Raw genomic sequence first — 131,105 nt, forward strand, 5'->3', positions numbered from 1 at the left:
CACACACACACACACACTACCCCGTGTCCCACACACACACAACACTGCCGCGTGGATTTAAGCTGTCAAAACTATTTTGTTAAAGTTACATATGCCACAGACACTTGCCTGAACTGTGCAGCTGATATATATACAGCATTGTCATATTTAAAAGGCGTTTTATAGCTTCTCTCAGCTCAAAGCGTGTATGAATAAGGAGATAAATGAACAGCTGACGTCGGTGGCAGGACGTCAGCTGTGTGTGTGTGTGTGTGTGTGTGTGTGTGTGTGTGTGTGTGTGTGTGTGTGTGTGTGTGTGCGCGCGCGCGCGCGTGTGTGAGAGGGAGGTACCGTAAACAGTCAGCAACACGTTACATTTCTACTTCTACTAAAGAAAGAGGCAGCGATGGAGCCATAAGTCCATATCCATAAATTCGGGGACATAAATTGCGCAAAATACTGTTAAACATGACGGCATCAGCCTGCTGCATCCTCCTAGCTGTTGTGTGCTAAGCTAAATCATCATACAGAACAGTCAACACGGCATTGACCAGGGTTGCCACATTGACTGAGAGGGAAACAAGCAACCAGGTCTATGAAAATGTTAACAGGCCAGATCAAGTCAGAAAATAAATCTAGAATAAGCAACAATATTGCTGACTGTCAAATATCATTGTCCAATGTTGTTTTACAGCAGTGGTTTTCATGACATTTTCATGTCATGGACCACTAATATTCTAATATATATTTACTATATATACACACCGGTATACAGTGTACACAAACCGTATATCTAGGTGTGCCCCGAGATTTTTAGGCTATGAAAAGTGTGCCCTGGGACAAAAAAGGTTGAGTTAAGCGGTGCCCAAAAGGTAGATCACGATCTACCAGTAACGTCAGATCAGGGGTTTTGTCGGCCAGCGCCAAAAATGCTCCCCGACAGCATAATCGGAGCAAATACCGGGCAGTGTGTATAAGCCATAACGTGTTGACTACACTACACTACACTAATAAGGACACATAATAATAACTAATAACCCATCCGTTACTACATGTGGAGTCAACTCCCGCAATTTCCTTCTTCCCATAGTGTGCGGCAATGTAACTCTGGGATGAGCGGCCGCAAAGCGGCCGCGAAATTCTAGTAATTGATATATATAAACACCTATGTCCAGCTTTGAGTATGTGTGTGTAAACACAAACTTTGTCCTAACACAAACATTGAATGCCATTGATAATGAAACAAAGCTGAAGGTGAGGACGCAAACTGTGATTGGCCTGAATGAGATGATGTATGATGATGTGTGATGATAAGTCCCCCCTCACTTCACACGGGTGTGATTTTATTTGAAAATGAAACTCCTGGCCTGTCTTTGGGTCAATTATAGAGTTATAAGAGAAGAGAATTATAAGAGTTTGTGACTAAATAATTGAAATTTAATTTCCTTAAAGGTAACGGTTTTGGACATACAAGGTAGCAAATCAGCAACGATATGCTGTTTCTGCCTATCAAAATAAAAAGCACCTAACGACTATCTCTTTTGAGTGCCTCACTAACAGGCAGATCTCAGGAGCAGGACATGTAGCAGTAAGAAAGAAAAGAATGACTCAAAATACCCAGCAAACAGGCAGATAAAGCCTTTTTTATTGCAGGTGCAGACCTTTCGATTCTTACATCTTCATCAGACTCAAAGAGCCAGCCAGAGGCAACTTAACCCATTCTGAACGGGCACACATTTTGGTGTCAGCATCATGTTATGCTTTAGCTATTGAAAAATAGCAGATCTACAAGCTCATATCGCGCCACCGAGTGGCGCGATACGAGCTTGTAGGTCTGCTATTTTTTTTAAATCGAAGAGCGACTGACATTTTTTTAATCTGATCTCAGGTCAGAATGGTTTCATCAGGACCAGTGTGTGTCCGGCGGAAACCTCGTATGAATCTGATCTCAGGTCAGAATGGCTTAATGCACATTTCTGTGCGTGTCGGTGATGTTTCAGACTCAAAGAGCCAGACAGAGCCAACCTAATGCACATTTCCGTGAGTGTTAGTGATGTTTCTGCTTACGAGGTGAGAGTTGACATGATACATTTGCATAATTATAAAAATATAAGCCAGTCTCAGTGTTACAGTCATGCAAGAGGTTAAATATTTTATTTAATAATATAAATCATTCAAGATGTTTCAAATGTACTGTCGCTGATCTACAAGCTCACAATTCGGCACTTCACACCGGGTTGTAGATCGGCTATGTTGGAATAGCTGAAGCATAAAATATGGACGGTTAACGTGATTAAAACACATTTTACTGGGGGGACCCCCTCAAGGACCCCTGGGGGGTCCCAGGGGCCTACTTTAAGAACCAGTGCAGTAGGTACAAGTTGGGGTTTGACACGTGACGTCGACATGCTGTTCTAGACAATTTTTTGCTCATTATGTTAAACCATATTTTGCACACTCACCACAGATCAAACGCAGAGGACAGGCTGCACGAGAGTGCATGGGCAGGTCACTGAATATCAGCACACCTAATGCCAAAACAGCCTTCAGTGAAGACGGCACATTACACTTAGCTACAGTACTTTTTATAATTGCTTCTCCTGTCTCCTGATACGTTATTGAATAATGTAAAAATGAGCTTACAAAATTTAAAACTGAGGCTGCAAATCTCTTTTAATGATGACCTATATCGCTCTAATGAGCTTCTGGGAGACAATGAAGCTATCACTTTAGGATAGTGTTGCAAAGAAATTCCAAGGTTCACTGGAAGCAGTCCAGGATTGAGATAATTTGTTATTAATATATGGCCCACTGAGGGCCCAGCTTTTATTACCAACATATTAATCATTCTCAAGATATATGGCCTCTATTTCAGTACGTAGAATCATATGAGACTCCAGTCTAACTAGGCACTAAACAAACAAAACACCTATCAGGTCGTATTTGCTGGGAAAGCGTGCTGTTAACTGACCACATAGTAAACATTTATGATACACTGTAGAGTGTACAGTACTTCAGGCAAAGTGTTCCCAGTGTGTGTGTGTGTGTGTGTGTGTGTGTGTGTGTGTGTGTGTGTGTGTGTGTGTGTGTGTGTGTGTGTGTGTGTGTGTGTGTGTGTGTTGCCACCGTTTAAGATGCTGGAATCAGTGGCAGTTCAATGTACATGCTGCAGTGTGCACGTACAGTGTGAATGTATACAGTATGTATGTATAGAGTATGTATGTATACAGTATGTATGTATGTATGTATGTATGACTTGTATGTACTGTATGTATGTACTTTGTTTATTCCTTAGTCTCTGACTGGCAGTTGGTCAGTGGAACTGTCTGCAGTGCAAGTCATTGTTCGCTGGTTAGTAAGTGGGATAACGCCAGCTGATGTCCACTCTCAACAAACAGTGTAATTGGACAAATCTACAATATGCTGGAGTCTGGACGTAATTCAGTTCAAACTGTTCTGTTGAGTGTAGATTTCGCACACGATGATTGAGGACTCAGGACAAAGGAAGAAATGTAGCTATCGGTGAAAAGGGAGGAAAGCAGCATAATCACAATTTTTAAAACCACGTGCCACATTGATTGTGTTAACCGTGATCAATATTGTATTGGTGCAATGGCAACCACCATTTAAGAAGTGTCTAAAAGATAGTGCCTGGCTGTAGAAGCTCACTTGAGATTTCGCACAGGAAGCAATACAGTGTGATGGTGCAGTGGAATAAATTTCCTCACAAATATGCAGTGTATCCCTGTGGAGAAATAAAAGAAGGATTCCGCGAGAAACCAAAAGGGGAGATATTGAATTTCTGTATTAGGGTCGCACATTGCCGCTTGGCATCAGTAGTATTGGTTTAGCATATGGCATGCTGAGAGAAGAATAATGAGAAAACCCAATGTGTATTATAATTGTACCACTTGTTCTAAAGTGCTGAGAATCTTTTTTTTGCTGCCATTTGGGACATATTAACACATTTGTATTTGCATGAAATATGTCGGAATACTGAATAGCAATTAAACACAAACATGAATCTTGTTCTTATATTAATTAATTAACCTATTTATCATAGGTAGGCCGCCGCCTACTGCAAGTACTGTACCATCATATCAAATAATATAGCAGCAATTATTCTGAAATTCATACAAATAAGCGACCGGACAGATAGGACAACCTACTTGTCAGTTTTTTTATTCTGCATGTCTTTCTTGGTATTCTCCCAGGTTATATTCACATGCATGGCTACGTCAAACATCATTATGTTCTGTCATCACGCATTTCTTTGTTTCCCAACCAGAAAGCTCCTTGTCCATGTGGAGCAGGCGAGAAGACAATGTATAGCTTTGCATATTGAGTGTGCAGATACCACAGATGCCTTTAACCATTCAAGCCCCACAGTATACTGTATCGTATACTATATAACTACACTATGATGAGTAGCCAGACATTTTAAATCTACAAGCTCACAAATACATCGTGATACGACTTGTTATGAGCTTGCAAATCTGGTAGCCTATTTTCGCTATTTTAGATTTTCTTTTGTTATTATTAATTTAGATTTTTTAAATTGTGAAAATTGTTTTGACAGCTTCCACCCATAATGACATGCCCAACATATACATAGGGACGCCAGGTTGAAAATGGCTACATTCTAAAATGATAGGAGGAAACAGTCATAGTTTCTGTATGACGAAAGGGTATTTACTCTTTACTCTTTCATAGATAGACAGCTAGAGTCAGAGTCTATGGATGAGCCTGTCCATCCAGCAGGAAAAGAGTGAATCGTCTCCCGTCAGTGCCTGATCATGAAAGAAATGGATGCTGATATTTCATGGGATAGGGAAGCGGTGCCACCGCGGGGGTCATCGTGTCAGATTGACAGGACTCAAGGGAGATGGCCACTCAGTATGATAAAAGGCCCTTTTGTGCTGGGGCACTATGTGCCTGATGTCACGAACAAGTTGTCAGATGTGGCAAGAGAAGAGAGAAAAATCAAGACGGAGACTGAAACAGATACATACAGAATGAAGAGGCAAGAGGCAGTTTCAGGATAAAGGAAAGCCCTACAGTAAGTGTTTGTATAGGAACGCAGAGGTTCTAAATAAAGACGTGAGGCACAGAGTTATGAGGTGGAGTTGTTGCAGCAGTGGAGTACACTTGGACAGAAAGGCTGACCTGTTCGTGTTGGGGTCGGGGCAAGGCGATGACAGGACACTCACTGGGACTCCATCATGAGGTGTTTTTAATCTCCACTTCCTTTTTTGAGACAAGAATACAGCTCTAGTCTGCAGCTAAAGCATGTATAAAGTATTTTTAGAAGGCCCCGTTTCCTGAAATCATGAATTATAACTTGCCTCGGTCCGTTGTTTATAATGCATGGGATTACATGACTTCCCAGTTGGCCTTAAGAGTGTCTTTTGACCAGCGAGGAATGTGCATCCCGCTGATACACTGAGGCATTGATTACTGTGCTTGGCCTCGGTAGCTCGACACATTAAGGGGCTAACTTGTGAAGTAATTTAATGCAGAAATGCAGAGTAATTTACAGGCTGCAACGCGGAGTGAAGGCTGGTGCCTCTGAGGGATGGAGGATGGAGCAGAGTCGCAGATCTGCCTTAAGAGCCCATGTGTCTGCCATGTCGCGTTTGATTAATGGCACCACAGGCCTCCTCATCAAGAGGCAATAAAATATGAGGGCATAAGTCAGACCTCATCCTAGGGTTTGGCAGGTGTTCAGGTCTCCTTATCGGTCGACGGCACCTCCAAGGCAGCTAAAGCCCAATTTATACTCGTCATACAACTGTGTCCCAGGCTGAAAATAGCCGATCTACAAGCACACAATTTGTTGCAACGTGACACATTGTAAGCGTCTAGATCTGCTTTTTTTGGTGTGTAAGACCGCCATACGACAAAGTATAAATCATGACAAGGTATTATCTCCACTCCATCTTATCCTCTTATTTTACCAAACCAAGCCACTTTCAAAAACTATTTTTAATTAATCTAGCTCTTCGAACCCATTATCAGAGTCAATTCTGGTGGGCCAATATTCTGACAGGATTTGTGTTTTTAATATAGAATTCCTCATTAATGGCAAATGAAGGTTTGGAAACTTCAATATCTTTGTATTCCCATTTCCCCTTGCTCACAATCCTAAACAAATGGGGAAATAGTATTTCATAGGCATTCGTCCAAGCCCGTTTTCATCTTGTCATGAAAAATATATAAAATGGTAAAACATATTTTGAATTTCATGTTCACATAGGGGCCTGCTATAGATCATAAAACTTTATATTATTGTTTGTGTACTGTAGCCAGGCACTTCGTTTTACCAAGGCTATTGCACGCTATTGCAAGGGGGAGGAATCATTTCATTTCACTCCGTTGGCAAAATCATATTGATTTTGTATCACTAAACCAAGAATTCCTCTATGAATTCATAATATTCTCAATATTTGATATACAAATTGACAGTAACTTTTTTTTTGTCCCATCTTCATTAAAAGATAAAGAAATAAGGCATTAATCAAATGACTTTGCACCAACAGCCCACCCACCTTCTGGCTAAATCAGCTGGAAGAAATAAAATAAATGTTGTGGAGAATAAATTAACAAGCTCACCAGAGAAAACTGCAGGTAACCTGGCTGCAAACAGCAGGACACAGCTGCAGTGAAGCTCAGAGGAATAGCTTGTGTGTGGGAAGAAAGATAAAGATATGCAAGGCTTAATTTATACTGTACTTTGTTGCGCAAGCACGTCATACAACAAAGATGATGTAAACATAATGTCAAGTCAATGTTACCTATAGGACATTTCAAGCAAAACAAATACAGTACAAAAAGGCCTCTTAATTTTTATCCATGATTCTTTCCAGAAGATTTCTCTCATTCTTTTACTCGTAACAGAAAACTACAAGAAAATATAAGAGCATTTTAAGAGAATGTTGCTGCACGAGGCACAGGCACAGTTTACAGGTGAAAGGGAGCCCCAGCTTATTTTGGTTATAGCAGGATTCAATTTTTTTCTAATGTCACACACCACGGAACAGGATATTTTCACTTGCCAGCCAAAGTGGCATAACTTGGTCCTCAATTTCAGATCTCTGTTGTAATCAGAAAAGCTCACTTGCATGAAGTTACCAACTGTAATCTGTCACTGTCATAGCAGACCACGGCTGTGTGGCGGCAACTGTACCTTGACAGCCAATGGAAGCCTGGCCATTTTTGTGCATAGTTAACTTATGGATTTGATTTAACAAAATACTGTACGTGTGTGTGTGTGTGTGTGTGTGTGTGTGTGTGTGTGTGTGTGTGTGTGTGTGTGTGTGTGTGTGTGTGTGTGTGTGTGTGTGTGTGTGTGTGTGTGTGTGTATATACTAGTGCTGTAGTGCAATGTAAGGCACAGGCTGCCTACATACAGTACAGTACTGCTACAAAGTGTATTGTTGCACGAGTGACAACACCTTGAACCTTGAACTTGAACATTGATTTCTGTGAGTGTGTTCACATGCATGCAGTACATGGTAGTGCATGTGTGGTGCATATGAAACACATTCATTCTTGACAGTAACTCTAAATCTATCTGAATGCTAATGTGTAGCAATACACAAACTCTATTACAACATTTCATATAGTTCACTGTTAATCTGTTGCGATCGTTTACTCGCCTGCATATGGGTAATCAAATGAACTACAGTGCCTTGGGCTCCGCTATAGGGGTATCATAGCAAGGAAAAACATGCATGTATCATAATACATGTGACACCTTGAATTAGGCTAAAAACTGTCTCACCCATCTGAGCGTATTAGGCTCGATCACCCCTTTTAGCATGCATTTCCCTGCGCACAGTTCCGGGCAATCCTGCCATGATTGCATCAAATTGCATTTTGAATCCACAGGGACATATGAAGTAGTGTGTTTTGAACCACCATCCCATAATAGCTGGCTTGAGCCTACACAAGCCATGTGTATCGCTGTCCCTTGGGAGTCTGAACTGGGCCCGTCATTTACGTAATTAGGGCTAAATCTGATTTGACTAAAAGGCTTCATCATTTTAGAAGGTCTTTCTAGAGAGCAGCCACTGAGATGCATTACAATGTATGGATCGTTTACGTTCATCTTCATGGGCATTTGCACGTTCCTGTCCTTAATTCTCTTTAGGCAAATCCCTTGCTGTCTTCATGTGTGCATGAGTTACCCAGAAATTATTCAGTCAGATGGATGAAATCCAGCAGGCAGATACACACAGATAATCTAAATCTACAGTCACACAAACATAATTTCCATGAAATAACCAGCTTGCAAATGGGAGTTTTTAAATGTGAAACTTTAAAAAGCATTTTGTTTGTTTGTTTGATTGTAGTTATATTCTGCAACTTAAAAGTAAGTAACAAACAAAAAGGCATTTTATTCACACAGTTCAGTCGAGGATTCAGAGGAAAATAAAGGCCACAGTCTATAAAAAGAAATAACGATGGCCATTAAAGTTAGATGCTTAGATAGTGAATTGTACAAGAATGTTAGCTTTTTCTCCTCTATTTTTCAGCTATAGCTTTAGGAAAGCCACCTAATTATCATGTGCTGCTCAGATGGACTGAGATGGCTCCTGCTCTCCCTTGAGACCCTGTCACTGGAGGGGACCCTGTAAAAAGGCTATGTCTTTCTGAGGAATAGCCCCACTGGTTTCTCCAAAAGGAAGATTCAAGCAACAGTATATCCTGTCAAGGACTTTAAACAAGAGTAAAGACAGAAAGGGCCAGTTTGAACGGCGCCCCATGCTATCTCCTCTGAGCACACGGCACTGGGAATGAAAAATCCTTCTTGGGGCAATTCTGGACTTCTGTGCTGTTCAATGAGGACCTGTAGTGTTAGATAAAACCTCACATCCCTCACAGGTACAAAACTGATGAGGCGTCATTAAAAGGTGCCACCTATTTGTTTTCAGCGGCATGAAGTGTAGGTGGTGTGGGGGATAGTTAAACCCTGTCAGGTGTCTTGGGGAAAAGGATGGGTGAGTTTTTCGTTCAGCCCTAAGCGCAGTGCGTGGGGATCCCATACTTTATAATGACATGGCTATATCTGACATCAGGTCTTGTAGTCATTTCAGAGTGTGTGTGTTTCAGGGACATGGTGACCTCTGCCGTTTGTGTTTGATTGTGTCATTTGTGCCTTTAGTACAGGTATGCCTCATACTACAATGTAATTTCCTGCAGACAGGAATGGGGGGGAAAGCCAAAACCTAAAGGATAACAAGAGTCAGTAAAATCAACTCTTTTTTTTTCTATTTACAATTGAGAACTGCCATGAGGACATATGGGGTGCCATGGCAGACTCCCCTTGCAATGCACCCTTTGCATAGACTTATCTGTGATGTTAGGTCAAGAGGTTTTGTTTCCATATTGTATGATTATTTATTAGAATCTAGTTATGGGACCTTGCTTGTCGATACTGTATGGAGGAATGACATACCAAATCTAGATCCAGATTGGAGCTGGGATACAGTGTGGTCTAATGTTGTCCTGTCTTCTAGGAATCCTGATCATCAACAAATTCATCTAAATTTTGTTCATCGGACATACTTTGTGTGCTATGCGGATTTTAAATAATCACAACTGCACTTTCTGCACTTCGAACACCATAGGTACATTCTTTCATATGGTGTGGGAGTGTCCGAGTGTCCTCACATTTTGGAATCTGGTTGCTGCTAACCTTTCGATTATTCTACAAATTAACATCACACCCTCCCCATCTCTATTCTTATTAAATGATGTATCCCAGTTGCCATTAAATAATACCCATATTCGTGTCTTCTTTGTTGGCGTAACGGCCGCAAAGAAGATGGTTGCTTCGCACTGGAAACCGCCTCATACATTGTCATTTCGCCAATGGGCTCTGACCTTTCTAGATATCATTTATCTAGAAATGTCTACAGCAAGATTGCATGGTGCAAAAGAGGAAAACATTGAGATTTGGTCTGGTATTGCAGATTTGGTTAAGGGCATGATTTAGTCATTATTATTATCATTATTTATTAATTTTTTGTTCCCATTGCACAGTAGTAGGAGTACTGACATCTTGTGGCATCTTTGGTCTCGGGGGGAGGGGTGGGTGGGATTGTTTGTTTTTGTGTTCCTTGCTTTTGCTTTTATGTGTTGTTTTTATATGTGTTTTGTTTTCTTTAGTCATTCATGATGTTAACGTGTCTTATTGTGATTTTTGTCTTAAATAAAAAACATTTGATAACAAAAAAAAGAGTCAGTAAAAATCGTTGTTGGCATAAACCTTGTATCTCCATCATTTCTACTTTTTATGTTTTTTTCCCGTAAATGAATGCTCCACTTTGTCAAAAAAGAGTGTTGCGCAAATGTAGCAAAAACAGCTGATCTACATGTGTGACGTGTCGCATCACACCGCTTTGTGTTTTAAATCTGCAATTTTCTGCAATTTTCAAAACATTTTGTCGGTTTTATAAATAACATATAGCCAATGAAAAGTATTAGCAAGGGCTTGTGGTTAATGTTAATGTTTGTAATAATAATCTATGCAAAGTATTTTTTTACTAAAGCTGTACAACAGTACAGTAGTCTGAAAAGTGGAGTAGAATTAGGCCTACTGTATACAAAATTGACACTTTTCAGACTTAAAGTAAAAGTACCTAAAAAATGTACTTACTGTAGTAACATTTTACTACAGTATGGGTAAATCTGTGCTTAGTTACTTTCCATGACTTATTATCACATAAGTTCCTCACACTTGCCTTGAAGCCGTTTGGATTTTTGCACTGTCTAAGCCACGTAGACCTGGTTATTTATGCCTTAATGCTCAATGATGTTGTCCACCGAAAATAGCCTATCTACAAGCTCACAACGTGTGGCGCTGTGGCACACTGTGAGCTTGTAGATAGGCTATTTTCAGCATGCGACACCCGCATGCAACCAAGTATAAATCAGAGGTAAGAAAGAGGGGGAGGCACATCTGACTGAGCACTGTGGGGGTCCATTGACTGTTTCCTTGAGAGGGAAAGGTCAGAGGATAGTGAACGCAGGGACACCTGCTGGAAGTAATTATTAATACGCCTGCTGTCCTGTCGGCAGCCCCCCGGCTCCACCAGATGTGCTCTCTTGAGTGGAGGAGGAGAATGTAGCAGGGGTGTCCACGCGTGCCATTATCATTCTTGTGGTTTGTCCAAAAGCAGATGTTGGCATTCATGCAAAGTAGAAGATACACTGCTGTTGGTAAGCAACTGTGATTTAGCTTAACCTCTGCTGTCGGGTGGAAACCTTGTATGTCCAAAACAGTTACTTCTTGGGAAACCGAAAAAATAACTGTTTTGATGCATCCAATGTAGTCATTTACTATTTAGTCACAAGCTCTTGTTAATACTTTTCATTGGTTAAATAAAAATCCCATCTGCAAGCTCGCAACGCATCATGGTGATGCATTAATTGTGATCGGCTATTTTATCTACTTTCGTGCGGAACCCTTGTGCATCGTAGGGCGTAAATTTACAAATAAATACGTAGGTTTCTTCCTGACAACAACGTTATAAAAGACAGAACCAAGTGTTTTGCGGTGTTACCGGTTGAATGTGTGACAATCACTGAACGATTAAGGCTGACATGCAGGGGCGCATAACCTCGACACCTCTGAAACTCTCCACACAAAAGGTCTACATCAGGTTACTTAGCAACCATCCCACACAGATGATTATCAAGGCTAACGATTTGCACTGCTAAGCAGTACACAACTTATAAAGCAGTCATACTCCAACACTGGTTTGAAGCAGACTTGGAACCCAGAACAATTCAACAGCTTTTCCTTACACAAAATGGAAACCATTCATTTAAACCCACATCACATCAAATACAACATCTTGCATACAACAGTCTTGTTGTCCGAAGAACCCCATTTGGCTATTTATTGCTGATAAATGCTAGCCTATGAGTGTTTAGCATAAACACATCACATACATATAACATGAAGACAAGTCACTTTATCTGTCTACCCACAGTGATCTGTGTGCCTTCCTCTGTGGCTGACTATCTCACCACTTTCTCTCCCTTATCCCCTGCTTCCCCGTCTCTGCCTGCTAAACCTTCACAGCCGTCCCATGCAAATAAGGCTACTCCTGTGCAGAGGAGAATAGGTGGGAAACCAAATTGGATCGAATGTAATTCAGTTTGCCAAGGGAATGAATCGATAATGCTGAGAAATGGTTTTCAGAGGACTAAGTGCCCACCTTGTGCAGGAGGGTTGTGTTTAGAGTGCAATCTAAGTCTGATAAGTCTTGCTTCTGTATTCCACGACAAGGTAATCAAGAATGGTTGTTGTAGCCTACTCGTTGTTTGGTGCTTGACAACTCTTGTGTTCTTGACTGTACAGCACTTCACTGCTAATGCAGCTCACCGCTGCTAATGTGCATGCTGTTAATACTGTTTGTTTATTTTGTTGTACATCGTTCGTGCAAATTGCTTAGCCTAGTCCAGCGTTGCAGTAAGAGCACATTAGCGAACTAGTCAGGTTTTGTCTGAAGAGCTTCTCGCTGTGTTTCTGCCTGACAGAGCTTCTTTCAGTGAGGGACTGAGAAGAGGGGGGAGAAAAAGTGGAATGGGCAGAATCAGGCAGAGGGGCAATGGGAAGACAGATTGAGCAAGGCACACAAGGAAAAGAGGGGGGACTAGAGAGTGGGCATTGAAAGCTTTTCATCCGTTGACAAGCACAAATGATGGACGTTTACCTGAGCGAATGTCTGGGAGAGAGCAGATAGAGAGCTGTGCCATAGACATGCATTACTAATCACCAGAGCTAGGCCATATCTGTGTGTGTAGGCCCTGGTCATCAACTATGGCACTAATAGCAGGGCTTAATTTGTGCCTCGGGTACCTGCCTGCTGCGCTCCCGTCAAATGCACAAACAATACAACACGTTTTTATTCTAGGCCATTTATTATTAATTAATCTTTCACATTTTCCTCTCAATGTCCCATCCCAGCCATGTAAAAAGGATCATGGATGAAATGTGATCCGACTCCTAGTTGAAATCATGAGCTTCGGCACAGTTGAATACAGATAATTAAGGGACCAAGAAGACACGCAGTGACTTTGGTCACTTATTGTTTTTGTGTTTATTTTTCTTCTCCTTCTTCTCCTGCTCCGTTTTTTAGTGTAATAAGTGTATTTAGTGTAATAGTGCAATAGTAATAGTGTAATAAGTGTTTTTAGTGTAATAGTGCAATAGTAATAGTGTAATAAGTGTATTTAGTGTAATAGTAGTGTAATAGTGTATTTAGTGTAATAGTGTACAATTTACAATTTAGGCATTTAGCAGACACTCTTAATCCAGAGCGACTTACATTAAGCAAGAACAAAAAGCATGGGAATACATCACATAAAAGCATTTATCATGAAACATGCGTAAGCTAAGAAAGTAACAGTGTCTAAGTCTACGGAAATGCTATCTAAGGGGGTAGGGTAAGTGCTATGGGCCATGATGGAGTCTGAAAAGGTGGGTTTTCAGACTACGGCGGAAGATTGGGAGTGATGCTGCAGTTCTGACTGCAATGGGAAGTGCATTCCACAGTTTTGGAGCCAGAAGGGAGAAGAGTTTGGGACGTGTGGAGCATTGACCCGGCGTTTTTAGTGAGGGTACTTCCCTGCTTTGGCTGATCTGAGTGCGCGGGAGGGTTTGTAGGGTTCAATCATACTTGCAAGATATGGGGGAGCCATACCTTTGGTTGCTTTGAATGCCAGCATCAGAGTTTTGTATTCTGTGCGGGCAGCGACCGGGAGCCAGTGGAGGGAGCGGAGCAGGGGGGAGACATGTGAGAATTTTGGCTGGTTGAAGACCAAGTGTGTAATAGTAGTGTAATAGTGTAATATAAGTGTAATAGTGTTATATTGTAATAAGTCTAATAGTGTAATAGTAGTGTAATAGTGTAATAGTAGTGTAATAGTGTAATAAGTGTAATAGTGTAATAAGTGTAATAGTGTAATAAGTGTAATAGCGCAATAGTGTAATAGTGTAATAAGTGTATTCTGTCTTCTCTCTCTCTCTCTCTCTCTCCACCCCCTCTCTCTGTCTCTCTCTCCCTCTCCTTGGTCCCGCCTTATGGCTGCTTGCAGCTATATATTTGCAATTGTTTTGGGCTTTGAACATTGGATAAAAAAATACATTTCTGTTCGTCTTTTAGACTTTGTAAACACAACTTGCACTGGGCAGATGTGAAAAATAGCAAGACATATTACAAAAAAAATAAATTAAATAAATCTTTTGCACCGTTTTGTCCCAATACCCCAAAAAAAGGGACGCCAGGCTGAAAGTAAAGAGCGTGGGAATGTGGGAATGTGACGTTTCTCTGAATTTCATCAAGCTCTTTAATACAAACAACTCTAATGATTATGCAAAAATATACTGTAATAATTGTAACATGCCTACAGTATATGGCACTTATAAGCCCCTCTGACAGACTGAAAGGGAGGTGTACGCTATACCCGGTGAGTACTGTTGTCACGCAAAGCAATGCCTCCTCGTCCATCAAGCAGGGTCCATGACAAACAAGCATGTCCTGCAAGATGGCAGGGACTGTCTAGCTGCCCTGCTTTCATGTCTCCTCGCTTAGAGCCGCAACAAAGCGAAAGGGAGGGATGCAATCAAAAGAGTGAGGCAGAGAGAAAGCAGGGAGAGCCAGGGAGAATGGAGAGTAATCACAAACTGAAAGAGAGAGTGAAAGTAGGGAGGGAGAACAAGCTAGAGAGGAGGCGGCAGTGGAGTGGGGGTTAGAAGACAAACAGCAACACTCAAGAGCATCGAGGCCATGCGTTCGCAAAACAATGGATTGGGGTTTAATGGTTGGTCATAGTCACTCAATGTGATGTGTGGCATTGGCTGTGGCAGGCACCAAAGGTCCTGAGTGCAATTAGAACTTGTTTTGGAGCACTGCTTTCTTGATGGACGACTACTTAGCGGCCCTACACACCCTGCATAAAACACAGGACTGACTATAGGGATATTACATCTGAACCACTACCCACATACAGATACAGGGAATGTGGGATGTAAACTATTGTGGTATTTGGAGTAAAATCTATTGCTTATCAATGCACTGCAGCTCAGTACAGTGCACAGAATGCAGACACATATAACTGCAGAAAGGAAAAGAATGAAGGGGGCATACTGGGCAAACTCTGTCATGCACGTGCGCGCCCACAAATATGCTTTGAGTATGGAAACAGGCATTGCAGCGTCATGGATGTCTTTCAAACAGCACGAACAATAAAGCAGTGCCCTAGCTATTCTGTCCTTGCTGAGTCTTCTTTCAGCATATCAGATCAAATGCTAATGAAGCCCATATTCTAAGCGCCAAACATTTTTTTCCACCGACAAAGTGTGATTACACCATTATGACAATGCAGAGGCAGGACATGCTGAAAGGTGCTGCTGACACTTTTGCCTTTAACCGCAGAGCCGGCCTAATTGTGAATTTGTGTAAATGTACCTGTTCCTGCAATGCCAGCAAGGCAAGTTTGCCAACAAAATACATTTTATACTAATAAATACCTCTTGACACTCTAGTCTACCATCTAGGCTGGGTCAATGGGTTTAAAGTGACCAAGATTTAAAATATAATAACATATTTTAACTAACAAAAATGTTTTTGAAATCTATTTTAATTGAGTATTCACCCCATTTACAAGTACATTCCCATGCTCTAGAACTCAGGTTACTACCTAGTGGTAGTATTTGCATACAAGGTTTGATCGGTCCAGCAGTTTGCGAGATCAGCTCCAGACACAAACACACGAAGACAGACACAGATTGCAAAGCCACAGTAGGAAAATAATTGTACATTGTACTAGACTGTGATGGTAAGAGAGAGCTGACCAATAAGGCAAAGATGTTCCTGCCTTCCTCTGAGGTCAAGAGCCTTGGGAAGAATACGATCAAGTCAAGTGATGGAAATGAGTTTTCTCTGCTGGGTAGCTGTGCTCACTCTGTGCCCGGCTGTCCAGGTCAGTCCAGTGATCTGGCAGCACCTCGTTGTAGAGTCTGTTCCTCAACATTGAGAGGAGCCAGTTATGGTTTGGGCATCTGATAAGGATACCCTCTGGGTGCCAGACCCTGGGGGTAGACCCAGCTGGAGGGATTATACTGTATCTCCCATGTGGCCTGGGAAATGCCTAGGGGTCCCCCAGAAGGAGCTGGAAGTAGTGGCCCTATTGCCCCTGTGACTCTGACGGATAAGCCTTTTTTAGATGATGGATGAATGGGTTTCCTTAGGCTATTATTGTTTGATTGTATTGTTCGGGCACCGCTGTGACCGGCCGCCTGTTTAGTAGCTTTCCTGTGTTACTATTTTCTTTGTCTTTTTCACAGTGTTTTCGCGACTGTCTACTTTTACAGATAGGCTGCATAGTTTATTTTTCAGTGTCGATAGTATAGGGCTCAAGGTGTATCAAAGCTTCATTCAACATCAACAATAACAATATACATATTGCAAACTGCTTGAACTGCAATGCTACTTTATTCACACCCTGCGTACCACTACATTTGGAACGCTACTAATTATTTAACGTGTTTTCAGGTTAGTTTTGAATAAAATGTTTTAAGGGGAGGAGTGAGAAACTGTATTGCTAAGTTGGTGGTATATATATTCAGTAGACAGGTGTAATGTCAAGTAAAAACATGTTGGAACGGAAATACTGCATGCAGTAATTTATTTCTTAAATGTGTGTGCATACAGTTACAGTATGTGTTTCGCTGTATAGGTTCTACAGTTAGCAGCAAATGTAAGGCAAGAATACATTCAAACTGTATACTTGAATATTGTTTTACTTATCGTGAGTCATATCATAACAATATTCAACAATGTTATATTGCATATCACGTTTACCTAATATAGTGCAGCCCTAGTGGATAGACCATGCATACTGCGTATCTAGTCGTGCATTCATTGTTGATAGACTTTTCATATAGTCTTTGTTATATTCATTGCCGATACAGTAGATGTATATTCATTAATATATTAAACTGCTGGTGTGGGACTGATTGAGGGTAGCTACTGGGACGTAAGTCGGGACTTGATCACTCCCGGCTGGGTCGCCTGAGTGAGGGGTATGATGTTGGATACATCCCAGGTGCATCCATGCGATGTTTTTTAGTTACTGATAGACTGTACATTGATCAATGATAGATTTAGTGTGGTGATGAGCATGGCACATCTGTAATGAGAGAAACGGCTTGGTGGCACTTACACCAGCCTTCTAATGAGAGAACAACATCTCTCTTGGAAGAGCCACCCATCGACTAATCTAATATACCATACGGCAACCTTCCCCGTGTTTCTTCAATAGTCCGATCCAGAAGAACACTGCTGGCCACTGCTACAGAGCTGAAAATGAGGTTATATCTTCCCTTCTTCTCTGGAATCCTGCCTCAAAGCAGACCAGAGGTAGAAAACTGTCGTTCCCTGATGTCATCGCTAGGGACACATGCATCAGTAAGCACAAACTGGGAATGGCAATGAAGGACCGGGAGGTCTGGCGTGGCTCCCTCGCATTGTGATAATCACATGCACAGAAATAATAGAATCTCAACACAAATGCAGAAGACACTACATTCACAATGGATGTAGAAAGTATTGTATGCTAATTTGTACTGCTTACAAAGACAAAAAAGTTGCAAAGAATTTAGAGATCTCACCATAGAGACAGTCCATAATGTTATCAATACTGAGACCAAGGCCAAAAAACGACTTTGAATAGCCTGACTTTTGATACCCCAAGTGGCACTGCATTACAAATCAAGATCATTCAGTATAGTAAGAGAAATCTATGAAAATCTGGAAACTAAATCGTTACCAAGAAAGTTCTTCACCAATGTGTTTCTAAATGTGTCTAATAACATGTACTAAAAGTTTGAAATTCAACTCCTGTGGGAAATTGAGTTATTAGCATAATATGTGACCATACCCATAACATCCTATATAAGGCCAAAAAGTCAAAGTTTCATCATTCTTTAAGTAGCATGTGACATATGAAACTAGGGGTTTTTCATGATTCTGAATCCATTCCAAGCCTTAGTTTTGCACAAAAAACACTCCTTGGGCTAAATTAGGCCATATCTACTTGACCAAATGTGCTGACCTCATCACGTTTGTGATGACGGCTATGGCCGTTTTCCTCCCAAGGAGTGTTTTTTGTGCAAAACGAATGCTTGGAATGGATTCAGAATCATGAAAACCCCCTAGTTTCATATGTCACATGCTACTGAAAGAATGATTAAATTTGTTATTTTTGGCCTTATATAGGATGTTATGGGTATGGTCACATATTATGCTAATAACTCAATTTCCCACAGGACTTGAATTTCAAACTTTTAGTACATGTTATTAGACACCTTTAGAAACACATTGGTGAAGAAATTTCTTGGTAACGATTTAGTTCCCAGATTGGTCAAATAACTGATAAAATGCCCTTACTAGTAATAGATACTGGAACATGCAACATTGCAAATCATTCTATTCTATTTTTTATTTACATTTTACCAAACTTTTGGGGAATGTTTTTTAAACAAGCTCCAAGGCCATTGTGTTTATTAGAAAGTAAGCAACAAGAACTCTACCTGCAGTAACAATACTAGCCAAGTCCAAAGGGGACACCATTGGCCATCTGGTAGGAAAGGGTATTCATTTATGAACATTCAAGGCCCTTCATATAAAACATTAGCTGATAATCGACACAGTAAAAGAGCATCAGCTGTCAGATACATTTTGTACGGTCTTTCTTGACATATACAGTAGTATAAAATTACAAATATCGCATGTGGGGGGAAAAAACTAATTACCGGTAACTTGAGGATCTGCTCATTTCGCAGGCTATATGGGTGCTGCGTTGCTACTCTCCCATTGGGCCATGGCTCTTAAGCAGACTGGTAACGTACGTGCCTTAGGAATATAGGTCCCGGGTTCGCCTCCCGGACGAGGCTACATTATGACATGCCCAGAAAGACACTAGATTTCATGTGGTTAAACATGTTACTCCGATTAGTTGCAAGAAGCTGCATAATTCTTTCAATAACCTCATAGCTCATCTTTGACTTTTTAAATAATTATGCAGCACATTGTGAATTACTTCATCTTTTGGGTCAAACTGGAAATGTTGGCTGCTTTAGCCTTGCTGATTTTTCTTCCCAGTTAGCCCATGGCAGCACTTAAGCAGAAACGTTCAAGGTTACACTGAAGTTGAAGGTCAGAATGGAGAAGAGATGGATGGGTGTTCATGAAACTTGTATGCAGCATTATGATTTGATATGATTAACTTGGTTGAAAAGGTCATGGTCGCAATGAAACATGGAGAATGCGTGGGTGGGTTTTCACAGAACTTGATGAGGATCATGCCATCACATCAGCATTATACGCTCAGTCAGAATTGTAACAACCGGGTGCAAATTCGATCAGCTCGTTCGTGTCTCCATCTAGGCTTCTATTCACACACTCGGTTGATAACGTTTATCTAACTTGACATCTCAAAATACAGGTGTAGTGCATGCTACTGTGGCTGACCTGGTTCTCTGGACGTTGCATGCAGCCTGGTCTGACAGGCACTCTTCCCCTGGGATGGCGTCTGTCTGTTTGGCCCCTCAGTCTGTCTCTTGGGCCTGCTCTGGTTTCTCGGTTGCTGGCGTCCTTAAGTCATTGGTGTCGTTCCTCTTCGAGACAGATCAGTTTGACGTAGGACAAACATAGAACACACTCTGAGGAAAAATGGGTAAGGATTGGAAGGGCACTAACAATGACTTTGCTCAGCGCATATCCCTTATATCACCATGACAAAGTCCATTAATCTGTATGTCCAATTAACGCCAAGCACAGCTGTGCTTCTCTGTGCATAACCACAGCATAGCTTGTCTCTCTCTGAGCCTGAATCACTGGCTCTGTCTGAGGATCTTACACAGGTGAAACGCTTCAGTCATTATGAGGCCTGCTGCTCGTCAAACTCATGACATCACACAGGCAGCTCAGCTGCATGTGTGCGTGTGCGCGCGCGCGCGTGTGTGTGTGTGTGTGTGTGTGTGTGTGTGTGTGTGTGTGTGTGTATGCGTGCGTGGTATACACATCGAGTCTGACTCGAGTCGCATATTTGACGACTTGCGACTTGACTCGGACTTTGAATGTAAAGACTTGCGACTCGACTCGGACTTGGAAGGTAAAAGACCAACGAGACTTGAGACTCGACTCCGACTTGCTAGCCAATGACTCCCGACTCGACTCGACTCGACTCGAGACAAAATGACTCGTGACTTGTTTTGTTTCCGAGCATACGGTATTTGAATACAGCGTCGGTGGGCAGCATGCTGCGCATATGCAAAGCAACTCCACTCGCACACTAAGGCAAAACATTTATTTTCACCACACAGCTGCAGTAGATTGAAAAGTTGCTTCCTACCTTTGAGTTAGTGTTGCTGAAAGACACCCAGATTCAATTGTATATTCCATATTTCCATATGTACTAACTAAGTGTGAACTATAGTGTCAACACAGAGGCATACAGTGACAGTTGTGAGCATGCGCAGATCGCACTACCTCTGCTAAAGCGTAAAGGGTACAAAACGGCCATTAGGGGGAGCCATAGTACAGTGAAATACAGTGGGGAATATCTATTGATTCATTGATTGAATACTTTATTGGCAGAAATGTATCAGTATAGGGTACAGTCAAACACTGATCAAAAAGGGATCACTGAAAAAAGTCCTTGCTGTCTTGTTTCCATTCGGTCCTGGGTAATCAATTCATAATCATGACAAGTCACATGACAAATAACAAAATTCAAATTATCATAAAAAAATAAGATATGTATGCCTGCAGGTTGGGGAACAAAGAAGGGCTTATAAGGAGGTGGGGGTAGTCACTAGACATAGGTGGGGGGGCAATCTTTTTTTTATTGATTTTTATTTAATATAAATACAGTGGAATACCGAGGTATAGGTTATCAATACCGGCACCGTACCATACTGTAAAATCTCATACCGTGGCATGCCTAGACTTGACACAACCTTGTGACTCGACTTGTGACTCGGCTTGACTTGCCCACAACAGAAAGACTTGGGACTCGACTTGGACTTGGGACCAAATTACTTGGGACTCGACTTGGGACTCGGACCTGAGGGTTGGATTGACTTGGGACTCGACTTGGACTTGGGACCAAATGACTTGGGACTCGACTTGGACTCGGACCGGAGCGACTTGAACAATTTACACATTACATATATAGGGAAGGTCAAAGGCACAATTGTACATACAATTACAATGCTCATACGTGTACTTACTGGTAACAGTGTATTGTTGGCATAGAAGACAAGCTCTACTGAGTGCACTTCTTTTGTTGATTTGGGAATATTCATTTTATGGGATTCCATAGACACTCAGATACAGTATGATAACTTCAACATAATATTAATTCATTAAAACATATTCCAATAAATATCATTATTATTTTGTATCATCTTTATTATATGTTAATAAAATAAATATAACAAAGCATTTTGAACCCTGAACTTCCACTCCGGTCTTATGAGGTAAATCAAACGAGCGCAAGTGTCAGAAGTGACATTGTCATCAACCATTCCAGCAGCGTTGAGGTATTTCATATTTTCTGCAGAAGCAATCAGGGGGGTGGGGGGGGACTGTGTAGTGGGGCTGAATTGTTGTGAACGTGGGAGAAGATGGATGCTTAAGTCCAGTCTTGTGGAAAACATGATTCCACTTCACACCTAATGGACTGGCAAGCCTTTCCCTCGAGTCTTGGAGAGCGGCTAAATGAAGGCCTGGGCAGGTGGGCAGACTGACAAGGTGCCTAGCCAACACGGCTGCCATCACAACCAAAGCTTGTCTCATCTGTCATCACTGGCAGGGTCAGACAAATATTCTTTCATATGGTGGCATCGTGTTGTATAACAAAACGTAAGAACATATAGCCTACTGTCAGGCATGAAACCTCTTATGTTCATATTTTAACTTTGCATGCAAATTAATCCCCAATAATAGTGTCTCACAAAAGTAGCAAAAATTGCCGATCTACAAGCTCAAAACTCTTGATTGATTGATTGAAATATTTATTAACAGTTTGCAGAATGGGTACATTTCACATGAAAGCACAACTCAATACAAAGACTGTTACTGTGGACGACACACTGAAAGCATTACAGTTGTTTATAACAGGGTCCACCATTTTCAATTCATCAGAACATTTAGAGACATACAAATATACACTTAAACAGGAAATCATGTAAGGAGGTAAAAAGGGAAAAGAAACATATACAGTAAGGGAAAGGGGGTGGGGGATTCAGATTTTACGGGGGACAGTTTCGAATTGCAACCGTCCGTCTTGAGCTTGTAGATCAGCTATTTTGGCAATTGAAAGAAAATGGAATCCTGAAAAGTTTTGTACTGTATGAGGTTTCCACCTGACAGCAACGATATTGAAATATTATGAAGCTGCATCAGTTTGGCTGAAATGATTATGGCATATTGAATATTTTATGCAGTGAATTGCGTATACTTCACATGCACAGACTTGCGGTGTAATGAGCGCATACTCTAGTCTACACGATGATGCATTTGATTTAGTTTCGGCCAGTGTAAATAATTCATGATCATATATACATTGGATATTTAATGGTTTCAACTTTCAAACCATGTTACGGAAAATACCTACAGTCCTTGTTCTGGTTCGGGTCAAGCCTTGGGTGTTGTTAAGATCATGAAGCTTCAAAGAGAGCGCACACACACACACACACACACACACACACACACACACACACACCCTTATATAGTCTCTATTATGCCCATATACGGTAAATACAGTTCAGTACAAGCACACACATGACAAACATTATTATGTATATATTAAAGTTCTATGCTGGGTCCGCTAATCTCTTCCGGAAAAAATCCCTGATCTATAAATTCAGAGCGTTGTCATGTTGCGATGCGTTTGGATCTGCTATTTATTGTTAAATGTTCACCCCAGAATAGGGACCACCTTATATCAGCACATGATGGTAGCAGTAAGTAAGCAAGGTGGTAATATTGACAGATAACAAACAGTATTAATTTATATGGGTATGAAACAACGCCTCCTTAATAGTGAGTGTGGCTATCAATCATGATAGCAGATACAGAATACCTGAACTGAACTGCTTGTCCCTAGGAGACCAGCCATCTTAAGAACCCCCACAACCACTTTGTGCACATATGCCCTAGCCTGCCAAATAAAAACAAAGTTTACACCTGTAGCCTAGCTGTGATAGTCTGCTTCCAGCTGAGTTGATATTTCAGTATCCTGAAAGGCTCTCTAGGCTATAGTCAAAAGTACAGCCAACCTCTAGAACCAATCATTGGAAATAACAGCATTTGGTTGTTAGCACACACTTGCAGTTTCGCGCACACGCATGTACGTGCACCACCCGCCGCACGCACGCACAAGTGCACACACACGCACACGCACACGCACACGCACACACACACACACACACACACACACACACACACACACACACACACACACACACACACACACACACACACACACACACACATTACACATAGAGAGAGAAACATACTACACACAAATGGCAGGCTGTTTTTAACCTTTTCTTAAAGTCCTCAAACCCGGGGCACCTAGGCATCACAAAGATATAAGGGAGCAGTGGGCAAACTGAGCGTCTGGCCTAGTCTGACCTTACCAGTGATGGAATGACTTTCATATTCCCAGGGTGTGCGGTGAGGTGCTCAGATTAAAAACCTTTTATTCACAATGACCTTTCCCATGCTTCCTTTCCTCAGAGAAATCTTCTACCCTTCTCCCCCCTGTCACTGTGACGGGCCGTCCCCTCCGAAGCAAAAGGCCAAGTGGCAGTTTGACACAAAGTCAATAGGGTGGACTTGTTTGCGTTTGAACACATCACACAGTAGCCTCTCTCTTTGCTACAACTGCGAGCCTTCCGAGGATAGGACCTCGCCCAAGTAAAACAGCAAGAGTTGATTAACTGTCCTGCACACTGACTGTACCAGCCTGGTCGCCAGAGAAAACCACACTGTACCAGCCTGGTCGCCAGAGAAAACCACACTGTACCAGCCTGGTCGCCAGAGAAAACCACACTGTACCAGCCTGGTCGCCAGAGAAAACCACACTGTACCAGCCTGGTCGCCAGAGAAAACCACACTGTACCAGCCTGGTCGCCAGAGAAAACCACACTGTACCAGCCTGGTCGCCAGAGAAAACCACACTGTACCAGCCTGGTCGCCAGAGAAAACCTTGGCACTGCATGTGTTTCGCGACAAAAGTTTAATCTGGATATTTTTCGACCGAAACAGCACTGCATGCATATCAATGTTATGAAGCCGCGACGCAATGATAGATTTCAAAGACCAGTTCAAATTTAGAAGGAGATTATATTATGATTGACAATGGATTATTTACTATTCTCTCGTTATGCAATTAGAATGGCACTGAATCGGCAGCAGCGTGCTTGGCACCGTTTGGCGCGGGAACTCGCTCGACTGGCGCCAAGCTCTTAAGGCGCCTGCTTTGAAACGTTGAGATGCAACATTAAATATATCTGTGGTTTACAGGAATGTACTGTACAACTGCAATGTCTTTTGTCTGGCGATTGGGTTGCACAGCTGATACCTGATGCGTTTTGCAAGATAACTTTTATTATATAGCACTAGTACATATCTTTTTATCCCCTAAATACTGTAGCTACAAACAAATTTCTGTTTACTACATGATACAGATTATTTCTTAAATTGTATTAGTTTTTATTTTTTCTTACAATAAAATAGCTCTTCTATCTCGAAGAGCCTGATATTGCTGACAGTGACTCAATGTGACAAAAAACAGATTGAATTCCCTGGCTGTCTCCATCTTTGATACACAGACGTCAGCCATTATCACCCTCTCCATGTGGATCCGACCTCTCACCCTGCAAAATGAGTCACTGGCTCTGCAAGTCAGTGAACAATATACTGTATGACATCACTGTGGTTACGTCTGTGTGTGTGTGGCTGCGTGCGTGTGCGTGCGTGTGCGTGTGTCTGTGTGTGTGTGTGTGTGTGTGTGTGTGTGTGTGTGTGTGTGTGTGTGTGTGTGTGTGTGTGTGTGTGTGTGTGTGTGTGCGTGTGTGCGTGTGCGTGTGTGTGTGTGCGTGTGTGTGTGTGTGTGTGTGTGTGTGTGTGTGTGTGTGTGTGTGTGTGTGTGTGTGTGTGTGTGCGTGTGTGCACACACGTGCAAGTGTGATATTTTGGGAATAGCCTAGGACCTTCTGCCACTTTCAGTATCTTTCATAGGACAGTGTCGCTCACTGTCACTGTAGATAGCTGATCTAATAGCATGGCAAGCTTGTAGATCGGTATAAATTAAAAGTATAACTTAAGCAATTACTCTACTGGTCTTACAAACACAGACATGCTGCAGAAACATGGGAGTAAACAAGAGAGTAAAGTGCCTGTGAAAACAAAGGCAGCGGCTGTGGTACTGATGTCGTCTTGCAGTTTTACAGCTTGTTTAGTCAATAAATAATACAATGCATGCATATTCTAGTACCATACATATAAAATGTCCTCAATTATAAACATTAAGTCCCGTCTGGATGATATGGCTGTGTGTGTACAATGCATGCATTCACCAAGACTTTAGTTAATGAGCATCTGAAACCCTTGAATAGTTTGCCAGGAGGGAGTTCATGTGTACATGTGCATTTTGTGTACAATATACATGTCTGTTGCGTGTGTGTGTGTGTGTGTGTGTGTGTGTATGTGTGTGTGTGTGTGTGTGTGTGTGTGTGTGTGTGTGTGTGTGTGTGTGTGTGTGTGTGTGTGTGTGTGTGTGTGTGTGTGTGTGCGTGCGTGCGTGCGTGAGTGTGTGCATGCGTGCGTGCGTGCGTGCGTGCGTGCGTGCGTGTGTGTGTGTGTGCATGTTCATGGATTTGGGGGATAATCTTTGTAATGCCCACAGGCTTGCATAGCTGATTCTTGTTGAGAGAAATTTTGCCTCTTCTGCACAACACTATTAAGTTCATGCAGACAGTTTATGTACAGTTTGTTTGCATGATCTGACTTAAGAGAATAATTAATTTGTTTTGGGGGCATATTTGGAATAGACATAGAAATTAGGATAAAAACTGATGTAATTGCTTTGTCTCTAACTCGGCACACATACTGAACATACTAACGCCATCCGACAAAGGTGGCGGGTCACCATATGCATATAGTAACAGTAAATATGAGTAAATACTCTGAGCTCATCACTTTTCTTTTCATATAGTCAAATGTTTACAGTGTATGGTTTCAAAAGAAACAAAAAAAGGGCTTTGAATGATCATAATTAAGTTTAAGTGATATGTTTGCCAGTGCTGCCTTCCTGGGGGCATTGCAATTGGGCCGAAGAAACATATCTCGCTACAGTGGTAACTGTAGTAGGCTATACATCCGCATGGAAAATTATAGTATGTGTGGCAAACTGGTCTTCTTGCAATTACATTTAACAGTTATACAAAAGCTACTTGGCATGACAAAAATATCACTCTGTGAAAATAAACATGAACACACACATACACGCACGTGCGCGCTCGCGCACACACACACACACACACACACACACACACACACACACTCTCTCTCTCTCTCTCACAGCACTACCTTGGCTTATAGATAGAACATGGAATCATCATAATTCCATTCGGGTGCACATTAGCACGTGTGCCATCCCCCCAAATTCGTTCTGGCAGCACTTCTGGCGAGTGGTTTTGTTTGTAGCCGTCCGACTGGTCCATGCGCCACCCTACTAACTTTATCTCGCCGTCCAGCTTCCCATCTGCCACGGCGGCCGCTGCGTGCCTCTCTATCTCCCTCCCTCCACCCCCCCCAAAAAGCTTTCCTCTTTCCACAGGGCGCTCCCATTCATTCTAATTAAGCCAATTGAAATTGAATAGAGGAAGCGTGTTTACAAGGGGCTAATGCCGCTCAGCATTCTGTGCACGGACGGAGGCCGTCGTGTCTAAGCCTGATTTATACTCAAGTAACTAAGTACAATTAAAATCTTGCAACGAGGCATTCTGCAGTACCTTTACTTTTGGTACTTCCTACATTTTTATGCCAATACTTTTTTTTTTTTACTCAAGGACATTTTGAATTCCGGACTTTTACTTGTAATGAAGTATTTCTACATTGCAGTATTGGTACTTTTACTTAAGTAACACATGTGAGTACGTTTTCCACCACTGTTTATACTGAGCATGTCCACCGGTGTCGGGCATCGAAAATACCAGATCTACAAGCTCACAACATGTCGAGGTGTTGCTGACATGTGCTTGTAGATCTGGTATTTCTTAGACCCATTTAGTGTGTGACACGATCCGCAAACAAATATAAATCAGTCATTACAGTCTAGACAACCAGGGGTTTACCTACAGCAAGCTTCCACTCATTTGCATTTATGTTCTCTTCCCACCAATTTCCATATCTGCTGCTGCAGGGTAACACCAACGCTAGATATATCAATCATGTTTCAAGCTATAACTAACAAGGCTGTCTGACTGAGTAATACGTGTAGGTGGTGGTAGCTATATCGCTAGAGGTGGTTTAGGCCAAAAACCATGCCATGGCAGTATGTTTTATTATCTCAATATGAACGCATGGTGAGCTGGACAGAAATTAGGATAATGTATTATTATTTATTTTAAATTATTCTTTTTTTCAGATTTTCATAATTGTCATGATATTTGTCATAATATTTGACCATACCATTAACAACCGATAGAAGGCAAAAATGCTTTATGTAGCATGTGACGTGTCAAACTGAAAACCTTACCACAAATGTGCCGTTTTTAGCCCAAGGAGTGTTTTTTGTGCACAGCTAATGCTTGTAATGGATTCAGCATCATGATTTTTGTTCCTTATAGGTTGTTAAACACACACACACACACACACACACACACACACACGTACATACATACAGTACATATGTTCCATTTGTTAAATTTCCTCTGAGATTTTTCATTTTCATATCTGCTATGGGGCAAATGAAATCACTAGCTGTGAGCAAACACTGAATATGGATTTGTCTGCTTTCTCAGATGTTGCTCAGAATCAGAGCATGCATGGAAACAATCTCTGTGTGAGAGAGGAAGAGGGAAACAGAGAAAAATAGACAGACAGACAGACAGACAGACAGACAGAGAGACAGAGAGACAGAGAGACAGAGAGACAGGCAATGAGACAGAGCAAGACAAACAGAGAGAGACAAACAGAGAGAGAGGAAGGGTGAGTGAGACAGGCAGTGAGCCGGAAAGGAAGATCGGGAGGTTTAGCTTAGAATAATGATTCATTGATTAAAGGGAGCATTTTGCCTCCCTTGACAAAAATGCGGACGAAGGAACTCAAAAGGCAAATCCATCTGCATCTATATGATTGATTACATAATACTGTGGGCAAACGACACACACAAAAAAAGAAAATCCTGAACAGGCCTTTTCAGCAGGACCGTCTATCATCATCATGACCAAATCTAGGCCAAAGACATAACTTTAGGGATGCATTGTTTTTGTTTTGTGCTATTTACTGACTGCAGTTTCCGCTTTGCATTTAAAGCCTGTTCTGTCATGTATTGTCTATGCCTGTATAATATTAATACATCAGTATGCATGCAGTACCCACAGTTTGCAACCTAAAACTTTTGAGTTACAGCCAGGTTACGGTGTAGTGTAAATGTCAATTGCACTAAGTCAGCAGTTCGGTTCCCAACCTGTCCTGGATCAGGGCCCACTTGAAAATCACTTACCGTAACTTAACACAACAGCTGTTGGGTTGCTGTGTTATGTGGTCAGATGGGTCATGGGTGGCATGTAATTCTTATGTACTGTACTTGTTTCTCACAATGTAGTGGTCAAAAGTCAAAAAGTACAATATTATTTGTTTTATCTTGTCTGAAATGTAATGGTGTGAGAGTCTGTACTTCTTCATTACTGTCCACCACTGCACATATTGCATCAGTTAATTAACGGGACAGGAATACCCGTCTGTATGAAGGTTTAAGCTGCAGGCGATGGATGTACAAATTACAGTACAGCACAGTACACTGCAGTAACAGTACAGTATGTAGATGTGGAAGAGAAATGCACTCCTACATTTTGTGCAGATTTGAGATGCAAAGTAAAACAGAGAGAGGCTGTCTTCGGCAGTTCATATTCCCACCGCCTGACCTTGCCTCATGCTATGGCACAAAGGACTTCAGGCTTCGTACTGTGAATGAGGAACTTCAAGGCTGCTGTTTGTTTCGGGCTGGAAGCTCCATCCACCTCTTATTTCATCACTGTCGAGTCGACCATGCAGGAGATATACAGACCTGTATCTCCATATTTCATCTTTTGTAGGTTTTCCGTTCTTCATGAGTCTATGCACTATTTAATACCTCATTGGATGCCAGTGTCGTGCAAATGTAGTGAAAATAGCCATTCTGGCTGAACAAACACATCACACAACTGAATAAAACATTTCTTCTTCCATTTTGTGAAAAGTAACACTGTTGATTTATTTTCTCCACTTTTTCTATAGTGCCTCCACCCGCACATTCTCTACTACACCTCCACACTGTACCTACCTGGGCGTTAGTTCTACCAATTGCATGTTTGATGTAATTAAGGGCTAGGATATGCATGTGTCGCCTCAAGCTGTTGTTATTGACGAAATTCACGCGGCAGCTATTTTGCTCTTATGTCGTACTCGGGTAGGTGGGATGCTTGCACGCCCTTGCCGCAAACTGAATGCTGAATGGTGGGCATTGTTGTTCATTCTAGGGTTGCGGTTTCTTGAACCCAATTAAAACCGGCATTAGTGTAGGGATTAATGTAACAGTGAAACTAACCACAGTACTGATTATTAACTTTTTGATGCCTTTTAATAATAATATAAATTCTAATAGATATACATTTTAGGAATGCAAAGGCAATCAGGGTTGGTTTCTCTGTCTTAGAAACAGTTACTAATTGTTTGTTTTAGCTACTCATTAATCTTTTAACTTCACGCCCCTATACAGTACATGTGAATGGGGGAAGGGAATAGATGAGTGTCACATGAGTGTGTTGATGCTTCTCATGTGGATTTAACTTCTTCCTTGGTTCAAGAAATTGAAAAATATTCAACTGTCCCGTCTTCATTTGCCATAAGATGGTGGTTATGGCTATATTTTAATGTGACTGCGCAAACATATGTTTATCATGCTACACATATTCTACAGGATTATTGTGTTAAGTACTTAGGCCTATAAAGCAATATATAGACCTTCTAGAAATTAACTGTGCAAGTGTCCCGAACTTCATATGACACATGTCTAGCAGCTATGGAGGGAGAACAAAATGACTTTAGGAATTTAAAATCAGTGCCATATTTCAGTCAGTCAGTGAGAGGAACAGCAGGTGTAGTAGAAGGGAGGACGAGGAGATGAAAGAAAGAGAAAAAAACTAACGATATATCATACCACTCCTGAAGCGTTTGGGTCACATATCAACTCCAGAGGTCTCTTTTTTAAGGAATGGGATTTGCTTCTAGAGCACGTTGCAGCGTATGAGTTAGACTGAGGATTACCTTGGTCTGGGCTGTGGGTGCTCAGTGAGGTGTGGGCAGGCATTAATATGTGTTCGTGTGTGTGTGTGTGTGTGTGTGTGTGTGTGTGGGGGGGGGGGCGTGGGCGTGCCGGCTACTTTAACAGTACCGTGTGCCAGAAATAGTAGACCTACAAGCTCATGCAGGTTGGTCATACGACGCATAAATCGGGCTTAGAGATAGAGAGAGAGAGAGAGAGAGAGAGAGAGAGAGAGAGAGAGAGAGAGAGAGAGAGAGAGAGAGGAGGGAGAGGGGATGGAAAACTATAGAGAGAGACAGAGAGACTGACTCTCTACACACAATCTCAACATGTGTAAACAACCTGTGTGCACCACAGTGCCTCAGGGTGTGAACACATCACGGAGAGGCAGCTTAGTCTGGAGGACAAGTGGCCTCAGTCATGCACACACACACAGCTTCCTGAATTCAAAAACGCCCTGGAAGCTGTACGATCAATCCCAGATTTGGTAAACCTGTTTGTCTATGAGCTGAATATTGAGATAGCAAACGTGAATCAAAACATGTCAGATATATTTTGGGTGTATTTTTAATTTAATAAAATAGAATAAAACTGAAAATGTACTGTTGTGAGTTAATGTATAGCCTACTGTAGTAATACAATTTCCTGCGTCCGCTCAGTTCAGATAGGCCTATAATTTCCTGTATCAGCATATGGTTAATGTTAGATAAAAATGCACATTTTAATACAGATTTTGAGATTCTTGCCATTCAGAGAGAATGGGGAATATGGCAGCATCTAGTGGCAGCCAAGAGAAACTACGGGTGACTGGATTTAAATGTAGGTCTATATCACTTTCCTGCAGGTATCTAGCGAAATCCCATCAGCTGAAAATATATGTGACAAGAATGAAATGGAGGTTAGAATAGATTTGTCATTTTTATCACAAATTGTTTCTGGTCAGAGAGATACTGTAACAGTAAGGCATCATTTTGTTCAGTGACCGAATAGAGCTACAGTATACTGTATAGTTAGCTCGCACGCACGCACACACACACACACACACACACACACACACACACACACACACACACACACACACACACACACACTCTCTCTCTTAGGCTAAATTACATTCACCAGCTGGGGTTAAAAATTAAATACATCACGTTTGCATACAGAATCCTGCAGATCTCAAGTCCAAATGCTTCCTATGTTGCATGAATAATTAATGTATATAGTGTTATAGTAATATAGTCATAGAATTAAATACACTTTTTACAAGTGAATATTATGAATCTCAAAAGAACATCTCTAATAAGCTTAAGTACATCGGAGAAGAAAGATATGCACTCTGCTTAATAAGAAAAAAAAAACGATTCAGCACAATGTATACATATTTCCCTGCAATAAAATCGGACTTGGTAATAAGTAGTCGGGGTAATGTGTTGTGATTAATTTTAAATGAACATTTAAAAATTCCTTGGGTGAACAACATAATTATTGAAGCTCAATAATTCACTTGAGAAAAAACTGCAAGATTCTCAGTGGCCTCTTGCTATAGGCTACTGTGCGTGTTTCTGAGCTAGCCAGTATTGAAAGCCTAGAAACAGAAGGTGTAGCCTACAGTATGTATAGTGCAACTACTCCTTGGCAACAAGGACAATTTGTCTTTCTATTCAGAAATAATGATTTTACATTTTTACAGTGAGTGAACTGTGCGCTAGAGACGCTCAGTGCAGAAGAGGTTTTAAAAAGTTGATTGTGTCTCTTTAAATGCTTAACATGACATTCACATACTGTGGTAGAACATCTTATAGAGAGGGAGAGAGAGAGAGAGAGAGAGAGAGAGAGAGAGGGGTCAGGGTCATGGTCTGTGCCTATCCTGGGCTGGTCTGGCAAACCAATGGACCAATCAGTGTTACATTTCTTGTGCAGGTTGCCAGTATAGCCAAGGAATGAACTCCCCACAACATCAGTTATATAATACATATATACATTTCTGAATATCTATAATTTGTAAGTTGTTAAATCTTGAATTTTATACGTCAATGGGGATTCAGCTGAAACCTATAGCTGCCCATCATAAAGTGATCACAGAGAGCTGTCCTGTTTCCCACAGAAACCAACGATTCCCAACCTGTTCAGCTGGGCCCCCAAATAATTGCCAAAACACTAATTAGAATAGAATTCAATGATGATATTGTGTAATGTAACATTAAAGCAACACTATGTACTGTAGTTTGGGGTATCAGAGACCACTTTGGATGCAAATAACAAGGCAGCCAACGTCCTTGACTTCATTACCCAAGAGTCTCTGCAAGCATGTCCGGTGAGGACGTGCTGTGATTGGTCAGTCTTCGCTTTGACTGGCAGTTCTGCCTTGTTGCCTTAATTGGCAAATGTCATATAAAACGATAATGTAAAATAAATGGTGTTTTTTTCTTAAAAAATCAGTTTTCCTTAATTGTGATACCTTTATGGAGTAGGAATGGCTGTCCCATAGCTGTTAAGTGGTCATCAGATGGTTGGGTCTGCACATACATATAAGGCTTTCAGGATTCTCAAGTGGGCCCTGATCCAGAGAGAGGTTGAGAACCTCTGGCATGAACTGATCACACTGAGCCATTTGAATTCAGTCGTAGCGAGCCACATATTTGCCAAGGGAAATATGGACACACACGGACCCGCACGCACGGACACACACGCACGCATGCACACACGCACGCACACACACACACACACACACACACACACACAGACACACACAAAGCTCTGCGCAAGGCCAAACAACATCTCCATTTTTAGAGCCGGAGGCTGCATCATTTTAAATCAGACAAAACAGCCAAAGGACAATCCATATACATGTATTGTGCCGCAGCCCCATCCCTGAAAACAAGGACGTATCTGGATGTAATAACCACAGACTATTTTTCTTTTTTTTAATCAATCAACATTGGGCCTTTACAAAGTTCACACGTACATGACTTCTATTCTTAAAATGATAATATTTTCCATTTACAAAGTTTCAAACAATCTCATTGAAGGCCTGTGTGTTTTGGGTCAGTCGTGACGGCAAGATGTTCTAGTGTATTATTTTTCTGCAATTAGCGAGTAGAAGATTACACACAGATGGCAAGGAATAATGCACGAAGCACTTAATCAGATGAAACACCTACATTATTTAATGCATGACTGCCTGATGGGAATTTAACAAATCATTTCGCAACAGCAAATCGTGCCACATGCAAGCCAAGACAGGGTATGTCACGTGTGTAGAAAATAGTTATGGATGTTATGTCAGATCTCAACGGATTTAGCCTATATCATCATAAAACCTGTGTTATAGACCTTCTAAAGTCTAAACAATCACTCTAAAAAGCTGAAGATGTGAAAGATGGTATGGTATATGGTATTGTATTGCATCACTACAGGAGGTCAGATAATGAGTCATGTGTAATGTGGATGCATCACCACACAGGGGCAGAAAAGTCAAATTTGCAACCTATTGACATGACAACAGTGGGTCTTATGAGTACTCCCATGCTGATAGTTTGACCACCAACATCTACAGTACTACACCAATCTACATAACAGTGCCTTTCAGTTATATATAGCCAACGCTTGTGGCATTTTCCTGCGATGGCCTCTTCTGAATGTGTGCACTGTACTATTCTGTATTTTAATTGGTTCCCACTCTTGGGAGATAATGCTACCAGATGTACTTTACTTGCAAAAGAACCATTCACAAACAAGGTCTATTTCTGTAACATGTTTTTAAAATCAATTTTATTAAGATGATTTCACAAAAGACATATTTCTCTAAAGAAGCAAAGATGGCATTTTAAAAAAAAGGCTCTCAATTCAGGTGTGAGAACCCACCAGCTACACAATAACACTTTATTTACCACTCTGTATAAAATCATGAAAGACCACAGATTTAGAACAGTCTTATCTAGCCTGAGTGTTGACATTCTGTGTAAATGCATTATACGGACACAAACCAGCTATGTTATGTAAAGCTCCTTTTCCTGCACAGCAGTACACCTCAGATAGTTACGATGAGGCTATGAAAGCCTCTATTAAAAATGATTTGTTCCTTCCTAGAATAAAGAGATGGATGGATGCCATTGCTGTGAATGTTTGTTTGTTTGAATGTTTGTTTCCGCAAAAGGAACTGAATGTCAGGTTCTATTTTGAAGGATAACATAAATTATAGTCAAGATATGCAAATCCTAAAACACACGCAGACACACATGCACACGCACGCACACACGCAATATCCTCAAACAGACATGAGTTTTTGATGAAACAAGATTGCTACATTGTACATAATAATTTAAAACAAATTGGTTGAAGAGTGTGTGTTGTATGTGGTGAGCTTGTACTGTGTGTAGATCTATCGATCTATTTTCGGCGCACAACACCGCCGTATGGCCAAGTATATGGACATGGACATGGACATTCATGGACTTAACACAAGGCTGAACACTTCCTTCCTCCTCGCAGTAAATGTACACAATGCACACGTACATTCCATGTGCCGTGTGCAGGTTAGGTTTTCATGGTGGTTTCCAGTCTCTCTCAGAGGAAAAGCTCTTGTCAAGAGGTTGTAGGCAGGGATCTACAGGGTTAACGGGGAGGATTAACTGACAGCACGTCTTGTTTTCACAGTTTTCTGTCAATGCCTTGTCAACAGGGGCCAGCCAGTCAGTCAGGCTGGATCTATACGCATTGGTGCATCTGATATTTAAGAGTCTGAATCTGTCCAGAATGCACGCACACACAGTACGCACGCGCACAAGCACACACACACACACACACACACACACACACACACACACACACACACACACACACACACACACACACACACACACACACACACACACACACACACACACACACACACACACACACACACACACACACACACACACACACACACACACACACACACACACACACACACACAATTGTGGATTCTTCAGCTGTAATTTGGGGTGGGTGAGCTGCTGCACTGCTGCTGTACACAGAACATGTTGGCATGCGTGGTTCTTTAGAGGCTCTGTACAGGTTCTTCAGCTTAGTTTAGGCATCTCTAATGGATCTTTTCTATAGCACCATTAAATGGTGTGTTGCTTACAGTATACCTTTTATGGTGCTATATAGCAGCGGCCTCCAAACCTTTTCTGAAATAGGGGTCAAGGTTAAAAGTGGATGAAAGCAAGTTATTGTTTTTGTTTAAAAATGTGGACTAATAGGCTTAAATGAATGCCAAAATATCTTGTGCTTTGTAAAAAAAAAAATCACATACGCTTGTAACTGGTTTGTGTTTGTGGAATTGTGAATTATGAACAGACAAATTATTCATGCAAACAGTGCCTACAGACATAACGCACAGACTTTCGGCATGAATTCTGCGCTTCCGGCTGAGTTTGTTTGTGGTGAGTTGGACCATTTGCATATTGAGTGATGTTGATTGACGTTGATTGTTTGTGACGAACGTGGTTTTACGGGATTGGGCCCGCGGACTCCAGATTGGGAAACACTGCTATAGCATCTTTATTAACCACTTAAACCCCATATGGTTGTCCCACAGGGTGTATTTTCATGCTAATTTCAGTGAAAGCGTTCCCCACAACGCAGATGCCGGGGTTTTAGCTGTTAATATACTGTAGTGCCAAAAGAGATGCCCATATAATTATGAGCCAAAGAACCATTAGAATTATTTAGCTCCATTTGTGTTTAGTGTGATATTGCCAGTATTCTTTAGCCTGGGATCAATACTGATTCGCTCCGTTCGGCGGTCAGCGAATCAGTCTGGATTCCAGCAGTGTTGATTTTGACAGCAAATTTTATTTTTTAGTCATAGTCTCTTGAATAGTTTTCATTTAATTTTAGTCAAATTTTAGTCACCTGGAATAGTCTAGTTTAGTCTAGTTTTAGTCGACTAAATATCATAAGATTTTAGTCGACTAAATCTACAACTGATTTGTATACAAAATGCATTTTGGCAGGACTTGATGCCATCGTAATGGCTGATTTTACACTAATTTTACACTAATAACACCTTGCAGCAGGAGGCGTTATTAGCTTGTAGATCTGCTATTTTCAGCATGCAACAAAGTGTAAAATGACTTTTAGTTCTACTGTATCTCTTGTCCACTAGTCCATTCCTAACATTTTAGTCTATTTTTTTTATTTTTTTTGATGATATTGTCAGTATATTTAGTCTTAGTTTTAGTCATCATAGCTTAGTTTTCATTTAGTTTCCATTTAGTTTTCATCAGTGAAAAAGGGTAGTCAACAAACATCAACACTGGATTCCAGGCTAAATATTCCTCCCAAGTCCCAACGCAGACAAACATCAACCAATAACGTCTCTCTGCACAGGGGTCCACATGTACTTGCACTGATACATTAGGTGGGAGTTTCACATCAAAACGAGGGCAATGCTTGTGCCAATCAATCCCCGGCCCTGTGCAAAATCTATGTTGAAAGATTCAGCCAATTAGAATGCATGAGTTCCATCACCCCCGCCAGGGATAATACACAGAGCATAACACAATGTCAGGATGTCTGCAGACTCCGAGACAGTTTGTTATTGGACAGCAGGGGAATAACGCACAGTAAAATCATCCGTGTCAATTTAACTCAAGAGTGTACAAACGTAACCAAATGGTGGGTCCATTTGGAAGAGTAAGAGTGGTTCTCAAAGTTATGTTCCCAGGAAGTTAGTTAATCAATAGCATCAAAATCTGTATAACTAGTTTAAAACTACAGTATACACATTGGCTATTTGAAAATAAGAAATATATATTGAAAAAAATATTTTTGAAACATTTTAACAACACAAATATTGTATCACTGGCACAAAATATTTTCAGTCGGTTTGAGAACCACTGCCATAAGGGTCCATTAGGTTACATTTGCAGACTCTCTGAGTTGCCATTGGATACATTAACAATGAGGACTTTACTGTGTAAGGCCAAATGGTAAAAGTCAGTAAAATCAGTAATAACTGTATATACTATCACAATGTATTTGCATTTTGGTTTACACATTGTATGTCTATGACAATTGACAGCATCCATTTAACAAACATAAAATAAAAATAGAAAAATAGTAACCAATACAAATCAAGTCAATATATTTAAGAACTGTAAATAAAATAAAAACGTCTTTGTGCATTTGATAAGTGCCATAAAAGTAGTTCCCCCCAGTTCATTGTAAAATATAAAATAATAATACAGATATGGATATAGTAGTGGTATATGGATAGCAAAGAACAAAATAAACTCCATAGACATAACATTACAATACATTACAGGTTTACCTCATTATATTGCACAGATACTCTAGAGGCAATTTATCCTGTTTAATCTCTTCTCCTGTTTCTAGCAAAACATATAAAATATGCAGGGTGCGCGCGCACGCACACAGTCACACACACACACACACACACACACACACACACAGTCACACACACACACACACACACACACACACACACACACACACACACACACACACACACACACACACACAGTTTATCTTTCTGTGTTTCCGTCTCCACTTCATTGTTTTATTTTAACTTTAGTTAAAATACAGACAATGAAGTTGAGTTTTTGAATGCAGCATCGGTTTTGTTAAGGCTCAAATAATACATTATTTTCCAAAATTAGATGTCTCCATTAACTACAAGGCAATAACTAAGGTCTAAGAAATGGTATATAAGAATCAAAATCAAATTTTTAATTTATCACTAAAGATATAGTGATTGCCCCATATGGAACCTCTGAAAAACCTCTGAACATCCTGAAAAACATGGCACCGGCTGACTAAATAAGCGTTTTAAACACTCGTGTCAACCCGTCACCTAGATGTTCTTGTCCGCTAAAAAAAGAAAACACTGATAGCAGTTCCTCCGACCTTTACTTTTTGGATATTATGTGCGGAAAATGGTAAGAATTGTGTACAGTGGAAAATATGCGCCGGTTCTGAAACGCGGCGGGAGGCTAAGTGGGTGGGACCTCATCTCGGAGCTACAGTATAGCGGAGGGAGAGGTTCCATATGGGGTTATATGTTTTTATTGTCTGCTTTTGCCACATTACACATTACATAATATTACGAGTATTTTCAAAGAGGTAAAAGAGAGGTAATACAATTATAAAATGCATTTACATCTGTACATTTACACAGAAACACACACACACACACACACACACACACACACACACACACACACACACACTGCATGTGCAACTGTGGTAATGTCACAGAAATGTGTCATCTGTCCTTTAGCTCAGTGGAGGACCTCCAGGGGTCCCCAGCTAAACAACTGACAGTTAGGAACCAAATGGACCCTTACAAGTTTGTAACACAGAAAGTGTACAAAATGTAAATAAAAATCATAATGGCCTGGTGCATATTAAACTGGGGGTCCTTGAAATTAAAGAGGTTGAGAATCACAGCTTTAGCTGCTATCCTTTCTCACGTGTACAGTAGCAAGTACAGTAAATGGGCTTATTATAACACAAACTCATGTCTCCTAAGTAACAGAATAGTTCCAGATAATTATCCATGCCTGCAATGTGAATATCTTCACAATATGTCTCATGGGGTTAGGGGTATGTATAGCCATAGTACATTGAAGTATGCAGTGTCTACAAAGCAAAGGTGACTTATGTATTATTAGTTCAGCTGTAGTCCTAACTTGGTGCAGTGGTAGCAATGATTATTGTCTTTAATTTAGCTTACAATAATGAAGAGTGGTTATCGTTCCTGAGATCACAGTCAAAAAGATAATTTTTCATCACCATATAGTTCATCAGAATATCTTAAGTAAGACTTATTTTAATTCGTTCAGTAACAATTTGCCTTTTTAACTCCTAGACCTTGGATTGCATGAAAATTGAGTTCTACATTTTGCCAGTTAAAAATTGACCTGGAGCAACACTTTGTGATGCAACTCCAGTGAAACAGAGTTTATTTTTAAATATATTAAAAGAAGCATAGAAAAGTTACTTCACTGGAGAAGTCTAGTGTTAAATTTGAATTCAACCCCAGACTTCTAATCGATAAGAGGTAGCCATGGACCCTTTTGTGCTAAAATTCTAAGACGCATACCATTTGGAATGGGAAGTGCACATTTTCTTCACTTGTGAGAAATCCTAAAAGTTAATCTTATTTTGTCCCCAAGATGTCGATGATTATATTGAAACCTCCTGGACAAGTTCCTTATCGTCAACACATGAATGCAAATCCGTTTCTCTTCTAATGTTTTCAAAAGTCAATCTTTTGACCGGCTTTTCCCCTGACTGACTCTTATTGTGCCTCCGTCACGTCGGCACAATCCATTGAAAAGAATGCCGTGAATTTCCTGTTAGTTCTTAGGGGATATGCTTTGTTTTTCCTGTTGCTGGGAGCCAATGGGGTTTCTTTTTTTCTATTGCCCTCTTTAACTTCCTGTCTGTGAGCCGGGGCTTTACAGCGAGGCTAGAGAGGTTAGTGTCAGGAGCCATAAACCAGACTCCTGCCATCCTTCAAACCGTCTCTGCTCACCCCGCCCTCCGTCCCCCACCCTCCCCAGCTCCCCGGCCGCATTGATTGGAGGCTCCGCGGGTCACAGATGAGAATTGTGCTCGTTTTCGAGAGTGAAGGATGCAGGCGTGGGGCGGGAACGCTTCTTAAGCCACTTAGAAACCTAAGCCCGTCATACAATGGAAATAGCAGATCTACAAGCTCAGAATGCGGCGCCATGCAACGCGTTGTGAGCTAGTAAATCCTCTATTTTAGCCGTGCGACGTAGTCGTACGACGTTGTATAAATGACGCATATAGGCCTAGGCTTTTTTCTCTCTTTTTTGTTGTTGCCTAGAACAACATGCTCAAAGTAGGGGCTGCTGGAGTTTATGTGCTTGAGTAAAAACGACAGCACAAAACCCATATAGGTGACATAAAGGAAGATGGCGGTACTTGAAATGTGGAGGTTATGATGGCAGTAATCTTATGCCATGCTGCTGGTCGGCGTGCTCTGGGTGCTGCCGATGCTGGCATTGGCGCTGCTGTTCTCCGAGGGGGACGGGTTGGTCGATACAGGTTGTCGTTTTGTCAGAGAACAGGGACATCCTGGAAGAAAGGAAATCACTTAATCGATAAGTCAACATGTGATATAAAAAGCAAAGCAGAAACGTTGTTAAAGACAAGTTGGATAAATTACTCACCGGTAAGATTTGCTGCAGTTGAGCTCACATCCAGTCCAGATGGATATCCTGAAACACGTTAACAGCAAAGATGATGAGCAAAATGATCCCCATTAACACTAGGATCTATGTAAGTCAGAACGACTAACCTTGAATAGGAACCTTTACCTGTTTTGATCTTTATGAACCACAGGGCTCCAATAAGCAGCACTCCAATTAGGAACCCACCAAATGCGATCCCCAACACAGCTGCCAGGCCAAAGTCAAAACATGGTGGTGCTGAAAAACATACCAAAGTCATGTATGCTTCTGTAAAGGTCATATTGTAAGGTAGTAACTAACAACATTATGAGGTCATTACTACTACGACTACTACTAGTAGTAGTAGGCTAGTATTTATATTTACATACAGAAGAGGAATTAAATGCAACAAGCAAATGTATAATATGACTGCAATTATAAAAGATAAAACATTCAAGCAAAATCCGGGTTCAAAATACTGGCATTTAAGAGTCATTCCAGAGCTTTTTAGGGGTTCCTGACTTAAAAAGAACAGTCAGTCTTTAATCAAATTTACTGTGGCAAACAATGGCCAGGAGAGCCATGTCTGAGAAAAAATCTTATTGAGGTTGTTATGGCACAGTTGATATATATATTTTTATATATATATATATATATATATCCCACGATTTTGCAACCAATTTTTTCACCCAGTGTCAATTATCTAATGTAATCCTGGGAGCTACACTTCCTCTGCCATGAACCTGGGGGGGGGGGGGGGGGGGGGGGGGGCAGCGAATTGACCTCATGCTTCCTTCTATGCATGAGGAGTCCAATCTGCTTCTTTTCACCTGACAGGGGGAGTTTCCCCGGCCAGATGTAGTGCGTGGAAGGAACACATTATTCTTACTAGTTCCTTTCCCCTCCATCAGCTGGTCAGGGGGAGGCAGGATTACTGCATGTTTTTTGTGAGGGTACCTATACCCTACGGGACACGGGGAGAACATGCAAACTCCACACAGGCTCTTTCGCCAACCCCGCCTCGGGCATGGGCACTGATGACGCGGAGGAGGGAACACATCCCCAGCGTCCCCAGCAGGAATCGATCCCAGGACCTTCTAGCTGTGAGGTGACAGCACTACCGACTGTGACACCGTGCCCCCTGTCACAGCCCAGTTAAGGGCTGTGAAAGTAATCAATGCTAAGAATTTATAGTGTAAATAGTGTAAAGAATTATAGTGGTATAGTGTAAATTGGACTTCATAGTCAACTGTGGGTTAGCTCCTCACTAGCCATCATTACGGCAATTACAGAATACAAGCAAAATAGCAAGCAAAACAACTAAAGGGCTGCCAGCAGAGTCTCAATCACGGTTTTGCAGGGTGCTGAAATCAGGATTGCTGCTGGTAAGTGAGCAAACATTCAAGCCAGTCTGAAAACAAGAACCGAGACTGTCTTGCATGCTGAGAATAAGAATTGCAGAGGAAGCAAACCGTCATTCTTAAGCCTGATTTATACTTCATACGATGGTGTCGCTCTCTGAAAATAGCCGATCTAGATATGCTAGAATAGATCTTCTATTTCTGTCGAGAGGTGTCATACATGCTAGTATAAATGAAGCATTGCCTCTACCTATGCACAATGGCTAACATTTTAACCCATTCTGACCTGAGATCAGATTCATACAAGGTTTCCACTGGACACACACTGGTCTGATCAACCCATTCTGACCTGAGATTAGGGATGCACCGATCCGGCTTTTTGGCATTCGATACCGATTTCGATACATGGGGGTCCAGTATCTGCCGATACAGAGTACCGATCCGATACCCCCCCACAAAGAAACGTAATAACCTATTAAGCTGTATGCCTCACTGTGTGGAGTCTGGAATCATTATTTTGTGTAAGGCAACATCAAGGCTTGACTTAAACATTACTTTCCCAACTTTGTAAAAAGAATGTAACAAACACAGATATAAATGCACTGAATTATTTATTAAATAACTGTGCAACAATTAGACCAGGTTAATGTGTGAGCAGGCAATGTTATACTGTCAATACTACACTGCTGTGTCAAGGAGGAGGTAGAGTTGTTTTCATACTGTAATTACACATAATTATGGGATCGGATCGGATAATGGATCGGCCCATTTGCCACCGATACCCGATCTAGAATTTTAGCCTGGATCGGCGCCGAGTATCGGATCGGTGCATCCCTACCTGAGATCAGATTCTAAAAATGTCAGTCGTTCTTCGATTTTTCAAAAAATAGCAGACCTACAAGCTCATATCGCGCCACTCGGTGGCGCGATATGAGCTTGTAGATCTGCTATTTTTAAATAGCTAAAGCATAACATGATGCTGACACCAAAATGGGTGCCCGGTCAGAATGGGTTAAACTATAGGCTTCATACTTTCTTTTCCTGGAATATAGAAAAGAGAAATTGGATGAAAGTGTATTTGCTGTATGTTTTGGCAGTAACTCCTGCCACCGTCCAACGAGATTTGCATCTTCAAATCTGTAGTCATTAAGTTGGGTTCAAAGCCAGGTTAAAAACTTTTCCCATCAGCAGGGAGAGAGGAGATGGAATAATCCTTCGGGACATGCACTATTTAACTGAATTGTATGGACACTAGCACTTTAAAGCCTAATACAGTTAATACAATTCCGCAATAGTGTCATTTTAATCATAATGTTATCAGGAGGTGGCTCTGAAATATTGACATTCTATTTAAGGCTAACAAGCACGCGGATGCCGGTCCAGCTGGAACCTTGACCCGTTTGATCTGCCAGAATAAAGTGGCCCCCTGAGTGCTGAGCAAGTGGGACATCTGGCGGTCATTCTGGATAACAGGACCCCAGAGTAGCAAAGTTTTATGAAACTGTGTCTCTCGGTCATTGTTAAGCCACAATTTATCCTCTGTCGATCTCCATAGTGTGGAAATGTATTTACTGTATGTTTTGTTTTGTATGTTTTTGCAAAAAAGGTTTTCTGTTACAGAAAAGGAAAATAATTGGCATACTGGCAGGTAACTAACGATAACTCCATATTTGATCAGATAGTTTGCTGTGTATTGTTTTTGAAAATAATAATAATAATAATTATTATTATTATTATTCCAGCAAATACATCTTATTGTGTTTCTATTAAAAATAGACACAGTTCAAATGGGCTTGTTCCTCTGGTATTAGCTTTGTTCTTTTCATTTTGTTTTGCACCATCAGTCACGTGTTAGCTAAACTATGTGCAGCTTTGACAGCAGGGCTGAATAAACAGTGGCAGGAAGAAGAAGCCCCCAGTGCAGGTGGACAGAAGAGTGGGCCTGTTCCATGACTCCTGCGAGACCCCTGCAGGGACAGGAAGGATGGCTGAACAGGATCCCGGACCGCGAGATTCCTGGCCAATCAAGTGGTTGCGAGGGCAGCTATATCACGCACACTGACAAACTCTAGCTGTGCAACCGCGCACATAAACAGCCAGATAGTAGATCTGAGAGAGATGGGCTTGATTACTTCTGTGAGCAATTACTTGGCAGGCAAGGATGAAAGAAACTTTTAGGTCAAATGAGAAAGTCGCTTCTGTTTAATGGGAGGAAGCATGATCCCTTGCCACCAGCCCCGTTTCTCTTATATCGTAATATCTTACGTGACTCAAAAGATGCACACACAAACACTAAAAAGGAGAGAAAACAGGACACAGGAAAGGCTGAATGAGCAAACAAAGGCAGCTTCCCGGCCACCGCCATTACTGATGCACCAACCTGTATCTTTGTACTTTGTACTATTTGTAGGAAATAGGAAGTCGAAGGGCAAAAAAAATAAATCACTAATTCACCAAGCCGGCAGCAACGTTTGTCAAAGCCAAAACATGAAACATGTTTATCAGCATTTCATTTTTGCTAAAAATAAAAATTTAAAAAGAGCCAAGAGAAATAATGGGATCTCCCTCTGGGCGACATGCAGTCACTGAGGAATGTGAGATGTGTTCCTGTCTCATCTGCCCGGAGATTGTCCTCCCTTTGAAGAATGACACCTTCCCCTCTTTGTGTTAAACATGCTCAAGGCACCATGCAGGCCCAAAGCCCGCGTTTGGACGGCTGTCCAGCTAGACCCCTTATTACTTACACACACAATGGACCCCCCCTCCCTCCCCTGGGGGTCATTAGTCCTGATTGTGGCCACAAGGTCAGACTGCAGACCTTCCTAAAGGAGGAGGCCCCACCCACACACACTCCACAACATATCCTGACCTCATCATCTCCATGACGACGTCAGTGCGGATGGAAAGCAGCGGTAGCCATGAAAACAAGGAGCATTACGCAACTGGGTTTGTGAATTATGCCTAAAGCATGGCGAGAGACAAAAAACGAATACGTCTCATGTTTTGTGTACACAATGTCGTGTGCAAAAAGGACTGAATCCATATGATGTCCGTTGTTTGAAACGATACACATCGGAACATAACTACTCACATACAAATGAGTCGGTCTGTAATTAGTCTCATAATACAATGACTCACAGTAACGTAGAGTTACAAGTTACAAGAGTAACGTCTGCACACGTCCGATGACAAAGTTAATTGAAAAACGACAACGACGGGATTTTGAAGGTCAGACTGAATACGCTTTAAATCATCCACGCAAATGCATGAAGGATATTTTGGAGTTAAAACGGAACTCACTTGGTGGCGACGTACTCGGCTGGGTAACCTCCAGGTTCCTCTTCACTCTTCCCCCGTCTCCACATTGCTGACGATGAGAAGGTCAAAAAGAACACACCATTAAGTCCACGTGGCAGCTCATCAGCTACACTTGAAAGGCCTGAATGTCACAAGCTTTGAAATACCAGAGACATATTATATACCGGTTGCGAGTTCACTCTGGATACTGCTTACTTTAGATCAAAGCTCAACATTCACATTGTTTCTGCTGCTGCCGTCTGGCATGTGGTTCCGCAACGTGAAGACCAAGAGCAGTGAGTATAGGATCCAAGACAGCTACTTCCCCCAGACAACCAGGTTTATGAACCACTGACAGTAAATGCCTGTTGACAGTCTGTCTAAACACCAGTACGCACATACCACCCCTCACACACCTGTTATATAATTTAACACATCCCACAGCACATAGTTGTCACTTTATATAAGATTGCACACAAGTGAGAGTACCGGTCTCTTGTGTACTTGTACATGACATGTAACAAATACAGATCTGGAATCTAGTTTTGTGTAAAATCCAGTTTTGGTGCGAAGCGCAGGGATACTGCACACGATAACAGAAGGCCTAGCAATATTAATATAACAGCTGTTGTTGTGATTGAGTAAAATCAGCCATTAGAAAATGATCTGTGATGTTTTCGGATTGACTGTTAAAGTTCATCGTTCAAAATCTCTATCATCACTTCGCAGTTAATCTCGCAGCTGGATTTAAGTTGTCAACAATGCTTTCAATACTTTGTGAAAAGGCACACAATTAATGGGAAACCCAGAATACATTTCAAATACAAACTTTTCCATCAGTCTAATCTTATTTTGATTTTTGACAATCTTTTGTTTTGAATACGAGCTGTGTTTCTCTAACTGAATCTGAACCTGTGTTTCATGCCTACTGTGGTGCTGCTTCCATACAGGGATGGGATCGGGTCCGTCTGTCTCTCACCTCGCTGTAGCAGAATTTAACAGAGCATTCCAGGTCCCAGGTGGTGGAGGTCTGCAGCTCCTGAAGTTGCTCCAGAGAGAAGCTGACGCGTGTGCTGTTGGGGCACACCTTAGAGGAGCACGCCTCGGGTATGAAGGGCATCTCCTTCTCCACCGGACACGAGTCCTTGGAGCGCACAAAACACCTGATCACCTTAATGGTCAGGATGATCTCCCCCAGAGTGCTCCCAGAGATCTGCAGAACACACACACACAAGTCATAAAATAATAAACACGATCCCATCAGAATGGAAATAGTCATTATTTAAATCATGTTGCATACAGAGTAGATGTGTGGGAGGCGGACTTTGACCTTTTCACATGCACATTGTCAGTCCGAAATATATTGACTTTCTGTGTTCCGTAGATGGCTTTATTTATCTTTTTTGTTTTCATACCGTGGGCAAATGTATGCCGTTTGACAATTGTGATTTAATTGTTATGCTTCACACTATAGCGCGTCAACGACATGCATCCCTCCCGCACAATGATTTAATGTAAAAGTTGCTTGCTTAACTAATTCTATGCAAGCACCTTTCTAATGTTTAATCCTGTTTCCCACCTCTGCGTAGATCCTCTTGTCGCTCTGCACCTTGGTGTTAGGGTCCAGAGGTGAACGATAGTCCGGGGACGTGTACAGCTGCATCAGCAAGGGCATCTGATGAGGGGGGATCGTTGTAATGGTAGTGTCTGGTGCCTGGGTGCCTGCTTTTGAGATGAGTGTATAATTAGCTTCATAAAACCATATTAAAATAAATAAATAAACATAATACTGTATGTACAGTATGATTGGTACACGGTCCATCTTTATACAGCATGGCTGTGCAGGACTCTATAGCTGTCTAGAAGAGGGTCTGTCTGTCTGTCTGTCTGGGTGTGCATGCGTGTGTGTGTGTGTGTGTGTGTGTGTGTGTGTGTGTGCGTACAATTGTTTTGTTAGCTGTGATCTGAATGGTCCCTTGGTTATCTAGACCCTTGTACTGGAGAAGTATGGTACTCTTTAACACGCAGCAGCAGCCCCCCTCTCTACACTCAGAGAGAGAGAGAGATGGGGGTGGGAGACATGCGTCGCCATAACAGTCCACTCAATTGAGCATCACAGCTGTGAGCAATCAGACTAGTTTTGGAGCTCAGAACAGTCAGGAATTGAGCATTTTGGTTTATATTTCTTTAAAAAATCATAACTTTTGACAGGAATGTGCTAGAGACTTTTTTACATACTCATACATTTATGCTCTACAAGCCTGGGGCCGGATTCAATCATCCGGCCTGCGGGCCGTATGAAATAATCCGGCCCGCGGGACGTATGTTTGACATGGCTGGGTTAAAGCCTTAAATAACCAAATATGGTTGGAGTCATATGTACTGTATGTAGATGCCTGGCGTCACAGGGTGGCCACATGAAGTCCGAGATCAGAGCCACCTGGCCACATGATTCAAAATCTTTCCATCAATGCTGTAGTTTTGCGCCACTGTTTAGGACTTCAGAGAATCTTGTGATCCAACTCTTATGTGTAAGCACAGCTTTTCTACACTTCTGATGCCTAGGACATCCACACACACGTCTTATAAAATAAAACCGCTGGGTGCTAAGGATGTGTGGGCACGTCTTAAGGTGTTTTTTATCTATATAAAACGGGATCGCTGTTTTATTATTTTTTTAACGGCCATTGCTAGGCAACGCCTTGCCCAGACCCTCCCGCCCTATTTGGGCCAGACAAAAACCCTATTTTCTCTGAATCTACGCTGCAAAGTGACGTCATTCAGAGGTGCTGCCGATGAATGACAGTGACAGTTTCATGCAGACAAGTGACAGTTTCATCATGACCATCTGAGCAGCCATCAGCTGCAGCGTGCTCTTTATTTAGTTTACCTCCTGTTGGGTGATCTTTGCTTCTTAGCACCAGTGAGACCACAGAACCCTCCAGTTTGATTTCAGTGTAGCTGGTGAAGGTTTTGGCTTTAAAATGATCCAGTGCCTTTCTCTGCACATCTGCAGCGCTGTCACTGGCCAATGTAACTGATGGCAGGAGAACATGCGGGATGCTCGGCAGAAGAATTTGATTATTAGACTGTTGGAGAGGGAGAAAAAGTGAAGACAGTTCAGCGGAAGGGGAAAGAAATGGCATGGTGTTGATTGACAGAAGAACAGATATGTAGTGGAGTTTTAATGACATGGGATAGGCTGGCTGTCAGAGACAGACCTTGTTTTTCTCTTTCTTTTTTCATTTAGTTGTAAAGGGTGTTATGTAACAGTACTGCAGCTACTGCTTACACAGAAGTAAGAATAATAAATAGTAAAGTATGACAACTCAGAGTCTGTGAAACCGGCTGGTGTGTGAAAATATGAACTGTATTGTATTTCCCTGTATGTATAGCAACTATAATTATATAATCTGCATGATATATGTACAGTACTATCTGTGAAATGAATACTTGAGTGTGTGCACTGATGCTTACACCAAACTTAGTGTGTCGTGCGTTAAGGAAGCTCCAGGTAGTGCCCTGCGGTCCTCTCAAGAATACACTGATGGTCTTCTCTGTGTCCACATGCACCGATACGTTGCTGCAACAAGAACCACCAAAGAATGCAAACAAGAAGCAGCAGAAGACTAACACAAGGCAAAACTTCTTCATATGGACTACATTGTGCGTGGTGTTGTCGCGCACCAAAATAACAGGATCTCATCTCAATATTTTGTCAGATTATTAGAGTTTGTAAAAATCTGATTTTATATGAAAAAGACAATTTGGTTCATATAGGCCTACCGTAGAGGTAGAATGTACAAGTAAAGTATTAAGAGCAAAGCCATATTGACATAGCATAACATGTAGTACTAGTGCAATAAACATAATATATTTTACCGAATGCTGGCATTCTCTGGGATATTGATTATGTGGAGCTCCGTTTCATCACCAGGGTCCTTAGATTGCGTGGAGCAGGATTTTAATGATACCGATGAAGACTCCATGAAGTGCTTCAGAGTTGGATCTTCATGTTCAAGTGTGCAGTCCCTAGAGCCCAGTTTTGTTCCTGCAAAAAATAAATAAAAACTGTGTTGGTCCCCAACATGAACCTCATGAATAGTGTATAATGTGAACTAAGTGTTTAGTAATGTATGCTGTACATTTAACCACGTTCACCTCCTGGTGTCCCTATTTTAGGCATGACAATAAAGCTCAACATATTTCTAAAGGTTTCACAAAAAAATCACACATTTTCAAAAAGTAGCAATCTACAGTCTCGTGGTATGACACACTATGTGAGCTTGTAGATCTACCATTTTTGAAAATGTCTAGGGCTCAAGTAGTTAAGCTGCAATCCGTAGCTTTTGTGCTGACATTTCTACCCTTGTCAACCAGTAGTGGTCCTACCAGACCACAGAAGAAGAGGTTTGATTCCGATTGATGGAGGGGAAAGGAACATGTTGGAATAACATAGTTCCAAAGTTGGGACAAAACCTTGGTGTCATCCTCGACCCTAACCTCAATTATGAAGGCCATATAAAAAAAAAAGGTCATTCAATTACCACCTTAGAAATATATCGTCAAAATCAAGCCCTTCATATCCACCCCTGACCTAACTCATGTAATTCACGGCACGCATTCATTTACAGTATGCACGTCTTGATTAATACAACTCCCTGTATTCCTGTCTCTCCAACAAGTCCATCCAACGCCTACAACTAGTTCAGAATGCTGCAGCCAGAGTCCTGAGCTGTTCAAAAACCACATCTCACATCTCACCAGTCCTGGCATCCCTACACTGGCTCCCAATCACCTTCAGAATTGATTTTAAATTTGTATTTAATAACTTTTAAGGCCATCTCTGGTCTAAACGTTTTAACCCATTATGTCTTACTGTATTCCTCTATTGCTTGTTTGTTTTATCCTCTGTATCATTATTGAGTTGTTAACTTGTTCATGGAGTGTATTGTTTTTGTTTTTATTCTCTGTGAAGCACATTGTAACTTTGTTTCGAAAGGTGCTATATAAATAAAGCTTTATTATTAATATTAATATTATTGCGACTTCAGGTCGCATTTACTATGAAATTGTGCATTTCCGTCAGTCAGTCACTCGTGACATCACGTGACATCATCAGGGCTGGCTGATGTCATCAATACTGGCCAGCAACTCTACCTTACATCTATCCTCAAACCTCAAACCCTTAGATCTCCATATATGGAGCTGACCTGTTCTGACATTCCATATGTTCATCCTTCCCTATCCATCCTTCCTCTTCGATGTCTCCCTTTTGACTGATACCTGTCCATTTAAACTCTAGACGGGTCTGCCCCAAAGTTATTACTTGTGCAAGCAGAGCGCGCAAGTAATGTTTTCGCCCGGTCTCTTCCGCCGTGACAGCTGTCCCGCCATTCGATGTTTATGCAGAAAAACATCAAATCTGTGCCTGTTTCGCTGGGACCAAATGACCACAAATGACCATATTTCTTACGTCATCATTTAGAGCTAGTCATACGTATATTATATACATAATCAGTAAAAATAAAATAGCAAATTGTGCCTGATCTGCTGGGACCAGAGTACGTGGTGTGTATATGTATGACTAGCTCTTAATGATGACATAAGAAATATGGTCATTTGTGGTCATTTGGTCCCAGCAAACCAGGCACAGATTTGCTGTTTTCTTGCATAAACATCAAATGGCGGGACAGCTGTCACGGTTTTTGGCGCAAAGTAACCACAGTATACCGCTAATCAACTTACAACTACACACTTTATACAGTATAGAGTATATATGTATACGTATATAGTATATGCCTATATACTATATATATACTATATATATTTCTTACGTCATCATTTAGAGCTAGTCATATGTATACTATATACATAATCAGTAAAAATAAAATAGCAAATTGTGCCTGATCTGCTGGGACCAGAGTATGTGGTGTGTATATGTATGACTAGCTCTTAATGATGATGTAAGAAATATGGTCATTTGTGGTCGTTTGGTCCCAGCAAACCAGGCACAGATTTGCTGTTTTCTTGCATAAACATCAATTGCCGGGACAGCTGTCACAGTTTTTGGCGCAAAGTAACCACAGTATACCGCTAATCAACTTACAACTACACACTCTATATAGTATATATGTATACGTATATAGTATATGCCTATATACTATATATATACTATATATAACTATATATTTCTTACGTCATCATTTACAGCTAGTCATATGTATACTATATACATAATCAGTAAAAATAAAATAGCAAATTGTGCCTGATCTGCTGGGACCAGAGTACGTGGTGTGTATATGTATGACTAGCTCTTCACCCAAACTTATATAGATAGAAACTTGAATCATACTTAATAATACTAGGTGTTTATATGCATAAAGTAGGTAGGTAGCAAATAGTTACATCTAAAAATTATACATTTGAAACGTTCCATCACAGAGATACTGAGATTTGACAGTTTACAGCGGTCGAAAGGACTTGCGCGCTCTGCTTGCGCACTAGTTGGCCATTTATGGCCTACTAGTGTGCAACAAGCAAGTATGCACTCGACAGAGTGCAGTTCTAGTTATTGTTTGTTATTAAAACTAGAGTTCTCAACTGGGCCCTCATCAAACCCTGTACACTCAAGACACTGACCGGCTGCCACTCTTAGATCACCATATATGACCTGTTCTGACATTACATGTTGATCTGACCTCATAAAAGCCTATATACACACGCTCCATATATGGCCAGTACAGAATTCATCCCATATGTTGACCCCCCTAGGCCAAAGCACCAGCGCTCGCCCAGCAGTCTGCTGTCACCCAGTTGGATATGTTGATAAAAAAATTATTCTACATAACATGCCAGTATATACTGTACCTTCCCTTCCAGTAAAGGTGATACTGGTTGGGTCTCGTAGAGTGGTGAATGAGGTGACACCGCCAAACTCCTGTGTTGCCCATTTGACCAACTCTTCAACCTCAGTGGGGAAATCTCTCTTGTGTTGTTGATTGTCTGCATTATATAAGGTAATTTTAGAGTTTGTCTGTACCTGGAAGATATAAGAAGTACCCAGTAGATTAGAATTATTCATTCATCAAGAGGATTACTTTCAAATACAACAAAGAGCAGAATCAGAATGCCTTTTATTGTGAAGATACGTAACAAATTTGCCCAAAGGACATAAGGAAAACTACAGTAGTAAGCAATAAATAGAGCAAGCCAACGAGACAGACAGACAATACCCATCTATGTGCCGGTGTCGCAATACTGGGCGAGTCAGCTTTTTATATAAAGAGCTTTAATGCTTGCCAGATGTTTCTGACAACAAACAAGTTAAGCCCCATCTCCCTCACTTTCCCTTTCTCACTTTAGTCTGTGTCTTAACCCCCAACCTGCTCCCCCTATTCTCCGAGCGGGGACCATTTGAAAAGGAATGTTTATTATGGTGTCCACAAGTCCAGTTGCACAACCCTGTTGGAGCCAAGGTCTTTCCTTCACTTCCTGAGTGGGGCCGGGAAATGGGACCTTTTTAACTTGTGCGTCAGCGGGGTCGGCTGGAATCTGGCTCCATACGAGGTATAAATATATACATCCAGACCATAGACTAGACGCTCTGCTTTTTTCCCTGCCTGGACCAATGGGAAATAATGGACCTCAGACGAAGCACTTATGAATGAGTGTGTGCTCAGTGTGTGCTCAGTGTGTGTGTGTGTGTGTGTGTGTGTGTGTGTGTGTGTGTGTGTGTGCGCGTGTGTGGCCCGGGTATGGCGGACTTTATGGCAGACTATGTTGTTGTTTGTAGAAAGTTAACAATTGGCACAATCCCACTCCTATTGGCATTCACTCACAAGTCAAATATTTTTCTTAGGGAAGCTATAGTTGTACCGTATATAATGCCATATTCACCCACATAACAGTAGTGTGATAGTGTGAGACCCATTCAACCTCGGATCCTGACTCAACAATGGCTTCATTTATTAAGCCCCATCAATGTTGTCAGCAATATTCCAACATGTTATTTTGAACTAGAAATGGACCCCCTGCAGACATGAGGTCTTATACTGTACTTCCTCATTAGTTCGATTTACAATAAAGCAACATATACTGTATAATTAGCAATGCCACATTGCACAAATACATGGGCGTTGCAGTATGACCTGTGCTCTGGTAAGAAGGAGCAGAGCTGGCATTCATTTAATTTAGGGGAATTCCTTTGTTCTTTTGAGGAACACAATACTGATTTATGTTTTGGCGACCGAATGTCGTTTTGACATGTCGCTCAACAAAATAACACATTGCGTCAAGACTTCTCTCAACTGAAAATAACTTTGTTGCTGAAGCATAAATCAGGCCTAATGTGTATTATGGTGTGTCAACTTAAGTAACCTTGAAGAAAAGATTAAAGAAAAATTAGCTTTCAACTACTATATTACATACAGTCTTCTCTGTTAGAGCATCCCATCACTGGAACAGTCTCCATACAGAATTAAGAGAGACCTCCAACTACAGTATCTAACCTTCAAATTCAACCTGAAAAAGTGGCTAAAAACAACTCAAATTTGTAATCACGAGTAACTAACTATCAGCACTATTTAGTATTTATCACCGGTGTCATTTCTCACTTCACTTGCCGTTGTTCTGTCCCCTGTACCATGTCGATCTGTTCCTGTACTGTATTGTGTTTTTGTATGGACGTAGTGTTGGGTGCTTGCACATATGCACACATGGCATCAACGCATGGTGTTGTGTGCAGGCACACTACACTTTGTCTTTCTTTTATCTGTATTGTATTGAGTTTTTGTATGGACGTGGTGTTGGGTGCTTGCACATATGCACACATGGCATCAACGCATGGTGTTGTGTGCAGGCACACTACACTTTGTCCTTCTTTTTATCATTCATTCATTTTTTAAGAGCCTGCCCAGGGACTACAGATGAAATTTAGCTTCGGCTAACTCTGGCCCATTTACATTGATGTGAAAACTGACATGTTGATTAATGAGCTTTGTCCCTGTCAAATAAATAAATAAATAAATACTGTACTGGGGATAATGGTCAATGTAGTTACAATTACAGTATTGTCTTATGTCAAACTGCACATTGAGATACAGACTTATTTGAAACTGGGAAATGCAACTTTCCGCATACTTAAAAACTTACTTCATATTTTAAATCAATTCCTAAGCCCCTTATAGTACAATATTTACAGTATGTGTGTATGTAAGTCACTATCTCTAGATGTTGATGATGGAAGTACTGCAATGGAAGACAAACAATTTCAAATAGGCCTTTAGAGAATCAGCTTGATGTTGTGCAGCCGCAGGTCAACGTATTGTATGAGAGGAAGTAGTCTTGAGTTCTTGACACAAGGAGTGGCTCTGTCTTCTAGAAAACTCTATATTTCCTTCCCCCTCAGTATTAGCTGAAGATGAACTGAGACTCAAGATGGTTGTGCTCTCCTGGTCAAGTCATACGTTTATCTTTAACCTCCGAAGGGCCCTTCCATGACAGTTAAAGATTCCATAGCCCTGATGCTGAGCAGACACCATTACCCCGACACTCGTTCCAGTGTACTATTTGTCCTGCGCGGACACCGGACAGCTATCAGAACACCAGGGTCAGGGAAACACAATTCGCTGTCATGAGTCATGACTATCTGCATGTGACCTCTTTGGCAAAACCGGCTGAAGAGGTTGAGGATAGGAGTCGAGGCAGTGGCGGTCAGTCGCCTGACTGTCTGTAGCTTTAGCTTGGCACTCAGAGGGCTTCCTGGCGTGTCTACGATGTGCCTCGACGACAAGGTATTTAGGGCCAAGATTCAGAGGTTGCAAAGTTTCTGCTGAGCTGTGGTATTTTTCAACGTTATACGCAACGTTATATACGCCTGTGGGAGTCCAAGGAGGATTGTCACTATCACAGCTGGATAGTGAACTGGGCATGCCCCCAACCGAGCTGTCAAGTTGATGACGTACTTGTTCAGACACAGAGCAGATGCTGTTGTTCACAATCTGCCCACAGTAACAGTAAAACACTATTCCTCCCCCAGTGATACTGCTCATCCCACAAAAACATCCCCTAGTCAAAGACAATGTTCTCCCAACCCTGAACAGGACATGATACGTGATATCGTATCAACATTTTATCATCTTATCAGTGATTGTTGACAGTACTGTAAACATTCCATCCGCCACTAATGCTGAGAAATGGTGTTCACAAACAGCAGAAAATTAAAAGTCATCATGTATTATTGATTACATGAGTGGCCTCCATTATGTAAGTATCAGTTCGATCATACAGGTTAAATGTTAAATAATGTATTATAAACTGTATTACTAAATCATTGAAGATCTTGTGGTTTCAATAACAATGTTTATGCATTTGAATTACCAGAGAATATGAGTCATTACACCATATTGAACTGATATTATCGGCTTTACATGAGATCTAGATCCATTTCATCACAAAATCTATTTTAAGTACAAGTCGTTTTAGTGGTCTTCCTGCTTTCTACTCACCTAAATATCAACTTGATTCGAAACCGGGTCTCCCGCATTAGAGACCAAATTTGACCAATTCCACTCTGCCAGTAAGGCATGTCCACTTGATCAGGATCATTGTACTTTGAGCTTCAGGCTATATACAGTAGTTCATTGAGACACTTCGGCTCAGATTGACCATAGACCATTTATTGCAAAGCTATTGCATGTTAGTATGGCGGTGTGGCTCTGCTCATGTGATCTGCGTACCGAGACACAGGTCTGATATCACATTTGATATCTCCGATTATCTGTGCACCAAGACACAGCTCTGATATCAACAACCCCCCAGAGCAGAGCCAAAGATACAATAATCCATGAACAACACAGTAATGACACATCAACAGTAACACATGATTCAACACAATGAAACTCAACACAATCACAAACAATACAATAATATCCCATAACCCCTGGACTAAGAGCTACAGGGAGGAGGTGGGGGAAATGTTCACGCTGGCGCCGCACGAGCTGCTTGACAGCTCAGCATAGAGAAAGAGAAGTGAGCTGAGGCTGCTTAAGTAGCCACCTGAATTGCACTGTGGGATTGAGGGCGTGGCCTAGAGAGGCAGCGGATTTAAAGAAGCAGTATAGATCACTAGGGGGAATGAATGAGGGGGAACCATGTACACACATATAAACCATCTGCCCTCCGTGCCGCAATGAACTAACGCTATGCTTGAATAGGTGTCCTACCCGACCAGGGTCTAGATTAGTGGTTACTGGTTAAGTCAAGGACCCCCAAATTGATATGTATTTAGCCACGGACCGCCATCTGGAAAGATTTTGTGTCAGGGACCCCCAGAAGAGAAGATTTTTTTTATATACAGTATATATATATATATACAAACACACTTGTATGTTCTATTACTTTGATTGAGGGAGGTGTCACTGTATGGGTTCCGGGGAGGAAAAAAGTATAGGATAGGTTGTTCTGTTGTGCTAAAGACTGGACTGAGTTAACTGAGTTAAGAGACACAGCACATTCTGATATTCGTAGCCTTGGGCTAGCCACCCTTTGTTTATTGTTTTACGTCAGTGACCAACCTCGGGTTAGTTTGTGCTGCTTCGGCAAGGGAATAAATCCAGGCTCAGTGTGTTTGAACTAGCAACTTGAACATCGTCTCCTTGCCTCGTCCTTTTAGCTACCCCGCAACATCACAATATATTAAAAAATATATGTTTTACAATGTTTGACCCCACTTTGTGTACCGCTGGTACTATAGTACCATATGGTACTTTGAGTACCATATGCACTATAGTTGTATTGTATTAACATGCTCTACCATACAGATTGTTTGAAAAAATGTTTTATTCATTCAAATAGATTGGAGCTCTAACGTTAAAAATCCTGATTTTCATTAGAATGTGAACATTATGACAGAGCTACGCCTTTGGGCCACCCCAGCACTTTTGATACAGTTTGAATTGTGCAGTATGTAGTGAAAAAGCGCTAAATATCTCTCTCGCAAACACACGCACACGCACACACACACACACACACACACACACACACACACACACACACACACACACACACACACACACACACACACACACACACACACACATCCATGGGGACCGCCAGAGTAAACAAACAAGGTTAATTGTTTCTCCAAATGGGCCTAGAGGGAGGCACAGCTGTGGTCGTTTGATTTTATAAAACAGCTGATGGCAGATAGCAGCTTCATAATGTATGTACATCTGGGCAGATATTATCCAAGATGCCCAAGAAAAAGTGTATTGGCAATGATTTGGGGCCCCAATGCAATACCACCAGGGGGCTGTTGTTCTACACTAAAATAACTTCATCCCTGCATCCCTGTTTTGGGCATGTCATTATAGGCAAAAATCCTAGGTTGTAGATTGACTATTTGTTGCTATAATTTGTCATACCACGAAGTATATAGTGCTTAAAGGAGAATTCCATACTAGAAGGCTTTCTTACCTTTCTTTGTAGTCGTTACGTCCCCGCCAAAGAGGTCCAGGTGTTATTTTGTGCAAAAGCTCCTTATTGGCTTTTTCCCCTACCATAAGCCCTAAATGAATTGCATTGAATTGAATGGGAATTGAATGGGGCTATGGGGTGTTGTGCTAATTCGCTTATTTCCATCGCTCAAAATGATAATTTCTTTGTATATATCCTCTCTTCATAATGTAAACAATATCCCAAGCGGCACACTTTACTACTTATTTAGATGGAAATAAGCGAATTAGCATAACACCCCAAAGCCCCATTCAATTCCCATTCAATTCAATGCAATTCATTGAGGGCTTATGGTAGGGAAAATAGCCAAAAAGGAGTTTTTGCACAAAAAAACACCTGGACCTCTTTGGTGGGGACGTAACGACTACAAAGAAAGGTAAGAAAGATAAGAAAGCATTCTAGCATGGAATTCTCCTTTAAGTGGTTAATGTATATATCAGGTGAGGTGTATCAGAGATGGTACTGTACTGTACTTACGTAGATGTTTACGACACTGGAGACAGAGCACCATGCATATGAGGGAGAGATGCTACTGTACTTACGTAGATGTTTACGACACTGGAAACAGAGCACCATGCATATGAGGGAGAGATGCTACTGTACTTATGTAGATGTTTACGACACTGGAGACAGAGCACCATGCATATGAGGGAGAGATGCTACTGTACTTACGTAGATGTTTACGACACTGGAAACAGAGCACCATGCATATGAGGGAGAGATGGTGCTGTACTTACGTAGATGTTTACGACACTGGAAACAGAGCACCATGCATATGAGGGAGAGTCTGCCATGAGGATGAGGTTCATTGGCGATGTGGTGCTCATGTTGATAGGGAATAAATTGTTTTCTTCTTCCTGCAGGTAACAACACAACAATTGTTAAAGATTCTACAGGTGGGCTACATATAACCGTCTGTATGATGAGGAGAAAAGCACTGTGATACAACAAGACTTAACCAATTTAGGCCTGAGCAAAGATTTGAGTTAAAAACGTTTGCTCTGAAAGAATATATATTCAAAGATTTGCGCCACATTTTCACGATTTTTCTAAAATAGCAGACCTACAAGCTTGTAGATCTGCTATTTTTCAATAGCTAAATTATAACAATGTTTAAAGGGAACCCCTTTTGGTGTTAGCATTATGTTATGCTTTAGCTATTGAAAAATAGCAGATCTACAAGCTCATAACGCACCACCGAGTGTTGCGCTACGAGCTTGTAGGTCTGCTATTTTTGAAAAATCGAAGAACGACTGACATGGAACCATAGCTTTTTCAGAAAACTGTCATTTTCAAACAGACATTTTTAGAATCTGATCTCAGGTCAGAATGGGTTAAAACACCAAAAGGGGTTACCGCCCAAAATGGGTTAAGGCTCTGGTCCATTTAGTGTAGGAGAGCCCTTCAGTGAGCCAAGAGAAATAATAGCGCCACCAAGATTATACTGCACGTCGTAGACACCACACTGTTGCTGCTGTTCAGTGGAGCGATGTCACAATATGGCCACCATATAATATGGTGGCCATATTGTGACATCAGCTCCACTGAACTCGACCAATATGGACCATATTGGTCGAGTTCAGTGAAGCTGCACCTCCTAATTCATAATATAGGCTACATGCACATCTTTTACACAATTGAAATGATTATAACTCACTAAAGTTAAAATGATTTTCAAGTGTTTTGGTTTATTACAAATATTATGTGGTTACTGCATGTTACGATACAGGATATTTTGGTGAAATTAACAATGTGGTTTTCATATCCACGTATTTCTTTCTGTAGGCCTATTTAAGAGCAATGCTATAAAACAAAACAATACTTTTTCATTACATAGTGATATACAGTACAGCCCAAAACTGCACATGACTCGTATATTTCTTGCAGTGGAGTTATGGCAAGTTGCCAAGGACAATATGGCTGCCATGTTGACATATACAGTATAGAGTGGCCAATCCGGCGTCTACATATATTATGTCTATAAGCAGCACCCTGACTTTGTTTGGCCTGAATGGAACTCCTTAATTAATATCATTGGTAACACCTGTACAGGATGTAGACCCGGATGAAACCCAGTGCCGTGGTTGCTTATGTGGTCCAGTGTTTTTCTTTTCTTTTTTCATTCCCACAGAAAGTTTCTAAATAAATCTACGATAAACAAATCAACTAAACAAACATCAGTAACCATATCTACTACACATTGAGGGGCATATCAAACTCAACAGCGTACGTACACTACAGTATCTGGAGTAAACAACATGTATGGCACAGGCACAGGAAGTGTGGCGGTCGCGTATATTCCCACAGGAACTCTGCCGTGATTGGGAAGAAAAAGAAATCAGGGCTTCATAAACAATTTACCGGAGAAAGGGTTATGCAGGGGTCACTGGCAAGGCGAAGCATAGAGCGCGCGGATGGATTATGCGAGCTTATTTAATGTACATTTTACAGTTGTTTTGATGGACGTTCTATATCGAGAATGTAGTTAGAAAAAGCGAAACCCGGTCGGTGTGAGACTTGTTGTGCAGTGTACGAGAAAGGACACCGTGTTTCAGTAAGATGAATTATTTCGTGTTTGTGCACCTAGCTTTTTATCAAAAACGATCAGGCCCTTGCAAACGCACACTCGCATGTGAAGTATATTGTTAGGAATAGGCCAATGTAAGCATGGCCAATGTAAGACTTGTTACAGAGCACAAGAAAGGACACGCTGTTTCTGCAATCAATGGTTACAAGATTACTTTTTGTGTGTGTGTTTGTGCATCTAGTTTTGATCAAAAAGATAAGGTCTTAAACACACACACAGACACACGCGCAATTGCTCTGTATTTCCCTCACGTGCAATCTCTCCACCTTAACAAACGCCGGTGTCATTTAATTCCAGAATGTTTTGCAAGAACTATAAGACAGTGTCAACACAAACACGATGTATGCACACAATGCTCTGCAATGAAACTGCTCTCAGGGTGAAACAAGACGTAAATTCAATCTAACACCTTCATTTCTTCTTGTGAGATGAGACTAGACATAAAAGGTGGGTTTTCCATTGTGTTGTCTTCTACAGTGTCTCCACCTGAGAAGAGACATATCTTCCATTTAGATACAGGGCCCTTAAATTCTATAAAAAGTGGGGAAAAGTGGAATCTCTTCTCTCAGCCTAGCGATATTGCAATAGGTTGTGTTTTTGTAAAAATGCAGCCCTTTTTTCTTTTACTTTTTGTCTTTTTCTTTCCGTATAGTCTTGTTAGTTGTTTCTTTTGTCTGTTCTCCCTTCAATAAAAATGAAGTGAAAAAAAAAAAGATACAGGGCCCTATCAGTGTGTAAAGCCAGGTAGGCAGAGGTTCAACCCCCAGCAGAGACAGAATAGGGACTCCGACGTTCATGTGGTTAATACTTAACCCCTCGGGTCTTGTAGACCTGCTACCTTTTCTAGTAGTTGTATGACAACTGACAAAGTATAGTCTATATACCTTGTCATTCGACAACTAGAAACATTTGCAGATGGAATAATTGATTGTGTGTTCTAAATTAAGTGTGTTGATTATTATGTAATGTATTTGTGTTAACTTGAAACATTATTGTACTGTAAGGTCTCTTTTCCTGTGATTCTTTATCTTTTTTAGTATAATAGTATTAGTTTACAATAATTAGATCAACACTAACACTTTATTTAGAACACACCAAAATCAAATCCTGTGTTCAAACAATTATTAAATCAAAGCAAACGGCATAAACAATATTAGTTTGCCTCTTCTACAAAAATAAAAGTTACAAGGCTGCATTCTGTCGCGCGTGCCAAGCTGTCATTCTCGGAGGACAGTCTGGTGAGACCATGGGGGCAAGACGGGCAGTGTCGGTAGGCCAATCAGAGGCAGGCGGGGCGTTACCATGTCTATACTCGGACGTAGAATAGATTCATGCAGTGTGTACATGTAAAGTACAATGTTGAGGTCATTTTGAGGGCCAACTTTGAGGGTCTATGTAAACACAAACATCGTCCTAACACAAACATTGAATGCCGTTGATAATGAATGGCCAGCTTTTAGTGTTTGTCCCAACACAAACAATAAATGCCATTGAAAATGAATGGTCATCTTTGAGTCTTTACACATTACGTAAACACAAACATTGAAGACAAAAGTGAGGACGCAAATTGTGATTGGCTGGAATGAGATGATCTATGATGATAATCATGATATATGATGATAAGAGCGCCCCTCACTGCACACGGGTGTGGTGTTTACTTTACTGGAGTTACTTGAAATTATAGAGGATGAGAATCACTGTACTAGACCAGCACTGGGAAATAAGCCCAATTTAACAGTAAAAACCAGTCCAACGTTATTTAAGCCAGGCAGGATCTACTGTAAATCTCCCTTGCTGTCAACTTGGCTCCCAGGATAGGAGGAAAGGTTTAGCCCAGTGTGGTTCTCAGAGTCAGGTCCGGGGACTTCCATGGGTCTTTGACGGTGTTCCAAGGGGTCCTCAGCTAAATTACTTTAAAATATGGATGCCAATGCGACGATGAGGTATGACGAATGAAGGGCAAGGATTAGATATGTTTTATACTTCATCCTACTCCTTTTCTGTAGATTTGTAGAGTTGTTTGTTGTTGCTCGTGAGGCTTTTTTTTTTAAAGCATTGTATTCATTTTATTTGCTGCCTTCTTAACATGTTCAAAATATAGCTATTCATTCTTTTTTTTTTTTTTTTAAGATATTCTTTTTGCGGCTTACGCCTTTTATTGATTTTTTAAGGGATAGAAAGTAGGCTGACAGGAAACGGGAGAGAGATGGGGGGATGACATGCGGTAAAGGCCGTGTCGGGTCCGGGAGTCGAACCCGCGGCACACCGCGACTGGATCACCAGTCCAGTGCCCAGACCGTTACGCTACGGCCTGGGCCTAGCTATTCATTCTTGAATAGCTATATTTTAGCTCAATATAGCACAATATATGCTCGGATGGGGGTCCGCAGCCAAACATCATATCAATTCGGGGGTCCTTGGCACGTTTGAGGGGAACCACTGATCTAAATCTCCCCTGCGGTGAACTTGGCTCCCAGTATAGGGTATAGAGAGGCTTATCCAAATCCTCTCCTAATCTGTGCTCTGGTCTCAGATGAATGCTGCGTACACAGGGCCACCTGGACGGGTCGTACCACCAAGAAGCACTGCCATGACGGTCGACACGGCGTGTATGACCTCACCTTAATCACCCATCTCTCTCTCTCTGACTGTCTCTCTCTCTCTGGCGCGCACGCGCACACGCACACGCGCATGCGCGCGCACACACACACACACACACACACACACACACACACACACACACACACACACACACACACACACACACACACACACACACACACACACACACACACACACACACACACACACACACACACACACACACACACACACACACACACACACACACACACACACACACACACACACACACACACACACACACACACACACACACACACACAATCAACCAGCTTGTGCCTTAGCAACCACATTCAAGATTACAGGGCTCCCAATCCACCCACAGTGTATCTGGCTCCTACACACATGCTAAGCTCACGCAGAGACTAGTACCACGTGATCCAACAAGGAGTAATGGACGGGAGAGCTTCGCAAAAGCGAATGTGTTCTGCCTTCATTCTGCCGAGGAGAGCCGGTTCGTGATATGTAGTGACAGTAAGCCACGCGTTCCTGTGAGTCAGGAATGATTACTCTGAGATCTAACAGTGGTACGGCTTTTCCATTCAAATCTAACTCAATTACCACAAATCCTCAATCTAATTGCTTTAGGCCCCTTTACAGCCTCAACATAATTGAGTTCAGGAAAGTTAAAGAGTCACAGATCTCAGATCCATTCCATTTTACACAACTAAATGCGTCTGAAATGAACAACAGCTTTTTGAAAAGCTTGATTTTGCCCCCAAAAAGAGGCATTTGCGAGGATTAATCATTCATAAATGCAAAAATGCTAATTTCCCACTTTCATCTCTAGACAGCTTTCTTCAATAAATGCTGTTTTTATTCTAGTACACATTCTTAATCTATTATGTATTCTTATACTTAATTTATTGTCGTGTGCCGAAAATCTAAAGCTCCCAACGTGATGCCATGCAATGCATTGTGGAGCTTGTGGATCGACCATTTCCGACACCGGTGCGCAACAACATATAAGTCAGGCTTTAATCTCTTGCTTGTTGGGGGTTGGACTCTTTTGGCGGCCCGCCTTGCTGGAGACACACAACGCACGGGGAGGGAACAGTGTGAGTTCTTCTTATTAAATTCATCTTGTTGCTACCTGCTGGCGACAGCATGTGACGGCGAGGGGACTGTGATGACGAGCTCAGGCAGAAATGTGCCATGGAAATCGTCTGGTGGCTCTGGCCCACGTGGAGAGAAAAATCAGGTCTAAAGAGACCCCCGACCGAGACGAGATGTCCCATGGCTCATGTGCAAAACGCATCAGACAAGCTCACACACACGCACACGCATTGATAGACGTACGCGCGCGCACGCACCACACACACACACACAAAGTGGGAAAGCATTTAGATCATTTTGGGGGTCCTCCACGGCACGAAAACGTTTGTAGAATGGCGGGCCTCAGCTCTTAACCCATTCTGAACGGGCACCCATTTTGGTGTCAGCATCATGTTATGCTTTAGCTATTTAAAAATAGCAGATCTACAAGCTCATATCGCGCCACCGAGTGGCGCGATACGAGCTTGTAGGTCTGCTATTTTTGAAAAAAATCAAAGAACGACTGACATTTTTAGAATCTGATCTCAGGTCAGAATGGGTTCATCAGACCAGTGTGTGTCCGGCGGAAACCTCGTATGAATCTGATCTCAGGTCAGAATGGGTTAACAGGTTAAAGACAGAGGACAAGACATGCAGCAAAGCGGCAGAATTCTCCTTGTACAAAATAAATAAATAAGAGTTGTGTTATTGAAGCGGTCTGTATAGTCTCTAATGGTGTCACTACTAATCATCTCACATCTCACACTGCCCGGTGTTTTCTCTGATGCAGAGATGAACACTTCCCCATTAGTCTGGTAGAAGGGAAATTGTCTAGTCTATTGACAGGAAGTACAAAATAAAAAGGCATCTGTGTTGTGTCCCGGAGTTCGCTTCGCACACAGCAAATATCGTCGCTGTCAGGTGGAAACCTTTTGTGTTAAAATTGTAAGGAAGTAGCCGATCTACAAGCTCACAATGCGTTGTGAGCTTGTAGATCGGACATTTTCACAACTTTTGTGTGACACATTAAATATGGAGATACGAGGTTGCTCGTAACAGCAACAAAATATCAGGATGCCTTGAAGGGGCATAGCAGGATGGGGAAGAAAGAATATCGTCTCTTTCGGGTGGAAACATCCTATGTCCCAAACTGTGTGTCGTTTCTCACCGCATTTCGAGGTTGCGGACCAGCTACTCGTGATGCTTTTGCGTGACACTGTATTATGATCAGTTAATTTACAACACACACACACACACACACACAGTTAAGACTATGGAAATAAGAGGTTTCTTATCAGCAACGATATGCGTGAGGGAACATCTATGTGCGTGCATGCTTTCGTGCATGCTTCTGTGCGTGCTTTCATGCATGCGTGCGTGCGTCGGACAGAGCTGGAGGCAATCTGTCTGAGTGATTATCCTTACTACAGTATCTTAGCTCTCCGGTGTTGATCAAATTACATTTTCAGGAATGACATTTTCAGGCTAGAGTTTTATCTGCAAAAGCTATCTTTTAATCTCCACTTGCTATCAGAGTTCAGACTATGTTTATTATTAAAAGAGGATGGCCTGAATGCCCTTAAGGTGAGGTGGAAAAAGTTACTTTGACGGCACAAAATATAAATACAGCAAGTGAACAGCAGTGCATTATTTAGTCATTAAACAATAGCCTGATTTTGCAACATGTAACATTACTGCACCTATAATAGTTGTCTGTGTCTGTGTCTCCGTTATGTGGACATAAATAAACGGTTAAAATGTGTGTGTGATGTTGTGTATCTCGAGAACAGTCCAACCAATCACCTGAATATCGTTAATGCAGCGACGTAGCTACATGACAGTGGGCCCCGGCGCAGGCTGGTCAGTGAGTGGGCCCCGACGCAGGCTGGTCAGCGACTGCCCCCAACAGAAACCTTGTATCCCTATTCTTCTGGCTACACATACATCATGTCCTAGTGAGTTTGTTTGACCCCACAAAAGGTCGGATGCATGTCTCGAAGAATATGATTATTGGCAGAATCACGGAAAGTGAAAGTGAATATTTTTCATAACATCGGGGGTTGTTGCAATCAACTGCACTACACTAGAATGTTGCGCTATGACGGAAGAATTAATTAATTAATAAATTTTAATTTAATGAATGAATGAATTAATGAATGAATGAATTAATAAAATTATCTAATTTAACAAATTTAAGTGTAAGTTCCCTAATGCAATTCCAATGTGTTGTTTTCACCCCATGAAGGATTCGGCCAAAATACCCGTACATTTTCATAAATGAATGCCCAACTTCATCATATAAGTGTCGTTGTAATGTAAGCTGTAGATCGGCTATATTCACTATTTGTACTATCTTTTATATTCTAATGATGAGGAATTGGTTTTGGACATACAGGGTTTCCTCCAGCCGACAGTGACGATATTCTGTATATTCTGTATTGAAGATGCGGTACGAGAGCCGAGTGTGAAGCCGGTCACATCGGAGTCGTGACAATGACATGCAAATGCAATGCCAAGATTGCTGATTTAAGCAGTCGCACCTGGTCTGAATCAAACTAATTGGACTCAGAGCTAAGTGTGACTGTAGCACATCCAGGAAATTGATGCATACAGGATGAATCAGTCATCCCCACACACAACCATCACATCAACACAACTACAGAAAACCAATACAAATCCATTGAGACGCATATACAGGTATTTCGGAGTTTGGCCGAATCCGTCATTCCTTTGCGGGGGTGTCAATAACACAGCTATTACATTACGGAACGTACACATATACATTTTATGTTTATCATACATAGCAACATAATGGTGAAGTATTGTAGTGCATGTCGCAACAACCAGAGGTAATCGAGTTTACAAATGGAACCAAATGGACCCGTTACTCAGAGTTAAATTAAGATTGATTTTACAATATAAATTGGGGATTGGGGAGATATAAATGCCATTAATCCGTAGACTAATGCATGTCAAACTGGGGGTCCTTGAAATTAAACAGGTTGAGAATCACTGCTAGAGCCGTAAACATCTTCTCTTATGGGTGTCCCTGGCATATCTTTTCAAATGGGGGGTCCGTGGGATGATTAGTGTCAATTTGGGGGTCCTTGATGGCTGGATCAACAGTGGCTGGAGGTGCTTTCCCTCCTCTTCCTTTGAGAAATGTGTAAAATATCACGTGCGCAAATGTTTTGGAATGAGTCATCGCGAGGTGCATGGTAGGCTACTTGAGGTTGTAATTTACGTTCCATTTCCAACATTCTAATGGTTTCCAGCGATTTCCAGGGGTGAGTAAACATCTTTGAATCAAAGTAGCAGCGATCCTCTGAAGTGACGCAGCATGTCCAATACTGTCCTCGTTAACAAAGTGCAACTTTTTCATCATTCACCGTTGGCTAACGTTGTGCAACAGTCCAGAACAGAGCTATACAATATTATGACAACTGTCAACTTGGCTATAATCTACTAGGCTACTGTAGGCCTACATTAATCATTGCCTCTCAAACCCACATACCACGCGTAATGTGCGTTGCCTAACCAAAATAACAGACATACAAACTATCAACATGCCGCTCGATTGCGTGTCGACAGCTTGCAGATCTGTTCTTTTGGGCACATCGCGCTGCGCTGCGATAATTAAATTGCTGTAGTCTACAGCGCTACGATTTGGAAACCAAATAGCTGTAGTAGCATACAGTGGACTGTAACATTGCTTGGTCAACTATATTACATGTATGCAGTGAACATTAACATTAGCGCTTTCATAGTTATATGGAGCATTTACCGTGGTGACGTTGATTTAGGTTATTCACCCAGCTGGGTTCAACGAGACAGCGGTGTCTCGTTAAGCCCCGACGCTTCCAAAACGAGCTATTGCGGATTAATCGATGGGCGTATAGAACATTTAAGCATATGGCAAGTTAACTTAAGTTATATACTTTGATGCTGAACACTAAGCAATTAATTTGGTTCGCAAACCAGAGGCCAGACAGCGGTAGCAAGTTCAACAACCATCGTTCTAATAATCTGTTTGACCAACCACCGTTCTAACACTATTCACTTTTAAGCTGCATACTGTATATCAGTATTTAGAATGGACTTAATTGTTAAAGCTCCTCATTCTGAATTGAGCTCATCTCATACCCTGGGGTAAAATGTTTTATTATTTTCAAATCCTGGTATAATTCATTCACCAGTCAGTATTCTTGGTTTTCCAACTCCTCATGCCATTGGTTGGTTTAAGTTAATTTGTTTGATCCAGGGATAGCCAGTAGGTCTCTGCTTCAAAACACAAGTTCATGTTTCAGCTTTATTACTTGAAGATTTTTTTTTTACATTTGTATTTATTTTTGGTATGTGAGTGATGCAGCACTTTACTTTGGTTTGGAGTTGAATTAAAACTCTAAAGTATTCAACCAGTGTGTGGACATTCTATTCAAAGTTTTCAAATGTTTAGCTGTATAGGCATACAGTGTTATGTGTACTTGAACCATTCATTATTTAAAAGATGGTATTTCAGGCAAATATTGAAGTTATTAAAAAAGAAGCCTATCCATCATTGCCGTAGGAAAAAAAAGAAAAAAAATCCTTGCTACCCATCCTTCCCACAAAAAATAAATAAATAAAAATAAATAAAATAAATTCCTTGCTACCCATCCTTCCCACGAAAAATAAAAAAATAAAAAAAAATAAAAAAAATTCCCTACCTACTCAGCCCAAAAAGGACAGCCAATCGGAAACCAACGTTTTTTTTTTAGGCCTTAGTGTCAATTTGGGGGTCCTTGATGGCTGGATCAACAGTGGCTGGAGGTGCTTTCCCTCCTCTTCCTTTGAGAAATGTGGGTAGGACACCTTCTGGTGGACAAGTAGTACTGCCTGAATCTCACAATATCTTGCCTACGTAGGTTAAGAGATGCAGACACATTTCAACAGAACTCACTGAAGCTTGCGTCTAACAGTCCGTCCTACATTAACCATCTCTTCCCTTCATCTGCCAGTTCTCTCTGTATCAATCTATCGAAAGGTAACTGGCCCGTGATGATACTGTATGCCCCTCTCTGCTATTTTTGTTCCAGAGCTTTCATGATTCACAATATTGTTTTTGCTCCTCAGACTTTTTCCTTTTTTTTCTCTGGAGCATTTTCTTTTCTTCCTGCGGTACTGTGCTGATGCACAGCGGCTTCCCGTTATTCTTACGGCTCTCTTCTCTTAACCCATTCTGAACGGGCACCCATTTTGGTGTCGGCATCATGTTATGCTTTAGCTATTTAAAAATAGCAGATCTACAAGCTCATATCGCGCCACCGAGTGGCGCGATACGAGCTTGTAGGTCTGCTATTTTTGAAAAAAATCGAAGAGCGACTGACATTTTTAGAATCTGAACTCAGGTCAGAATGGGTTCATCAGGACCAGTGTGTGTCCGGCGGAAACCTTGTGTGAATCTGATCTCAGGTCAGAATGGGTTAACTGGAGTTGTGGCTCCGTTGGTCCGGTCTCGGCCTCATGCCAAGAACCCGATGACTGCCCCATTCCAATGTGTGACATCAATGGACCCTGCAAGACGGCTCCTCCCTGCCAATTCTCTCTCTGTCTCTCTCTCTTTCTGACCCCCCCCCCCCCCCCCCCTCCACTGTCAAACTGAGAGTTGAGCTGCCATGCGGAGGCTGCCAGGCCGGGCACACTTCCCCCACGTCTGACCTCTCCCTTCCTCGGAACACGCTTGTCCCACCTCCCTTCAACAGAGGATGTAGTCCATCATTGTTGTTTACCGCGCTCCAATTGATATGAAAAATTGCTCGAGGTGAATCCAGGTCTGAGGTTTTTCGCGGCATGAGGGCACCCTGGCCTTCACACAGTGCACAGTGTGGTTTAGAATAACTTCGGTCTATTATTCACACAGTCGGTACTGGGTCTATGCAGGTGAGAGTCATTGGGTCACTGACAGGCATTATATCAATCTTTATAACAGAAGGTTTGATTCTGCTTTGTTGCACGCGGGTGTGCTTTGTTGCCGGAAATAGCCGATCTACAAGTTCACAACACGTCGCAGCCGGCATGCATTGACAGGGTCAAACTGATGACACGCGCACACACACACACACACACACACACACACACACACACACACACACACAGACACGCGCACAGACATACAGTACACGCAACGCCGTAAAAAGACGTGGGCCAGAGGGAAACGCTCCAATCACATTGAACAGCTTGGCAACCGATGAAGACATCCATCTCAAGACACTTGTATATTTACAGGAAAACTTTTTGCTCCGTTACAAACAGACGCTGTCAGGCCCAGATAAGGGAGCCATGTAAGAAGTCGTATGACCTCTTGCTTCTTTGATTTCGCAAAAACATTTGCGGTCCCACAGGAGAACATGATATGCTGTGGAATGTAAAATGGCTCACATTCATCTCAAACTCCCCAACTCCCTTTATGCACCCAACTACCCCACTCCTCAAATCTACTAACCTCCATCATCCCTTTTGAATATAAAAAAGTCATTGAAAAATCCTGGCAGCGAGATTTTTTGCGCCCCATTACTTTCCAGGGTTTCGTAAGACATCTGTCTTTGTTTAGTTGTTCTCACAAACAAAGCATTGGGCCTCAGTGTGTTGTTCTGATCCTTAGGCCCAAGTTTCAAAATGTCTCCTCTGGGCTCGATAGAGTTTTATCTTATCTTATTTTGCTGCAGTACTCCCTTAGAAACATATTGTACAATATGATATACAATAGCGTATTAAATGAACTCACTGATATATAAGGAATAATACACAAGAGGGAGTTGGGCCTCCGCCGCCGGGCGCAGGCGGCGCCAGAAGTCCAGCATCTCGTGGGGCGTGACGTGGTGAGAGGTGACCAGGCGGCTGTAGCTGTCGCTGTCGAAGGGCCTCAGTCCCTCGTAGCGGAACAGGGAGCGGCTTGGCGGCGGCGTGACAGGGACACGCAGCCTGTCCAGCACCATGCACACGTGCACGTTCTCGAAGGGGAAGCGAGCGACGCCCAGTGAGCCGCTGAAGATCCGCGCCGCCAGCTCCCCCGAGAACACGTAGCCCGTCCCGGAGCAGTAGTCGGGGTACGTCTGGCTCGGGTACTCCACTTCGGACACGTACCACTTGCTGTCTTTGTTTCGGTACGGCCTGCCACCCAGGACATATCCCGTGAACACGTTCCTCCGGGGCTTCACGTCGGGCCAGCGGAGCAGCTCGTGCACGAGGTACTCGGTGTTGACGAAGACGTCGCTGTCGGTCTTCATGACGTAGGCGGCCCGCGGGCAGTGGCGTGCCACCCAGTTCAGGCCCATCAGGGTCTTGGCGGTCAGGTTGAGGTAAGAGTCCACAAAGTCCTGCTGCAGGATGTCGCCGTGCCTCCGGCTCTCCTCCTCCAGGGCGCCGCCCTGCTCCTCCCCCTCCCCCTCCTTCACCCCCAGCAGGGACAGACGCACCACCCGCGGGCCCGGGGCCGCCGCCGCGGCTCTCCACCTGATGAGACTCCACGGTTATGAGCAGCACCAGGAACGGCTCCTCCTCCTCTCCCGCCGGGCATTTGTTCGATGGTGCTCTAGGGCTGTCGTCTCGGGACCAAGTCTCTGGACTTCAACGAGAACGTGATTAAACACAGTCTGTCTTCTGCCCTGTGGCATTCAATAAACACGGGAAGTATATTCGCTACTCAGCTGGGGACGAGCGCTCTCGCTCCGGTTCCTCCGCCGTGTACTGGGGTAGACACCACAACGTCTAGACCAGCGGTTCCCAAAGTGGGGTCCGCGGACCCCTAGGGGTACGCGACGCATAGCCAGGGGGTACCCCAAGCCCCCTTTTTGAGGGGCTAGTGAATCATGGTGTGTGTGTGATATGAAATGTCCAGTACCTCCCCAGTGCCTCCCCAAGTGCCACCCCAGTGTCTGCCCTGCAGTGTCTGCCCAGTGCCTCCCCAGTGTCCGCCATGGTGCCTCCCCAGTGTCTGCTTAGTGTCCCCCTGAGTGCCTCCCCAGTGTCTCCCCAGTGCCTCCCCAATGTCTCCCCAGTGGCTGCAGTTTCTCCCCAGTGCCTCCCCAGTGCCTTCCCAGTGCCTCCCCAGTGTCCCCTCAGTGCTTCCCCAGTGCCTCCCCAGTGTCCCCCTGAGTGCTTCCCCAGTGCCTCCCCGTTTCCCCCCAGTGCCTCCCCAGTGCCTCCTCAGTGTCCCCCTGAGTGCCTCCCAAGTGCCTCCCGAGTGCCTCCCCAGTGTCCCCCTGAGTGCCTGCCCAGTGTCTCCCCAGTGTCCCCCCAGTGCCTCCCCAGTGTCCCCTCAGTGCCTTCCCAGTGCCTCCCCAGTGTCCCCTCAGTGCCTTCCCAGTGTCCCCCTGAGTGCCTCCCCAGTGCCCAGCCGAGTGCCTCCCCAGTGCCCCCCTGAGTGCCTCCCCAGTGCCCAGCCGAGTGCCTCCCCAGTGCCCCCCTGAGTGCCTCCCCAGTGCCTCCCCAGTGTCCCCCTGAGTGCCTCCCCATGCTCCCCAGTGCCTCCCCAGTGTCCCCTCAGTGCCTCCCCAGTGCCTCCCCAGTGTCCCCTCAGTGCCTCCCCAGTGCCTCCCCAGTGTCCCCCTGAGTGCCTCCCCATGCTCCCCAGTGTCTCCCCAGTGCCTCCCCAGTGTCCCTCAGTGCCTTCCCAGTGCCTCCCCAGTGTCCCCTCAGTGCCTTCCCAGTGCCTCCCCAGTGTCCCCTGAGTGCCTCCCCAGTGTCTACCTGAGTGCCTCCCCAGTGTCTCCCTGAGTGCCTCCCCAGTGTCTCCCTGAGTGCCTCCCCAGTGTCCCCCTGAGTGCTTCCCCAGTGCCTCCCCAGTGCCTCCCCAGTGTCTCCCCAGTGCCTCCCCAGTGCCTCCCCAGTGCCTCCCCAGTGCCTGCCCAGTGTCCCCCCAGTGTCTCCAATAGCAATACAAGAGCAATAATACAAATTAATCTTAATTTATTAATCTTATTCATTAATTATTGAATCAAATTAATTAATTCATCAAAATGTTCGACGCAAGAAGGCCCCCCTGCGGCCTGCGCCCAGCACCATGCCAAAGCTTTTTCCTGCAGGAAACACTGCTTGTGGTTGTAAATATATTGTTATCTGTGTTGCGAGGATGAGGGGGTACCTGGAAAAATATCTACCCCAAAAGGGGTACCTGGTCCAAAAAAGTTTGGGAACCCCTGGTCTAGACCATCTCATCAGTAAAGAAAAAAACAATAAACGAGGTCAATACAATCTAATCTGTTCAAAGAGGGAGAGTTAAAAAAAGAAAAATAGGCATAAAGTGTCATTAAAGTGTCCTTTACCTGAAATAGAAAATATAGCTAGTCAGTAGGCCTACCACATATGTTACGAGGGCAAAAAGAATAGAGTGAGCCACATCAAGTAGAGTCAGGAGATCCAGTAGAAGCCTCTGTTGTTGTGGGGATGTTGTTACTGACATATTCCATTGACTTCACTGGGTCTTTGAATTCCCTGGTGGCGGTTCCGTTGAGTGTGATGAGGAAACGGCTCGGATGTACGAATCCGTACCGTACATTGTCTTGGTTTTGAAGACGAAGTCGGACGTCTTTGTAGAAGGCGAAGGTCTTGGCGTCCCTCACTGTTCGGTCCGGGAAGATGCAGATTTTTTGCCCCTTATAGTCATACCATACGGCCCATGTTGTCGCGCCTTGCGTAGGACCTCAACACAGTCCTGGTCGTAGTGGAGCTTTGCGACAATGACCCGCGGCTTCCCGTCTCTCATTAGAGCTAGGCCTCTGTGTGAGCGGTCTACCAGGAACTCTTTTTGGTCGTTTGAGATCTTTCAGGAGTTTGGAACTGGCAGTAGGGCTACACGAACCCGGTCTCTCACCCATTCCTACCACACGAATATTTGACCTACGCATCCTCGATTCAATATCATTGCATTTCTCTTTTAATTCTTCCAGCTCCGCTGCGAGGTTAGCCACCATAGCTTCCATCGGAACAGCAGTCTTCATGGAATCCACGTCAGAGCGGATGGATGCCGTGCTCCTGTAGCTTCTTTAGCTCAGATTTAAGTATAGAGGAAATGTCCGCTCGGTGTCCATCTTCGGCTCCTCCCCCGGGCTGGGTGGGTGTTCTCCGGTCTCAGTAGCACTCTGCTCCAAGGAGTCCTCTGGCTCGGGGCCTGTGTATCGGTACTTGCGGAGATTCCGTCGGACCATGCCCCCTGATTTGTAGTAGGCAGACGATATCAGACGATAACGTCTTTAGGGACACGCACTCCTACGAGATGTACAAATCGAAGGATTAGAAGAATGACATGGCCTATCATTCCATTTATTCCATTCACCATACCATGGCTTTTTAACTGTCAACCCACAGCGTTCATGTCCACCTTCATTGTTTGGCTCTCCGTCATGCCACATGGAGAAGTCCATTTTGCACCCATCAGACCACATCCATTGGTCGGTGAGAATGTCGGTGAGACCAATCCAGGTGTCGCCTTGGTGTTGGTCAAAGTTATTGATCAGTTCGGTGACGAAGTTGTGCTCCGCACCACTGTGGATGGACACCAGGTTAGCATTTTCCAATCTGCAGTTCCACTCTGCTCGGCCCCAGGTATAATGTGTAGCTACATACTTGTAGCAACGACCATTGAACATGTACCAATATTTTGGACACAATCCTTGCTTCAAGGTGTTCCCAGCCGAGGTGTTCCCACCAGCTGGACCGGGCACGTCTGTCCCGACGCTGTTGTTGTAGCGTGGCCAGCCGTGAAGATAGGCCACGAGGGTGAGGACCCCGAGCAGACACAGCAGCAGGAATACGGCGGTGATGATGTACACTCGGCGCCGCCACGCCGACTTGGACAGCACGAGATCTCGCATGGATTAACTGTTCAAAGCAGCACGAGAGTCGATGTATATGCAATAAGGATGTCAATGTATAGACGATAATGATGTTGTCGCCTCCACCTGCATTTATATAAACGCTCCTGACGAGGTGAGTGTCGTCATCCACCCCAACGTCACCCTGAGCCAATCGTATTCAATCTTGTAGATCTCCTGTTTTAGGCAAAGAGATCCGGTGCTGTCAGGTGTTCTCAATGACAATGTAATTTTAGTCTAAATGGACTAAGCCTGATTATCACATAAAGGTTAACGTGCTGTCAAGGACCCACAATGGGGGGCCTGCTGACCCCCCATTTCAAAATATAGTGGATTGCCAAGGACCCCCATAAGAGAAGATTTGTTTTTTTACAGCTCTATCTCTGGGACATTTAGCTGGAAGTTGGAACTCCCAGTCTGGGAACCGTCTTAACCAATGGGAACCACTGGGCTATATAGATGTTTGACAACATACTGGAACATCATTCAGTGTCCACTTTAAAAAAACTCTTAAAAACCCACTATTATTTAAAGGCTTTTAATGAGTTTGAATGAACAGTACCAGTTTCTGCTTTTTATCTTATCTCTTATTATTATTTTTTGTATTTTGTATTTGACTAATTTCCATTGTTGATTTTAATTGCCTGTTTGTGTATTGTATGTGAAGCACTTTGTAAACTTGTTTTTGAAAAGTGCTATACAAATAAAGTTATTATTATTATTATTATTATTATTATCATGATGAATATGAAGAGGCTGTGGTGCAAATGGCTGCAGCTAGATGCATGCTATGATCTTCTCTCTATACATACCATATTGTTTCACAACCCGGTCACAGAGAAATCTGACAACTGTAAAACCCATAGAGTCACTTTACAAACCGTTACCACCATTGCCATATAGGCTATAGTTCAAAAGGAGACACACCGAAGATGGCTATTAGAGGACTGGGAGATACAGAAAATTCCAGAACTAAACTGAGAGTGTGTCAAAGATGTCCAAAACGAGGCGAGCTTTGGACAGGAGTATAAAGTGTGTGTGTGTGTGTGTGCGTGTGTGTGTGTGTGTGTGTGTGTGTGTGTGTGTGTGTGTGTGTGTGTGTGGCTTTATATTAGTGTAATGAATCCTACACATACAAGCGCAGGTGCAGGAGTAGTGAGGACATTAGAGACTATGGATAATGATGATGATGGTGTGTTGTAAGGCTGTCCCCGAACATTCAGGGTTCGAATGTTCGCTCGTTAAGGTTGGCACTCGAATCTTAATTTATGGCCTTGAACCATTCGTTTTTATTTTTTTATTATTATTATATTTTATTATTATTATATATATTTTTTTTTTTACTCAGAAATATTTCTCGCCGAGAATGCGATATGCATATGCGATATGCTTATGTTCATGTTGTGTTTACAATAATTTGAAAGTCCTGCAGACGGCAGAAGAGACAAACAGTGACACACACACACACACACACACACACACACACTCAATGCGCTTCTGAGAGTAGCCGTCACAGGTGGAACAAATTAATGAAAGAGAGACAGCTAACGAGCAAAGCAAGCTTACACTCTCGTTTTAGCTGCCTGCCAGCAACTCATTCAACTATGGCTCATTTTTATGGAATGATGAGCTCGCATCAGGGACGTATGCTGACCATTTGGTTGCCCTACTCGTAGGATATTTGTGCTGTCCCCCTCCCGACGAGAGTGCTGCTAGCCTATTCCTCATGCTGCGCAGATCGGCTATTTTCGCTGTTTGCAAGGACGCACACACGGCCGCTCGCAGCAGCGGAGCACATGTCAGAGCCACTAGACGCTTTGTGTGTGTGTGTGTGTGTGTGTGTGTGCGTGTGTGTGTGTTGGGAGAGAGAGAGAGGGGGAGACGCGCTGCGCTCTGATCATGTTCAAGACGGATATCTCGTGTTGTCATTATAGTGTATTAAAAGTAAAGACGGTTGTATCCACACTCAAAATGCACACCTTCCCGGTCGGCCAACCCGGTAGCAACCCTCACCAACCCCTGATGAACTTAACCATTATTTCACTGATAGTCTATGCAACGTCTATTTATGAATTGCAGCCTGGTTAAAAGCACTCAGAGAAATAAATTAATTAGAACTAATTAACCAAATGGTTCGGATGTTCGCTCGGAAATTTCTGCAAATGTTCGAGTCCTAAAAACAGGGCTAGGGTACAGCCTTAGTGTGTTGTTCAACTTGTTCCCCAAATGAAAGCAAGGTTTTAAGGCTGCCTGTTTGTTATATTTAATGAAGAAATCACACCTGTGTGAACTGAGCGGTGCAAAGGGAGTTGGCTGTACTGTGAGATATAGCCACTGGTGTACTGAGGTCGTAGGCAGTGAGTGGCATCCATGAAAATCAGCATACCCACTTACCCAGTCACAAAATTATGGCATAACACAACTTGAGTGTATTAACTCAATTACCGCCAACACCCCCATCTGGTGGAGGCTCAGGGAGCCATCCAGTCATTTCATAGGCAAAGCATCTTATTCTGAAAGCCGTTTCACTCGGAAACCCAGTATCAGGAAATTAATTATAACTATGTAACACATGCCGCAATTCACCCAAAACATACATTTTGTAACCGGGGATCATATCGTTTAGAGAAATTAGGTGCAAATGAAGCTTATTTCGACCCAAAAAGAAGAATCTGACTTATTACGATTCTAAAAACTGTGCCCCCATAGTCATAGACAGCATAAGCCACCGACCGACCGAGAGCACACCTTTTCTCCCTTAGAGAAAGGGTGATAAGTTCAGTCATACGTGAGGGACTTGGAAAGGAGCCAGCTTAGGTGGTTCGGGCTTCTAATACGGATGCCTCCCGAGCGTCTCCCTATAGGGAGGTCCTCGTTGCACGTCCCACTGGAAAGAGACCCCGTGGCAGACCAAGGACCAGTTGGCGGGGATTATATCTCCACAATGGCCTGGGAACGTCTCGGGATCCCCCAGGAGGAAGTTGCTAATGTTGCTTTGTAAAGGGAAGACTGGAAATCTCTGTTGGAACTGTTACTCCCGCGACCAGATTCCGGATAAGCAGCTGAAGATGGATGGATGGATGTAAGTTGGGAATGCATGCCCCATCCGGTTAGCGTTGCTTGCGAACAGGTACAAAGGTAAATAAGTTGTATGTGTTCAAAGAGCTGCTATTGGGAGATATTGGGAGACACTCAATGCAAGGTTGGAACTAGCTGTAGTATAATTAAAGGGACACTTCACCCTTTTTGCAAAAACATATATGTTAATGACGTTTAGAAGCTTTAGAACACTTTCCTGGAGATCTTTATGTGTGTAATATGTGGTTTTAGATATTTTAGATTGTAGCAGTGAGCCTGTTGTCTCTGATGTCATGGACACTGGGCTCACTTCCTTCCTGGACTTACATGTTGTCTCAGTAAGACAGCTCTCCCCTATCCACAAGGAGGAGCAGTGCACCAAAGAATTATGGGAATTGTAGTCCAGGAAGGTAGTGAGACCAGTGTCCATGACATCAGAGACAACAGGCTCACTGCTACAATCTAAAATAACTAAAACCACATATTACACACATAAATACTCCCAGGAAAGTGATCTAAAGCTTCTAAACGTCATTAACATAATTATATTCTTTTGCAAAAAGGGTGAAGTGTCCCTTTAAGCAATAAATCATGATAGGCCATGGCATATATTGTATTATTATTACACATCTAAGGGGTGTTGTTTGGCTCATCACTATGCAGCAGGCCAACAAGTGATAGAATGACAATATACCATGGCTTGGAGTGGGTAAGTAACTGCTTTCATAAAATCTTTACATCCCAGGCTCGTATCCCAGCTCGTAACAGGTTTAATAACATTTTCAGTAGAGGTTTGGGCCTGCAAGCAGCCTTCACATCTACAGTCAGTTTGGGCCGATACGAGTCATAGTGTTTGGGGCTTTGTCAGAGTAACCGTTGTATCCGTCTGTCTGTGTCCCTTTTGTTCCCATATTTGGAGATCAGATCTCTGCATCTGTTTGTCTAGCCCATTCTGACCGGGCACCCATTTTGGTGTTAGCATCGTGTCGTGCTTTAGCTATTTAAAAATAGCAGATCTACAAGCTCATATCGCGCCACCGAGTGGCGCGATACGAGCTTGTAGGTCTGCTATTTTTGAAAAATCGAAGACACTTTTAGAATCTGATCTCAGGTCAGAATGGGTTAATAATGAAACTGTCAGGATGTAATAGACATTTTTAGAATCTGATCTCAGGTCAGAATGGGCTAGTGTCCCTTTATTTATGGCCATGGAAATCTCTGGTTCTGGACAACTGGATATCCAGTTGCCCAAATATGGATTTAGCATGGAAACCGCTTATCACAACAACTCGGTGGCGGACAACGCACTAGTCCTTGTGTGCATGCCAAATTTGAATTTAGTGAGTCACATGACCATATATGGGCGTAGCGGTTCGATCTCCATTCATGCCTAATTGCCTATGGGCATATCGACTTTATTTATGGTTACGTCGTGGCTGAGGTCTTCCCACCCATTCGTACATTTGCCCGACTGCCTGGACAAAAAAAGGTGCGTAGTCTGCAACATTCACATTTTGATTTGTCATTTCTGCCTGTTGTCTTTTGCCGTTTCTAACACTGACAGAGGAATGTCACAAAATGTCATTGAGCCACACTTTTTGGTGCCGTTAAAACCAAACGTTTTCCTGACGTACTACTATTCTCTATCTCGATCAACGTATTGAATTATAATCAACGCAAGCACAAACACTCACTCATACATCAAATTCAAATGGATTTCTTCCCCCAAACATACCGGACCATTTTCTGCATTAGATCAGATGTATAAAATCAGCTTTATGGATTTTTTTTTTCATCTCCCTTTAAAAGAAAGGAGCGGATTCAACATTGCATTCCACTTGACTGTTGAAGAAGGAGAGGGCCCCAGGGCGGCAGGGCCTCCCTGTGCCTTCATTAATATTATAGAGTTGAAGGATTCGGGCAGGCGTCTTGCGTGATACTGTATCATCCTATGTGGTGGTGTCTCAGCTGGAGCACCTCGCACATCGATGTCGGGTGGAAACCTTGTACAAAACTGTTAACTTTACAGAAAATGGGAAAAATAACCTCTGTTGTGTTCCAATGGATGCAATGTAGTTATTATTTAGTCACAACAAGCTCTTGCTAATACTTGACACTGGTTCGATATTTAAACACAGACTCGATCACTTTCACCTAAATGTTTTTATTTCGTTTTAGGCTATTAGCAAAATAAAAGCTCACAATCTGTCACATTGTGACGCATTTTGAGCTTGTGCATTGGCTATTTTTGCTACTTCTGTATGACATTGTAGTTAGTATGAGGATGACAGGCATTCATTTACTAAAACGTGTACAGATGGAGATACAAGGTTTCTGCCCGACAGCAACGACATTCAGTATTCCCCTCCCCCATCACTTATGGGTAATTTATCCCACAACCTCTGGTGAGCACTCTTTAGTTCAGATTAGAGAGACAGAAATGGAACGAGCGAGTGAGAGAGAGAAAAGAGAAGAGTGTGCACAAAAGAGGGATGAGTCTAAATGAGTAGATTTATAGGACATTTAGTAATGGTGCCTGAGACGGAGGTGGATTTAATATGAACAATGTGGGGTAGAAGAAGAAGAGAGACAAACAGATTGGAAAAAGGATACGTGAGGGGATTTATAAAACAAGATATATGAGAAAGTATCGGTAGCTTAACTCATTAAAACCGGGAAAGCATCTGCTGTCATTTTAAGATTTTAGCGATGGCTTTTCAAAAATCGCAGATTCACAAGCTCACAGAGCACTTTGTGCCGCGCAGCGAGCTTGTACATCTGCTATTTTTGGTTTGCTGGTTTAGAAGGCATTTGTACAATTGGCCTCGGGTCTTAATGGTTTAAGTGAGAATAAAGAGGCAAGCAGTGCACCCCAATAAAGAAAGGACTAATGCTATCTGACCAGACAATACAGGACAGTGAAAAATGAGGTCTGGCACTGCAACAACAACATAGATTAAACGTTTTATGAGGTGCATTTTTGTGTCGATTTCTGAATCAACGATGGCAAAGGTTTTAAAATTGATGTTTTGAAATCGACAATCGGAAATGTGCAGCCTGCCTGACGGTTTTCTCACATAAATGTAAGCATTGAGAAACCCCAGGGCCTCAGGGGATACACAGTCTCTCTGTTATGTCTGGCATGTGTTCGTGGTTAGAAAGCTATCAAGCTGACCAGAAGAAGTGATGTCCCTTGTGTTTGCATTACACCACATGGGGAGGCTAATGTTCTTGCTTGTTCAGCAGTCATCTGGTATCAATCACTCACAAGCATTCTATTCAGAACAATTCTTGAGAACTGGCAATAGAGCCTACTCCAAGGCATATAGGCTCAATATATTGGAAAATAAACCATGAGAGATGAGACGAGCCTCTAGGATTATGGGTGCATTCATAAAAATACTAGAAGAGAGTGCTGGAGCGAAGTCACAGAGGGTGCTGGAGCGGACCTGGGGATGTCTCTGGTTGGGAAATTCTGAGCACTCTCCGAGTGTAGCTGGTTTAGAAACTCACAGTGCTGGCCTGTGCGGGAGCACTCATAGAATACACTGTCTGACCACTCCAAGTGAAAAGCCTGCTTGACCGAATGTCTGAACTGAACATTGACGTCAACAAAGACACAGGAAAGACACAGCAAAATGCGTTGCTGTGGCTCCCTGGTACGCGCATCTACAAGGTGTAACAAAACTGTGTATAATGAATTAATGATAATTAACGTCGGAGAGGCTTATTGCCGGTATCACATGAAAACACGGGAGTCTATCGGCGTTACAATACGCTAGACCCCTGGGAGATGGGTTGCTGAGGTGTAGCAACACACCTGCCATCCTCTCCCCTTCCTCACTGCATGACTTGCCGCAGTCAAGCTGCGCTACTCATATGCTGAGTTGGTGGTGCCCAGGGTCGAACTCATGACCTTTGTGGTCCAAAGGCGAGAGCTCTACCGACTGAGCTACCCAGACACAATTTTGTTAACCAAAAAAGGTTGTGGATTGCTGCTTTAAACACTTAAACCATACACTTCATTTACCAAGGGCTGTATACCAGGCCCTCTCCCGTTTTCACTCGACACTAAATATCTTCGGCTTGAACAGACAATCTAAAATATTTTCGCCAAATGTTAGCCCCAGAATAGGGATGCTAATTGTTCAAGTGGATGAGAATCAACATTAGTGTTTGTTAGCTGCTTACCCTGAATTGGAGGTTAAGGACATGGACCTCGGCCTTGTCCTCTCTGAGGAAGCTTGTCCAACAGCCAGTGGACATTTCCTTCACCTCCACCCAAGAAGGGTTGACAGAGTCCTTCCTCGCCGGTACACATGTCTGGATGGAGGCTGCGGAAGAGACGGTGCAAACGGTTAACCACGTGAACCCTAGTGTCGATATCCCTTAGTATTTAGGCTGTGTACCACATGGGCTTTTACACCTGACATGGCAACACCTGCCAGTGTTGCCATATCCGCTTATTATAAGAGACTTCAAAAGTCCATACAAATATTTTTTTAATTACTTCCTGAAAACAAATACGTGCTTGCGTGATGACGTGTAGAGATACACATCGATAAAAGCCAATAAAAATGAAGCTCACCCGTTTAATTCCCAATATCTGCGCATCCATCCAGCACAGCTGCTACCGATTACAGAAATCCTCCGTTTTTATTCCCATTCAAGATAACCGAGTGTATTACTCGGTTTCAACTTAATCATCACGCTAAAATATGTATCTGAAAACATTATAAGGTAGAAATAAGCCACATAACAGTAAACTGGTACAGCTGGCCAACTATCTGACTTGTAAACAAACACACACCATGCTCCTGCGTATAGCATAGCTACCGTCCCTAGCTACCATCCCATCGCCTGAAGGGATGCGACGCTCTGATTGGTTCAGAAACTTCAGACCGGTGTTTCATGTTGAAACCGTCTGAAACTTCTAAATAAACTTCTCACCATTTCCGTTTCCCTACACCTTTAAGCATTTTCAAGTCAAGGAAACCCATATTAAGTAATTAATATAGGTTTAAAGTGCTCTTGTGGCCTATAGTCACTTCTTTTGGGCTTGCCCCTAATTTTACTTAACAATAATAGGCAAGCATTCTGTGGAAATAGCAGATCTACAAGTGTAAAGGTTACAGGCTATTTTTGGCAATGAGATATGGTGTAGTTACTGTAAATGTAAAGGGGAAAATGGGGGGACCCCACCCACTCAACTGAGTGGTTTAAGTGATTAAGAAGAGGAGGAGACCACTATGTGACCATTATGTGACACATGAACATACAACAATATTTACTGAAACCCCACAATGCAATATTTTGTTTTCAAGATCATTACAAATAAAATACATGTTAGCAATACATAAAATGTTATTGCTAATGAAAATGCTAATGAAAATATGTCGTATATCGTTGCTGTCGTGTCGTGTTAAAAACAGTTACTTTTCAGAAATTTTAAAAAGAACTTTTTGGAAATCGCTGATCTACAAGCACACAAAGTGTTGCAATGTGACGTGTTGTGAGCTTATAGATCAGCTCTTCTTTTTTTTAATCTTCTTTTATGGGGGTCCCTGGCACAAAATCTTTTCAAATATGGGTTCACAGCCAAATGCATATCACCTTGAGGGTACTTGAGGGCAACAGTATAGTCAAAGTGCGCAATTTAACTGAGCTCTGGAGGCAATCAGTAGTCAGCTCATTAGCGGGGGAACGCGCATGGTCTCAGCACTTGGTGGTGGAGGGGATTAGTAACGGGGGATAGGATCAGATCAATCTATGTTATTACTCCCTTTGCCTCAAAGGTTGTCGACCTCTCTCAAGAGAGACAACAGAGCAGATTAATTCCTCACTGTGAATAATATAATTGACTTATGCATAAATGGTAATAAATACTGTGAGACACTTTTGATTCACCAGACCTTGAATAACAAGCAAGTCTCAAAAGTACAGTATGTGCTGAATCTAAGTCAAACTCCAAGAGCAATTGTTACTGAATCCAAGTTTATCATACTTCCTTACCATCCTAATTTTATTGCTTTTTTCATGTGGTAGGCTACTGCTATGACAAGGAGTCAAAACATCCTTATACTTGAATAATGGGATGACAAAGAATCTTCTTGAATGTTTCTCAATTCTCACTCGAGACTGAACGCGTGACTTGAGTTGGACTCAAGCCCTGATGTGTGCACGTATTGATATTTGGCACGCGTCTGTTGTTAAGAATGTTGGTAAGTAGTGGAGTATATGTGTCAGCTGGGACAGGCATTGTGTCAAAATCATCACAAAAATCCATTAAAAATAGTTTATTTGCTTTATCTGTTCCCTTTCTCTCTCCCCCGGGGGGCATATCCTGCCTTGTTGGTGGTCGATAAATCCTCTCCACCAATAAACTCCCTCCTTCCTCAGGAAGTGCAGGGTCAGGTGTCATTTCCTACCCAATCAGTGGACTGGGCTCCGACCCACGCCCCGCCCTGCCCGATGAGAGATGGGAGGGTCTGATTTGGGTTTTTATCAGAGCCTTGCGGCGTCACTGGGTGGCAGACATCATGGTGCTGAGGCCGTCTCTGATCTGGACTGACTGGCTATGTTGAGGAGATGACCAAGCTGTAATGCCTTGCTAATCTCAGACTGTCTGTCTCCTGACTAGGGGAGATTGGGCTCCGATAGGATCACAGGCAGGACAGGAACTACTCTACGCTGCACCCAGCCAGCCTCCAGACGGCCATATCCAGCCTGTATACAATACACACACACACATACACACACATAGTCGGTATAGGGAAGTTGATATTATCGAGCAACTACAGCCCCCAGTTAAGGAAACATTAATGAAGTTGGTCGGCGACTGATTAATCTATTAATAGTTAAAAGGGTGAAAGTCATATATTTTGTTAGAATAAGTGTTAAATAGCTCTGTATACTTATAGCAATCATTGCTCTAAAGTGTTTGTTCGGTAACAGGGGTCTAAACAGAAAATACATATTCAGGTTGGGACTTGGGATACTTTTTTTTTAATCCAATCAGGAGAGAGAACTCATACGGGTTACAAGATAGAACAAACAACATTTGAAGTGGGACACCATAAGCTATTTAATTATCATTGTGGCCAATGTGGGGTTCTCTGATCAAATTGCTCTCCCCCCAAAATATGCATTTCCGGGTGTTGGGGAGACCCCGGTTGTGGATCAAAGACTATACTGTGGCGATGAAAAAAAAAGCTTTGACCATTTACCCTAAAAAAACTAAAACTAAAATAAAAAATGCCACAAAAACATGTCACTTACAACCCCTTTAACATAAAACAATCTAGTTTGAAAAGAAAGCATACAGTATAAGCATAGGTGTTACTGTTTAGTAACAGGTTTCAAACGCCTGAGTAAATATAATACCGGAATGGATTCTAGCAAGTGCTGCATACATGAAACGGCAAAACTCTGACCCATTTCCTTCTGTGAATAAAGGGGGGAGAAGAGAAGGACAACCGGAAATTACAAAGTCTACAAGGACAACAGGAAATACCATATTTAGATGGGGACACACTTAACGGTGATGGAAAACCTAGGTTGAAGCAGTGCCACAACAAGGAATTGAAGAAGCGATAGAGTGAGAGAGACCTTATGGAAAAAAACAAGATAGAGATTGAAGCGGATACTATGAGACAGAGGCGAGCAAAGAGGGAACAGACTGTAATGTGCCCCTTTCGCTTGTTCTTGGGTAGGTTTTTAATGCAGTGACTCAACCGTTTTAAAGGACTCCCTGAGTCCCTGGTTTAATATGCATTCGGCCATGTACACACATTCAATCTAATTTAGCGTCGATATGATAGCGTGGGACTCCAGTTTACACTGTAAAATACTGTTAATTAAACTCAGAGAGCGTGCAAATGGTAGCAAGACAACCTGTAGGGGTGCACTTGGTTCCATTTGCCCACTCTCTGAGTTACAGATCCATAAGATTCCATTTGACACTGAACCCCTAATTGTTCCCGATGTGCTGGTTGGTGCCTTGCATGGTTTCCGCTGCCATCGGTGTGTGAATGTGTGTGTGTGTGTGTGTGTGTGTGTGTGTGTGTGTGTGTGTGTGTGTGTGTGTGTGAAAATGGGTGAATGTAATGCACAAATTGCACAATCTCTGTAAAGCGCCTTGGATAAAGGCTCTATATATAAATGCACCATTTACCATTTGCTCCTACAGTAGCAAACTATGAATCATTCTGCTGGTGGACACCCCCCCCCCCCCCTTTGGAACCCTGTCAAGGACCCTCGTGGGTCCCCCCATATTCCACGCTGAGAACCACTGCAGTTAATGGATGGTGGCGTTCCCTCGCCGAGCGAGATGGAAAGACACACTCCCGTCTTTCTCATCCCTCTCTCCCTTTCGCCTGCACTGAAGGTCAAGGCCTTAGCTTCCTGTTATTCTGGCCTGCATGTGCAGTCAGTGTTCATGTCTATCGCTCCGCGTCCACATCCATAAAGAAATACTGAATTCTCATCCCCCCCCCTGTGATGGAGTCAATAGCCCATGACTGCAGCCCGCTGGGGGGACTTGAAGTAAATCACAATGATGTGCGAGCGTGCGTGTGAGCATGCATACGTGCGTGCGTGTGTGTGTGCGAGTGCGAGAGACAGATACTAGAAAGAGGAACAGAGCAAGAAATCATGTGACACAGTAATGTCCTTATCGTTAATTTATCCATTTGTAACTGTGAGTGTGTACACAAATGTAACCAAATGGGCCCATTTGGACGCCCACGGGTCCATTTGGTCACATTTGTTATACAGTATACAATCACAGTTAAATGAAAGCTTCAATCCATACGTTTCATGTCCTACCCGGGATTTGAACCGTGGTCTCCTGCACGGAACATTCCATACCACTCTTCCAAGAGAGTATCCCCGCTTATGAGGAGGGAATAGGTGTGAGCTTCAGGCAGCACTACTTGTCAAAACTCCAGGGTCTAGAGATGTGCTATACAGTAGTTACAGTGCATTGTATTAACACACTCTAACATACAGATTGGTAAATACCATTTTATTCCATTTTGGGCGGGAACCCCTTTTGGTGTTATGTTGTGCTTTAGCTATTGAAAAATAGCAGATCTTCAAGCTCATAGCGCGCCACAGAGTGGCGTGCTACGAGCTTGTAGGTCTGCTATTTTTGAGCAATCGACTGACATAGAAACATAGCTTTTTCAGAAAACTGTCATTTTCAAACAGAAATTTTTTAGAATCTGATCTCAGGTCCAAATGGGTTAAAAAAAAAGTTCCGGACTGCAGCTTTAACTCTCGAGGCATTTACTGTGTAATGTGTACTGTGTCCCTCATCCTATTTATCATCAGTCCCCAATCACCATAAGCCATGTTCATTCTAGCCTCCTGACCCCGGAAATGCCAATGGCCCCACTAAGTGGTTTGGTGGTAAATGGGGTATAGAAGCGCCGTTCCTTCCAGTGCCTCTTCTTAGTCTTATTTTTATCAGTCCCCCCCGTTTCCTGTTCCATGACAAGAAATGTTTAGGGCTGACTGGGAATTCCATTTAGATCTTACAGTAGCTATGAGGGGCTAAACGTGAACAGAATCCATTAAGGGCAAGATGATAAAAATGATGACAAGTGTGATACATCATATGCAACCCTGTAATTATCCAGTGTATCCAGTACAATTGTCTACTCTTACACAGTAAAAATCGAGAGCATTGATATAACTCAGAACATGCAGAGGGGAGGGGGGGTGTTTTTTGTGCGGTTCATTCGCCCCGAAAGTTATATATTTTGTTAAATGTTGTTTGTGTCATATGAGTATATCCACACAGAAAGCAAATATTATGTGGTGAGAAAGAGGCAGAATTTATATTTGGACCAAGGTCAATATGTCCACCACAAATAAAGCCGTCAACATGCATTTGTGAGGCATCAACTATATCTGAATAGTTTCGATGCGAAAAATTCGATGGCAATTTGTATGTCTTGTCACACCCCCAGTGTTAAGACCTTGAGAGCATAAGAATTGATCTGTAAAAAGCTGTGTAAACTCCTGGTTTATCCATTTGAGCGTGCGAGGTTTGTGTGTGTGTGTGTGCGCATGTGCATGCGTGTGTACTGTAAAGTGCTGAAGCAAGGCGTTTGTCTGATGTTTATGCTCTGTATGAGAGAGAGCAAAAACATACTGTATATACTGTATAGCCTGTAGTCACCACTGGGGATAGATAAATGTGATTTTCATGAGAGGCTGGCCAGTCGGCACTTTAATATATACAAAGTCCCTTCCAGAGAGACACATGAATCCAAAGTTTATCGTTGTGCCACTGCCTTCGTGTTATACAGTATGGTTGGTGCAAAACAGCAGCACGGTTGATCGACTGAATGACAATAATCACGTGTATGTCTACTGTAAGTGCAATACTTTTATGATGCAGCGAGACCTGATTCATAGTTCATACTGCATTGAACAACAGTGTCACACTCCCAGTTTGGGGTTTTAGATCTGCTATTTTCAGCACTTGGCGCAGAGACACAGAGTATAAATGTAAGCGTGGCTTAAACTGAAGTTATCCATAAAAAGAAGACATCAACACACAAACAAGTCGTGATGTGCCTTTGTGGCTCAGGCAGAAAAAATGTAAGCCATTCAAACATCATCCTCGGGGGAGACGTGTTGCATGTCATCCGCTTCTCTCTGCCCTTCACCACTTCCTGTCTCTCTCCTCCACAGTCCTATCAAATTCAATTCAATTCTTTAGAAAAATAAAAGTCATAACTCCTGTGTGCCATTGTGGCTATTTCCGGTCTGAAACTGACTAAGAGATAGAAACAATTACTGTAAAAGGATGACTCATTTCCTATGCATGCGAGCAGATGATCGCTTCTTCTTTCGGATATGATTGACTATTAATGCTAAAACAACATGAACTGGCAGAAGAAAGAATGACACATTAATAGACCTGCCAAAAAACAATTCTGTGGTAGCATAGAGCATACTGTTTTATAGGTGTCCTTGGGCGTCCCACCATCAACCTATCCGGTTGTGTCACCTCATCCTTGACCCACAAAGCACTGATAACCAGGGTACAGTCCTACTGTATGCGTCAGAAGTGGAGTACTAAGTAGCCAACACATGCCAAGGCATTGAACATTGATCAATTACCCATGTTGTGCTGCTGATTGTGAGCCGCGCTTGTTTTCTTGTGTGTAGTTTTGTTTGACTAACATCTGAGAGTTTGGCTCTCTGATAGAAAACTACCAAGGGTTCTAATCCACCGTGGTGCGACCGGCTTTGTCGGGCGTCTAATCTATGCGAACGCAATTGGCTGGGGGGCGGGAAGCCGGATGGGGACGGTGATATTGGTCATTGCACGTACCCCTACAGGCTGGGACGGCACCTGTCGGTGGGGAGTGTTGGTCAGGGGGAGTAGGACGAAAGCTCTCTGCTCCCGCTAGGGGCTCCTCACTAGCCTGGTTAATAAACCAGACCGAATCAGCCGTTGGCAAAAAAAAATTGCCTACATTTTCTACACACGAAAACGTGTGCGCCCAATAGGGACACGGTATGCAATATGGGCGGGCTTTGGTACAGTGACGTTCAATGCTTGAGACCTTTGACTGACAGTAGCTCTGACCAATTGCGTCAAAGAGAAAATGTTTCCCTGGAAATGAAATCCAAGCTGAGCCTCCCCAGACTAATATCCCGCGGATCCGTGCGATATTAGTCTGGTTTATTAACCAGGCTAGCTCCTCACTGCCAGGTGATCGTTAGTAGGATACAACAGCAACAGCAGTGACAACACAGAAATGTGTGTGGGGAAAAGTCAATTGGCATAACAACAGAAAAGGAGGTAAAAAAATAATTGCCTACTCTATATTTTTTCAAGTAGCCTAGAAAGAGAAAACAAGAAAACTGCCAAGTGGGGTCAATGACATGCTTCATTGCTTCTTGTGCTTTCCTATCACCAACGTTGAACTCCAGGCATTGAACGAGACACATCCATGCACGTTCCACCCCATTCGCTCCCATAGAATGGAAGTGAACAGGATGCAGACACCAGGCCAGCCTGACTGAGTCAAACTAATTGGACTAGGTGTGACAACAGAATGATGCACACAGGATAAATCAGCCATCCCCACACACATTTAGAGCACGGGACATGTTTGCTTTCATTCGCCATCACCCATCGTACGCGTTACCCAGACAACGGATGCACTCTATCCTCATTGCTACAAATTACAAATATCCAGTCCGATGTGTGTCTTTTTGTCTTCTTTTGTACAGGTCAAATAATCAAACCAAAAATTATTTACAAATTATTCACTCAACGTCTGATTCAGAACAATGAAAATGTTGTGCATGTATCACCACACTCCACATTTGACCCACGTTGAATCTCTGACTACAACAAACATGTGTTTATTTTCTAAGCGTCTAGAATAAATATCCAGGACTTAATGCAGGCATGCAAAGGGAGATACTCCTCCATTCAGACACGGTCCCTTTATCCCTATACGCTGTGATCTGCACTGTGCAGTGTGCACTGGCTCTTACTGTGTCTGTACGCAACCGCATGTCACTCAACAAAAGTGATTTATTTTCAAATGAAAACAGTGCCGTTTTGCTTTTGCTTTAGTCCCGGTAGAGGCAGAGCTCTACAGATGTCATGTCAATCCATCTGTCTATCTGTTCACGACGTTGGTCCCAAATATCACCATGATCTCATAGACTATTCACTGGAATGGCATGAGGTTTTCTGTGCACCTTCATGGAGCCCAGAGGATTTTGGTGACCCCGTGGCACGCCACCCTTACGCCAAAACTTCCACTTTCACTGCCGTGAAACTTGGCCATTCATGATCCCTGTATGATGAACCCTACCTATCCGATTGACCTTTACTCATCAAATAGGCAGATTCCAGGATGAACCCCAACTAACCTTTCCTCTATTTCCTCCCGTCTTCGAGTATCCACTTGGATGTAAGGAGCAGCATGGACTGATTCCCAAACAATGGGTCAGGACAAGTAAATATCCATTAATTTTTTTAAGTTAACGTTTTAGTTAGCGTCACTTTGCACTGTGAGTTTGTAGATCTGCTATTTTCACTAGTTTGGGTCCTGATGGGGACACATTGATTTTTTTATTATTATTATTTTTTGGCTTTTGGCTTTATTTTACATTTTTTTTATGGAGGGACAGACAGTAGGGTGACAGGAAATGGGGAGAGAGATGGGGGGGAAGACATGCAGTAAAGGCCGTCGGGATCGGGAGTCGAACCTGTGGCACACTGCCAGACTGGATTACCAGCCAAGGTGCCTGGACCACTGAGCCACGGCACAGGCCGAGAACCACTGTTTTAAACCACAGTCTTGTTTTTTCCCCCGAATTCCCTGCACAGTGCACAGTGCTAATACAGGGAACATAGTGGTCCTTCCCCCATAGCAGCATCCTGGCCATTAAACAACCCAGACTGTAGACATATAAACTCTTCACTCCCTAATGGTGGAATGACCTTCTAACGACCTTGCCCACCTCAGCCACAACAAATAAGAATTATTACTTAACCATTTCCTGTCATTACCTGACACCCTCTTCAACAAGACAGACTTCATGCAGCCAATCAGTGACATCAGTCATCTACTGTACAGTATGACATCAGTGCTAGGAAATCAGTACGTCATATGGACCATATTTTGCCCAATGCACGCACGCACGCACGCACGCACACACCTAGACCGATTAGATACAGAGCCAGAAAACAATATAATAATAATATTTACATAATATATTTGCATCCCTTGTCTTGCAAATAATAAATAAAGCTCTTTCATTATATTACCAAGTAGCATCCATTATAATTCTAGACACAGGAACCATTGTTAAGTCTGTTGTAAAGGAGCCGTGGGGCTGATCTTTGCACGTAAGACTAATTGTTTGTTTGGACTGATGATGTGCAGGGAATTCTGCCTTTTTTCTGCCCTGTAGCACTCATTATTATTGGCTCCGAACAAAAGCATCAGCATGCGCTAAAACTCTCCAGTGACTCTAGATTGAACCCCAGTGACATAAAGCCTCTATATAGCGCTGCACACTTCTCTGCCACGAATACAAACAGCCAGGGGGAAACCCTGGCAAACGGAGGGCCGTGTCAAGTCCAACCGTCTCCCCCGTGGCCCCTCAGGGCAGAATATACTGTTAGTGTCCAGGGTTGAGGGTGGTGGTGGTCCGTCCTCTCAAGAGCTGGTTGGAGGGGAGATCAATGGGAGGGACTGAACAACAGAGAAATGGCGCTTCAAGGCTTGCTCAAGCCTCCAAAGACAGACAGACGCAGACATAACCACCGCACATGCACACGCACACGCACACACACACACACACACACACGCGCACACACACACCTATTGTCCCGGCGTTTCCGCAGCTGCAGACCGAGGCCTGACCATCCACAGGAAGGTAAACAAGCTCTTATCAGTTCTCTGCAGGGGCCTACAGTGTCCCCTGGCCTCTCACCCCAGCATACTGCATAGTACTGCATGCTACATACATACTGTATACAACTGCCAGCTACATACTGTACAATGTACTTGATGTATTACCATGTGTTGTTGTTCTCGCTTACTGTAAATCGCTCTGGATTAAAAAACATGTTGTTGGTTAAAAACAATTGAACCAATGAAAAGTATTAAAAAGCTTCGGACAAAAACTCTTAACTCCATTGGACCTGGCTGAAACGAATACTGGACTACTCGCCCCGGTGCTTGCCCGTTTTTCCTCCCGGAATTTTCCCCAGTGAGGGGGATAACTTTGTAATATGCTATTGGCTGTTTGTATTCTTTTTGGAAAAATATAAAAAGATACTCCTGTGGAAAGGCTATATTATTTGACTTATATTGAACCTATAAACAATGTAGTATTATGTAGTATATGTAAGGTTTTGCCCCCTCAAATGGTACCTCGTCAGATAATCCCCACATATCCTACAACAACTTCTGTGAACAGACTTCACTGTAGTAGCTTTTCATAAATTATATTTGTACTTAGGCTGTTCTGCTGTCATGAAAGTTTATAGTTAGAGAAATTCAAAGTCCAGCCGTCTGCTGTCCAGCCTCTCCCACCCCTCACTGGGGAAAATTCCGGGAGGAAAACAGAAACGGGGCGAGTAGTCTTGATACCGCTGAAACTGTCTGCTAAAGCAGCTTACTCCACCCCCTCTCTAGGCAGACTGCAGTATTGCATTTTTTTTAAATAAATTATTATAAGGTTTTTTCATTTCCTGAACATTTTGGAGTTAGATGGTTTATCCCCGACAGCAGAGACATACTACTGTACTCAGTGTACTGCACAACCTTCTAATCTACATACTGCATACTAGTGTGAAACGACATACTACATACTGCATGCTACAAACTGCATGTAACTGCAATGTACAGCATAATTATTACACAATGCATGCATGTAGATCCGCAGTTTGGTGCGCGACATACTGTATGCCATTACATATTCCATTACATCCCTGGGTTGGACATGGGAGTTGTGTGCATGCGTGGGTGTGTGCCGCGAGCGTGTGTGTGTGTGTGTGTGTGTACGCGCGCGTGTGTCCTTGCACTCATGCATGCATGCACGTGTTGAGTGTGAGCTCCAGTGCTGGCCAAAAGAGGCGGTGATGATGCGATAGCTGGTCTGGAGACAGCCTGTCTTCACACTAGCTCTGTTTACACCTCTGGGAACCATTCGTCAGACATCTCATCACGTCGTCGTGGAAGTTCACGGAACAACAAACGCAACGGCGCGTGAAGTGGCCAATGGCTCACTTACTCACCCATTCACCCGGTCACTGCATTGGCCTGTCTGCTGCCTGCTAGACACCGTATACTCCCATAGAGACAAACACGCTTTTGGCGGTTGCTATCCTGATTAGCAGCGGTCATACATAACTTAGTTAATCACCATGCATAACCTTTTGGTTAACCCCTCTTAACTTTGGCTATCCCTATTTTGTCAGCTACATTTTTCTTATGCAAGTACATTTTCCTAACAATTCCAAAAATTGCTACAATTGTCGGATCTATCAGATCACAATGCATCGCCCTGTAACACATGAGCTTGTAAATAAGCTATTTTCACTATTCTCTGTATGACAATTATTCATGTATATTGGACATGTCTTTGTTGTTTGTGGTTCTACTTAGCGGTTAACGTCGGCTGCTGTCCACAGTTTTGTGCTGTCCAATGTTTTGAAAAATGGATGACAAATATACCATAATTTAGTGTTGATGAACACAGACACATGCTCCTATCTGTTATGTTCAAGACAACACAAGTTAGAGGGACACAGTATGTCTTCCATTCACTAATGTAGTAGACTCTTCACTCAAACTGACAAGGTGTTCGATAAACACTTTATTAGTCTTGTGTCTTCAGGTTTCTGCACCAATGCAGATAAATTAATTTGTGGCAAAATGACGAGACATTGCGAAAGGGATCTTGTGAGACTCTATTAATCATCTCAGTGTTAATTAGCTTCGCTGCTTTTGGAAGTAAAGACTAATTTAGCGAATGTTATGCTAACTACCCTCTACCGAGGCAGATGGAGGCGTCAGAGATGCATTGCACACTGGTTGCTCCCAATCATTCAAGATTGATGTAGCTTTGCACAGCATATGCTTCTCATAGAACCAACAGAGATTACCCCGTTTTTCTCCACTGATTTCGCCTGAAAATATTAATGACCTGCAACATGGGGGAGGCATAGCAATGAAGGGCTTTGATTTATTCATTCTTTTTTTTTACTCCATTTGGAGAAGTTATAGGAAAGTGGAAGTGCTGTATAGTCAGATGAAAGGATAAGGGATTTGTGTGCCTCTCAGCGGTGTAGGATTTAGACTAGAGTAATGGAAATCTACTGACTGACACAGTTGCTCAACAAGTGTGGGGTTATTCCCTCCTGCGTCTCTGAAAGGTGAAAAAACTACTCTGAGCTTTGCTTTGGAATTTGTTATAGTCATATTACTAAATTACAAATACAGAACTATGAGGCACTCGTAGATCCTTTCTTTGAGTCCCATTTTACTTCTCAATGTATGTAATAAAACCAGTACATGAAATTACAGTAAATAACAGCATAAAGGTATTGTGTTACATCAAGCGGAGAGGAACTGTGTGTATGCGTTTTGTCATCAGTGAAATACACGCACACACACACGCACACGCACACGCACACGCACACGCACACGCACACGCACACGCACACGCACACGCACACACACACACACACATAAATCAGTGGGAGATTTCAGCTCTCCATCCCATGAATATGGATTGATCAATCTGACAGATGTATCAACAGGAAAGTCTAGCATTACCCACCCAGTCCTCGAACCAAGAGGGATCTGCTGTTCTAGCATTGACCAGTGTTGCATAACAAATGACTATGTCAAGTGCTGTGAGCTGCCCCATGCTTCATTTATAATCGGCCATATACAATGGTGTCCCTCTCCAAAAATAGAATGTCAGGCCTTCAATAGTTATGGGAAAGGGTCAAGCTTAGTGTGTTTGCCTGAATTGCATTAAATATGCTTTATTCTATTTTAATTGCGTTGTTGGCGTTTGTTGAGAATCCAAATGAAAACGATATCGGGGTTAGATAAGGTTTTTTTGTCTGCAGGCTAGCTACTGGCAACGTCTCTTTCAGTATCTTTGATAAAGCAGAAAACCCACAGTACACCGCATACTGAATAATCTCCAGGATGCCGCGCTGGGTATGCCAGTCAGAATTATGTATCCTCTCTAGGCCAGGTAAAAGTTAGGTAAAAGTTACAAAATAAGTTCTGGCTGGGATTTCTCATCAAAGACAACAGGCACCACATTTCTTCAATTGCTTTCCAGTGGAATCCCTTCACTGTTGACTGTTCATTATTATTATTACTAGTTTATTATTATTACCATTATGTATATTTCCATGGTAAATGTTAGTGCAGGCCTGTGGGTTTGACCATGAGCAGTCAGGCCCAGAGATAAGAGACACATAATGCCAGGCCTTATCTGGGTAGACGGCGGGCATGCTGGCATGGGCACAAATGGTCGCCAGGCTGACGAGGTGTTTATCTCACCCGCTGCTAATGATCCGTTCAGTGCTCACGCCACTGCAGACTGACCTGGCCCAGATGGGACGCGGTCTCACAGTCACCCAGGAGAAGATGCACTGCCTATTAGCCACTTGAAATCCCCATCGTTAGATGACCATATTCCCATGGGCCACAACATATCTTTGCTGAAAAGAGCAACGCGGCGTGAGCTTGTAAATCGTGAGCTTGTAGATCTGCTATTTTCAGCGGACCGCTCCCCTCCCCGAGAATAGGGATGCTAGGGTTGAGTGGTTAGAGAGACAGCTCGAAAGCAGGTTCATGGCTGGACGTATGAATTAGATGCTAAATTGGACATACTAAATTCATTGTTATTCTTTAGTTGCCACTGAGACGACAACCGACGCAGAAGTGTCTTTGTTTGACCTTTGGAGAGAACCGCGAGCCCCATTTACAACTCAAGTGCAAAGTAATAGAAAACTTGCTTGGGGCAAGAGCATCTCTTTAGAGATGAACAAAGATTACGTGCATGCAAAGCAAAACAAGGCGGTTATGGTTATGAAATATTAAACAGTGCTGAAATGAAATGGATTTTCAAGATGAAAATGATCCTATAGAGCTATTAACACGGGGTAATGCATTGCCCCTTCATTATGGTGTGAGCAAAATGTGTTTTGCATGTTTTTTTGAAAAAGGTTTTATTACATAAGGAGAGTGCTTTGTTAACAACCTATATCATGGGCAACATAACTCAGGGCTGAAAACAACCTTACACTAACACACTACTCCACTGTCCTGGGTTTCTCCAGAGATGTAACTACCGCACGTACGCCACATCATTCATAAACCACAAAATTAAACCTATTATTTAAAACTAATCATGTCATGTGTTGCCAAGTCTACTGCGTACTACGGTAGCTTCTGGAAACAAAGGGGGAAGCATAGGAATGAAACACACGGACTGAGGCGCCTCCACAATGTTCTCTGCATTCAAACAGAGGAAAAGCAAGGCATTCAGAAATGGATTGTTATTTGGGAGGGGCATCACAGGGTGAGATAGAAATCGGTCTGAGGGAGCGACACAAGGACGCGTCTCCCTGCCACCCAGTCTGACTGCAGGGTGAGCCGAATCACTGCAGTGCTGGAGAGGAAGTGCAATATTTAGACTTGTGTCATATTTAATGGCGGCGATTGCTGCTTGTTCCCTATTGAGAAAACTTCATGTCATCCATTTCCCTCCCTTGCTCTTTATCTTGCACCCTCATTTTCGCATATCTCAAGTTTGCAGGTGTAGGAGTATAGATTAAATATTTTCTTCTGTACAAGGCGAGCCCCCAATGTTCTGAAGCTACAAATTACAGGCATATAAGAATAGCGAAGAAATAACAAGGAAGAGAGTTAGACAGTATCATCAAATATACATAAGGTTCATGCAAAAACAAAAGAGGCAGAATATCAATGTATCTTGAGCAAGTATGAGAAAATACTTGTTCATCATTCATAGCAGCAGATATAACAGATATAACTCTCTTGTGCAAAAAAGAGAGTGGCAGTGGCTCAGGACTCGTGAGGTAGAGCTTGGGAATCTGAAGGTTCCCGGTTCAATCCCCAGGTCCCACTGGGTTAATGTCGAAGTGACCTTGAACAAGACACTGAACCCCTAACTTCTCCCGATGAGCAGGTTGGTGCCTTGCGTGGTTTCCTCCGTATCAGTGAGTGAATGTGAATTGTAAAGAGCTTTAGATAGAGGTGCTGTGCCGGTAATTGCACCATTTACTATTTACATCACTTAGCAGCAGATATCAAACGTGATACTATAAGTATATGTGCCAGTGGACCAGAAATGGAGTATATTCATAGTCAGCTCCTTTCATCTTGTCACAGGCATGACTCTTTGGAGTGATTTCATCGTTTCCTCCCTGCATTTCTTTGCTTCATCTTCATCTCGCTTCCCACCCCACACTCCACTTATTTGCCAATGATGTACTCTTGGGGTGATCGAAACTGGTCGTAGCTGAGTGGGTAGAGAGGCCGCCTGGGAATCGGAATGTCGCCAGTTTGACCCTCCCTCAGCTCGCCCAGTTTACGTGTTGAAGTGTCCACGACCACTAACAGTGACCCCCCCCCCCCCCCCCCCGCTGCGCTCATACGTCCTCTGAGCTGCCTTCTGTTGGGTGAAGCAGTAAAAGTAACTTCCCCTCGCCTGGGGACCAGAAATAAAGAAATGCGAACTCCTTTTCCTTTCCTTGCAGAGTTACATAATCCAGCCCACCCGTGTCTAAAAGTTGTCCCTCAGCCTTCTTTCCCGATCACCAGCTTCTATCACAGCTTCTGGGGGATGCATCTCCCAGCAGGGGGACCTCCCTCACCTGCTGTTTAGCTAGCTCGTCCCGCTCTCTCTCTCTCTCGTTTGTGTCTCGTCTCACTCCATCTCTCTGTCTCTCCGCACGTCAGCTTTACGCCCTTGTCCTCAGGTCATCTTCCAGACACTGTTCCTACTTTCTACCGGCAGCTCAGTAAATCGCTAAATCAAACACAGCTACAGCAAAAGAAATAAACGAAAGCCTGATTTATAATTAGTTGTATGACGGTGTCGCACACTAAGATTAGCCGATCTATAAACTCACGAGTCACATTGCGACGCATTGTGAGCTTGTAGATCGGCTATTCTCGTATATAATTATAAGTTAAGCATAACTTTCTGATGAGATGAATTCAATAATTCATAGGGATCAACTCACTGCGAGCAGCTCAAACAAAGGCAGCAGTGGGATCACTAAAATAAGCTAGTAAGCTACACAACAGCTTAAAGTATCAACAGAAACCTCCGATAGGCACTTACAGTGCTTCTGTGAGCACTGATCTTCAACGTTTCGACAATGTAAACAATAGTTTGAGACAGATCCCTATATGCTGCATGTTTACGATTTTGGAAATGCTGTTCTTGAGAGTAAAACTGGAGATAATTCACAGGCTTTCAACATCTAAGGAGTTGCTTTATGGTTAAAGGTTCCCTTACAAGCATTACTTTGAAGACTGAATACAATGGCGACAAAGTCTTATAAGGTCCAGTCAGTCAATAACACTTACATTTCCAATATTCATATTTTCCATGGCAGCAATATTAGCATGTAATAAAAGGGTATTAAAACACAAGATTATTTAGTGATAGTGTTCAGATAGTGTACTGACTTGATACTAATTCAGGTTCTGTCCCATTCTGGTCAAACAGAGTCAAGATGCTGCTATTTGGCAGTGCATGATGGTTCACACCGGAAAGGCTCTGCTACATTAATTAGCATCATTGGTAACACTTAAGGTCTAGAGTTACTGTTAACATTTTCATCAACAAATATTTAGAGCCGAGAGGTTACGCAGGCTAATAGCGGGAAAATATATATTTATATTTTACATTTGAGGCCGATGCTCTTATCCAGGTATTGTAGTTTATACAGTAAATTGTTCTTTTTGCACTCTCCTCATCTGACTAATTACCCTTTTGTTTGTTGATTGGGTTCAAGTTTTTCTACTTACTCAGATTTTGCACGTGTTAGTCGCTCTGCATAATAAAGTCTGCTAAATGGCATGCCTAAATTGTAAACAAATACAAATTACAAGCCACCATGGCAAGTTGGCAACTGTAAAAGTGCTCCTGTGTTCCAAGAATAGATGAAGTATGATCTACTCTAAGTGTGGGGGGAAAGGGTTATTCAGGTGTATGAGGGGGCATGGAAATAGGGAATTATGGTTGTAATTGGGTTAGAAAAGAATTTCCACCATTAAGGGCTCAGGTGGGAGGAGAGTATGAACAAGTGGAGTGACGGCCTTGCTTCTACAGGAGGAGAAGAGTTATGCCTAAAGTCAGATCCATACTTCACTGCATGACAGAGTAACCTACCGAAAATAGCCGGTCTACCATCTCATATCTGCGATGCGTTGTGAGCTTGTAGGTCTGATATTTTCAGCTTGTGATGCCATCACAATGAGGCATAAATTAGGCATAATACATACTTCAGCATAAAACCGTGTTGCTCGATGTGTTGCATTTTTTATTCGAAAATCTGTTATATTTGGCGAGCAACGTGGCCGTGAGAAAGCACAGATAAGGCTTTAAGAACCTGGTGGTAGCAGAGCAAAGAACACAGACAGGGTTGTTGGTCCTGACCATGGCCTGGGGATATGGGGGGATACAACTCCCTTAGCTGCCTTGTACGGCAGCAACAGCATATTGAATTTAATATGAGCAGCCACAGGCAGCTGATAGATGGAGAGGAGGAAAAGGCCAGTGTGGGAGAGTTTGGTTTGGCTAAAGACTAAATAACGTGCAAAATCCATGATCTTTTTGCAATTCCTCCTTGCCTGCAAAACTGTAAAAATAATAATAATAATAATATACTGACCACAAAAGATCGTTTGATAAAAAATATTGTATATAAAAAAGTGACTATCCTTTAAGCCTTCTTACACAAAACTGGCTTAAGGAATAGGCCTGTCACTCAAACAACGAGACGAAGTACAGTTCAACAGCTGCACAAATTACAGACATTTAGATCTGAGGACAGAATCAAGTCAGGATAACGTACACAGTGCTGGCAATTTATGGCCTTGAATGTTCCATTCATTGAAATCATGCAGTGGAAGGTCAATGTTAACAATAGTGTTGATTGGTTTATGGTCAACAGTGTAGATAACCACTCAAGTCCTATTTTATAGGCCTACTTTGTCATATGATGGTGTAACAAAAAAAACTGTGGAAAATGTTAAATGTTAATGTTATGTTGGAAATGTTGCAAATCAAAAACATCCGCTTACCTGAGGTTGCCATGGAGAAGAAACACAGGAGCAGGGCGGACAGAGTTGTGTAAAGCTCCATCTCGTAACCGTTGGAGTTGGAGGTCTTGGGTCTAACCGCTCTGGGTCTGTAGCTGGCTGCTGAAGCAATCGTTTTAAGTCTTCTCGTCCAATGGTAGTGAGGCAGTGACTGTGGCTGTGTGTATGTGTAAGCAGGCAACTCCAGCCTTCAAAGGTCAAAAGGTCAGCTGGGAGGGAGAGAGAGATGGGGGGGATCACTGAAGGAGATTAATTATGTGATAAGGAGACTGGAATCCTGGAAATTAGGACCACGGAGCCTTGCATTAACATCAACAACGAAACAAATTAATGCAGTCATATCTCATCACAAGCTGTGATGGGGCAATACCATCAGGATATGTAACCTATTCTGTAGCAGATTGTTATCAAATAATCAATGAATACATCGTCTAATATATATTCGTCTGTCTGTCTGCCTGTCTGCCTGTCTGTCTGTCTGTCCATTTGGTATCCATATCCCTTCATCAACTATAGTGTTAGAAAATGTTAGAAAATGAGGCTAATCCTGAGGTCCCATCCTGGACAGCTACTATTCTGAAGGACAGCAATGTCAGTACAGGGCAGGCTACTCTTTTTTTATTGAAATGTTTGATCAAAAGCCATTTAGTGTACTAAACTTGGATTCAAAATGGACATACAATGGGCATTAGTCAATCAAACTTAAATTGACCCTTCCACTTCTTGTTTATACTAAAAATGACTCTGATATACAGTTTTTGTAGCAATGTAGAACTATAGACCTTAATTGTGAAATGTTGTCATACTGTACTAGCCTACACTACCGGTAGGCCTACTTTCCTTTTCAAAATATTTTTGGACCAATAGCCAATTTTACATACAAGTGCTTAGTGGGCTGGGCACTAATAAGGAATAGTGGGCACCCAATTGATGCCCACTCTGTAACTAATGGTAACTCCTGTTACCAATCAAATTAACTGTTGTTTCTCTGAAGATCAGATGTCACTGCATGATCATCATTATATGGGTTAGGCTAAAACGTTTATTTCAGCTACATTTTCGGTTTGGAAAAAGTCCTCCAAAAGATTGTTCTTGGACTTCCCAGTGTGAGCTCAAGGGTTATCCGGTGGTCAGTCACTCTGTCTGTCAGGAAGCGCTGGTGGCGTCGCTTTCTTTAAATAATATCACAATGCGGAGATCGGATAAGACGCAGACTGCTCATGTTATATGATTCATATAGAACGAAGGAAAGGCCTGTATAAACTGTTTATGCACTTCCAAAAGAAACAATGACTCACGGCTATTTCCCCCGACTGGAGCTTTAACTGTAAATAATTAATTTCGTCCCCATGATCTGGGCAGTGCGGGTCTTGGCTATAAATTCACCACATGATATCCCTATACAAAAAAGCCTATTTAGCCTGAACATATCATAATTGTATGAGCCTGGGCTATGTGAACAAATGTGAAGTGTCAAAATGAATTTATGATTGCATTGCCGGGGGGCATATAGGCTAATTTACACAGTCCATCATGTTACGTAGCATAATATTGTTTTTCTACTAAAATAATTATTAGCCTAACTACCTAAACAATATAATCCTTGATGTATATTAGCCCTATGGTCCATTAGGGTCCATTTGGTTACATTTGTAGGCCCTATATACACGGAGTTAAATGAACACTGCATGGGATTTTACTGTACCGTTTAGTGACTTTTACCAAGTTTAATTTCTGAGATTTGAGCCACGCTGCCCACGCACTATCAATAATTCAAAGGCTATTATCTTTTCTTCTCATTTCCAAACAAAGAAGCCATATAGCCTAGTACACACTACACACAGGGCTACATTTAAAAAAAAAGGTGAGCTGAAGTTTTAAAAACTTACATTTCAAAGTAGCTACAAACAATGTTCCCTTGAAACACGTTTCAGGTAGGCTATAATCCAGCAGCAGCACGGACGTATCGTTCAGTCATGTTTAAACTCTTTTCAAACTTTCTCTGCTGTCTGTGTGTGTGTGTGTGTCTGGGCGGGCGGGTTTACATTTGTAGGGTCCCTCCCACTGGCCCAAGCAAGGATGTTCAGGAGCGCAATCACGTCGTCAAGGCAATGGTTGTGGCCTGTGGCTGTGGGCACGCTACCGTTTAGCTGTCCAGTAGATTGGATGAATTTGTAGTAGGCGGATGGATTGAAATGTAATGGAAATCAAAGGGCCTGGTCCTGCACGTAGACTACTGCAGCGGCGCAGCCTAGCCTTGCCCAAGCATTGGCTACGCGAAGCTTCCAATTAGGCCTAATAGATTGAATGTGTGTGGACTGTGGACCCTCAGCCTCAGTACTCTACAGTCGTAGGCTATGCTTAGCCTGTACTGTCAACAGACCCCATCACACCAGACTAGCTCTGGTCCATAGCCCCCTTTTTTTGTAATATAATGATATAGAGCCATATTCTGTTTATTTATTTTCTATTAATTAACTGAAAGTCTGAGGAGCCCTGGCACATTCATTTCACCCCTCTTTTACTGTTAATATTTTTTTAAGGTGTGACAAAGTATTTCTGATTCTGGTTCTTGTGTTCATCTACTTTTGTTTCAACAGTTAGTTAGTTTCAATTAAGATGCATTTGTGATGTATTATATTATATTATATTATATCACAAGCTCATACAACTTTGATTGGCTCCCACAAAGTTTCCCAAGGGAGTTGGCTTGGAACAAATTGATATGTGATAGTAGACACCTTTATGAACACATCTGTGAAGAAAACTAGTGGTAAGCATTCATTTTCCAGATTTGCCTCAACTTTTGCTAACTTTTGCTTAACTATTGAGTTGAAATGAGAAGTCAGCTTTAATACAAAACAATGGTAGACTACTATAATTTGCTGACAATGTATCATTTTGCAGATGCTTGAGATGATGATGATGATGATGATGATGATTTGTGGATACCTCAAATTTGTCTAGGTTGTTACAGTTGGGTATGTCGACCTCTAGTGGCCATATATTGTATGCTGTCTGCCAGGAATAATAATAACAATAATAATAATAATAATTATAATAATCATAATAATAATAATAATTATTATTATTATTGCATGAGAGACAGGGGTAGAGTGAGAGCAAAGCGAAAGAGATAGTAAACAAGTTAAATGGAACAACAAAGTTACAGTATAGCCCATACTGTACTGCATATCGCACAACATATCGTTGCTGTCGGGCAGAAACCTTGTATTCCTCTATGTTTTTTCATAAATGAATGCCCTTATGCCCTTATGCCCTACTTTCTCATACAATGACAAAAACAGTGAAAATAGCAGATCTACAAAGCATCACCAGTTGGGACTTCTAGATCTGCTATTTTCACAATTATAACGTGTTTTTTCTTATTATTTTTGATAATAATAAAAAAGGAACTGTTTTGGACATACAAGGTTTCCACCCGACAGCAGGCAGTGCATGGAGGAAAGTAACTGAGTACTCAAGTACTGTACTCAAATACAATTTGGAGGTATTTTTTACTTATGTCGCGATGCATCGTTACTTTACTTGTACAGTGTATTTCAGAGTACATTGTAGAATTGGTACTTTCACATAAGTAATACATCTCAGTACTTCTTCCACCACTGATAGCAGGTATTCAGTGTGTGTGTGTGTGTGTGTGTGTGTGTGTGTGTGTGTGTGTGTGTGTGTGTGTGTGTGTGTGTGTGTGTGTGTGTGTGTGTGTGTGTGTGTGTGTGTGTGTCTGTCTGTCTGTCTGTCTGTCTGTCTGTCTGTCTGTCTGTCTGTCTGTGTGTGTGTGTGTGTGTGTGTGTGTGTGTGTGTGTGTGTGTGTGTGTGTGTGTGTGTGTGTGTGTGTGTGTGTGTGTGTGTGTGTGTGTGTACCCCTGGTCAGGCCTAATCAAACCTAATCAAGTTGCTGTCATCATACAACAGTGTATGGTTTACGGTCATATGTGTTGAAACCCGCTGCAATTACCAGCAGCTGAGATCAGCACCCTGTTTTTGAATGGGTTGATGAAGTTGAATATTATAAAATCATGTAAACTGCAAGTAAGCCTATAGAGCAGTGATTCAGAAAGTGGAGTCCACTGGGACCCTCAGGGTTCCTTGTGGAGGTTCCAAATGGATCCTTAAAGGCCTGTAACTCTATACCATGGGTTTTCAACAGGTGGTCCGTGGACCACTGGTGGTCCCTGGAAGTATTGCATGTGGTCCCTGGAAGTATTGCATGTGGTCCCTCACCATTCATTTAGTAATGTAGGATTTGTTGATTTTTTTAAATGTTTTTCCACTAGTTGAGAAACAGTGAACTGAATGACCCAGTGACCTATGATGACCGTCCATGTAGTCATTTACTGACAAATTGGAGGTCAAGAAATTCAACAGAAAAAGGGAGTTATCATCTCAAGAGCGGGAAGTGCAGCGGATTGTCTGGTTGAGTCATTATTATTAGGAAATTATACTTAGTCAGTGGACAATTGGTTGAAAAACAGTGGAATGTATACACATGGGATGCATAGCAAGTGTTACAAAAGCATTAATCTTAGCCCTTAGCCCATATCCCCACCCAACACAACAGTGGTCCCCAGGTTGATTCTAAGTCAGGGTGGTGGTCCCTGGTTCACAATCAGTTGAAAACCACTGCTCTATACAAATGGAAATGGTTCCATTTGTACAGTCTCAGAGATATGGGGGTCCTTGAAATAAGAAAATGTTGTGAAACAATGCTATGGAGCACTTATGAGACATGGCTGTGATTCATTGAGTTCATTAGAGTTGGAATGTCACTTCATAGTGTAGTTGGGCAACGGTGCTTGCTTTACATGCCTCATGAACAACAAACACAAATGCTTGGTACAGTATATTGAGAATAGCTTATACAAACTTCCTTCTATTCATGTGAGCATTCCTTCCACAGTCAGACATAAGCAAGTTAATGTCTGTAAGGCTAAACATATTAGTGAAATAAATTGCACTAAGCTTACTCATAACCTGTCTATCTTACACGTTTGCAAAGCCAACTTCATCATACAATGGTGTTGCACGCACAGCAAATAATAGATCTATACTCTCACAACGCGTCTTGATGCCATGAGTTGTTAGCCTGGGTTCCAGACTGATTCGCTGCGTTCCGTGAATTTGCATTGTCGACAATACAAATTCACAGAACACAGCAAATCAGGCTGGAACCCAGGCTATTGAGTCGTGAGCTGGACCTCGTAGAGTTGCTATGTTCGGGTAAGAAATGTGAAAAATGTAAAAAATAAATAAAATAAATGCTAAATAGGAATGCCAGGTTGGAAGACGTTATATATATTTTTTTTACATTCATTAATTTAGTTTGTATTAAGTTTTCATTCCTAGTTAGTTAGTTCGTTTTCTGAGTGCATTATACAATCGTTTTTGTATTAGTTTTGTTGTGTAGTCTTAGTTTGGGTTTTTCAGGTATTATGAAGAAAGACTTGATTTATAGAAGTTGAACAGGGTAGGATGAAAGAAAGCATGACATCAAATGTGATGGTGGAAATACTAAGATGATCTTACTTTACCGGAGTAGAGCTGCTGCTTCTTCGCCTGGAAAGGAGCCAGCTTAGGTTATTCGGGCATCTGGTTAGAATGCCTCTCGAGCGTCTCCCTAGGGAGGTCATTGAGGTCTCCTTCCACTGGGAGGAGACCTCGGGGCAGACCAAGGCGCAGGTGCGGATTACATCGACTCACTGGCTTTGGAACGCCTCAGGATCCCCCAGGAGGAAGTTACTAATGTTGCTCTGGAAAGGAATATCTGGAGCTCTCTGGTGGAGCTGTTGCCCCCGCGACCCGACTACGGATAAGCGGTTGAAGATGATGGATGGATGGATCATACCTGCAGTTCTAGTTAGATCGTTTTAGTTTTGCAGTGTTAATTTTAGTAGGCTATTTATTTGTTTTAAACAACTTTATCTCTTCCCTTTGGAAGTATATCTCATCATTTCATCTCATTAGTTTTAATTTTATGATCTAAAACAGTGGTTTTCAACATTTTACTTGTCAAGGTCCATTATTTCTTGGGCATTTGAGCCACGGACCACCACCATTTAATGACATTTAGCCTCTCAGACCCAAAACTTTCTCATCTCACTTTCTTCAAATTCTTTCTTCAATTGTGTAGACTATGTTTAACAATAATTTAACAAATTTTACGCTCTCAAGAGTTAAAGATTTATAAAGTTCTATTTGGTTACCAACTCTCCACATCATATAGCTGGGGACCACCTGGAACCGCCTCAAGGACCACTGGTGGTCCCCGGGAATAACTGGTTGAAAACCACTACCGTAATCTAAATAAATGTTTTCCCTTGTCTTCAGTCATATTTAACTATATAACCCTGGGTTGGAAGTGCCCCTTCCATGTATAATAATCAGGCCTGGGGGATTTGGCCATTCATTCATCAAAGGCTCCTCATCATAATTGACGGTGGTCAGACTCATAGCACACCTATGACTCTCCTGTTCCAAAGCACTATTTCTTTCCTCCTGTGCCTGGAGATATGAATGTAGAAGTCTGGCCTTCCCTTTCCACTGCAGCCGCCTCCGCTCCAATCCAGCTCCCCGACCCCTGTGTACCTTTTCAATAGCAGGAAATGATCTGCGACTATATACGTGCCCATTGTCTGTCATCACAAGTCAACACAGGGGGTCCCACTTGGCTGCGTGGGGTGATGTTGTCGTCAGCCAGCCAGCCGGCAGCACGTCACGGTAGAGGGTTAGGGACAGTAAAGAATTCTGCCAGGTCTCTGGTTTCCTTATGGTTCTCCAAGGGCATATCTGAAGCATGGTCTTGTGCCAACAGTTCCCAACACAGCAGAAAAATCCCAATGGCAGTTATTTGATACATCTAAGACACAGACAAATAACAAAGTTGCGAAAACTGCAAAATTGTATGAACCAGTTTACCCTCTAGACTTAATAAATCAGATCTGTGTTGGCGCTAATTCGACTGCTGTTTTTTCGTCTAGCCATATAGCCAAAAATGTGACACATAGTAGCTTAAACCTAGACTATCCTCTGAGGGTTAATACATTCCTGCTTGAGTATACTGTGGCCTACAAAACATTTTATACTGCTAGTATTTACTTTATATTATGTGTAAAGGAAATGTTCAGTTTTGTTGCCATTTACCGGCATATCAAATCCAACATTACATTTCATAAAGGTTCAGGTTCAGAGACAATGCAATTATGTTATGTTATAACAGTAGGCCTATGTAATGAAATCCTCACCACCATTTCAATAGACGTACATCCCAATACATTATATCAGATTTCATGTGCCAGAGATCAAATTGTATTTTCATTATGAAAGCGCCACACAAGAAGGGGACTAGGTTATCATTTGTTTTAATCTGCATGTGAATAGCCTATATAGCTCACCATTTAAGAGAAATTGCATAAATGTGCATCCGTTTGCAGAAGTACTCATGCTGAATGTCCCATTTTGCAAAAGAAAATAAATATGTATACAATGTTTAAAAGATCTTTTGAAATAGCAGCTAAGCTTGTAGATTGGCTATTTTCAAATGGCCAAAATGTATCTGGGCTGAAGTGGTTATTGTAGGTTCTGTAATAATAATCAAAATCTACAAAATAACTAGTAAGTAAAAGTTTTCAAATAATTATAGTGGAGTAAAAAAATATATACAATGTTTTCCTCTAAGAGTGGAGTAGAAGTAAAACTACTGAAATGTGGATATAAGTAAGTAAGTAGCCTTGCCGAGCCATGGGGCCCATAGAGCTGGAGCCTATCCCCTGTAAAGCAGGGAGGCACTGGGTCCCATTTTTAGAGTCTTTGGTATGACCCGGCCGGGGACTGAACCCCGACCTCCCATTCTCAGGGCGGACACTTTAACGACAAGGCCACTGAGCTGGTTGAAATTCGGAAATACTCCCATTAAATTAGCTTGTAAACCTGCTATTATTAGCAAATGTACCCTCCAGAATAGGAGGGATCAAGTGGTTAACCATTCAAAAGGCATTGGAGAAAGGTGTCCTATTATGTGGCTGTCATCTCAGTTTGATTTAAAAGGTAGGCCAATTGAGCATGGGACAGGGGTCTTACCGTCTTGGAGTACTATTACTGCCTGCGTGGGAAGTTGTCACAGAACTTTTAAAACAGTTCTGTTGCAGGAGTGATTGCTTCTCTACACTGTTTTAGTATTGTTGGATGAATGGATTACCTTTTTATTCCCCATGCAAGTTTAGGTGTGCTGGTTCTCCGGTGCCCTCCAGTGGTGACGAGTGGCTCAGCTTTTGCTTTTGTTCCCCACAATATTTGAAACAAAAACTTTGGAAAAAACCCCTAACCCATTCATTGCTGCCTTTGAGGCTGAATTTTGAAAAATATATAATAATTTAAAAGGTTTTTTTCTCTATCTTTTGTTTTGTTGTAGCCTGGTAGCTTTTTGATTGTTTCTGTTTGATCTTAATATAGCTTATTTTAGTAGCAAATGGTAAAACCTTTACCCTACTGCAGTCAAAGGTCAATACATTGACAAGAGCTTTTTTTCCACACTGACCAGACTGATGGCAGGCTTTTTAGCCATGATGATTCTTGCTTAACGTGGCAGTTGTTGACTTGTTTTAATAAGCAGGTATAGATTTAGGCCTGGGAGTCTGGGAGCAGCTTCTGACTCTCACAGACCTCTCACACTCTCTCTACACCCTACATGACACGTACCACTGTCCATTCTCCTTTGTGTTTCAGAGGGGGCCACCTTTACGTTTTCTAAGACGGCATGCATTCCTAGCATCCTAGATTACTTCATGAAAGTGCTTAGTGACGCCTTTTCTTGATTGACTTTCCGATAGTTACATCCTGATTCCTGGTCCCCTTCAGAAGCACTCTTCCTCTTCCTCCAACCTACAGCCACAGAGCACTCCTTGGAGGATAGTCCGGATACCTGTTAGAAAGTGTTTGTGTGACCTGTGTGAGCTGCTGTAATGTGTGTGTGTCTGTCTGTCTGTCTGTCTGTGTGTGTGTGTGTGTGTGTGTGTGTGTGTGTGTGTGTGTGTGTGTGTGTGTGTGTGTGTGTGTGTGTGCGTGCGTGCGCCAAATGTCCCCACAAGTGTAGTAGAATTTAGAAACGGAAATTGTGAGGAAAACTTCCTGTTCCTCACAAGGTAAGTACAATTGTTTTATGATTTTAAATTATTTAGTTTGTAAGAATATCCCCAAATTATATATATATATATATATATATATATATATATATATATATATATATATATATATATATTATTTGGGGATATTCTTACAAACTATTCAGGCTGGGTTTAGGATTAGGCATTTATAGTATATATTTAGTGGTTGCAGTTACGCCTGATTCATTTATACGTATAGTTGCATGCCGGTGTCAAGCAGAAAATAGCCAATTTACAAACGTCACACTGCGATTCATTGTGAGCTTGTAGATCTGCTATTTTTCCGCTTTTGCCTTTGGGTTGGAAATGGCAAAAAGTTAAATGGCATTTATAACATAACATCACCAACGTAAAATGTTGATGTCCTCTCAAGCATATAAATACAAACGTGTATGTGTGTGTGTGTGTGTGTGTGTGTGCCCGCACGTGCGTGGGGTGTGAGCTACAGGAAAGACCTGTTGCTCATCGTGAACTCAGAGGAAGCGTTCCAACAACAGGACTAAACTGTGGAGGTAGCGGCAGTGTGTCCTGCATCCTGTTGTGTCTACTACATGCTCCAAATCTAGACGCTGTTTGTCAAATATAAAAGGGTTCCTCTCGCCGAGTCTGAATGCCTTGTTCAGTCCTTTGTTTATGCGTATTGTCTACATGAGTATGTGCACGTGTCTGTCTCTCCAGATCTCATACTGTCAGACAAAGTATAAATCAGCAATTAATACTAAAAGTTAATACTTATTTTTCACACAGCACTGCTGCAATAGGTGTTTTCCCTGATTCCTCTTGATATAAGACAAGGGGGGAAATTTACTAATGCCGTTTTACCATATATCATTGCAGTTGGGAGGAAACAGCCTAACTACATTTTTGAGGTTTTTGATATATTTTTTTCATAAATCAGTGCTATTGAACACCCATTATGTCTGTGTTGTGTTACAAAATATTGAACCAATGAAAAGTAGTGAAAAGCGCTTCAGACAAAACCTCTTAACTCCACTGGGCTCTCAAACTGTCTGCTAAAGCAGCCAACTCCACCACCTCTCCCACTCTCATGCAAATAATTGACAATAAAGTCACAATACCAACTTTGAAGAGGCAGTATTGTTTGTTTTAAAATATACGGTTTTCTTAATTTTCTGGTGGTTTCTTCCCGACGGCAGATATATTATATAATAATCAAACATTTCTTATTATTTAATTATTTATATTAGATTAGATTATATTTCACATATACAGTACCACTCTACAGATATGTTACATACTATACATTTGTAATAGATGGCAAATGATTGTGTGCCAGCATAGGGTTGTAGATGGTTACATACTATAAGAGGTAGAAAATAATAGAAACAAATTAATGAAATGTCCGGTCAGTGGAGATGAAAATAAATAAATAAAATAAATTATCATTGGATAATGGAAGAGATTCGGTGTATAAATAGCGAGTACAGTTGCAACTCAAGTCAGTTTGACAAAGTCTAGAGAGGGTTTTAGTCAAAAACCTTTTTTGATATGTGTGCCCAAAACGGAGACGGCAGGTTGAAAGTGGTTAAACAATGATGTAGCCGCTATGCTTGGTGGTCTGTCAGAATGTTTGGCACCAGTCATAAAGGAGTGTGCTGTACATACGTTTTGATATACTGTGTGAGCTTTGTATAGATGTGGAACCGAGTGCCTGTGTAAAGTGCAAGCTGCCCCAGGCAGCCATTGTACACTTAAGGTCACCATGGTGTTGACAGCTGCTGTAATTACTGCAGCAGCCGAGATCAGAACCCTGCAGTATTGTCTGAACAAGCCTGTATGGGTGTAGGTACTGTACCTTTGTGTGTGTGTGTGTGTGTGTGTGTGTGTGTGTGTGTGTGTGTGTGTGTGTGTGTGTGTGTGTGTGTGTGTGTTTTCACAATGCATTGCAAGCTTGTACAGACACAGACAGTGGTTCTCAAACTGGTGGGCTGCGACTGCGAGGGTATTGCAAGTGGCCCCCCAAAAATGGCCAAAACACACAGATGTTAAGTGGTCAGATGGGTGGGCCTGAACACTTTCCAAATTGTCAAGTGGGCACTGATCCAGAAACGTTGAGAACCACTGATCTAGCAGATCACGCACGCACGCACGCACGCACGCACACACACACACACACACACACACACACACACACACACACACACACACACACACACACACACACACACACACACACACACACACACAGGTCACAGAAATTGTAGAAATAATTATAAATATATAAATGTATTTGACAGCTATTGTTTTGAGCGGACGGATGGATGTGTGCACAATTAAGGCATCCTGTGTTCCTTAATGTCCTTTCAACATGAACCAAGGTGAATGTGCAGATGTCTGTTGTTCCTCAAGTAATGTGGAACCCACACTGAGAAGAAAACAACGACAACGTTGATCTATTCAAGTGGTTTTACTACAGAGCATCGATAGCTTTGGCAACCTGGCCGAAGACCTCATCCGGTGGGAGCTCAGAGTCGATCTAAAGTGAGAAAGAAAGAGACATTCGTTAGGAAGTATTGGCAAGCTATTATATCATAGGTTCCAGGCAGAAACCTTGTTTGTCCAAAACTCTTACTTTTCAGGAAATGGAAAAAGGAACCTGTGCGCCATTGGATCCAGTGTAGCTTTAATTTAAACACTTACACAATGCTACAATTGTGTGATGTTCTAGTTCCAATTTTGTCCACTTATTTGTTTTTGTTTCATCGTTTCAAGTTTCACTTGTTCATCCTGTATGTGTATGAGTTCTCTCTCCTGATGGGATGAAATTGGTGTCCCAAACTGAAAATGTATTGTTTGGTTACTGAGCTGGAGAGACGGGTATAGACTCCTGTTACTTAACAAAATCCCTATAGTAATGATCACATGCCGTTCACATGGTCATGGACTAGGCGTGCAAAATATAATCAAACGAATAGATTTGATCAGTTTTAAGAAATTGATTTTAATCAAATACTCAATAAAAAATATATCTGCAAGGCAGTGCAAGCTCACAACGCACCACAACACACGGTAAGCTTGTAGATCCGCTATTTTTGGTATTTTTAGACTAGTATACAGTATACACCATTGTATGACAAAGTATAAAATATCGCTCCTTGAATATCAGATCAATCGAAAAAAATAAGTAATAGAGTAATCGCTAAGAAGAGAATGGACAGTTACAGCTCAGGTCTACTCTACACACTCACCTTTCTGACAATGCCTCGGCTCTCGTAGAAGGCGATGACTGGCTCGGTGGCTTTGTAGTAAAGGTCCAGACGCTTCTTGATGGTTTCCTCGTTGTCGTCAGCGCGGCCGCTGGTCTCACCGCGTTTCATCAGCCTCTTGACCATGGTCTCGCCTTTAGCGTCAATGTACAGCAGTAGGCAGGGTTTGCCAATCTGCGGCAGAAAGACAATTTTCATTTGAAATTGTTGCTGCAGCCCTGATGAAGACCGTATAGGTCGAAACATGTCGGTTCAATAAAGCTTTCCTCCTTTTAGTGTGCCCGGATCTCCGTTTTTTTCTATAGATGTGTTATCCCGTGTTGATCCCAGGAGCACCTTTTTACTATTTTTATACTTTGTATACCTGCACACCTCCTGAGCACCTGGTTGCTTCCTTGCCTTTTTTTAGTTTTTGGTGTAATATTTTCTTGCGACAAATGACTTGTGAAATGCTTGATATTTTTTGGGGTGTGTAATACATTGAGAATGCTTTTCTTATCGTTAGTGTATATTAATATTGTCTTAGGAACCCCGGAAGACTAGCTGCTGTTCAGGCGGAAGCTAATTGGGATCCATAAACAAATCATAAACAACAAACAATTAATGTTTCATTCGTTTTGAAAGGCGGAGGGCATTCATTGCCATGTACTGTATATGTATTAGTCAAACTATTGTCACAGGGAATGTTAGAATGTGCCGCATGTAGGCAAACATTCAATTGTGAAAAACAAGGAGTATTCTTTCATTTCTTTCATTTAGTTTTATGTTTTCACCATATTACACAAGACAAAAGAATAAAAACTGATAAATAGCCATACTCCACTGAGGCAGAATCTATGAGACTCTTGTGCATAAATGTATAAAGGTTAGGTTATATTTGTTTATTCAAAAAGTTTGATGTGTGTGTTATACCAAGAATAATAATGTGGTGCCAAGCAGAACAACCTCCCCCGCTTCAAACACAAACAGCTGTCCAGCTCTTCTGGACATGTCAAAGGTCATGTTGTCAAATGAAAGATGATATGCGACTTCCGAACTTCAATCTTTGTCTTTCTTTTTGTGTGCATTGTGTGCTTCAGAATCAGATTGTCAATTTAGAGGGACAGGAAACCGCAAGCGAGAGAGAGAGAGAGAGAGAGAGAGAGAGAGAGAGAGAGAGAGAGAGAGAGAGAGAGAGAGAGATTCAAACAGTGCTGGCTTAATGAAAGTACCGCTCTTTAAATTGCTGCAGTACTGGGCGACAACCTTGGGGGGGCACCAAATAGCAGGGCATAAGTACATGCTATGCTGAAAGGCCTGCAAAAATATTGAAATAATGGATGCTGAAGAAGGCAAAAGTAAACCGGTGAAACGCGTCGGTAGCACCCGCTGAAATATTTGCCAATGATTTCTAAATTCAATGAATTTAGATGTCACCATTTCAGAACCAATACAAAAGAATAGCCCATGTATTGGGTGGTATTGGTTTGTTACCGCTGGTTTTCTCTGCTATTCCTATCCCTGAAACCTATGTTGAATTTAGATGTGCCCAGCAGGTGAAGTAGGCAGAGATCTCTCATCATCTGGCTCAGGCTACATGAGAATATGGGAAGGATTATTATTATATATAATAAATAACTTTTAGTTTTTGTATAAATCCAGAATAAAGAGAATAAGAGTTTTGAATGGACTGTTTTGTTTTTTTTCTTAACCAAAGATATGGATATAATAGGATTGGATCTTTTTGTGACTCATGACTTTGATCCAATTATGCCCAATGACCCTCCCCATTGGGCCAGGGTGCTCTGTTTCCTACCTTCTTCTCGAACTCCTCGCCTTGCACAACCTCACGTGGGTAGCCATCGATGAGGTAGCCCTTGGACGTGTCGGCCTTGGCAATCATGGCTTCCTTGATCATGTCCAAGACTGTGTCCTAAAAGCAGAGCCACATTATTCCACATAACGTAACCACTTGCAATCTGCTGTCCCTATTTTGCGCATGTCTTCATGGGGCAAAGAAAAAAAAAAGAATATCCAAAACATTTCAAATTATTTTATTTTCAAAAATGGCAAATCTACAAGCTCACTATGCATCACGTGTGCGATGCATTGAGAACTTGTTGGCCGATTTCATGCAGCACTGTTGTACGGCAAAGTATAAAATGAGGCTTACTGTATGTGGTTAAGAAAAGTTTTTAAACATGCACATACTAAAACACGTATTCATTACAGTGTCATTTGCAGCTGTGTGAGTTTCTCCTTTATAAATTACCTTTTGTGCAAATGTATTTCCTGTAGAACATGATAAACAAGGGAAAGCCTGGTGAGATTTTCTAAGATGGTGAATTCCGTACTACCCCCCCCAGGGTAGTGTGATCCTTGCTACTTATCTGTGTTAATTGTAGGAATTATGTGTGTGCACAGGTTTAGAATGTAATAGTTAACACAGATTGCTGTCACATGTCCCAATGTTTTTACCAGAGGTACGAGCTCTCCCCTCTGCATGATGGCCTGGAGATTCTTGCCTCTCTCCGAGCCAGAAGACACCTCCAAACGCAGCAGATCCCCAGAGGACAGGTGGGTGTAGCCATACTTGGCCACCACCTTCTCACACTGGGTGCCCTTCCCAGAGCCAGGTCCACCTGAAACGGACAAAAAGATTCTTTAATGTTCTTTATCAATGAAGGCTATAGTTCTAATCAACCTGCTATGGGGGTCGGTTCTGACTCCTGGGGCATGTACTGAATGTTCTATGGGAATCGCCTACAAAGTAAAGAGATGGGTATAGAGTAGCAAGTATTGATGCTTTAAATTAAAATGTAATCGTTCCAATAAGAGTAAGAGTAAGAAAGTATTTAGTGAAAAGACTACTCATACTTCTGAGTTGTGTGGTCTGATTTAATGTTTAAATAATCTGAAACTTAAATGTTTCTTCAAATACACATGAGTAAAAGTGAAGTGTGCTGCATTAAAACAACTCAACTCGTACAGTACAATTCATTCAAAATTAATTTAATACAGTAACAAATTACTGCCACCTCTGCCCAACCTTTTAGTTTTGTTTTATTTAGTTTTGTTTAGTTTACTTCGAAAGATTGTCCCAAGTACTTCTACTTCTCCAAAGTAGGAGATTCCGCTGACATCGTCCCCCAAGTTCAAGTCACTTAAGGGTATGAATGCATTCTACTACGCAGCCACCCACGACGCAGTGGTATGCACCCAACAGCCCTGAAAGTTTTAACTTCCCCATTAAAGTTTAAAGTGTCATCCATTTGCCATGTGTTTTTAACCCACTGTACGTACCCTTAAAAGTCATCAATACAGTATTCAATCAATCTAAGATGGTTGATTTTTCAATGAGGCTGACAATACCAAACCTCTTGAAAATATGACTGATAGGTGTACAGCAAAATATACGAATATATGTGTATAGTATATAGAGACTAGTAGCAGGGATACAAGAATGCAGGGATACAATAAAAAGAAAATCACTGTTTAACAATTAAACCATATAAATGAAATAGAAAACATCATGCCAGGCTACTTCAGAAAAGCCACAGACTCGTATCAATTGAGATACAATGAATATTTAGAGTAACCATTCTGCTGATCATGTATACTGGTATGATCTATCATACATGAATCAAATTAAGATTCATGGAGAATTGTGGTCCAAATGGCTTTGCACGTAGATTGTCAGCTGTGAAATGTAAGTAAGCTGAAGGTGAGGCTGATCAGTGATGAATGGCATCTCTTAAAACTGTGTTTCACTATTCATTGTGAAAAAGCTAAATACTCACCTACAACAAAGATGATCTTTGCGTTCTTGAGTTTGTCTGAAATGAACAGAGAATCCAGGAATTATAATAATACGGTTCCAAGTCAACATTAGCTTTTGCTTGAAAAACAGATCGGATGTATAGTGAATGCCTAGTTTTGTGTCCAAATATTTCGACTACAGACCATGTTGAGAGTTGGAGTGAACATATGTATCTGCTGCTAAGCAAATGGATATGTCTGTAGTAGAGCATCCATTTCCCATGCTTTTATGTCACAGACTAAGGACACAGACTGCACTATTGCATGTTTGTCCTGCAATCACACAAACATAGTATTACTATGGCAACCGTTGCCACTTGCCAGCCCTATTGTTATGTTGCTAGATAAATAACATCACATTGTCTTATAAATATTCTGCTATTGAGCAAAAGTGCATCTGTGACATGAACATCTTATTGATACTTTGCAAGTGACCTTAATTAATACCCAATATTAAAGTTGTATGGATAAACATCAATGGTCTTCTGAAAAGTCACCAATAGAGGGCAGTATATGGCAGTGTGATGGTGTGCAGATTTGACTTGAAAGTTGATTGTAAACATGCACAATGTTATACCGTACCTGCCATTCTGATGTCTTATTCTTTTCAACTGAGGGTAAGATGAGACAAGGAGAGAGAAAAAAGTCAGTCAACAGCACCACATATTTTCATGGGGGCAAACCATTATAGTAACTGGGTATTACCGGTGGCGGGTGTACACTAATCATGGACTTATTTCTACCCTAAGCTAAATTGGTTGCATCTGTTGCTATACAAATGTATTGCACTTTTTTGTATCATGATAAAAAAACCAATCATTCACAAGACTAAAGAAATCCGCTTTCAACAAATAACTCTTTATTATTAGGGGGGTTCATGTGACACTATAGTTATTGGATTATTAATTTATTATTCTTATTAAGTGCTGTTCTCGCCTTCTCTGCATGCTTTCTGCATGTCTACAGTTTTCAAACTAATATCAACACTGGAACAAATTGCAACATAATTCATTGTAAAGCGTTGTCACATGCTACAAATTTATTTGTGTTATTTTTGGCACCCAATGAGATTGTAGATCAGCTATTTTCGGCACCCAATGAAGTAAAGCTCAAGCTTTAAATTTGAAAATCAACAAACTTACCATACTTATTACTTATTACTAAAAGCTATTCTGATTTAGCTATTGCTTATTAATTGAGGTTGATTGTGCCATAATTCCTATAAATCCCATATGCGTATTGGTTTTGTAAACTTAAATGACAAAATCTGTGGACATGTGTGGACATTTTTGATTAATTGTGGTATGTTTCATGGGATTTCGAGGTGTTTAAAATAATATGTTCTTTTCATCTCAGGCTTCTCTCTGCCTTTGGTTTCCCGGCACTCTCAGAAATACTGCATAAAAATGGCCAAAACAGAATTATGCTATAATTAACTGCTGGGCACCTGAATGAAACTATAGGTTGGCACTGATAGTAATATCTACGTATATATCCGTATAGGAGGAGTTGCCTGTTGGCTCTGCAGCTACTCTGATTTTTGCACATGTAGAGTGAGGGCAGGATGCCAAGAGTATCAGTTTGAATGGCATGTGTAAACAGATACCCAGGCTCCAGCAGTTGTGTGCACGCATCAGCTGACTGCAGTTCAAATGAAGTGACAGCCTGAGAGAATGCTTCTTTAATCACATATTTGACAGGCAAATATGTATATATAATTGAACTTTAAGGGTGTGTAAGTGATATTGTTTTGTTAAAATAAGCATTAAATAGCTATTTTCCGAGAGCCATCATAGCTATAGACAGTGTTTTCTTTTTCTTTTTTTCAGTAACAGATGGCAGTATATTACTCTGGTTATGCCGGACTACAATTGTTATCGAATCAGGAGAGGAACTCATATACAGGATACAAGATAAACAAGTGAAACTGGAAATGATAAAACAAACAATTGGCAGACAAAATTGGAATTGGAATATGACATTTAAAGCCACTCAGCAATGACATGCATTGCCATTGAATCTACGAGATATTAGGTTGAATATAGCAGCTAACAAATAAGTCAAATTCTATAAGCACTCCGTGGTGTGTATGCATTGATAATACACAACGTGCATGTACACAATCATGTAACCAGTCCAGTCCAGGCTGCCATCTTGTCCTGACTTCTATGGAACAAGATTGTTGATCAGAGAGAAAGTTACTTTCTCTGGTTACTTGACAACTGGTAACTGGTCACTTGACAAGCTCACACCTGCGGGGTGATGTGACCCTGTAGTTCGGCTATCTTGGACGTGTGAGATCATACGACGAAGTATAAATCAGGCTGTGGGTTGACATGTCCTAACATGATCTCCAGTGAGAAAGGGACATGTGGTTCATCACTTAAAAGAACATGAAGTCTGGCCACACAAACCTCTTGACCTCCGTCTTGTCAGTAAATGACTACATGGACGGTCATCATAGGTCACCAGGTCATTCAGTTCACATTTTGGAACATAGTGGAAAGAAAAGGGGAAAAAATCCTACATTACTAAATGTATGGTCAGGGATCACATGCAATACCTTTACGGACGACCAGTGATCTATGGGTCACCTGTTGAAAACCCCTGGTCTAAGACTATAGCTATCTTTAACTAATAATTCTAGAGATTGCTTCCTCAAAATGTGAGGACGAAATGTGTGGATGAAATGCGTCCTCAGATATTGCGCGCTGTTATTGGCTGGAAGGTGTGACATTCTCCGCCGTAATTGGCTGAAAGGTGTATCATTCTGTGCTGTGATTGGCTGGACAATCATTCACATGAATGGTGATACAGTAGTTGCTACAAGCAACGCATCAGCAAAGAAAAATGCAATGTATACGTGTACATGTAGCCCCCAGCCAAGACCCAGCCCACAACAGCCCTGCCAATCGGGCTCAGCCCTATTGGCACGGTAGGTTGCGAGTTGGTCTGGCAAGTGGGAGCCCCGGGTTCAATCCCCGCTTCCGAGTAATGCTATAATCGGCAGGACGTGGAGCGTGATATCCTCGCATGAGGGACACCCTCACATCGTGTGCGGCTGTCCGCGGTGTGAAGTGAGGACGCGCTTCAAAGACTGGGGTGGGGTCGTTGTAGACCCCAGCCAAGACCCAGCCCACAACAGCCCTGCCAATCGGGCTCAGCCCTATTGGCACGGTAGGTTGCGAGTTGGTCTGGCGAGTGGGAGCCCCAGGTTCAATCCCCGCTTCCGAGTAATGCTATAATCGGCAGGACGTGGAGCGTGATATCCTCGCATGAGGGACACCCTCACATCGTGTGCGGCTGTCCGCGGTGTGAAGTGAGGACGCGCTTCAAAGACTGGGGTGGGGTCGTTGTAGACCCCAGCCAAGACCCAGCCCACAACAGCCCTGCCAATCGGGCTCAGCCCTATTGGCACGGTAGGTTGCGAGTTGGTCTGGCGAGTGGGAGCCCCAGGTTCAATCCCCGCTTCCACGTAATGCTGAATCTGAATGGGTATGGACTAGTAATGATAATTATTATGTGAGCATCAACACTGATGCTATTAAATGGTAAATGGTGCATTTATACAGCGCCTTTGATATAACAGGCTTTACCATGTGCATTACTTTCACCCATTCACACACTGAAGGTGGAGGAAACCATGCAGGGCACCAACCTGCTCATTGGGAGCAGTTAAGGGGTTTAGTGTCTTGCGCAAGGGCACTTAGACACTAACATAGGGGGAGCTGGCCGAGAATTGAACTAGGAACCATCATCCCAACTTTCCAAGCGATCGCTGTATCTCCTGAGTTATATATAGCTGTTTTAGTTGTGGTATGGACTCTGCCATCAACTTACTTAATAAAACAATATATTTATATAGTTATAGAATAGACTAAAGAAAAGAGCCCTTTGAGTGTTTGGCCCCGTCCTTCCTTATCCCCAACAGCTATACAGCACAGCAGGGTCAAGTTCTGCTAATGCTCAGAAGTCAAACAAAACTAGCGTATTGAATTTGGGCAAGTGACTACATGCCTGTTTGTTCACTGGCACACATATACAGTGCAAACACAATGGTGCACATACCTGTAGTGATAAAGGATATTCCATCCATTGAATAGAGGGAGTGTTAGAACGGTTTATAGCTCAACTATACATGAGGGATATGTGAATGGTATATGCAAAATCATTCAAATCATCCACAAGCTACTAATGTACCACTAATGTGCTTTAAGAGATCAATTGTTAATAAGATTTGTGTTCCCAGACCCAGAGGCCCTGACCATGTGGTCATGAACTGTATTACGTCTGTAGGGGTGCAACAGTTAATAAAAATCAGGCCCGTCTGAACTGAGTGGTCCTATACTGTACTGTACTGTACTGTACTGTACTGTACTGTACTGTACTGTACTGTACTGTACTGTACTGTACTGTACTGTACTGTACTGTACTGTACAAGCCCTCCTCCCTGGCCTCTGTGTGCGTGCGTGCGTGAGTGCGTGCATCACTCAAAAATAATTTGAATTATTTCAATATAAAAGAATAGATTTTTTAAATACTGGAAATGGCATATAAGTTCACAATGCATCACAATATTGCCTATATATAGCATATAGCCTAAACTCACCTATAGCCTAAGCTATAGCCTATAGCAATTTGTATATTCCCTATGTTGTGTGACACGGTTGGGATAAAATAGGGATGGTTAATCAGATTAAATAGTTGATTATAAACAACAACAATTCTGTTCCATTTAAATGAATCCAAATGTGTCACGATTACTATTTGATTAATCAAAAAAGGAATCACTAAGGATTATCACAAAGAAACAATCGTTAGAGGCAGCTTATGCCAAAGTTGTAATTCCTTCCTACAGACTAAACTATACTGCATCCTTCTCCTCGTGCCCTGTTCATTCACCATCAGCCATGTGGCATCATTTTGTTGCTTCTCAGGTGGCTGATTTATTTTGAAAGGGGCCGTTTGTTAACCACGTGGTCTTTGTAAATGTCACTAGGAGGACTGTGTCAGCACAGAGCCTCTTTGGGAATGACACCCTGGCCAATTATAGCCACATTTACGGTCGTCTGCTTCCTTGTCATGACAAACATGTTCCGTCCCTGACGGGGTATACTGGCTGTGCACGATACCCAGCAGCTGGGCTTACTATCACTATCAGGACGTTTTGAACTGTCACATGTAAGTTGGAGGCATTAAATAACAATCTGCATGTTTAATGTACATTATGAATGTGTCCTGTAGTGTAGTAGGCCTATAAGTATGTATAATTATGTTGTACAACTGTGTGAATTACTACTGAATTCCACACAACATTTTAAAGTGGTTTCTCTAGAGCACGCCAGAAAGGCTTTCCTCATCCACCAAGCTATACATTCCAGGAATCTGTCCGTCTCTTTATGCCCACATATGGAGATAACAGACGTCATTCCATATGACATCACTGCCCTGAAGGGGTACTGGCGATCGCCCACAAATGCCGGCACAGAAGGGTCAGCCGTCCCAAATATGGAGTCCCACATGGCTCTTGTCCAGAATGGCCTCCAAGTACTCTGATAATGTGAACAGCACTGCTTATCATATCATCATCATATCATATCATCATCATACTATAATTCAGTCAATGTCTGTGTGTCTGTCACTGTGACTGCCGTAGCTCCTCACTGCCTGCACCAATCGCCCCCACTTTTATTTATTTTTAATATATTTTTTATCCCATGATTTTGTAACCCATTTTTCACCCCTGTGTCAATCATCTAATGTGATCCTGGGCTCTACACACCCTCCGCCAACCTGGGGAGAGCAACGGACTTTTCCCCGAGCGGGAATCGAACCCAGGACCTTCTAGCTGTGAGGCGACAACACTACCAACTGTGCCACCGTGCCCCTCTCTCCCACTTTTCACACAGGCATTGACCATAATAATATGGAGGTCTTAACGAAGCCCTTTTTCCAGTTTAAATTGTAAATTAATTATGAATTTATTAGTGAATAAAAAATGCGAAAACGCACCCAGGGCGCAGTACCCCCCCGCGGCCACTGGGGGGGGGGGGTGGGCAAATATCTCACAACGGGTAAGGGCTAGTAGTTATAACATATCAAAGATGTTGGGTTTTAGTACCAATGGCAACTCTGCAAACAAATCTAATGGCTCACATGCTTTGAAACTCTATATTGAACCAAAATATTAATTAATACACATGTTTTGCATTGAAGTTCCCTATTATTCCCCCCTCTCCTACAGTATGTACACTTTTGACATTTAATATATTTCTCCTCCAAATTTGGTCATTATTATGCCAAATCCTGATTCCCCATGTATTCTAGTCCGTTGCCTTGTCACTGCTATGGGTATAGCAGTGACAAGGCATGTGACAAGGCATGATGTATACTTGATTGTGTGCCATGTTGCACACCATAAATAGCAGATCTAGAAGCTCAGAACACTTTGCAGCAGTGAGGGGGCACGGCACCAGCGGAATATTATTTACACACCAACCTGTAGGAGTGCCTAGTACAGCAGCCAATGGGCTATATGCACAGTTGCACACACACCATTTTGGAAAGAACTTGGGCCCCTTCACTACTTCCTTCACAGGAGTTACTGATGATGATACTAATGAAGGCTCTGTTCCATTCTGGTCAAACAGAGTCAGGGTGCTGCTATTGTGCATGTTGGCCAACTGGAAACACTCCAGTCCATTTGGTTCCATTTGTACACTTCATAGTTATGGAGATCCTTGACATAAAAAAAAAGTTTGAGAACCACTGCACACTAAATGGAACAGAGTCTAACTTAGTATCATTGTTAACACCTGTGATAGGGAACCGGCCTGGAGTTATTCTGTGTGCATATAGCCCTTTGTGCTCGTATGGTCGTCCAGCCAAGCCGGAGGATACAGACCCCTAGTCTCTGCAGTGGAGGGCAGGAACTTTACCCCCTGTGCCACCCGAGCACCCTCTCCCATGTTATTACTCCTTTTAAATGTGCAGTCTAGCTATAAAAAGACTGTCAGTCTGCAGCTGTTCCCAGGATAACCTATCAACCATGCTCGAAAAGTGCTCTTGCACTCTGGTGCCTATTATGCCTCATCGCCCATGCACAAAACCACATATTTTAATTCACTGCCGCTTATGCCAGTATCTCACCGCTCATTAACTAGTAACTACCATAGGGCACTGCACCCAGTGCCTTTCGTGCCTTTGCCTACATTGTGTACTGTCTCTTTAAGGGAGAACAGGAGACCTCTTTGACGTCAGGAGAGTGAGGGATTGCTGTGTGTTAGAGAGAGATGCACTGTTTAGCAGGGAATGTATTATTATTGAATCAAATGTGTGGCAGTTCATAATGAGTGCTGAGTGTGTGCGTGCGTGTGTGTGGGCTCTGAGTTTAGAAAGGCTTGGAGAGGGCACAATGCACCATCGACATGCATGAGTCAAAAGGCAGAAGCAAACCTGTTTATGATTGCACGCTGACATCTTAAAAAGCCACTGGAATTAAAAGTCACTCACATCCTTGGTGAAAATAATACTGGATGGTGCAAGGAAACGAACAGGCATGAGGTTTATGCTTGAACAGAAATCACTGAGAGCAAACATGCTTATAATATCCTATTACATATGCATTCAAATTCAAATGCACTCACTGGGGCACTCACTTCGCTCGCACTCTGAATGGCATTATTCCTTCCACAGATTCACTTACTCAACCTTACACTGAACAATGTTCAGAGAGTGTACATATTTTACCATGTAAGGGGACATTTGTACAATCTCATAGCTAATTCACGTGACATAACAGTGCTCAGGCTAATTCCAATTCACCTCTTCCAGTCTCTGTGGATGGCACTCTGAATCACATTCTTCCTTCCATAGCGACTTGCTCAAGCTTAGCCTGTGCCAGCATTTAAACACTGTTGGCAAAATGTCCATTCAGTGAAACAACGTCTACCAACCATTCCAAAACGGCTCCATCAATGCTTTGCATCAGACAAGCTGATCATCCGTCAGATGACAGATCGAGTGGATAGAGTGCAGCACGATCAGGTGAGTGGAATCTCAACGGATGAACAGGTGCCACTCACTTCACTACACTACATCCCGCCAGTCTCTCCACTCGCTGTCTCTCCTCTCACCCATCCTGTCAAACAGCCCTACCCACTTTCTCAAGCTCTCTCTCTCTCTCTCTCTCCCTCAGATCTGCTTATTTGTCATTCCCAAATAGACCTTGCCGCTGCCATTTCCTGCCTGATCCTCCTCTATGGAGGCTTTGTCCTCTGTACTGACCTCTCTTACGCGTTGCGGCTCTAGATCCCAGCACAGGGGGGCTGTCGTTCCCTCTGGATCTCAGTGCGTCTGAGCAGTTACTGCTGCACATTGGCCCTCCCTCCCCCATCCGGAGCCTTTTTATAGCTCCGCTCAGCCTTGCTCAGCCTGCATTGCATTCTGGGTAGGGAAGGATCATGAGTAAAGAAATGAGGAGACCGGAGAGAGAGGGAGTGGGTGTGTGTGTGTGTGTGTGTGTGTGTGTGTGTGGGGGGGGGGGGGGGGGGGGTAATGGAGAGGGTAAGGGGAGAGACAAAGGGTGGCATGGGGTAAGAAAAGGGGTTGGCTCTAGCAGTATGCCTATAGCACCACATAGTGCTATAGTGCTAGATTGCTTGGTGTTCTTTGAGTGAATTTAATTTAGGTCCCTCACGGTTTGCATTTCATCTTCAAGGAGTACTCTTCTGAGCGGTTATGTAGTTGATGAGTCTGTGTTTGCGTTTTTTTTGTCCTAATGAGGAAGTCTGTAAAAGAGGGAAGGATGGGGTGTGTGTGAGGGGAGGCTTATCAGCAAATGGCAGATTGCAATGAATGTCAATAACTTTGTTATTGGGTATAAGATTAAATAAATGTGGACTGTGCAAAAATCCAGATACTGTATTAACCAGCCCACTTAAAGTCACTGGGGTCATAAAGCCATTTTATTTCCAGGCATTTACAAGGAATGGAAATGGAAATAAAATAAAGTTAATAGCCCATACAAGAAATGCATGATCTATTAAATACATGGGAACCTACTCGATAGTGTAGCCTAAGTATTAAGTTACAGGGTATTACAAATTCCATACTTTTCCAGACTCAAATTTCCAGAATTCTCTATTGATTCTTCAGACCATATTTGATGATATCTTAATTACGTCACCATTAACAGCCAATTATAACCATGCATACCATACATACATACCACTTCTGGTCCAGTTGAGGTCTAATAACGGCGTTTACGACCTGTGGAAGGGCATTCCAGTGTCTTGCTCAGGGACATTTCAACACTATATACATAAAATGAGAAAATACAAGATCAACACAACACAACACAGTTCGGCTTGTAGAGCTACTATCTTCAGAATCATTTAAATTTCTGAAAAAGTTTTGGAAAGTGAATTTGATATTAAAAAGAAAATGTAGGCTACTTTTGTAATTTTAAAAGCACCTACTCCAATACTTTAACTGGAAACAAATTTGACTGAGCAACTTTCATTTGTAGTTGAGTAATGTTTCACCAGCAGTATCTATACTTTGACTCAAGTACTGGGGTTGAATACTTCCAGGTCCAGGTCCAGGACCCTTCACTGACCTGCTACAACGATATGTGCCCAGCAGAACCCTGAGGTCAGCTGCAGGGCCTATTGGTCATTCCTCGTATCAGGCTGGGCGGCAACAGCTGAATGGTTAGTGGGCCCGAATGGGAAGCCAATAGGCCCTATGTTGTCCGCCACCTTAGCTTTACCCCCAAAAGCTTTTTGCCATTTTTTACTATTTTGAAAAACATTTAAAATTTGTTCAAATAGCTGAACTATGAGCTCACAACGTTAGAAACACTACTATAGTACCGTTTAAGCAAGCATTTGTGGAATGTCTTTTTTGTTGTGCCATACAAATAAATGATACATACTTAATTACTCCACCGCACTACACAGGTTGTTGAACAAGCGTAGAACTTGCCCTATAGCCTTGACAACTTGGCAGGCTTATGCAAAGGCTAAAATGTAATTTAGATTGCATACTATGTAGACAGATGCCAGGTTCATTTGTAGACCTGGCATAGTATTACATATTATCGTTTTTAATATTAAAGTTTAGACTGGTTCTTTGTTTACTATTTTTATACATTTGATGTAATATCTCATGTTTACCTTGATTACTGTAAATCCCTCTGGGTTAAGAACGTCTGCTAAATGTCCTTGAGTCTATGGAAGAATGCGTTTATTTGTCTCTGTATGTTGTATGCTTAATAAGATTTGCCCTTTTCTTTTTTCATTTTGATTGAACAGATATTGTAAGGTTAAGAATTCACCCTATGGGACATTTTTTTCAGCCTGGCAGAATCTTAAAATACACCCTTCAAGGATTGAGAAAAGGCCGTTGGTAAGAAGAATCCACCATAAGTATTAGGAAGAAATCACACCCGTGTGAACTGAGTGTTGCAACTCCCCCCCCCCCCCCCCCCCCCCACCCTCCTCTCTCTCTCTCTCTCTCTCATTAGCAGGCAACAGTGCAGCACTGTCTATCTCTCTCTGTTTCTGGCACAACAGCGCCCCTACTGGTACTCATAGTCATACTGGTGCTCATTAACGTCACATAGGTAGTCACATAGGTGAACACGAACATTGTTCCTTGGAGTGGTTGCACCACTCAAAAACAGAAATATATGTGGTCTGAACATTTTCGGCTTTGTTTTGTGTGCGTGTGCGCGCGCGTACGTGTGTGTGTGTGTGTGTGTGTGTGTGTGTGTGTCCTTGCTGTAATAGTTACAAGATGTGCATGCTTGGATTTGTCTCTGTAGGTTGTTTCCTTCAAAGGTTGTGCTCTATTCTATTTTGTCTGGTGGGTTCAGGATATGTGTAATAAAGGGTTAAAATGAGCCTAGCTGTTACCTGGCAGAATCTTAAAATACACACTTCAAGGAATAAGAATAACCAGGTGGCAAAAAAAAAAATCCACGTGGACCCCTCTTTCCATCTAGACTAGTACACATAGGTGGATTATGAGACAATGGGCACCTGGGACATGAAACCCCAGGCTGATATTGCAGTTTGTTTTCCAGTTCAGGTTAGCACACTAAAAACATGGCAGACTAGAAAAACAGCACAGCTGCACCAAACAAATTGATAATGAGTGTGTTAGATTTCTATAGGTGTGTCCAGAGAGCCAATTAAGGGCATGCCAATGTGCAAGCATGATAGACAGTAGGACATACCTACAATCTAACAGACATTATAATTTTTTAGTGGACTCCCTTACAGAGCTATGTGTGTGGGTGGGTGGCTGGGTGCGTCTGAGCACGAAAACAGCATGGTTGTTTTTCACCACCTGTGCGCAACCTAACAAACACACAAACACACACGCACATTTTAACTGTATATATGGTGATTTCGGGTGTGCCAGTACAGTACAGTGACAGTACAGTACAGTACAGTAGAGGGTACAGTAGAGAGACCCCCACACGGTAACACTGTCATTTCTCAAACGTTTCGGACACGGGGCGGTTCGCCGGAATCGCCCCCCACCCCCACATGGAATTGCAACACTCACTTCTATACGGGTGTGATTTTTGATTAGCTGCAAGCTGTGTTGTTTACATCACTATAGCCTACTATAACAAATTAAAAGGTCAGTGTGATGCAGCACGGCAGTGGAAAACAAACTACAAAATCAGCCTTGTGTTTCATTCCCCTTTAAATATCTAAAATAATTAAAATCTTTGATTGTTTTTTAATAATAGTAAATAATAATAAAAACACATTTTAAATGTTGTTTTTCTTCTGCTTCTGTATCTATCTACCAGTCCTACAAATGCACAGATGTGTGTGTGTGTGTAAGGAAAGGAAAGGTACTATGTTTACCCAGGGTAACTGGACTAAGCTCAAGAACTTGTTTACAGCCAGGCCCTGCTCATAGAACATTTCATGGTAGGGGTTCAATGCCTTGTCCAAGGGCACTTCAGCGGTGGTAGTTTTAACGTGCAGCCGGTCCGGGGATACGAACTAGCGACCTTCCGATATCAAGACCGCTCCGCAAACCGTTCGGCCACCACTGCTGTGTGTGTGTGTGTGTGTGTGTGTGTGTGTGTGTGTGTGTGTGTGTGTGTGTGTGTGTGTGTGTGTGTGTGTGTGTGTGTGTGTGTGTGTGTGTGTGTGTGTGTGTGTGTGTGTGTGTGTGTGTGTGTGTGTGTGTGTGTGTGTGTGTGCCGTGCGTGCCATACCGTGAGTCCTACAGGTTGGGGCGCCTCGTCAGCAGGGGCGGTAAACTCCTCAATCGGCTGACGATGCAAATATAACATGATAATAAAAAATCTATGTTATTGTTCCTAATGTACACAATAATACAAGCTGTTTAACTGTACCAATAATTTATAATAAAATACTGAAATAGTCCCCATCCGCTCCAATGCAAACCATTATAATAAAAAAACAAAACTTAATTATCTCATACCAACTACATGTTACTGTTCCTAATGTACACATGTACCTCTGTGATTATGTCCAAGCAGTTTAACTGTAAGCCTACCAATAATTTATAATAAAATACTGAAATAGTCCCCATCCGCTCCAATGCAAACCATTATAATAAAAAAACGAAACTTAATTATCTCATACCAACTACATGTTACTGTTCCTAATGTACACATGTACCTCTGTGATTATGTCCAAGCAGTTTAACTGTAAGCCTACCAATAATTTATAATAAAATACTGAACTATTTGATTATCCCCATTCGCTCAGCTTAAATGCTATATACACCAATGTTAAATTGCTGCTCTGGGGGCAGCTTTTGAATGCTGCTCTCAGGGCAGCTAAAATGCTATACATACAAGATACAACCATGTTAATTTGCTGCTCTGAAGGCAGCTTTTTAATGCTGCTCTCAGGGCAGCTTAAATGCTATGATTATTACAACCATGTTAATAAATTGCTGCTCTGAAGGCAGCTTTAGAATTCTGCTCTCAGAGCAGCTGGGAGCTGGGCTGTGACTGCAGACTGTGCCTTAATAGCTTGCTAGCTATATGTTTGAAAATTATTTTAAAACACTGAAATTCATGCATGAAAAGTTCCACATTTAAGATGGACAGCTAGAGTCAACATAGCAGACTAGTTTTTGTAACATTTCATAGCTGCCTACATAGCTAACATTAGCAACATGAAATTAGCACTTCCTAATTTGAGTTAATCAAAGGTTAACATAAATGTAAAAGTTGTACCTTGAGAGCATACACTGTACTTTGCAGGAATTGGTGCATATTCAGCAGGACTGGAGCAGAGAAGAATTCAGTAGGGGCAGAGAGCAGTTTTGGGCATTTTCGTGATTCCACTGTGTGGAAGCAACCAAGGCATGAGTCACATCTGCTGCCCTCCATGCCCTCAGTACCCAGTTACTTGACCAGGTGACGCGAGAGCAACTCCCTCACAGCCACAAGAACAGAGGTAGCTAATAATGCCACCCACATTTAGAACAAATGTAAATTCACCTTCCACAGCACTGCCACTCAGGTGTGGAATGCTTCCCTCAAAACTAGCAAATCACTGCATGGCTTAATAGGTCTGAAAGTCAGAAAGTGAAGGTCAAAAGGAGGGAATGATTGCCCCACTTCTTTATCCCCCCTCTGATGTATTTTTATTCCAACCTGTAGGCTACATAGTACATAGATATAATGTTTTGTTGTCCTTGTTTTGATTGTGAATGAATGCATAGGGCCAATAATGCCTGACTGTACGGCACCCTGGTGTGTTCAGTGCCTCAATGCTTCCACCTAGTGGCCAAAAGAGACACTAGCGCAAGATGGTGAAAAGTTGAT

At 42.2% G+C, this 131,105-nt stretch overlaps 2 protein-coding genes across 3 annotated transcripts; both read right to left on the reverse strand.

The window, feature by feature from the left end:
- Positions 1–40,178: 40,178 nt before the first annotated feature.
- eng (endoglin) lies at positions 40,179–103,086 on the reverse strand. Of its 2 annotated transcripts, none has more exons than XM_083794287.1 (14): positions 102,954–103,086; positions 101,047–101,273; positions 82,370–82,512; positions 58,723–58,842; positions 52,340–52,511; positions 49,352–49,520; positions 48,947–49,052; positions 48,360–48,558; positions 47,049–47,191; positions 46,449–46,682; positions 45,473–45,539; positions 40,959–41,069; positions 40,812–40,859; positions 40,179–40,716 (listed from the first exon to the last, which is right to left on the reverse strand). In XM_083794287.1, exons 2-14 carry the CDS (start codon positions 101,105–101,107, stop codon positions 40,595–40,597), a joined length of 1,695 nt encoding a protein of 564 aa, XP_083650413.1. In that variant the 5' UTR covers positions 101,108–101,273; positions 102,954–103,086; the 3' UTR covers positions 40,179–40,594. The 2 variants fall into 2 exon arrangements, with proteins under 2 accessions (XP_083650413.1, XP_083650412.1); XM_083794286.1 differs by having other exon boundaries at positions 47,049–47,194.
- A 9,570-nt stretch (positions 103,087–112,656) lies between these two features.
- ak1 (adenylate kinase 1) lies at positions 112,657–125,660 on the reverse strand. Its single transcript, XM_083793218.1, has 7 exons — positions 125,555–125,660; positions 117,851–117,879; positions 117,250–117,285; positions 115,928–116,091; positions 115,266–115,382; positions 113,453–113,644; positions 112,657–112,740 (listed from the first exon to the last, which is right to left on the reverse strand). Exons 2-7 carry the CDS (start codon positions 117,855–117,857, stop codon positions 112,675–112,677), a joined length of 582 nt encoding a protein of 193 aa, XP_083649344.1. The 5' UTR covers positions 117,858–117,879; positions 125,555–125,660; the 3' UTR covers positions 112,657–112,674.
- Positions 125,661–131,105: the final 5,445 nt, after the last annotated feature.

The sequence above is a fragment of the Protomyctophum parallelum genome (genome assembly GCF_964188405.1).
Source record: "Protomyctophum parallelum genome assembly, chromosome: 21".
Lineage (NCBI taxonomy): Eukaryota > Metazoa > Chordata > Actinopteri > Myctophiformes > Myctophidae > Protomyctophum > Protomyctophum parallelum.

Bases quoted from the DNA above. Each gene is read 5' to 3' on its own strand.
- ak1 (XM_083793218.1), bottom strand. The intron at 115,383-115,927 runs GTAAAAACATTG...CTCTGCTTTTAG, and splicing joins GGGGAGAGCTCGTACCTCTG to GACACAGTCTTGGACATGAT. The intron at 112,741-113,452 runs GTGAGTGTGTAG...TTCTCACTTTAG, and splicing joins GCCGAGGCATTGTCAGAAAG to ATCGACTCTGAGCTCCCACC.
- eng (XM_083794286.1), bottom strand. From the start codon at position 101,107: ATGGAGCTTTACACAACTCTGTCCGCCCTGCTCCTGTGTTTCTTCTCC. The intron at 82,513-101,046 runs GTAAGCGGATGT...TCTCTTCCGCAG, and splicing joins CTTCTCCATGGCAACCTCAG to CCTCCATCCAGACATGTGTA. The intron at 48,559-48,946 runs GTAAGCATCAGT...CCTCTCCAACAG, and splicing joins CACGACACACTAAGTTTGGT to TCTAATAATCAAATTCTTCT.